Source organism: Castor canadensis, chromosome 15 (assembly GCF_047511655.1).
Source record: "Castor canadensis chromosome 15, mCasCan1.hap1v2, whole genome shotgun sequence".
Taxonomy (NCBI): Eukaryota; Metazoa; Chordata; class Mammalia; order Rodentia; family Castoridae; genus Castor; species Castor canadensis.
Window position 1 is genome coordinate 81,026,948 of NC_133400.1, and position 144,179 is coordinate 81,171,126.

Sequence of the window (144,179 nt, forward strand, 5' to 3'; positions counted from 1 at the left end):
TCATTGGCTAATAGAATAAATTTTGTATCTTCAGGAAAGTGTTATGATTGGAAAAGTAATAAATAGGCAGGTATACTCCCAGAGAAGTGCATTGAAGGAATGATTTGCGCTGTTCACCCAAAATGTTTGCACACTGAAGGTGAAAGTCAAGAGGGAAGGGAAGGAGGAAATGCTGTTACTCTGAGGAGCCAAACCCTCTTTCATTCACTTTGTATCCTGGGATTTGCAGGTGTATGCATGTGTACATGCAAAGGTGCATATGTGCATGAGGAGAGAAGAGTGTCACATAAAGATAGATAAAGCAACTAAGAACTCAGTAGCAATACTAGCTGATGAATGAATTTGCCAAGAAAATAAAAATGAAGTTACTGAACCATGTAGTGACTTTTGACCTTTCCCGTAGAAATCAAGGTATTTGTCAGGTGAGAAAGTATTTGCTAAATTTTCTTAATAATCCTTTTCTTTGTATTCTTAAATATAGAATTTAAATGCTGTTTCTTGTCATGTGTTTACAGAGAAATTTTCTATGCCTCTTTCTGACTAATAATTCCCATAAATGCTACCCAATAAGCAGAGTGAACCCCAATGGCCATGTCTTTACTATGTCACCCTTGCCATAGTGACTGGTCCAGGTAGGGACCAGAGTTCTTCTATGCCATTTTTTGAAAAAACTAAAACTGAGAAAGGTAGAGCAAGTGGCAGAAGTACAAGGTAAGAAAGTCTGAAATTGTTAGTAGTTGCATTCCATTCATTATCAGACCTGCCCCATAACTTTCCAATGAAGTCTGAATTTTGTCTAAGGTGGCCAAGCCACAAGGTAGTATGAGTTTGCACACTCCAAGAGAGCCAAGAGCAGAGCTCTGGCAGCATTCAAGATCCTAAAGCAACTCTATTACTGCTGTTCCCATAATTACATTATTCCTCCCATCCTTCCATTATGTGAAATACCCCAGTAGTTTTCCTATAAATTCCCAATAAGCAGTTCATTCAAGTTCACCACCAGCATTTAACAGAGTCCAGAAATAAAATATTCTATTAGCCAGACGTAGCCCAAGAAACTGAGGAATACTAAATGTGTTTAAAAATCTATGTGCAGCCTGATGTGATGCCTCACATCTGTAATACTAGCTACTGAGGAGGCAGAGATCAGGAGGATTGAAGTTCAGAGCTTGAGCAAAAAAATGGAGAGACCTCACCTCAGCCAAAGGCTGGGTTTGGGGCATGCACCTGTCATCCCAGCTATGGGAAGGGTAAAAAGGAGGATCTGCATCCAGGCTGGCCCTAGGAATAAATTTGAGACCCTATTCAAAAAATGCCTAAAAAGCTAATGGTATAGCTCAAGTGGTAGAGCTCCTGCCTAGCAAGCATGAGGCCTTGAGTTCAAACCCCAGTACCATCAAAAAGAAAAAGAAGAAGAAGAAATATCCAAAAAAACCCAAAAAATTTCAAGCAAAAAGGGACTCTAAAGGCATGGTTCAAGTGGTACAGCGCCTGCCTGACAAGCACAAGGCCTGAGTTCAAATCCCAGTACTACCAAAAAAACAAACAACAACAACAACAAAAAAACCTGTATGTGATTTTTCAGGCCCTGCCATCAGCAGTTACAAAGGCTTTCCGTTTCATGCCATGATGGGGACAACTGCCTTCCCCACACAGGAGTCAGTGCACAGCCAGGACTCTTCAGAGAGGAGTTGCAATCAAGGTCTCAGGTCCCCACCCCTGAGCCTCTAAAATGGCAGTGGCCCATTGTTCAGGACCTCCTGGGCACTAAGATGGCCCCCACACCCTGGACTAACCCACCTGATACTCTGATCTGGGGAAAGTGGAACACTGGAAGAACCAGGGCTTGCTCCTGTTTAGTCTCACAGTGAATGATTACATACTTGACCATGACTCAGTTTGCTTGTTGTCTTCATTGACCACATGTCAGCTCCACTCCAGCCCTAGAAATAAACCAGTCAGTGAAAATGAGCTATCTTCTCACACGAAGTTTGGCAAAGCACACTACAGCTTCGACATTTGAGGACATGCTTGCGCTTGCAAGAGTAAATAAGCTGAAATACATACTTCTAGAAGTTTTTAACCTGACTTCCATGGAAGGAGATGAAAATTCTCATCATAAATCCTATATAATTCATACTGACCAATTTTTGCTTTCATCAATCACCACGACAAAGCAACAGAGTCTCATCTTGCCACATTGTGGATGTCCTCCACTCTTCAAATGAGAACTAAAGAGCATTCTTGACCTCTCTGCCTTTGAATTACAGTATTTTCCCATGAAAAATGCCCAGAAGGTACATAAGAATCCTGAATTTTGTGAGTGGTAATCATAGTCATTCTCAAACTCAGTTCACAAAAGACACAGTCTCAGCCCTAAATATTAAGAAGAGTGAGAGCAAAGACTTCCATCAAAGCTGAAATGCAGAAATTGTCTGATGAACTCGTTAAATAATATTTGGGGGAGGCCATGAATCAGGACTGAGCACCTGCCCTGGGTCCAATAGACCAAACCAATGTAGAATTTAACCAGTTCTGGACTTTGGCTGGTGGAAAGCCCTGTAGCCAATTAAGTCAGTAAGCTATAAACAACTAACTAGTTAAGCTGTAACCAGTTGACTAGTTGATTGACTAGGCTGAAGTCAGTGAGCTATTTTTCTATGCCTCATGTCTGTTTTTCCTTAAATGCAGTGTGATAGTGTTGTTGGTTGGCATTTTCAGAACCTGCTATGGCTACAGAAGCTGCCTTATTCATGCATCATTTTTATTTTGTTTTGTTTAAATAAATTCTAATAAATGGATCTACAGTGAGCTTTTAAAATAATTTGTCTTGTAAATCCCATGTTTGTGATCATTTAATTGTTTTTAAGTTAATTTTTTGAATCCTCCCTTCCTCCTTTCTTTTCTTAACTAACTCAACTTCTTTGTTTCTTTTAAGCCCTAAGCCAAGCCTTTTATGCATTGTGCAGTACATCTATAAATTTGTGTAGGAATCAATCCATTGGTAGCTGATTTTCTGATTGCATGTTGCCTGACCCCACACCAATGATATGAGCCCAAAGAATAGAACATAAACATGCTATCACCTCATCCAGGCCTCAGTAGATGTCAACCACAACTCTCCACTTAGAAATGGGTGCCTTTTCTGTGTCCTAACTGAAGCCCAAGTGTAAGCAGATAAGGGCTGCTGTGGTAAGGGGTGGGCTAAGCTAGATGTAAAGAAGAAGCAAGACTTGGACTTAGTTTAGAAAGTCAAGTCAGAGAGTTTCCTGAGAAAAGTGGAGAGAGATGTCAGCAGGAACCGAGGGTCAGATAAGGCTGTCTTTCACTCTTCCTTGCTAGGACACAGCCATCAAACTTCCAAGTTGGATTCTTTGAGCCTAAGACCCTAGATAGATATATCTAGAAGATATAAAGCTAAACTGATCCCCACATAACATCGCAAATTTTCCAATTGAATTTCAGTTATTTCAACTAAATTAATTTTTATAAACAGTTTACCCATGGGGACATTAGCTGTCTAATGATGGCCTCTATTTCGTGAATCCAAATTTCTTGGCTTTCAGGAATACCATAGTATAAATGATGTTTTCTTTTTACTCACTAGAGAATAACCTTTGGACTAATTTTAAAAAATGTTTTGGTATGACTCAATACTTCCTTCCCCCCTGACGCCTTGCTCAGGAAGATTGGTGACCTACCCAAGGAACTCACTACTGAGAATGAATTCTCAGTAAGTGTTTACAAGTCTGGTTATCCCTTATCTGCTTCCTTTGACAGTCACCCCTAAGTGTTTTGATATGTGCCTCTATAGCTAAAACCATATCACTACACTTCTGTTATTATTCCTACCAATAACATGCTGGTAAGTGAGATGATCACAGGGTAATGACTCGGTTGTGGGTCCAAGTGTAATAAACCCTCATATAAACTTTTTAAGTTGTTTAATATGGATGTGACTAAAAAATTCTAACACCAAGATTTCCATATTCCCCTTCTTGCTTCTGGTTACAGAGCTCCAGACTGGTCCTTGTAACCTGAAAGTCTTGGAGCTGTAGCATTTGCTTGTGAGGAAGGTGTTCCCACCACTTCCCCATTAAAGCTGCTGAAACCTCAGGAGAGCTGTCCCCTTCCTTGCGTCTCCTCATAGGCTTACCATTTTGCCCAAGAAACAAATGTAAATAAGAGAAAGTGATGGAAATTGATAGGATGTGCGACTGTGAAGTCTGCCTGGGCTTTCATTTAATTCACTGGAAAGTGAAAAAGGGAAAGAGAAATTCAGGAATCCTAGAAGACTGTAGGACTTGTTAACAGCTTCAATCAACGTGCTGCTGCCTTGAAACTGTCTGAGAACTTTCAGCTGAGATTGAGCAAGCATGTTTGAAAGACAAATCCTAAGCAATAGAAAAAACCATGGAACTTTCCAAAGTAGAATGTCGCCACCTCTTTGTGGAACACATCAGGCACAGGGATGCTTCTTGCTAAGGCATCATGCAGGCACACATGGCAAGGAGTCCTGAGACCTGATGGAGGTCAACTGCAAACTTCAGCCTTCCCTCTCTTAGAATGACTTAGTCTTAAGAATTCTTTGAATGTATCAGAAAGGGGAAGGATTTCCTCCTCAGAATTTGATCCTGGGGTAGCAGGGTGCTGGTGTGCAGAGTTTACCAAAAAATCTGGATCTGGTCCCACACTCAGCTCACTTATGAAGAGGGGGAAGAGAGAGAGAGAGAGAGAGAGAGAGAGAGAGAAGGAAGGAAGGAAGGTTGGTTTATACCCAACCACCTTAACAGCAAGGAACCATTTGGCCTAAGACGTGATGGACAATCAAAGCAGGAAGTGTGATTTCCAAGTTTCAATAGTGTGTTATTTATGCTAAAAAATGTATGTCCTAGCTGAGCGCACGGTGGCTCACACCTGTAACCCTAGCTACTTTGGAGGCAGAGATCCAAAGGATTGCAGTTCTAGACCAGCACAGGTAAATAGTTCACAAGACCCTATTTTGAAAATGCCCAACTCATAAAAAGGCTGGCAGAGTGGCTCAAGTGGTAAAACTCCTGCCGAGCAGACGTGAGCCCCTAATTCAAACCCTAAGTTCTAAATTCAAAAAAAAGTCTTTCTTCACTTGAAGTATGTATCCACAGTAATAATAAACACCTGCACAAGTTGACAGAGCTGCCTTAAGATGTCCTTTAGTAGCAGCAGGGAAGTGTGTGTTTCTTTTAGCATAGTGGACATCCTTGGGTTGTCTGCCCAGCACCCCACCCTCCCAAAAAAAACCCTGCTGTCCCACCTCATACCATCCATACACCACTGGAGAGGGCTACTCACAACCATGTTTGGAGAAGAACACTGTCCCCTGCTGTTGAGTAGTCCATATATTCTCCAAGAGACATGGTTCCAGCTTCCATGTCTCCCCACTATTTAACAAAACAGCAGGATGAACTCCAGAAGTAGGCCCCATGGTGGCCTAAGACAATGAACATGGATGCATCCTCCTTGTCCAGTGATTGGTTGAGGAGTGACTACATGAATTAAGTTAGTCTAATTAGACTAGAATAATGATTCTTTAGTTTAACAATGAAGGAGAAAAGGTACTCTGTCTGTACTATGGGAGTGGTGGCTGAAACTGCCTGAGTCATTTTGCTACCAGGAAGGAAGTCAGAGGATGCAACTGACAAAAGGCAGAAGGCCAAGTTAAAAGAAGCACAGAGAAACTGGAGTCCTAATCAAACCATACCCAAAGCCTTATTATGCCATTGAACTTTTGGAATGCAGTCCTTTTGTTGATTAAATCTGTTTGAGTTATACTTTCTGCTATATCATCAATGTGAGTATAATTCATGAAGAGGGGAATTACAAGTAATAGACCCTAATATGTAAAATTGACTGAGAAGAAAGTAGAGGGGAAAACAGTGAAAGCAGCTGTATACTGGACCAGGAAGTTGGCAATCCTTTCATTGTAATGGCAATGCACTCAAAATGTGCCTTCCAAGATCCAACACAAGATTTGTTAGGAAAAGCTTGAGATGTTGGAGAGTATCAATTGCTTATTGTCACTTTCCATAAGATTCAACTGAAAAGAGGCATGCTTAAGGTTTCTAGAGAAAGAAAATATTATTTGGCTAAAATATAACTTAGCAAACATCCAATAGAGCTTGCAGTTCAAGATATGTGAAGATATGAAAATCTGGAGCCGGATGTGGTTAAAGAAGCCCAACTGCTTACTTGAAATCAATTCAATTCAAGAGAAGCACCGTCCTCCCCATCACACACTGAGACGGTGACCTTGGTACACATGGTAGGTTACAGCTCAAGCAGGGAGCAAGGCACCTGTGCCTCTCCAGCCTAAGGCATTGTTTTGAATTTCTCTAGGACAGAAGTCTACATGCAAGAATGGGCATCACAAGAAGGGCTCAACAGGATAAACACTGCCAGCAAAAAGAGGTCCAGATTCAAAGACTGGACAGACTGCTAGACAGGCTGTCTGGCTTTGGTTACAAGCCTGATGAAAATAACTGTATTCTTGGTCTAGTCAAGTAGAGTTTGAACTTCAGCCTCATACTATGATGCTGGACATTTCCTGTTCATCCTTCTTTTACTTGGATCTAGTTCTGGTAATGACATAACTCCATATGACTCCCGGTCTTTGGCTTTCTATTCGGTTTTCTTTTTTCCATTTTTGTTTTTTTTTTTGGTTGACTCAGGTCATAATGTTTTCATAAATATGAATGTGAAGATGAAAAATCCCAAAAGATAACTGTCATAAAAAGCAGATCTAAGTTGGGCTTATTTCCTTTTACCTCTTATTTGTAATATCTAAGGGAGAAGAAGGAAGACAGTTTTCTCTAACTCGTAATTTCTGTTTTCTCAGTTCCAAGAATAATCGGTTTTAAAAATTATGCTGAAGTTCACCAGGCTTCTGTAAAGTGGGAAACCAAAGAGGTCAGATGATATTCTCCCATCTTCATTTTTATTTTAATTTTTTTAAGTTTATTTTTGAGACAGGGTCTCACTGTGTAGCCAAGACTGGCCTCGAACTCATGATTCTCCTGCCTCCCAAGTGATGCCACTCTTAATTTAATATGATTACTGTTTCAAAAATGATTCCATTATATTTGGAAACCTAGACAGTGGCAACAGGGGTTTGTTCTTAGTTGTACAATCTTAATTCTTTTTTTAAAAAAGAGAAAATCATCAACAGAGAGCCTGGGGCAGAAGGAGGGAGTGGGTGATGACAAGCCACACTCCTAAAGCAGAGCAAGCTTTCACAGCAGGCGAGTGTGGCTCACATCCAGAAGGAAACAAGAGGTAAAGAGCCTCAGTCTACTCAGTGTCCTCTGCAATAGCAGCAAGACTGTATGTGGCCTCTCAAAGTAAAGATTAAGGAGAGCAGGTGCCCCTGAAATTGAGCCATTTAAGGGATTTAAAAAATAAATCTCAGCAGCTGCCCTCACAGCTATAACTCAGAGGAACTGGAGCAAATCATGCAGAAAGGGCATCACTGCTTCTAGATCTAGATCCAATAGTTTGATGTTATCACAGAACACAGTCAAAAGCTCCTCCAAAGTCTCCTGGTGCAATCTTCTCATTTGTAGTTTTAAAGAAAAGTCAAACCAAGGCTGGGTTCTCTGCTCCTATATAGGCGACCTACATTGGTGAAAGGTAATAGTGCCCAGCGGAGCCCAAGTTGAATTCTTTCAAAATGGATATTCTATCCTAAAGAGGACTATTTTGAGGACCTGCAAAGATAATACAGCAGGAACATGAACTAGCTGGTGATTTTTTTCCCATGATTTTTGTCCTACATATGGATTCCCTGGCATCACCTATCCAAAACATTCAACACTGAAGATATCAGAGAGTGAAGGCTGAAAAATATCCACGCATAAATTACACATTGCTATTTTTAATTTAAATTTGCATTAACTATTCCCTGCTTGTCTCTTCATTGGAGAAGGTAGGTAACTTTTGCTTAGCACTAATTTCCTGTTAGAACCAGTTCACCTTTGTTTTTCCAGTTGTTCTATTGACTCCTCTTGCTCATAGCCAGATTTTTAAAGGCTGATGTATGAGAGGACAAAGTTTCTAATAATACTACATGCTGCTTTAGTTTGTTCAATAGCATTTGCCTTTAACAGTCATTTCTCATGTAGCAACTATGCAATAAACACTAAATGAAGTCCTGGGGAGACAGAGCTAAATAAGGGAAGGGTTCTATTCCTCACGGCTCACTCATGCCATCAGTCATAGTGATGATTGTAATGGATAATTTTTAAGTTCTATTAATGGGTCGTCATGAAGGGTGGAAGTTTTCCTGCATGTTGGGGCTTTTCATTTTGTAAATCCCTACGGCCATGCTGATACTGAGGGTTCACATAGAAAAATTTTAAGACAGTCTGGTTGGGCATGGTGATACACACCTGTACTCCCAGATACTCAGGAGGCAAGATGATCTCTTGAGGCTACGTCAGTTTGGAGCCAGCCTGGGCAACACAGTGAGACCCTGTTTCTTTAAAAAGATAAGTAAATAGCCAGGCACCAATGGCTCACGCCTATAATTCTAGCTACACAGGAGGCAGAGATCAGGAGGACTACAGTTTGAAGCCAGCCTGGGCAAATAGTTCACAAGACCCTATCTTGAAAAAACCCATCACAAAAAAAAATTTTAAATAGGTTTAAGGTGTAGGCCTTGAGTTCAAACCCCAGTATAGAAAAAAAAGATAAATAATTACAAAGACATTATATGGACTGTACTGGTCAACACAAGATGACAGAGAAGTGTACTGGAGCATAATATGAATATTATGTGTTGCTTTATTTATGCAACACATAAACAAATTAACGGGACAATACAACACAAGCCATTTCTTCTTTATCTTCTATAATAGTCTTCGGGAAGAAGGACCACAGTAGGCGCTACAGCACCTAACATCTTGCTTGCTCAAATGTTATCTTGAGATCAAACTTGGCCCCTCTGGACCTCTCATAGGAACAAATGAGCAGCCAAGAGTGAAGACAAACCCAGCCAAGTCCTGACTTAAGAAAGTCATGAGCATTTTTGTGTCCTTCCTTCCATCAAATCTTTCCTGAGGAGAAATGGCCAGGGTAATGAAACTGGAGCTGGCCAACGTTTTCATTTGCAATTTTTATCATTTCCTTTTATTCTCATTCTCAATAGATAGTTTTTAATTTTCTAAAGTCTGGTATTAAGAATGCTTATTTGGATTCAGCCACTTTGGTGAATGAGAGAGAATTGAAATGAAATGTCTATAAATGATTACTGTGAGGCCCCAGAAGCCACCCAATGCCATGCAACTGCAAAGAATGCCACAATAGAGGTGTGTAGAAGGTATAGACTGAGAGCTCACACTGTCAAGTTATTCAAGAAAAAAGTAAGGTGTGATATCAGCTATTAGTACAACAGGCAACTTAGAAATTTTTGATGAAAGTAAACAACCTTTCTTCATCTCTAATTCCAAATAGCACAAAGGAGTTATTCTACTCATTCAGACTCTCTACTTTGTGAAAGAAAAATGTGAAAAGATTACAGAACTCACAGAGTACGGTGTCACATGGGCTCTCTCATCCCTGGTCATCAGTAGAGGGAAAGGCATTATACAGATGTGTAGAGTTCCTGATGGGACAGAACTGTTTATAAAGGTGGAAGTTGCTATTTAAATGTCCTGCTTACCTGTGATAACTATAGGTAGAGACCTGGCTAAGACTTCTTTAATTTTTGGAAGAATCATAGATGTTGCATAAATGTAAGGCAAGTAGCAGCCACTGATCTGGAAGAAGGGTCCAGTAGGACTTTGATCTTTGGCTTGGTAAAATTGCCTTTCTGGGGAGTGATTTTATCTACTTAAAGTGCACAGGGCCTTTTGGAGAGTGGCAACCCATACCTCAATTCCTTCTCTTTTAAATTAGAGAAACCTATGGAGGGACTTGTTAACTATGCATAAACAAAAATAAACAACTACTTAGCCAGAGGGGGTTTAAAGATCCTTAAACTAAATTGACCATGAGCATTGAAAAAAAAATAAGCCCAGGGAGTAGCCTTGGCATTGAGTCAAGAGGCAAAGTTACACAGGAGTAAATTTTTTAGGGTTCTGCCCATAAAGTGCAGACCCTCTTTGGGGGCAAGCCAGCACCCCAAAAAGAGATTGTCTAGGAGCATTCTATACACAGCCTCTTCTAGTCTGGAATAGTAAGGGAGAACAGAATTCCACATGGAGGCTGAGACACTTGGTCCCTGCCCTGGCTACAGAGAGGCCTGTTCTGAAGAACTCACCTTCCAGGAGGTGTTGAAACCTTCTCCAGTGTCCATTCCCAAACTGCCCTGCAGCATCACGGCCTGAGGACAGACAAGTCCAGAGCCTGAGATTCCTGGCTTTAGTGGTTCATCAAAGGGCTCAGAGAGGGACAGGCTAGATTTGCCCCTGCTTACCATGCCCTGTTGGGGTGGGGAATGATGAGGAGGATACCATGGGAGTATCCCCATGGGAGGACATTATTGTGTAAAAACTGAATAAAAATAAGACTAGAGAGACTTGGGGGGTATGAATATTATACTGTCTCTAAGGGAATCTACCAATGGAAATCTAGGATGCCAGCAGTTGGCTGCTGGCTCCAGCTCTTTCCCTATTGGCACAAACATAGGCTGGGAGCACCACAAGCAAGGAGGGCTTTGCTCTTTACACCAATATGGAAACAGAATGCCTTCACAAGCTGATGCCACTGGACAAGCAATGGGTATTCTGCCACCTCCAGGATTCTCTCTGCCCAAGCTTCTGCTGCTGATGCTAGATCTTTAAGGATTCATCCCTGTGCTCATTTGTAACTTTGTGTAGCCTGTGACCAAGTTCATTTGCGTGTGACTTCCCTGAGAGAAATGAGGAAACTCAAGCCTATGGGACCAGTTGCATCTGTCTGGTAGCTGATGGTATGAAGCTGAGAATCCACACACTCACTAAGGACCCACATATGCTCCTCAGCCTTGGCCTGTCACAAACCAAGATGGAGAATCCAGAGCAACAAGGCGGGGAATATCTAGGCTAGAGGATGGCCTGGTCATAGTGGATAATGTCTGTAAACCTAGCCTCTCAGGAGGCAGAGATTAGGAGGATCAAGGTTCATAGCCAGCATAAGCAAAACATTCACAAGACCCCATCTCAAAAAATATTAAAAGCTGGTTGTGGTGGTACTCACCTGTCACCCTGCTATGCAAGATGTATAAAGAGAAGGATCGAGGTCCAGGCATAAACTTGAGACCCTATTCAAAAAATACATAAAACAGGCTGGAGGTATGGCTCAAGTAGTAGAGTGCTTGCCTACTCTGAGCAAGCACAAGGCCCTGAGTTCAATCTCCAATATCACCAAAAAAAAAAAAAAATCTAGACTAGAGGATGGGAAGAAAGAAATAAATATCAGGTTCTAAAATTTAGGATTAAAGCTAGATGCAAACTGCCAGACAAGAGTAAACTAAGAAGCAAGCAGTTCAGAGCCAGAAACTAAGCGACACCAACTTAATAGTCCAGATTCAAGATGTCAAGTCCTGGTTAGGAAGTGCAGAGGTCCACACAGGATGCAAGACTGCTGGATTTGTGGCCCTGCAGGGTTCATCAAAGGTAGTGTTTTTATGTTGACGTTCAACTGTTCAGTATCTCGTCCAATATTTATCCAAGAATTAAGGATGGCTCAAGCAACAGTTGTAGAGGGAACTAAACCCAAATGTGCTCGAATGCTACCAGAATAGTAGCACGCTTACTTCTCCTAAAAGCTGAAGCAATCAAAGGCCTGGACCAAACAGATAGACCCAAGGGTGAGCCAAGCCAAAGTCTGAGCTTCACTGTGCTCAACTTGGCCTTCTCTATATCTGAGACTGCTTTTGCCCTCCAGGGAGGTTAAGCTCCTACCACACCTCCAAAAAGCAGAATAACTCCTGTTGTTATTTCTTTTTATGTTACCTAAAGGGAGAGGAAAAAAGGAGGAAGGTTAAGGGCAGACGACTGCAGGGCAACTAGATGCTGATATGAATGAGAAAGAAGAATAAAAGCAAGACAAGGCTTGATATCAAATCATGGGGGTATACAGCTCTCAATCCAAGATTGACTGTTAACTTTAAATCTGAGGTGGGATTTTGAAAGAGGTTGTTTTAGGCTGGGCATGGTGGTACATACCTATGGTTCCAGCTACTCAGGAGAATTGCAGTCCAAGGCTGGACCCTGGCAAAGATGCAACCCTATCAACCCTGTTTTAAACAAACTAAAGAAAAAAGGACTGTGGACATGGCTCAAGTGGCAGAGTGCTTCCCTAAAATTGTGAGGTCCTGAGTTCAAAGCCTGGTACCACCAAAACAAAAAAAAGAAGTTTTTCAGTTTGTTGTTGTTTTGTTGTGCTTGGGATCAAACCTGGGGCCTTGTGCATGGTTGGCAAGCACTCTAGCACTGAATTACACTCCCAGCCCTTGAGGGGGATTTTAGCTTGACTCTTACAGTTCCAATAACTATCCCCACAAAGTTAGAGTGATGGTATGCACTTGAATTCTTTCAAGAAAGATAAAAGAACAAATATATCAGTCAATCAACTAAATATGGAGAGTTGCATGACATCATCAAAAGGGATAACATTTAAGAAAGGTAAAAATAAAAGAGCTGCCTCCTTCTGTTAAGTGATTAAAGGAGTCACAGACAGAACATACACACACACACACACACACACAAAGGAAAGAGCAGATGGAGAATAGCTTCCTCAAATGCTCACACTCTTTGAGCTTCTGCTTTCCTGAAATTTCTATTAAAATTCAAAATGTCTCAGCAGTAATTTTCAAACATCACCATTTCCATGGGCAGAGCCACAATGGGGGGGATGGAGATATGTTTGGGATAGCAAATATGACGGCTTGTTGAAGATAGTGAAGGATGATAGGGTAGTGGCCTTTAAGATTTGAATTTCTTAACATTTAGAAAGCAGTTCATTTTATCACACTATCTGAATATTTTCCCAAGAGTGGGGGTGGTTTTCAATAGCTTTGCTAAGAAGTTGGAGTAATGGAACATTCAGTCTTTCATGTTAATCTTTCTTGAAAATATGGGATTCTTAAAATTTTCTCCTAAAATATAGATATAAGAAAATCTGGAGTCATGTTTGATTTCAAAAAGATTCTTCATTGCTTTTTCCAAACAATAAATAACTCCAGGAAAACTAAGTACAAGTTAAAACATAAAGTACAATTGTAGGTATTATTCAATTCAATATACTGGTTGAAAAACTATGAAAAGATACACTTAGTTATATAAAGAATTCACTCAAGCCAGTGGCTCACCACTGCAATCCTAGCTACTTAGGAGGCAGCAATCAGGAAGAACACAGTTTGAAGCCCGCCTGGGCAACTAGTTTGCCAGACCCTATCTCCAAAAAATCCATCACAGAAAAGGGTTGGTGGAATGGCTCAAAGTGTAGGCCCTGAGTTCAAACCCTAGTACTGCAAAAAGTCAAAATGTCATCATGCATATTGAATGCAATTTTAACTTTCTGCACAACCACATCCATAATCCATAGGGTTAAAAAATATTTTCTAAATGATCATTAATTATCATAGCCATGAAATAATTCCTTTTACCAAGGAAAAGAATACATTTTCTATTAACTTTTTTTTTGGGGGGGAGAAGAGGTGTGAACTCAGGAAGTCAGGCTTACTAAGCAATACAAGGCAAGTGCTCTGCTACTTGAGCCACATCTCCAGTCCTCTATTAGCGTTCAAATGGTTGGTTAAAAGGTCAGAACTATTGTTCTGATTGTAGTGGTTACTTTCCATGTCATCCTCTGGTTTGGACTTCCAGAATTTTCCAGATCTTCATCTTTCTGTGTGGTCCTCCCACCCAATAATTTCTTAACTCTCCTTCCATCTTCCCCATTGTAGCCTCTCTGGTCTCCTCACTACAACAGAGGCCACCATGCTAAATCTCAGACCTCAAATTCACATCTCAGATCCTGAGGTTTTTCTGACTGGGGTGCCCTTTCTGTCCCATCTTTCTACTCCCCAAAGTTCCAAAACAAACCAACCACATAGGGCCAACTCATGTCTCATCCCTTCTCAGACCCCCTCTTTATTTCTTGCTGGCATGATACTTCAAGACACAATTTATTTCAGTTCTGTATCCTGCACTATGACAATAATTATGCTTTTATAGGACAAACCACATCTTATTCTCCTTTAGTTCCCCATAAGTGACTAATTATGACATTCAGCATTTGATTTGGAGATTAGACCTGGGTTAAAATCCCAACTCAGCTATTGCATTAAAAATTTCCACGAACTAATATATATGGTAAGCCCACTTTATGCATGGATTTCTTACACATAGTTTTCACCAAGTGCCATCAAAAACTAAATTAAAAATTGAGAGAAACTTCAAAAACAAAAAGTTTAAATTCCCACACATGCATTCTGCCATTCAGTGGATGGAGAAGCTCTCCATCAGTCCCTTGTTATCCTCAGTTGTGTTTAAATCGTTGTGTGATCTCCTGAGCATTTCCCTGCCCTTAATTCTGTGAAAAATCTGCCTCCCAAAAACCAAATGGTGCCCAAAATGGAAGGTAAATGTTATGATAATCCTCCCAAGCCAAAAGGACATGTAATATGCTTAATTGAAGTAATAAAATTAAAAATTTTAGATCTGTGGAAAGGCAGCATGTCTTTAGCTGACGTGGGAGAGCATTATGGGAAAAATAAAGTAAGTATGGACAGAACAGCATTGAACTCTGAATCCTGAACATACAGTTTTTCCTCAATGGCAGTCTCCTTGGAAACATGGACCCACAGATAACAAGGGTCTTGTATTGGACACTGAAGTATGTCAGACTGTACTCTGATGAGGAATTAAAAATTGAATCAGGTGTCATTACTGCTGTCAAGGTACTGTAGATGGAATTGTGTTCCCCACCCCCAATTCATACATGGAAGCCCTAACTTCCAGTGTGGCTGTATTTGGAGATGGGGCCTCTAAGGAGGTGGTTAAGGTTAAATGAGATCAAAGGAGTAGGGTCCTCATCCAACAGGACTGTTGTCCTCATAAGAAGAGACACTATAAAAAAAAAAAAAGTAAGGGTGGGAGACTGGGAACATGGCTCAAAGTGGTACAGTGCCTGCCTAAAAAGCACAAACCTCAGAGAGAGAGAGAGAGAGAGAGAGAGAGAGAGAGAGAGAGAGAACACAACTCTCTCTCTACGACATACAGGAAAGGCTATGAGGTATCATGGGGAGAAGATGACTGTCTACAAGCCACAGAGCACTCACCAGAAACCAATCCTGCTGGCACCTTGAGCTTGGACTTCTAGCTTGAGATTGTGAAAAAATAAATGTCTATTTTTGTTTAAGTCACCCACACGTGGTATTTTGTCATGGCCCTGAGCTGACCAAGACCCAAGAAGATTGAAGTTTGACATAGAAGCAGGCAAACTGCATTTGGCTGGTTGCTTTGTTTCAGATGTGTCACGGCTCACTTTTGGTTGGCAGGGCCTTCCTCTATAGCTACTTTTAACAATAGAGCAAGCCAGGGACTCTTGGAAACCCAGACCAGCCATTCTGCCAGGCCTTATGGAGACAGCTGAGGTACTGGAGAGCTGCTCTGGATCCAGCACACTGGGAGGAACTGATGTGCAGGTTTATGGGGACAGTGAGGTGACAAATGACATGAAGCTCTGAAGCAGTCCAAGAAGGTACTGATCTGTTTACAGGATTTGACAGGGAAGCGGTATGGCCACAACCATGGGAAGGAATTCTCACAGCTCTGAATTTCCCAAGTCCATGGCCTCAGTCTCAATCAACTAGGAGTTGTCCTAGAGACCTTGGCCTGCGTTCCTAACCTCTTCAACGCTTACAGAGAAAACAGCAGAACAAGCAAAAACTCAGCAAAACTCTGGGCATGCACTCACAGAGTGCCTCCATCCTCAGTTAGTCTCCCCAGAAACTGCTAAGATTGAACAGAGGATCATTGAATAGCATATATGGCCAAACGCATCAGATCTGTGGACAACAGGCTTCCAAGCACTTAATGAACAAGAACAACTGAGTTGCATTGCGATCGCCAACCTCTGGCTACCCCAACTTCCCCTGGATGTTGGGAGTTATGGATGGCTATCCATCCAAGTTTCCTTTGTCTGGCTCTGCTTTTCTCTAAGACTGTGTCTTTGCTTGTTTCTATTTCCCCTTCCTCTGCTAAATGAACAACCATCTCCTTATATATCAAGTTCAAATTCCCAATACAGAGAATGTAATTTGGTCTTCAAATCCTCTTTGGGGCACTGCTTTCTTTCAAATTCACTTGATGGTGCCAGCCTACAGACAGTCTGTCTCAGCCTTCCTGGCAGGGTCCTGTGGCAGGGACCTTTTCCTCCAAGGAAGTGGTGAGAATACAGGCAGATGGAGGCAAGCCTGCCCTTCCTGTATTGGGCAGAATGTTCTCAGCTACAAGCAATAGAACATGACATAGAAAGGACCTAAACACCAGGTGGTTAATTTTCTCACATAGCGAGAAGCCAGCAGGTGGTTGATCTTAGAGCTCCATGGCTCTGTGACACCATCAGAGGCATCTTTCCCTTCTGCCAGCTTTCTGGACCAGTTGGCACAGCAGCTGGATGCATGCCCTCCCATATGAAGATTTCTCCAGTGCCTCCTAGGGAACATCTTCATATCTCAAAGACAAAACAAGTCACTGTCCCACCTTCAGCTACAGCTGGGAAGTGAGTAGCTAGTATTAGCAACGTCATCAGGAGAAAATGGGTTGCAATGATATCTGGGAGAAAATGGGTTCTAATGACAAGGTAGATACCTGAGTGTGGCATGTCAGTCAGGATACAATTGAGACACTTGAACAATGATGTTTATTGGCACACTGTTCACAATAGCCAAGCTCTGGAAACAATCCCTACAACTAATGAATGAATTAAGAAATTGTGGTATACATATACAATGGAGTTTTATTCAGCCATAAGGAAGAATGAAACCATGTGGTTTGAGGTAAATGGATGCAATTGGAGGACATGATGTGAAGTGAAGCAAGCCAGGCTCAGAAAGACAAAGGCCACATATTTTCTCTCATATGTAGAATATAGACCTAATACAAATATAAGCAATATTATGAAAAACAGGTCATGCTATGAGGAAGCCACTTACGGGAGAGGGAGGTTAAAAGAAGGAAGTTAAGAAGATAAATATGATTGATGTATTTCCTATACAAGAATGAATATAGAATTTTTAAACCTGTTGAAATCACCATAAGAAGGGGACTAAGGTAGAAAGAAGAAAAATAGAGGTGATGAACCAATTCAGGCTATGATACTATATACATGGAATGTCACAAGGAAATTTTCTATATGGCTATCTTAAACAAACAAAAATTATCTTTTTTCCAAAACAGAGAACGGGAAAGTAAAACAGGTCCTGTCTGGGGGTTGGTACCAGTGGGAAGGGGAAGGATAAAAGGGTGTAGGAGGGTGAATATGGTGGAAATGTATGAAAATGGAAAAATGAGACTTGTTGAAACTATTCCAGGAATGGAGAGAAGAGATGAGGAGAATGATGGAGGGGGTGAATTCAACTACGATATATTTTAAGAACTTTTGTAAATGTCACAATGTGCCCCCAATACAACAATATTATGATAATTAAAAAAAGATTAAAAAATAATGACAAGGTAAAGGTGGCACATTGTGTAGGCAAGTCCTGCTCTAATAAGTAAACAGACAACTGCAACACGACACTGTCAGTGCTAAGATGCTATTTTGGATAAGTTACATAACAGCTTTGAGGCTATGTAATGTAGATTCCTAAAATGGAAAATGGGAGACTATTGATAATACCTATATCACAGAGCCATTGTACAAATGAATATAATATATAAGGAACTCTGTTTTGGTACTTGATATATAGGGAGTACACCATGATTTCTTTCTCCTCATTACCACTGGCCCCTTAATGTACAATAAATACTTGGTAACCATAAACAGTACTTATCTGGAACATTATTCTCTTGAATTTGTTGGATATTTGTAAAAAGAAAAAAAAAGAGATCAATTTGGCATGCAAAGTAGAAGTAAACATGAAAAATTCAAAGGCTGACATGCTAGGAATTAATTTAAAATGCAATCATGCTCCATTGTATTTAGTATAAAGCTCAGGAACTCCATTTAAACATCCAACACATTTTACCCTAGATCATCTCTGATTATCCATTGTTACCCTCTCCCTGGTGGGAACTTTGGAAGAATCTTCCTGTCTTCTCTGCTCCTGTAGCAACTAAAACTCTTAGGGTTTATTTCTTTTCTTTTCCTTTTTCTTCTCTTCTCATCTTCTCTCTTTTCTAGTTTTACTTTACTTTTCTTTTTGCCCTCCACTGTAGAGTCCCTGAAATAGTTTGGGTCATTTCTCACATGAAATAAACCATACTAAGTGCAATTTTGCCTCCAACCTCCCTTTCTTCCAAATGCTTTGAAACCCTAGTTAAAATCCAGTTCTCACACCTGCATCTTTGACAAGATAATCGACGAGTGTGTCTGTAGTGGATTCAACTTAGTCACACTTGATTTCCAGGCTCTTTATCAAATTATCCTTGATTATATCACCTCCCAGTTCCATTTATGGATCCTTTTCCTGCCAATTATGCAAAAGACCTTTGGTTTCCTTTTTTTCTCCTGAAACTTGTCATCAGAAGCGCCTGCTGTCTACTCAAGATTCAAGAATGCTTCCTGTAATCCCAAATTCATTTCAGAGCCGACCTCCCCCAGGAAATTCACACCAGCAACGGTGCGAAGTCATATCTATCCCACAAAACAAGACCATCTGAATGCTGGGTCCCCAAGGAGACTAAAACCAACACACAGCAATAGAGTTTTTTCACCGGAAGATAAGCTCTCCCAGGCTTGTTATAATGCTTACACTGTAGTGCTTGTGTACATCTGAACTGTGCTTGGAAACATCTTGCACAGCTTCTTGTGTGAGCTGGACAGACTTACAACAACCACGTTATGCAAGCAGAGTAGAAATTTCTACGTCCCATGGGATGAATAACTTGCACAGGTCACGTAGCTATTACTAGCTGAGATTTCAATGTGTCCTTGACCTTCTATCATTCCAGTGTTCTATCAACCCCAGCTTCTGGGTATGGTGTATGTACAACCCATGGAAATGTGTGCAAGTCACTGCATCCCACTGGGTTTATTACTGACTTTTCTCACAATGACTAACAACCATGGGGAAGGTGAGGATCAGCACTAGCATACTTTAAATTTTTCCTTTTTCAGAGCCCACTGTAATAATTGTTAGCACTCCCAAATACTTGTGGAATAGCTCTATGTGAAGTGTGATGTTTATTTGTTTCCTAGGACCATAATGCATCACCACAAACTTGGTAGCTTAAAACAATTCAAATTTATTCTTTTACAGTTCTGGGTGACAGAAATCCCAAATCAAGGTGTTGGCAGGGCTGTGCTCCCTCGGAAAGCCCTCAAGGAGAATCTTTTCTTGCCATTTCTGTTCTCTTGGCTTGGCATTCCTTGACTTGGGGTCGTGTAACTCCAATCTCTGCTTCTCCAGACCCACATCTTCACATCACCTTCTCTCCTGTGTGTCTGTGAGTCCTCTTTTGTCTGTCTAACCTCTGGCCTCACTCTTACAAGAACCTGTCACTGGATTTAGGGCAATCCCAGGTAATTCACTATGACCTCATCTCAAGATCCTTAACTTAATCACATCTGCAAAGACCCTTTCCAAATAATGTTACATTCGCAGGTCCCAGGAGTCAGGATATGGATACATCTATTTGGACATCACTCTTCAACTCACTACAAATGTGGATTGTGGAAAAAGTATGACATGGCTATTGATCTCAAGACAATTACAGTGGCGTTAAGGAAGCAAGGTATACTGGTGGAAGACAATTCTCATGGGTCCCTCGTGTTTCTAAATGTCCTGCAAGTGAGTCATATGTCCCTTGTTGTACACTGTCTTTTTATGGATGTTTATATAGCAAAATAGCCTTGCAAGACAATAGAGTCTCCCATCAGAGCAATGGGCAGGCATGTTTACTCCCCTTTATAAAATTTTGGTTCTTTCCCCTATCCCCTGACTGTGCACTGCTGATGAGAACATAAAATGGTGCAGTCACTATGGAAAACAATTTAGTGGTTCCTCAAAAACTTAAGCACAGAACTACTGTGTGGTCCAGCAATTCAACTTCTAGGTATATACACAAGAACTGAAAGTAGCATGTCAGGAAAACATTTTTTACACCCTGTTCATAGAAGCATTATTCACAATAGTCAAGAGATGGAAGCCACCCAAGTGTCGGTTGATGGATGAATGAATAAACAGAATGTGCTATATACATAGAGTACTATATTATTCATCCTTAAAAAGAAATGAACTCCTTAAATATGTCACAATATGGATGAATCTTAAACATGTTATGTTAAGAGAAATAAGCCAGACACAAAAAGCACAAATACCGTACCATCCACTTATATGATGTATCCAGTAGTCAGTGGAGAAAATAGAGAGTTATTGTTTAACTAGTACAAGGTTTTAGTTTTGCAAGAAGAAAAACATTCTGAAGATGAATGGTGGTAATGGCTGCAAGATATTGAGCTCTACATGTAAAAGTTATTAAGATAGTAAATTTTATGTTATATATACTTACCACAATTACTGTGGCACTTTATGTCTGACATCAGGTGAGACATCCAAACATAATCAAACAGCCTTTAATCATCCTCCTTGTGTGATCTCCATTGTAGTTGAACCATCACTGTTCACTTGAGTTTCCTTCCAGTCTCTGTATCCTGTTGGTGCTCTTGCTATTGAAAGATAGATCTGATCACTACAGATGAACTCTGTCAGGTACAATGGGTATCAAGACATGCCCTGACTGTCTAATCTTGTGTTTGTAGTCAGTAGTACCTTATAAAACAGAGAACCATGCTCTCTCCTGTGCATTGCTGAGCACTCAAAGAACAGACCACTAATATGGAGTTTATGATACTGTGCCTGGACTCTGCGCTAAAGTCATCTTTTGTCCATTCAATAAAAGATACTGCTGGGCCAATATGGTGGTACAGTTCTGTAATCCCAGCTACTCAGAAGGTAGAAGTAAGAAGATAGCAATTGGAGGCCAGCCCAGGAAAAATTTTTGAGACCTCCATCACAGCCAATAAAAAGCTGGGTTTGTGGTAAGTGCCTGTCATCCAAGTTACTCCAGAAGTGTTAAACAGTAGGATCATGGGTCCAGGCTGGTCCAGGTGTAAAGCAAGACCCCATTCAAAAAATACCTAAAGAAAAATGGGCCAGGGTTGTGGCTCAAGTGATATAGTTATCTACCTAGCAAGTGGAAAGCCCTGAATTCAAATCCCACTACTGAAAGAACAAAAACCACATGAGATCCTAACTAAAAAAATAAGATAAAATCAATTTTAAAAAGCAAAAAAGCCTGGGGCTGTGTGGCTCAAGTGGTAGCAAGCCTTGCCTAGCAAGTAAACTCAAGGCCCTGAGTTCAATCTCCAGTACTGAAAAAAATTAAAAAGGCTGTCAACCAAAACCACTATCACCACCACCACAACAACAAAAACCCAAAAGATTATAGATCAGGAGTAATAAAAAAACATGAAAGTATAAACAACTACTTTTGGGAGCTCAGATCAGTTTACTCTGTTAACCACAAACTAAGTCTCCAATAGTTGAGCCTCCAGTTACAAGATGGAAGGGAAAGTTGGGGCAAATGAGACTGAGAGAAGGAGATAGATCAACACCAACCCATTCCCTCTGTAGAACAAAGACTGTAGTGTCTGTCTTGTTCAGGGAAAGAGGGACAGCATGAAGCAATGAATGAGTGGATGTGTTTAATGAAAAAGTATCATATTTGCTGGAAGACAGTATTTAGAAATAAATAAAATAATAATATAGGTTTTCTCTGCTTTGTTTTTTGGTTTGATAAAACAAAATGGCTAAGCTGAGTATGGTACTGTAATCCCAACATTTGGGAGGTTGAGACAGAAGAATTTTGAGTTTGAGGGCAGCCTGGACTACACAACAAGACCCTGTCTCTAAATAAATAAATAGATAGATATCCCCAAAGGATTGGTTCCAGGACAACCCTCTGACCCCCAACAGATTATCTGCATATAACCTAAACAATCCTCTTGTATACTATAAGTCACTATTTCTAGATCACTCCTAACACAATGTAAATGCCATGTGAGTAGTTTTTACACTGCATTGTTTTGGTAATGGTAACAAGAAATTCCTGTACATGTTCAGTACAGACTCAATTGTTTCAAATACTTTGCACCTTCAGTTGGTTGAATCCATAGATGCAGAGGGCCTTCTGTACATCCAAAGGGTGAACTCCCCATAGATGCTGCCAATTGCCTCACAGAAGCTGCACCAACTGGGACCCCTCCAACAGTGCAGGAGTCTGTCACCAGTGCTGGTCAGCCTTACCAGTGGACGAGAGCTCAGAGTGGAAAGACCAGCTTCCTTGGTCAAAAGGCCAGATGAATGCACCATCCTAGACATCTAACACTGCAAAGACTTGGCCATTCTGGGGTGTGAGAGGGGTTAAGAGGAGAAGGAGAGGAGAAGAGAAGGAAAGGAAAGGAGAAGAATAAGTGTTCTCATTATTTAGTGGACTATTGTACTTGACCTCTTGCTGCCTCATGGCCAGGATAATACTTAAAGCAAGGAGTTGGTTTGTGAACTTGGGCTCCTGTGAGTGAGCTTGGGACACACCACTGACTGTGATCACACTCAGACCGCCTAATCTTACCTCCACAGTGACTCTTAGCTTCTGAGATGGTGTTAACATGCAAGTAAGAATGACATTCTCACCCATCCTGAGAAAGGAACTTTTATTTTGAAACAGGGTCTCACTATGTAGTCCAGACTGGCCTTGAACTTACTATGTAGCCCAGGCATCAAACTCATGATCCTCCTGCCCTAGCCTCCCGAATGCTGGTATTACAGGTATACACTGCCACACTCAAGTAACAAAGGTAGATTTTCAAAATTATGTATCCAGAATTAGTCAACACATAGGATCTGTAACATACACCAAACACCCAGGTACCTCCCTGACTCTATGACTGCTCATTCATGGAATCTTGTCATGTGTCTATCAACTGATAGCGGTCTAATTACCCAGGGTCCCTTCATCTCCAAACCAGCATCAGCAGTATCTGCAGAGGGCATGTGGGTGTCGTTATTCCAAGTGCCTTTCTTTTTTTCTACTTTTTCTTTGCTTTTTTAAACTCAAGTTCTTCAAAGGGTCTGTGAAAATGTATGTGAACTGCTATTAGTCAGACTAAGCACTGTGAAATTCACTGTGCATTCAAGATTAAGAGCCATTGCCAGGCATGGCTCTTGAGGAACACACAAATGGTTTTGAATCCTGTTTCAGGCATTTGCCTAGTGAGTTTGGGTAAATTACTTAGTTTCACTTGTTCTCCATTTTCTCTTTGAAAGTTGGGAGAGCAAAGTATATGTTTCAGGGTGTTGTGAGGATTCAAAGTCAACAAGTTTAGAGTATCAGTAGACAAAATGTTCTAGAGAGCTGTTGTACAAGATTGTGCCTGTAGTAAATGGTACTTTACACTTCAAAGTCTATTAAGAAGGTCAATCTTATGTTAAGTATTCTTAGCACAGTTAAAAATTTTAAATGGTAGGCTGGGTGCCAGTGGCTCACACCTGTAATCCTAACTACTCAGGAGGCAGAGATCAGGAGGATTGCAGTTCAAAGCCAGCCCAGGAAAATAGTTCACAAGACCCTATCTCAAAAAAAACATATCACAAAAAAAGGGCTGGTGGAGTGGCTCAAAGTATAGGCCCTGAGTTCAAACCCCAGTACCACACACACACACACACACACACAAAACAAATAAATAATAACATGTATTAAACACTTTTCTGACACACTGGGGGACTTTAATAAGCAGTAGTTGTTATTATTAGAAATAATGTCTGGGGTCTCGGGACTCCCAAATGGAAATCGAAAGAAACACTAAAGAGTCCCTAAGCAAGGCAAAAAGTTTTACTTCTGCAGAAGGGTACTCAACAGACAAGAAGTCTGGTAAGCAAGCACACTAAGTAGGAAGTCCACTTGGGTTTTATCTGTATTACAACCCTGCCCCTCACACAGATTAGTCCACACTTGGGTTCACAACTCTTCACTATTGGCTATTGTTTGGGGGGTGGCAGTGGGGTTGACATTTACAGCCCAGAAAGGAAACAAAACTTAGAGCTCCAGGAATATGAAACTTAAAGAAATGAAACTTCAAGTCTGTGAAACTAAAATGACTACTGATTCAAGATGGCAGTGGTTTGGTTAAGCTGCTTTGAGAGAAAAGACAGGTCTAAAGCCTATATTATTGTTAAAAATGAATGTAAAATCACCTTCCTTGTTTTCTTTTATCTATGTTTCAATTAAAGCACTGTCAAGTTTAGCAAATAACTCTGGTTCTGCAAGGATGTAAAAAAAAAATCAACAAATCAAATCCTAAACTCACTAAAGAGTAAATAAAACACTCTATTTGAATTTTATTTATTTATTTATTTGTGGTACTGGGGGTTGAATTCAAGGCCTATATCTTGAGTCTCTCTACACCAGCCCTTTTTTTGTGATGGGCTGTTACAAACTGAGAGACTAGGGAACTATTGCTTGTTCCAGATTTTCAAGTGGCTGGTTTTATTGCAGATGGTATGAAACTACCCTTCTTGAATTACACGTTACCTGAAACTCAGCCCAAAGTTCCACTGTGGAGAGCTTCTTCCTGGGGTATTGCCTTTTAAGAAGCCAGGCCTGGTACAAAGTACTGGATTCCATCCCCAGCACCACATAAGTAAATAAATAAATAAAATTTGCTGGGTGCTGGTGGCTCATGTCTATAATCCTAGCTACTCAGGAGGCAGAGATCAAAAGAATCACCGAAGTTCAAAGCCAGCCTGGGGAAAAAAGTTCAAAAAAAACACTTTCTCGAAAAACCCATCGCCAAAAAGGGCTGGTGGAGAGACTAAAGTTTGTAAGCCCTAAGTTCAACCCCCAGTACCATAAATAAATAAATAAATAAATAAAATTCAGATAGAGTATTTTATTTACTTTATAATAAGTTCAGGGTTTGATTCATTGATTTTTTTTTTAATTTTTAGGATTTCTCCCCTAACATTTTATTAGGAAATTTTTCTAATAGAGAGAAATTAAACAAATTGCATGGTGAACCTCCATATACCCACCCATTAGATTCCAAAAGAAATATTTTTGCTGCATTTGTTTTATCACGTAACTACCCTATCCATCCCTCTCTTTATCCATGATCAGTTGGTTTTACAACACACAGTAGCAGTGTGCTACTAAGCAGTGTGCTGTTAAATATTAACGACTGCCTCCCATGGGGTGGTGGGGAAAGCCCTGATTTGTAGCAACTGTTGATTTCAGTTATGGAAGTACTCTCACTCTGACCAAGATCAAGCTACCAGTGTCACATCTCTAACTGAACTCAAAGTTGGGAAGAGATGCCCATGACTGGCTTTCGTGAACTTATATGAGCTGGCTTTGGTGTATCACTATCAAATGTTTTTATTTTTTATTATTTTACTTTTTTTTGTAGGGCCCCATGCATGCTAGGTAAATTCTCTACCACTGAACTACATTCCCAGACCACTGTACCATTCTTGGACTGAAGGTCGTACCTCAGATGAAGACAGCTGAATGTCTTACAGTCTTTCTCTCCATCATGGTGTTCTTCATATTTAAGATAATCTTCTGGGAACAGCTGAAAGTCCCAGGTATCCTGAGCAACTCAAGTGGATGGCATGCTAGCCTCAGGGAACAAAAATTCCACCTCCAGATTGCCTGGGAGAGCTAGAAAGATGGCATTGTCTATCTTATAGAATGAGTAAAGTTCTAACAAGAAGAAGCACTATTTCTTCTGTAGCTTATTAGACAGGGTTTCCCCTCTCGAACCCTCACATAGTTTGCTTCTGAAGGGATGGGAAGGAGAACCAAGTGCTCACAAACTTCCTAGAAGAAATCTCTATTCCTTAAAGAAGAAGTTAAACTGGCTCTCTCCTTCCTATCATTGTACCTTGAATGTTTATGAAAATCCATGATAAGGGAAATTTGTCTGAATATCTCTGCCACTAGACTATAAAAAGGTATTGGGCTTGCAAACAGGGAAGAATAAGGTAGAGGAGAGGTTCATTCATTGATCCGCTTCCTATGAAGGCTCCCCTACATTCCAGGTTCTGTTTGAGTGATGCAGATACAGAGATGAGCAAATGAATTATTCAGTTTATGGTCTATGAAGGATGATGGCAAGCATATAAATGACTGTGTCATGAATGATGGAGGAAGGGGAGGAGGGCAATCTAGGCTGGGGGCTAAATGAAAAGCCTGATGCTGAGGAAGTCTCTGATGCATCAGAGACTGGAGAAGAGATCCCAGTGGAGTATGGAGGGTATGGGAAGGCTTGGGCAGAAGTAAGAGCAGAGGTAGGGTAGGGCTAGTTTGTGCATACCATTGAATGCCAACCTAGGCCACTGAGCCACAAGGCCTTAAGTCAGGGAGGTGGCAAGTTCAGATTTCTATAGAAGGATTTTTCAAAGACATGGAAAAGGGTGGTAGAGATTAGAGCCAGGAGGCTGTTGCCCTCCTAGGGTTGTATGTGTCTAATTCCCTCCACCTTTGCTAGCTTCTCTCATGCTTCTATTCTCCTTGGTTTCCTCCTCCCTTTCTGGGTTTTCCTGTCTCCTTCCTCTTCCATACCTGCTCTCTTCACTTTAACTATTTCCTTTCTTCTTCATCCTTTCTTCTTGTGAGGGCTCAGTGTTAGGGTGAACAAAAGGAAGCCATGTTAGAACTCAACACCCTACCCCTTGAAGGTGACTTACTGGAAACTCTCCACCCAGCCCTAAAGAAAAATAAACATCCACCTTTAGCCATTTACCAGAAATTCGCCACCTGGTCTGGAAGAAATGACCTGTTCTTAAGCCATTGGTCATGGTCAGAGGGCCATTGAGCATTATCCCACCCAGTGACCTTCCTAAGACTTCTCCACCCACCTCATAAATACCCCCAGTCTGTAGACCTCTGGGGGCTCCTAGCTCTCTTGCCAGGGACCCCCTCCACTGGACTACTCTCCACAATAAACCCTGTGCTGGTGTTTGAGCCATCTCCCTGCCCATCCATTCTGTGCCTCCTTCATTCTAACACTCTTGGACAGGGAAGAATAAATCCTTTTGCCTCCTCTAGGACTTCTGGCAAAAATTTCTAGTGAAAGTGTCATTGTTTATTAATCAGAAAACAAATGAAGTTTAGTTCATTCACAGATTCCAGTGATGGATAAACAGCAGACAAGCCTATATGTTTAAGTTTAGCAAGCAGTGTGGTTTCAAGGTGACTTTGTTTATAGCATGAAGGCAGTTTCCAGCTCCTAAATGAATGCATGCTTCCACCTGCATGGCCTCATGTCTGAATCCTCTAGAACTTTTGATACTATCACCCTCAAGCCTCAACTTGTTTTCCAGGGGCAAGACAGACCCTCTGACAATGAAGTTTTATCAGCAACTCTTATAATAAAACTAAGGTACCACATTGCTTGGCTGAGCAGTAAGAATGATATACAGATAATAAGCAGCAGGTGGTGAAAATTATATTTAGCGTGAACACAAGAAGTGCTTTTCAAGTTCACAGTTTCAAAAGGTGTAGTGTAGTTGTAGAAAGCCTCAAAAGTTAGAAGTCACTAAAAAACAAAACAAAAAAAACCCCCAAAAAACAGAGAAAGCAGATCATAAGTCTGAAGTAGGCCAGCTGTTGGAATAACCAGTGTAAGCTACTGGGTTGACAGTAGTCTTTTTTTCAAACACACCCAGATGCATTGGGAGCAGGCACAACTGATAATGAGTCAGTCTCTTAAGGTTTTCTCTTGGTATTGGCTTTTCTTGAGAACCTCAGTCAGTTGTCCTGAGGCAGGCTAGAATAAGGAAAAGTTGGGACTGAGACCCCAAACTGACACACCTTAAGAGCTGCATTGTAATTACAGTAAGTTAGAAAGAATGGGCACTTCCTCCCTCATGGGTCGGGCACCTGAGAATTAACATAGATGTGTGAGGGGAGGGGGAAAGTCTGTCCGGCTCCTCCCCCTGGCTCAAAGGTCAAGGGAGCCCCATGCCCTCACCTGGTTCAGGAACTGCCAATGCTCCTCCCCACTCACTGATTATTGGATGGGAATCTTCTTGATCTCCCTTCCCATAGGTTATGGTAGGTTTTAAAAGCACCTGAAGAACAGACACACACTCTCTCGGCTTCCAGCTTCCACCTGGGCCTCACTATGCTTCCCTTTGTATTTCTCTTTCCTAACTTTTAAAAAACTCCCCTGTCCTGCCATGGATTCTTCCTGGTAGAATACAAAGAATTTGGAAGTCTTCTGATCACAGACTGCACCAGCAGCGTTAACAATCCCACATTATAAAACACTACATAATTTAATAGCTAAATGCAACAACCCCTTATTATTTTTCACAAGTCTATGGGTCAGAGGAAAGTTACCTTGACCTCAGCTAGGCTCCCACACATACTGCAGGCAGTTGGTGGACTGACTGAGAATTGGAGAGTACAGGAAAACCTGGGCTGGCTTAGCTCTGCTCTGCTCTGCCCCACATCCATCCAGCAGGCTAACCCAAGTACTATCTCTGAATTTCTTCACATTTTCTTTTTATTTCTCTAAGCTGCATTCTGGCCCATTTTTATTCAAATTCCATTTTCTAGTTCCTTAAATCTTTCTGCAGTTATATCTAATACTTGCTATTCTGTGAAGACATAGACAAGGGTAGATTGGTAAACATGTACAGGTTCAAAATGAATCCTTGTATTTCTAGTATTAAGAGCATGAGTTTTTTTGGCTTTTTTTTTTTGACATCTGCAGAGACCTATTGTGAAAACCCCTTAATTGCTTCTCTCCATAAGACTAGTTTCCCCAACACCACTTCCCATTCTCATTATAGTATTTGGAGAAGAAAATCAGGATTTTTAAATATGTTTTGAGGTCAATTACTATGTAGAATTATTTTACAGTTAATGTATAATATTCTTCCAAAGATTGAATGACCTATATATTTTTCTTCATTGTAATGAAGACATCTGAGCTGGGTACCAATGGCTCACATCTGTAATCTTAGCTACTCAGGAGGCTGAAATAAGGAGGATCAAGGTTTGAAGCCAGCCCAGGGTAAATGATTCAGAGATCCTATCTCAAAAAAAAATCCATCACAAAAATAGGGCTGGTGGAGTAGCTCAAGGTATAGGCCCTGAGTTCAAACCACAGTATCAAAACAAAAAAAAAAAGACATCTGTATATTTGTCACTGCATATCTCATTCTGATGTGTATACACACAGACATATATATATATATATATATATATATATATATATTACTATCCCTATTATATTTCTGTGTGTGAGTGTGGCTTTTAAAACTTTGTTATCATTTTGGCCTTAAAAATGTATTTTATAAGCAGAAATAGGATTATGCAAAAGTCCTTGTTTTGTTTTTTTTTTAAGAAGCTATATCCCCCATACCTATTAGGATTACTACTGCCAGAAGAAAGAAAGTGAGAAGAGGAGGGAAATGGCAAACATTGGAAAAGATATGGCAAGATAGAATACTATAGTAAGAATGTAAATGATGCAACTGCTATGGAAATATGGCCACTCCTCAGAAAACTAAACAGAATTACCATATGATCCACCAACTTCATTTCTGCACATATATCCAAAAGAATGGAAAGCAAGATCTTGAATAGATATTTGTACATCCAGGCAGGTTCGTAGCAGTAGTGTTCACCTCTGTGAAACAGTGAAAGAAGCCCAATGTCCATGAATGGGTGAATGTATAAACAAAATGCAATATACATACAATGAAATATCATATAGTCTTAAACAAGACATTATGTTACATGAAATGAGCCAGTTACAAAAAGACAAGCAGTTTATGTGGGGTATCTAGAGTAGTCAAACTCACAGAAACAGAAAGTGGAATGGTATTGCCAGAACCTGGAAAGAGCTGGGAAATGGGGAGATGTTTAATGGGTTCAGAGATGCAGTTTTGCAAAATGAAAATGTGAAGTGTACTCACATTGTTGTCTAACCAAAGTATATACTTAATAATGGTTCGGATAGTAAACTTTTTTTTAAAGTTATAACTTAAGTAAAACAAGACCAATTATACAACTGTGATCTTAGATCTATCATAGAAGATGAACCAGACAGAATAGGAAATAACCTACAGAACTTTTGTCCCCTAAATAAATTTTGGATTTGATATTCCAGAAGATCCCATTTGGCTTCAATTCTCTAAATTCTGGGATTAAGCCAGAAGTAAAAAATTTTTAGGAGCACAGTGAGTTTCTTTATATGACAAAAGGATTCAGGAATCCCCAAACCTTTTCTTCATTGGCAAACCTTTTCCTCCTGCAAAATATTAATGCTGAGAAACATCTGAATTATATAATACTCAATCCAGTACTGTACAAATGTCTGAGCAACCTCTTTTCATTTGGGGGAACAGATGTTCCCTGTTTGTCATTGTTTTCTGATGTTAACTGATTTTTTGACACTCTCATTTTTTTAACAGCGCTGATGCAGCCTATGATCAGAAGACATCCAAATTCTTTGTTTCCAGCAGGGAAGAATCTGTCTCAGGACACATGGGTGTAAATGGAGTTTATTAAAAGTTAGGAAAGGAAAACACAAAGCGAAGTATGGTGGGGGCCCAGGTGGAACCTGTCTCCCTAGACAGAGTGTTTCTGCTCTTCGCGTACTTTTAAAACCTAGGATAACCTTTGGGGGGGGTGGGGGAGGAGAACAAGGTGATTCTCATCCAATAATCAATGAGTGGGGAGGGGCATGGTTGGTTCCCAGCCAGGTGAAGGTGGTTCCTGAGCCAAAGCATGGTAATCTAAGAGGTAATATTTTTTCGATGAGTCCTGAATTTTCCCTAATTTAGCCTGCCTCAATTTTACTTCTCTAGGATTGTTTTCTTAGTACTTTTTTTTTAAAAAAGAGGTTCTCAGCCAATACTTCATGAAAATTCAAATAAATATATGTCTACTCAGCTTCCTTTGCCTTGTATTTTTAAACATCTGAGAGAATCCTTCCGACAGTTATGGTGGCTGATCTGATGGGCTAACTCCTGGTCATGTTCCTAGTGGTTACCCAAGCAGGTTACAGTTATCCAACTACTAATATTCATAGAGATGAATAGCAGGAACCCCCACTGGTCAGTATCTATCTTTGTGAGGATGAAAAAAAGGGCAGCCATGTTAGAACTAGATCCCCTCACCCTTGAAGGTGGCTTACTGGAAATTCCCCACCTAGCCCTAAAGAAAAATAAACATCCACTTTTAGCGGTTTACTAGAAACCTGAGCTAGAAGAAATGATCTGCCCTTAAGCCATTACCTTGGGAGGGCCAGAGGGCCATTGAGGCCCAGTGACCTATCCAGTGACCTTCCTGGGACTTCTCCACCAACTCCTATACCTACCCCCTAGTCTGTAAGCAGGGTGGGCTCCAGCCTTCTTGCTGGGGACCCCCTCCACAGGGCTCTTCCCAAATAATAAACCCTGTGCTGGCGTTAAGCTGTCTTCCTGTCTATCCAGTGTATGCCTCTTTCATCCAGTCTTTATCCTAAAGTTTGAAACTAGAGGCCACACATGACTGTCTCAGAAGCAGTTGCCACTGTTAAAGGTAATATTGTATTTCCTTGGTTTTGGCCCATTCGCAGTTCTTACAGAAGTTGGATCAATATCAAACAGATAATGGACTTTGAAATCACTGCAATTTTTGTCTTTAGATACTTCAATCTCATTGCATTTTAAGAACATAGTCTCCCTCGTGGTAATAAAAAAGAAACACAAAATGCTCCCAATACCTTCTGCAAATAAAAGACCCACACCCAAAACTCCAGGTGATTTTTCAGTCTCCTTTTCCTCATTGTACAGTTTCTGATAACTCAGCATTGCCTGGGTAAAACTACCTCACAGACTTCCGGTGGTCTGACAGGACCTTTGAACACTTCAGGAAAGTACAGGGCTGTTGTATAAAGAACAAAACAACAAATAGACTCTAAACCTCACCTTTCTGTTATCTGGCAAGCCTGTAGAGGGCCTCCTTTCCTCCTCTTTGGTGTGCAGAGAAAGACTCACCATGATTTCAATCAAGTCCACATGTTACTGGGAAATAACTTCAGTTCTTGCTACTGGCAAGATCCAAAAATATAGTAAAAGTAATGGTTACGTTTATTAGGAAAGGAATTTAGAATAACACGATAAGAGTGGGGAGAAATGGAGAAAAAAGAGAAACATTTCCTGTATCCCATGCAGGAAATGGGAGTTGAGACTCAAAATGGTGGTCCCATCTCTTAATCTTATACTTTCTTGTAGAAAGTACATTCTAAGAAATGTACGTGGTCAAAGATAATGGATCAGGGTGGCTGAGGTGGCTGCTAAAACAGGGAGGGGTCATCCATGCTCACCCAAATCACAGTGACAATAGGTGTGCTTTAGAACTTTCACCCATCCCAGGAGCTCAGGAGTTTTTCTGGTACTGGGGTTTGAACTCAGTGCCTACACCTTGAGCCACTCCACCAGTCTTTTCTTGTGATGGTTTTTTTTTTTCAAGATAGGATCTCTGAATTATGTGCCCTGGGCTGTCTTCAAACCTTGATCCTCATGATCTCCTGAGCCTCCTGAGCAGCTAGGATTACAGGCGAGAGCCACCGGCCCGGTTCTTGTTATCTTAAACATCTAAAAGTAGATGGGAGGCAGTTTTAGTTTAGTTTAGTTTTGTTTTTTTTCTTTTTAGTTTCAATGTCTGAGTCTGGTCCTTTTACTATTTATTAAAATAATGTAATTTCCCCATCCCCTCATCAATCTATCCTGCCTTATTCATCACTCATGGCTAATTGCTACCTACCACACGTTTGCTTGGAGGTCTAGGTCACGACCTTCACTTTGGAGAAGACCTGACATTGTCCAGTCTCTCAGTTTGGATAACGGCCCCATTACCCTATAGATGTTTATTCTGGCCTCAGCTGATCACGTCCAGTATAGAGACAGCTCCAGAGTTTTTCTGTGGAGAGTTTAGGGCTGTGAGGATGTTTGGAACTGGGAAGGCTGGAGGCACTCTGCTGTGACTTTGACGTTGACTTTGGCTTGATAATGTAGTAGACAGATATAGATACATGAAGTGTGAGGAGCTGGGGAGAGCTTCCGGAAATCACTGGACTTGGCATAAAATAAAAATCCCTGCAGAAGTCCTTGAACCCGTGGAAATGTAAAACCGCGCAGCCTGTGCTTCCAAAATGCCGACGCATGGCGTTGCTATTCTGCACCTGAAGGTCTTGAGTCCCCGGGGCAGAGGACCGTGTAGGCTTCAGGATGCAGAACCCGCGGCACCACCTACTCCACCACCTGGCAGCACCCGCAGAAAAGCACAGGCCCCGCCCCGCTCCCTGGCGCGGGACTGGGATGGGCGTGGCCGATCGTGATGGGCGTGGCCGCGCAGACCGAAGTGAGCGTTGCCGAGGTGGGCGTGGTTGGGCGCGAGGGTGTGGGCGTGGCCAGATAGGGGCGGGGCGCGGGGTGGGCGGGGCGCGCGCGGAGGCGGCATTCTTCCAACTCGGAGCGGCACCGCACGCGGCACTAGAGGGAGCTGCCACCGCGCCCGCCCCGCCTCGCCGCGCCGCGCCGCGCCGCGCCGCGCCTACTGCTCCGAGCGCCGCCTCCCCAGCCGGCGCCGCCGCGATGGCGGAGGACAGCGAGTCTGCGGCCAGCCAGCAGAGCCTGGAGCTGGATGACCAGGACACGTGCGGGATAGACGGGGACAATGAAGAGGAGACAGAACATACCAAAGGGTAGGGAGCGGCGCTCTGGCGCGACAGGGTGGGGACCGCGCACCCCTCCGGGCTCCCGCTCGGGCGCCGGCTCCTGGGGCGCGGGGACTTCTCGGCCGCTCGGCTCCGCGGTGGCTTCGCCCCGGGCTGGAGACCATTGTGAGCTCCAGGTCACACCGCCTGCAGGACAGCACGCGGTGTAGACGAGGCCGAGGGTGGGCGGGGAGGCTGGGACTCTGTCCCGGGGACCGGCGACGCGGCTGTCACCTGCCGCGCGCCCCCGCCGGCCGGCCTCGCCCATCCCCGGCCTGCCCGTGGGAACCCAGGAGAGGCGCGACGCCCTTCCCTTTGTGGCCGCCACGCGTGGGATGCCAATCGACCGCCTCACCCCCTCTCCACCCTTTTTTAAGTCCTTTCACGTCCTCCCCTCCCCCAACCTGCCCCCCCCACCAAGAAATAATCTTCCAAATCCCAAAATGGGGAGTTGGACGTGAGTCTCCGGCGGTTTCCAGGCTGCTGCCGGTGAACTGCAAAGTTCTGCCTTCCCGGCCGGGCAGGGGCCGCCTAGGGGCCAGGTCCCTGGCCCGCGCCTGGGGACACTAAGCTTTGCCACCTCCGAGCTGTCCCTAGAGCTTTCTGGAGCAGGACTGCTTACCTTGAAGGAAGCTCCCACGGACTCTCCCGTATGCCGCCTGCAAACCTGGTGTTTGATCTACAAAGCCACTTGCACCCAGTGTGTTTATACTTGATGATTTCTTAATCCTTTGAGCTTGCCCTCGGGTCTCCCCTGCAGACCTGATTTGCTCTTCTCTTGGGGAAAAGATTGCTTCTGGTTAAGGCTGGTAATTGAAGTTCTTTTTAGAGGAAGCATCATTTTAAATGAAGACCCGTGTCCTTTTACCCTGTTGGATTCAAACTCAGCGCAGGCACAGACCAGTTATTGCTGCCCCTTAGAAGTGAGATTTTGTGAACCACGCTGCCTGTGAAGAAGTGGGTCAGCCTAAAAACACGATAGAGGGAGGCCTGAGTCACAGATGGCTTATTTATTCAGTACATGGAGATTCTTTCATGATCCCCTTTGAAAGTGTAAAGTATTTGCATTCTATTTAACGTCTACTGTAGGATTTGTTTAAGAAAGGAAACTTTACTGACCTTTAATGAGTGATTGAATATTGAATGACAGATCAAGAAAAAGAAAAGCTGACTACATATATCTCCCCTTGGCGTGTTGCTCTTTTTTTTTTTTAGAGAACACTTCAACAGCTGCAAGTACTGAATGTTATCATTCAAGTCTAGAATTTTGTTTTTAAAGAGCAAAAAAAAAAAAAGTACAGAAATTTGAGCCTGATTCTGTTTAAGCAGTAATAAAAATTTGCCTGTGATTTAATAGATAGCTAAATATAAAATGTTTTTGAGACAATAGCTCTGTTGCTAGAAATGGGTTCAGATGCAAACTGGCGATTGTTCAAATAACTTCAGCACCTGTCTGTTATCTTTCTGGGGAGACCCTGGATTTCTTTCCTCCCCCAATTCAGCTTATTGTTCTTTATTTGATTGACTTTCTAGGTTAGGCGTTTGATTAGGGCTTCTTTACTTACACACTGGAAATGTCCATAGTACAAAGAATTACTCATCTGTGTGCCCATTGATCTGGGACAAGGTGTCCCCTGACACCATTGTGATAGGCTGTGTGAAGTTCCCAGAATAGCACCCAAAGGTATCTCAGGGTTCTCTTCAGAGAATTCCAGTTTTGCACATCAACACATTAATTATGTGTTAGCACGGTTAATCGAAATTCAGAGGTGCCCAGTGGACTGAAGTATTTTAATCAAGAGAAGGTAATATGATAACAGCTTCTAGTGGGAAAAGATGAATATAATGGATTTATTGTAGTCTATTAAAACGTAAGATTAGTAAAACTCCTCTAAGTTGCTGCTCTTGTTGAACTGCTTTTTTGGATGTGAATTTAGGCTGTCTGCCAGGTTTGGGAGAGGCATTGTGTTTTATTTGGCTCAAGTTTTCTTTAAGTAGCTCAAGTTTGTAAATGGCAAAATTTGGAAGACTCCTCTTTTCTACACTTGGCCTCTTCACTCTCCACTAATTGAAATAAGCAACACATAATAGTCTTTGGAGGAATGAAAAAGTAAAAGCATCTTTAAAAGGCAAACTATCACTTTAAGGTTGATAGGCCTGGTCAGCACCCAGAGCACTAATTGACTCAATGGGACCCTTGTGGCCTGAAAGAATTAATTTACCACCCCCGACTCAGGATACTCCATTTACAAGTTTATTTTAAAATACTGACTTGAAATTATGTCTCAAATAAAAGAAAAATACCCAAAAAGAGAGACTTATTTTGCATCAAAACATAATTATTACTGGGTATGCTTTTCATAGAATTTTCTTTCTGGATGAAAAAGAATTTTTTTTTTTATGGATAACGCTGAAAGTGCATGAATGAAATGAGATATTTTTGTTTAATGGAAAACAATAGTATAGGGCTGAAGGTAGAACGTCTGCCTAGCAAGCATGAAGTCCTGAGTTCAAATGCCAGTACCACAAAAACATTAGTATTATAAAATGCTTGAATCTTATTATCTTTATATTTTATTTTCATGAAAAATGTGCTCTTTAACTTTTTGGTCTACCGAAGTATGGAAGTGGCATACCATGATAAAATTTTCATGAATTCCCAAAAAATGGGTGAGGGGAGAAATTGTCAGTTTCAATTGCTGAGATTATATTGAGTGAAGTATACTTTTATTAATTTTCTTTTAATATTTATTTAGTGGTATTGGGGTTTGAACTGAGGACCTCATGTTTGCTAGGCAAACACTCTGCCACTTGAGCCACACTCCCAGTCCTGGTATGCTTTCAACAAAGATATAAATGCTGTTCCACCACCTCCAGTTCAGGGAGGAAATGGAGGTTATTCTGTGCAGTATATCTAACTTTATTGTTGAACTTGGCTATCAGAACTTCTACTTAACTGTATGGAATCACCAGGAAAATTCAGGAACTTACTATAACTCTCAGTAGATTTTCTTTTGACAGCACTGGGGTTTGAACTCAGGGCTTCATGCTTGCTAAGCAAGTACTTGAGCCACTCCACCAGTCCATCACCAGATTTTTCTTGTGTTGGGAAATTGAAGGGCGTGAAGTTACCCTTTCTGAAATTTGATCTGTTATCAACTGTATAAATTTAAATGGAAAGACATGTTAACAGCCCCTGCCCAGGGAATCGCCTTAGTTCAAGAAACAGTTTGAAATGATCAAATGTCAGCAAAGATTTCCATCTCAGCTGGTGATATCATGCTTTTCCCAGAAAGTTTTCTAAGTTTTGAACACATACTTTGCCATCTTTGTTCACTGCCACCAGTGTGCACTGTAAATCTGCACTAGTTAAAAATCACTTCAGCTAGGTCTGGTGGCTCACGCCTACAAGCCTAGCTACTCAGGAGGCAGAGATCAGGATTGCGATTCAAAGCCAGCCTGGACAAATAGGTTGCTAGACCCTATCTTGAAAAAAACCCTTCACAAAAAAAAAAAAAAAGGCTGGTGTAGTGGCTTGAGTTGTAGGCCCTGTGAGTTCAAGTCCCAATACCGAAAGGGAGGTGAGGTAGGGAAGGAAGCGAAGGAAAGAAAGATATTGACTGGTTTTGTTTGAAAAGTATGTTATTCACTTTTACTGGTTATAAGAGTAAAATATGCTTGTTCAAGCAGTGAAGTAACACAGAGTGAGAGCCCCTAGCCAGTTTAATTAATTCATAATTTAATATATGTGATTAATATAAGTAAGTTCTTATATTACATGGGTTCATTTGTTAACTTACATTTTACTCTATTAGTGTTGTCTTCTAGAACTTTCTGAAATAAAATAAATGTCCAATCTGGTCATAATTAGCCATGTGGGGAGCTATTGAATACTTGAATGTAGCCAGTGTGACTGAGCAACTGAATTTGTATTTAATTAATTTATTTTTGCATTGAACCCAGGGTCTTTCACATCTTTAGCAAGAGTTCTACCATTTGAGCCTTGCCCCAGGTCCTTTTTGTTGTTTTTTAATTTTGTTTTGGGGACAGTCTTGCCACTGCCTTTCACCGGGCTGATCCTCCTATGTATGCCTCCCAAGTTGCTAGGATTGTATGTGTCTACTGCCACGCTGAGCTTATTTTAATTAAGTTAAATTCAAATAGCCCTTTGTGGCTGGTCGCTACCACATTAGATAGCTCAGATCATATATTGCGTTTGAGTTTTATGTTTTCATAGTATTCAAAATATTTCTTCATTTTCCTCTCTGTTGAAGAATATGTCAAGTTTTCTGTTTTGGCTTCCGGGACCGCTCTCTAATTTTGAAAAAGCATGTTTTTAACCCATATTTCTCTGTCAATGTCAAAAATTAACTACTATGCAAAATATCCTATTTCATAAGAATGTGGAGATTTTGACTTCTTACTTTTATTTTCTATATTTTGTTGAAATAACTTGGAATTTTAGTTCCATGTGCCCTTTTTTATTTTTTGCCCTTGTATTCCTACAAATTTGTTTGATTTAATATGCATATTACTAATAACTTTTTAAACTTTCCCTACAGTTTTATCATGTGTATTACTTACCACTATTCCTAGGAAACCATATCCTCTCCTTTTCTTCAAGTACTTTTTCATTTGGTGTCTTGTATTCAAGTCTGTGGGTGATAAGTTTTCCAAGTTCTTGCATGTCTGAAGATTCTTTTGTCCTCACACATAAATCATCACTTGGACATGCCTGTAATTCTGTAAATTGATTATTTAGTGGAAGGGATATTGTTTTCTCTGCCAATCTGCTTCCTTCTTTTACAGGTAGCCTTATTTCTTTTCTTTCTTTATCTTGACATGGTTTCAGTCTAAAAGCTTATAGAATTTTATCCCTATCCTATAACCAAAGGATTTCCATGTCCTTTTACCTTCTAGGACTACCTTTCCTTTAATAACTAAGCAAAGTGGCCCAAGCAAATACAAATTTATGGAGGTCTCTTGAGGACTTAAGTTTTCATTGCCCTCAAGTTTGTCCAGGCCACTCCCATCTGCCCCCATCACTGAGCTCCTGATGTTTTTGCTTCCTTTAGCTACTCTTGTCCTTCTGCATTTGACACTGAGTGGAATGAAGTTACTCTCTTTCACTTGTTCCCAAGGACTCGCTAATATCCGCCATTGTGCTCACTGTTGACTGTGGATAACAGGGTTGGTGATTAGCATAGGGCAGAAAACAACTTGAAATTCAGTGTCATGCATCCTTGCTTACCTCTCTGCAGGTCATCATGCTTGCTTCCCCCCAATGTCCTCTCCCTCTGAGAATGTTCTCCTAATCTTTCTCTACTTCTCCAAATCCAAGGTCAGCTCAAGTATTTGTTCTTGCATGAAACCTTCCATAGTCATGAGAACCAATAGTAATGGCCCCGTCAGAGGTTCTGGAGCCCTTACTGCATGTGTCCTTCTGCTGGTGCCTTTCCACCAGTCTCTCCCACCCTATCTCCCCAGTCACCTATTCAGGCAGATGCTTGTTCTACTATCAAGTTAGCCATGGCTCTTAGAGATAAAGTGACTTGTCTAGGGTCATGTGGTGGGTGAGTAGGGAACATAGTCTTTGCATCTCTTGTTTCAGGCACGTGCAACATCTACAAATAAAAGTAAAAGATTTTGTTTAAATGCACAGTAGATGATCTCAAAATAAAGTATGGCTGGTCTTTTAGAATTAGGGACCCAGTGTCTATTTATAATCTCGCCAGCATTCCCTCCCTTTTGTCTTCCTCTCTAAGTCATGTACTTACTCACTGCCCAAAGAGCCTGCTTATTCTCCAGCAAGCATCTCACTGGTTTCTGGCCAAAACAAGGCTGTTATCTAGGTTTGATCTGTCAGCTGCAGAGGAGGATGGGGAGGAAGGAGGAAGGGATTATTGTGTGATGCAACACAGTCATGCAGGGGCACACCTTTGGTAAGATCTGTGGTGCGATAATTCTGATCTTGAATATTCCCCAAAGGCCTATGTGTTAAAGGCTTGGTCCCCAGGGTTTCGCTATTGGGAAATTCATGACATGAAGAGGTAGGGCCTCATGGGAGGTCTTTAGGTCATATGGGACATGCTCTAGAAAGGATTTGGGGACTTCCTGGTCCCCTTCTCACTCCCCTTTTCTTCTTGGCTTGTGATCTAAGCAGTTTTGTCCTGCCATGTACTCTTGCCACAATGTGCTGTCTTGGCCACAGACCCAAAGGAATTGGGCCAGTTGATCATAGGCTAGAACCTCAAAAAAATGTGAACCAAAATATATCTTTTCTCTTCATAGGTTAAATCTTTTCTCTTTATAGGTTAATTATCTCAGGTGTTTTGTTATAGCGACAGAATGCTTACTAACGTGGTGAAAGTTGTTTTCAGAGCAGGAGATAGTGAACAAGGCTAGTTAGTGTCTGGCTGTGGACTGAATTGTGTGTGTCATTCCAGACTCACATGTTCATGCCTCAATCTCTGGTGGGATAGTATTATGAGGCAGGGCCATTGGGAGGTCATTAGGTCACGAAGGTAGAGCCCTCACCATGGGGTAAGTGATGAATAAAGTTCGCAAGAACCCAACCATGCTAGCACCTGATTTTGTACTTCTAGTCTCTGGAATTGTGATAGACAAATGTCTGTTGTTTGAACTCCTTTAAACACACACCCTGCCTTTGCGGTTTGGTAAAAGAAGCCTGAGCTGACTGGCACACCTGAACACATGCCTAGAGCACGAATGTGTGCCATCCTGTTTACTCCCAGGTAGATCACAAGCAGGAGATAACACTTTCCATCTCCGACTCTCTGTATCTGGTGTGTTGTACGTACGCTTTGCTTAGTCCAGATTTGTTCAGCGGATTCCAGGGGTCTTAATCCCCCATGACAAAATTAATTTTGAAGTTGTAGAACCTTCCCCTATGTGCACTAGGGATATGTGGACAATTTTTCCTTTCCCATTGGGAAGACTGAAAGGACTTGGACCATATAAGTTTTAGCTGTGTTCTGTGCTGTGTAGGACTCAATATGGTAAAATAGTTTGTGTCTGGTGCTTTTCCTTGCTAGGTCATTACAGCAACAGATGAGATAGCTATCGCAGTTTCAGTAACTTGACCTGCTCCCTTCTGGATTTGGGAAGAACACATCCTTTTGCATTTGAGGGCTCCAAGTTCACCATGATGACTGATTGGTTCCTGGTGAGAAAAAAAAATGGCATTTTGTACAGCCTCAGCTACTTGGCCATGACCCTTGCCTTTGTCCATAGGCGTTGTTGACCTGGCCTTTGCTCTGGGGCGCATCACTCCACTCATTTCTCAATTTTTCTGCTTGGACGGAGCTATCCCGATTTCTCTGTTTTTGGCTTGTTTTTTCTTTTTGAAATATCAACAACTCTACTCTTCTCTTTGATTCTCTTGTGTCAAAGGATCCCTTTCTCCTCACCAGCCAGGATCTGTCCCTGTTTTAGAATCATGGCACGGTTGCTACCTCATTCTTTCTTACAGGCTGAACTGCAGAACTGGGCAGTTTTCTTTCTATGCTGGGCAGTTCTTGCCCTTTACTTCTTCACAAGACTTTTCTGGGGAAAGTAGCATGGTATTTTCCCATCCCTTGTAACCCCAAGTAGTTTATGCAAATATGGGACATTCCTTTAACGGAAGAATTAGCCAGCTCTGTGATTGACATTGGGATATACAAACGAGGAAGTAAAAAATGAAATTTGATATGCACGGGAATTTGCAAGTAGAATTTGGAAAACAGGTCAAAGGATTAGCTTTGCTGGTGCCCATTCATGTTGCTGAGTAGAACAATGGTAATGCAGTGTCACAGTGAATGTCAGCCTGGAACAATTATTTTTTTTTTTGACTATCTTAACTCAGAAAGGCCCAGAAATGAGAAAATTCATGCTAGTATGTATCAGTTATTCTACCAGGGGAAAAAAATTTGTGAGAAGGGGGCGAGAAAAGGCTATAAAAATATAATAATTTGTTTATGAATTTGGAACTTCCCCGAGCCTTTTTTAAAATTTGATTTTCTTTTTCCTATTTTATCATTTCTTTTTTTTTTTTTTTAATCCCTGTACTGGGGTTTGAACCCAGGGCCTCCTGCCTGCTAGGAGGCCTTTTTGCTCTAGCTAATTTTGAGATAGGATCATCCTGTTTTTGCCTGGAGGTGACCTTGGACCTCAATCTTCCTACTTCCCCTGTAGCTGGAAATACATATGTATACCACTACACCTAGCTTGTTTGTTGAGATGGAGTTCACTAACTGTTTGCTCAGACTGTTCTTGAACCATGATCCTTCTGATCTCTACTTCCTGAGTATCTGGGATACAGGGGTGTACCACCATTCTCAGCCCATCATTTCATCTTTAGATAGTTTTATCTCCAGTGTGCAAAAGTAAGCCTTTAAAGATTTTTATTTGTTGAGTGATTAAACAATTTGTATTTAGTCTTTCAACTTTATATAGTGATCTTAACAGATGCATAAAATGGGGGGGGCATGGTGGCTCACATCTGTAATCCCAGCTGCTCTAAAGGCAGAAGTAGAGGGATCAAGGTCTGAAGCCAACCTGGGAAAAAGCATGAAATCTTATCTGAAAAGCAAACTAAAAGGAAAAGGACTAAGGCATGGCTTAAGTGGTAGGGTGCTTGCCTAGCAAGTGCAAGACTCAGTTTAATCCCCAGAATCACAAAAATAAATAAATACCATAAAAAATTTGTAACTATTCTAAATAATTCCTTCTCTGTGCTGATCCTGGATGGTCTGCAAAGATAAATCTCACTTCACAAACTTAACTTCCCAGTAGACTAGTGCTTAGCCAATGAGTGTTGGATAAAATTCTTTTACATTTTAACAGTAGCTCTTATCAGAAGTAGGTTTTTATGTGTAGTAGGTTTCAAAATTGATTGATAGTAATGAAATAATTGTGAAAGGAGAAGCCTGATGAGATAGGATATACTTTCCCACATTGAGAATCTAGTAAGCATTTGAAAATCATTGGAAACAGCCCAATATCCATGAAAAGCGATTGGTAGCAAAACGTAGATCAGGGTTTATTTTTACTGTCCAGGCTCTGCGGAGAGCTGGCCACCCTCTACTGCTAACACCCTTGTAAATATTTAAATTGTTGGCTGGCCCCACGGTCACCTTCCCCAAAAGTATTGGCTTCAGTAGTTGCAGCCACCTGCCTGTTTGGCTGACCTCTGTAATGATCTCTGCCCCTCCCTGGCCAAACCCTCTGGGTCAAGTGGATCCTGAGCCTTCCTAGGACTTGTCTGTGACTTCCCTGATCAGCTGTGACCAGGGCCGATGTGGCGTCAACATTTCCCACATCTATCTCAAGAGTCGGGAATGGGATGAGTAGATGAAGCAACCAAACCCGTGAAGTGGTGGTCTTACTTCAGATGAGGCTGTCACACTGCCAGATGACAGCTGGAAGGCTGGCTGCCCGCTTTGGATTCTAGCTTACTCTCGTGAAAAAGGGTGAAGAAATTTATACTGGAACCACACAGTGAGCCATGGACAAAAACAAACTCCCATGACTTCTTTTTTTTTTTTTTTTTTTTTTTTTGGGTGGTACTTGGGTTTGAATTCAGGGCCTCACGCTTGCTAGGCAGGTGCTTTAGCACTTGAGCCATTTCGCCAGCCCCTGTGACTTCTTCAAGAACCTGTGATGTGTAAAATGATGAGCTAAAGCTCTCTTTTATCCCCTCTTCTATGTGTGGTGTTCCCTAAATATCATTAGTGCAGGCTTAGCTGTTACACTTTTTTTTAGTTTTTGCTCACTGGGGAGGGTCTTTATTCTCATGGATTCTGAAGGACAACTGATGAATATAGTAATTCAGGTTTGCAGTTGTTTTTTTTCAGGGCATGAAATATACCATTGTGTGCCCTCCTGTCATTAAGAGTTTCTGTTGAAATATCTGCACTAATTCTGATGGGTTTGCCTTTGTAAGTAATTTGCTTCTCTCTTGCAGGTTTCAATGTTATATCTTAGTGCTATACTCTTGGTGTTTTCACTACAATATGACATGGTGAATTTCATTTGGTCACATCTATGTAAGGTTCTAAACACCTCCTGTACCTGGATGTCCATATCCTTCTCAAGATTTGGGGAAATATTTTCTACTATTTCACTGAATAGGTTTTCTATGCCTTTAACCTGTACCTCTATACCTTCACCTACATCTATTAATCTTAAGTTTGTCTTTCAATCCCCATCTCAATGGTCTTATAATTTCTGTTCCTAATTTCTTTTTCTAAATTTATTGCTGGATGAGTGTGATAACTCAATAACCTCATCTTAAAGATGAGAAAAGAAGTCCTCCTTTTCTTTCTTCCACTTCATCTACTAGTGAGAATTTCAACTGAATTTTTATTTCATTTATACTGCACTGCATTTCCAAAATCCTGCTTGGTTTTTGTTTTAAAATTTATATCTCTTCATTTAATACTTCTTTAATATCTTATATTTTCTTCCTTAATTCATTTAGCTGTTCATTTGTATCTTTGAATTCATTGATCATCTGAAAAGTTAGTCTTGAGCTGTGGTGTAGCTCACAGGGTAGAGCGCTTGCCTCCTAAGCACAAGGCCCTGACTTCAACCCCAGTTCCACACACAAAAAATTATGCTGCTAAAAGTTAGTCTTCTGAACATTTTGTGCAGAATTTTAGATAAAGTTACTGAAGGATTATAAGTATTTGAAGCAGTGGTGTTGCCTTGTTTCTTCTTATTTCTTGTGTTTGTATGTGGGATTTTTGTATCTATTGGAAAAAAGAGAAAATGTGACAAAAAGTGAAACAGCAGAATATGCAGAAAACCCAGGTTGGAAAAAAAAAAAACCTAAATAAAATGAGGTAAAATTATGGGGGAGGGGCAATAAAAGTAAAACATTCTCTTTATTACTTTATTTTATTTTATCTTATTTCATTTCAATTTATATCATTTTAATTTTATTAATTTTAATTTTGTTTTCTTTAGTTCATTTCATTTGATTTTTTATCATTTTATTTCATATCTCTTAAATTTTTATTTTGTTTTATTAATTGTATTTCATTTTACCACATTTTATATTTTGTTTTAATTCTGTTTTAATTATACTTTATATTATCTCATTTCATGTTTGTCTTATATTTGTTATATTATATTTGATTTTATTTCATTTTACCTTATTTGATTTTCATGTCATTTATTTTTTCTTTATTTGCTTTTATTTCATTTCATTTTATATCTTGTTTTATTTCATTTTATTATTTATTGTCTAGAACTCATCTTAATAAGTTAAGAATGGTGGTATAGGACCATAATTCCAGTTAGGAGGGAGGCATAGGTAGGAAGAGAATGGCTCTCTGAAGTCTGAACAAAAATGGGAGATCCTATCTGATAAATAACCTAAAGCAAAAAGGATCAGAGGCGTGCCTAGCAAGAGCCTAGGGTAGACTGTGACTACAGTATAGCACTTGCCTACCAAGCCAATGAACCTGAGTTCAAAACCACAGTACTACCAAAAACAAAGAAACAAACAAAATCCCCAAAATCTCTAATCCACATCCTATTAGGGAATATCGGTAAAGATGGAGAATTGACAGTCTATGTGAATCCAAGGAATATTTCATTTAAATCTTCCAAGAGATTACTTTAAAATCACTTCTGCAAAAGCTGAAATAAAGAAGTAATTGAATCCTGGAATGTCACTTATTTCCATTAATTACTGTTTTCATTTCTTATATTTGGCATTTAAGAAATAAAGGACAAAGCAGAAAACTGAAGTACCTTAATAAAGGCATATTGGTATTGGTGACACATTAAAAAAAAAAAAAAAAAGAACCTGTGATGAAGGTAGCATACATTATTGACTCGGGTGGTCCTTGATAACTTCTGTAAGATGGGTGCCCTGGCTCCAGATGAGGACGTGTTGGTGGGCAGTACAGCTGATGATTTGCCTCATCCTCAGCCAGCATCCCCAGCTGTGGGTTTGAATTCTTTTTCATCAGCAGGGCATTGGAGTATAATGAAGCAACACCACGTATTTTCTGCATCTAGTACCTTTCCTTTGAGTGAAGGGATTGGCATCCTAACCAGAGTACCAGACCATGTATGCACTCACATAGCACTACAGATTTATAACTCGATCACAAACAGCTTAATAAACAGTGTTCAAAGCTCATGAGTAGGAAGTTCACAGAAGATCTAAAATCACCAATAAATAGCTAAAAGGATGGCCATTCAGTAGAAATGTAGAAATAAGAGGCAATAGCTTGTAGTAATTACATGGATTCTGGATATAGACTGAATTTGGGACCTGGCCTTGCCATTGTTAGCCATGTGACTTGCAGTGGGTTACTTAACCTCTCTACATTTCAGTTCCTTTTTGATAAAATGGGGATAAATAATCGTGGGACTTCCCTCAAAGTAGTTGTGACAGTTTTTAAGGTCAGTATCTAAGGAACTTAACATAGCACCTGTCTGTCACACAGTAAGTGCTGTAAGTTGTTAGCTGCTATGACAATGATGGTGGTAGTGGTGGTAGTCATAAAGGTGACATTGATGGTGGTAGTGGTAGTGATGATGGTGGTTGTTGGTGACACTGATAATGATAGTGATGACAATGTCGGGAGTGGTGGTAGTGGGGATTGATGGTGATGTGGATGATTGTAGTGATAGTGATGATGGCACGGTGAAGACAGTGGCAGCACCAGATTGTTCTTTCCAGTGGTCGCTTCAGTTTCTATTTCCTAGAGGTATATCAATGTTCTCTTTCCTCACATCCTTCCTATATTATTAGACTTTAAAATGCTTGCCACGTCAGTGGATCAAATGCAGCATCTTTTTCTAAGTTGATTGGCTACTGGGCCTTCCTCTTTTGTAAGGTGCTTATTCATATTCTCAGCCCATTCTTCTGTCAGCCTTTTGTCTTTTTCTTATTGATTTTTAAAATTGATTTCTCATTCATCCAGAAAATAGTTATTGAGGATGTTTTATATGTCCGATACTATTTTAGGTGCTAGGAATGCAGTGGAAAACTCTGTTCTTATGGAACTTATGTTCTAGTTGGAAGAAGACATGATAAAATTCTAGCTAGCAATACATTATATAACGATAATAGGCTGGACTATCATAATAATAGATATTCAGAGTGATTTTTGTGTGTCAGCTACATCCTTATAATGTTTCCAATACTATCTATTAAAAACATCTTCCTTTTATAGTTATAGAAACTGAAGCACAAAGAGATTAAACAATACACTCCAAATAACACAGCTTGCAAAGTCAAGGAACCAGGATTCAACCCAGTCCTAGTAATGGCTGCAGTCCTGGATGGGATGTTATTTTTCCTTTCTATATTAAACTGCAAATAAGATTTGATGAGAAAGTAGCTTCTTATATATTCTGACTATTACTACTTTGTCATGTGTTATAAACATTTTGCCTCATTGTGTAGTTTAAAATTTTTGTTCATTGCCATGAAATGTTTAAGTTTTTTTTTTTTAATTGACAGTGGGATTTGAACGCAGAGTGTCGCACTTGCAAAGCAGGCGTTCTGCTGCTTGAGCCAAACCTTCAGTCCATTTTGCTCTGGTTATTTTGGAGGTGGGGGTCTCCCAAACTGTTTACCTGGGCTGGCCTTGAGCCGTGATCCTTCCAATCTCAGCCTCCCAAGTACCTAGGATTATAGGTATGAGCCACTGTGTCCGGCTGAAATGTTTTAACTTTGATGTAACTAAATCATTACCTTTTATACTATAGTTTGTGCTTTGGGACCGTTCTTTAAGAAATTCTTTCCTTTACTGACATTACCAAGGTACTGTCTTATCTTCCTAGTTCTTCATTCTACACATACTTGCTTGAGTATCTCCTGTTCTGCCAGGTACTGTTCCTAGGCACTGACAGATGTGAACTAAGTGACAAAAAGTCACTGCCTTCAGTTTTAAGGTTTCGTTTTTCAAGTTTGAGTGCTTTATTTATTTGGAATCTGTTTTTATATATTATAGGAAGTAGCTATTTAATTTTAGTTTTCTCCATACAAGAAGTCCATTTTGTGATGTTGATTGATGGTTCATTTTTGCATCACTGATTTTTGATGTAATAATCAGTATCATATATGTAGTTCCTGTACATCACGAGTTGTTACTGGCATATCTGTTGTATTTCAGATATTGTATTTCATCTGTTCTTGAGCTCTATTGTGTTTTAATAATATTTTAGTTTCAGAAACATTGTGACTATTATAGACAGCTCAAAAATGTGTGAAAATAGAAAGATTACAAAACACCTATAATCCCATCATTTTCTATGTAGGAAATTGGAAGTCAAGAGTGAAATTGTTTGTGAAGTAATTACTATTTAAAAACTAATATCAAAACCAGGTGCTGGTGGCTCACATCTGTAATCCTAGCTACTCAGGAGGATCCCTGCTAAAAGCCAGTCTGGGAAAATAGTTCAGGAGACCCTATCTCTAAAACCCCAAAAAGGTCTGGTGGAGTGGTTCAAGTGGTAGAGCATCTGCCTAGCAAGTATGACTGAGTTCAAGCCCCACCAAAAAAAAAAAAAAAAAAACTGATATAAAACTACTGATGTTTCTTGTGTTTCATGGGAGGAACTGAGTGAACTTTCTGGTGTATCCTGTAAAATCTAACACCATTTCTTATCTTTGGAATTCATATACCATAAATTGAGCTGCTTTGATGCTAGTCTTAAATTGATGCATTGGTTATGATTAGGCAGCTGCTACGAGAGACTCTGACATGACTGCTCAACACAATGAAGTTCCCTTTCCCATTCCACCATCCTGGACAGTGTTTCAGTGCATGCCCAAGGGCTCTCACTCGCTCTCTCATGCAGGCACAGGTATAGGCATCCCCTGTCATGTGGCCCTGCCATCCTCTAGTGTCTCATCCATGGGGGAAGAGGGAAAACCCTAAGAGGGGTTTTGGGCCCATAGGAAGTAGCAGGCATCTCTTCTGCTCACATCCTAGTGGCTAGAACTCAGTGGCCCCCCTGACTGCCAGGAAGCTGGGAACGGTGAACCCAGAGAGGAGAATGGGTCTTTGTGGCCATTCCCCTGGTCCACAGAATGTTTGCATGGCTCTCTTTCAGTGGCTCTTCATCAAGTCCTGCTGTAGAGTGTATGGACACTTCTTTGAAGTTTGCTGGTGTGTCAAATGAAGTAGTTGTCATTTGCACAGTTGACAAGGAAGATATTGGGACCCTCTTGAGGTTGGACTGTGCTCAGAGATTCTCCCCAGACTGAAGTATCTGTTCTTTCTGAGATAACAAAGTCAAGAACCTATTCTTGGTGGACCTTTCATATGAAATCTTAAGGAAGAGGGAATTAGAATGTCTCTTCTTAAAGCTGAAGGAATTTTTATGAGCGGGTGACATGATTTCTGTGACTCAGTGGTCAGCCTCAAACACCGAGAGTCTGGTCAGACTTTATTCACTGGCTCTTCAGGGGGGCTCTTCTCCTGAGGAAAGATTTTTCTTTATTGTCCCAAGGTCTCCTCAGGATCTCTCCCACCCAGGTGCCATGAGGTCTCTTTTTCTCACACGTCTCCTCCCTTCGGGGGCCCTGGATTCTGTGGGGAGCAGATGCAGTGACACAGCCATATTACCCTCATCCTGCTACCCAGGGACAGGGGCTTGTTTTGTTTTTGCAATACTGGGGATTGAACTCTAGGCCTCCTACTTGTTCAGCGAAGCTCTCTGCCACTTGAGCCACACCCCAGCCCTTTTGCTTTCAGTTATTTTTCTGCAGTTTCACAATTTTGCCCTGGCTCGGCTCAGACCATGATCGTTCTACCTCCACCTCCGAAGTAGCTGCACCACAGGTGTGCACCAGCATACCCGGTGTTCACTTGTTAATTTTTAGACATTTTTATTGAACTATTATTCATTGTCTATGGCCATACCACCCCAAATGCACCCTGTCTCATCTGAAATATAATCCACATCCCATATAATTCAAATATTTAAGGAGTACAGGTCAGTGGCTTTTTGGACATTTCACAAAAGCATGCAGCCATTACCACAGTCAATTTCAGAGAACATTTTTATCACCATAACATGAAACCCGTATCCCTTAGCCCTCATCCCTTAAAGCTTCCACTCGGCCCTTTACAACCCTTTCACAATGGATTTGCCTCTTTGGATATTTTATGTAAATAGAGTCATATAATATGTGGTCCTTTGCCTAACTGGCTTCTTTCATTTAGCGTATGTTCACGATTCATCCTCTTTGAATAAATGCGTCATCTTTTTTTTGCTGAATAATAGTCCATTGTATGGACATCCCACAATCATTTCCCTTATCCATTCATCAGTTATTGGGCAGTAGGCTGTTTGTGTTTGGCGTTGCTGTGCATGTTCACATACAGGTTTCTGTACTGACATATGTCCTTATTTTTCTTTGATTGTAAATCTGGGAGTATAATTGCTGCATTATACAGGAACCAACACTTAATGTTTCCAAAATGGCTTCACCATTTTACATTCCCACCAACAATGTATGAAGGTCTCAGTTTCTCTATGGAGAAACTCACCAACACTTTTTTTTTTCTTTTTTTATTATGCTGAGGTTTGAATTTAGAGGCTCACGCTTGCTAGACAGGCGCTGTACCACTTGAGCCGCTGCACCAGCCCTTTTTGCTTTAGCTGTTTTTCAGGTAGGGTCTTATATTTTTGCCTGGGGCTGGCCTGTGACCTCCGTCCTTTCACCTGTGCTTCCTGTGTAGCTAGGATTGCAGATGTGTTCCACTATGCCTACTTACTTGTTGAGGTGGGATCTCATTAATTTTTGCCCAGATTGGCCTTAAACTGTGATCCTCCCAATCTCTGCCTCCTGGGTGGTTGGGATTACAGGTGGGAACCACCATGCCTGGTCCTTGCCAGCACTTTCATTATCTTTTTTTGGAGATTGGGTTTTGCTATGTAGTCCAGATTGGCTTTGAACTTGTGATCTTCTTGCCTCAGCCTCAGGTGCTAGTATTTCAGGTTGCAGGCCACCATTCCTAGCCCTTCATAATCTTTTTGATGATAGTTATCCTAGTGATGCGAAGAGGTATACTTGTCACCTCTTACTCACAATTCTCGTTTTCTTAAGGGTTCTAAGAATGGACAAGTAGCTTTTGCTCACTTGAGGGTTGGAAATTTGGGGATTTGGAGTGTGTGTGTGGGAGTTGGGAGGAAAGATGACTCATTTAGTGCCAATTTTTGTAGCTCCCTGACAATTTATTTTTAATGTTAGGATGAGAAAGAGAGGAGGAAAAAAAAATCTCATTTGTAAGTTAGAGTTAATAAAAGTGAGTGCACTTTCTCCATTATACCAAAATAAGAAGATATAATTTTAGCAATACAATTTGGAGGGGTAGTTTAGGTGAGTAGCATTAAATAGCTCCCAAAATGCACCTGATGGAAAACCTCATTGTATACAAGTTCTAAAATGATAGACTAGGTGATACAAATTTATTTAGAGAATTTTGGGTGAAAATCCAGTGTTTTTACTTTTTAATGTCTCTGCAGCTTCAGAGAAAATTTATCCAACCAAGACAAAGATGTCTGGATTGGAGGAGACATTTTCATCCAGTTGGGTAGGTCACTATTTGACAGCATCCATACCAGTTACAACCACTCATTCTGCACCCTCTGTGAGAAAGCTTCATGGGAATTTGGAGCTATTGTAAGCTGGGTGTGTTATACAGAATAGCTGCCAAGTCCTGGTGCCCTAGTGGTTTCTAGAAAAGCCTTAATCAGCAGCAGTTAAATAGGGCATGTGGGCAGAAGAGGGCACCTTCCTGGGTTGTGAAGACAAGGGCATATGCACCCTACACAGTGCTGAGCACCAAGAAGATGTTCAGTGAAGACTTGTTAGGTTGAAATAGTGTTTACCATCAGGTGGGAGAAGTTGAGCTTTCAGAGATATTTTACCACCTGGCAATGTGATTGGAACCACTTCAATAAGTTATTAATGCATTCATTCAGCCAACAGGTGTTTGTTGTTAGTGTCTACCTGTGTGAGGCCTTCGGGGTCTTAGAGATGCCGGTCTGAGCAGTCTTCTGTCCCCCACACGTATAAATGCAGCTACAGATCACGCAATAGCATTCAGGCAAAGTCATCACTTTATAAGGTCCAGCTTTGGGCACATGGAGGGAGAAAAGCCTAAAGCACCATTGCTGAACCAAAGGCTCAGGGTATTTCTGCCTCCAGTACCTGACTGTGATGAGTTTGTTTAAGCCCAGGTGCCAGCCAGATATTTCTGGACAGCCTTAATCACCAGATGATTTTAAACATAAACATCATGATAGTACAAATTTGCTTCTTCTGATGAAAATAAAATGCTTCTTTTGGGGAGTATTACTATTTTTAGACCACTAGGGTACCATACCACTGACAACCTCTTAATGTATCTCCAGCAATGAGGGCTGTTTTCTGTTTTAGGATTGCAAACAGGGAAATAGGAATCTGTAACACAATTTCTTATTTTGTAAATCGTTCCTCTTACTACAGTATGTGCATTTCATATTTTGACCTGACAGAGGAATGAATCATCCATTTTAAAATTGGAAGTTGATTAGTTTGACACATGAATAACTCATGGAAAAAGGAGTCCCTTTAGAGCCACAGTGCTGGGCCCTGAGGTTAGCATTTTATGTCATTTGGGATGCCCAAGGTTATGAAGCAATGAAAACCATATGACATTTCGATTGCTTAGGTTGGTAAAGGTTTATTTCCTTTCCACACACACACAGGGGAGGCAGGGTGACATTATTCGAGTCACCTGGTACCTCTGCTGAAGGAGGCTCCATTGTCTCCCAATGTCTCGTCTGCACCCAAGGCTGCAGGACTTGGCATGGAAGGGGAGACAGCAAAGAGCAAGGGCAGTGGCTCTGAAAAGCTCTCACCTAGGAGGAGAGCATCTGAAAAGCTCTCACCTAGGAGGAGAGCATCTTCACATCCCATTGGCTAAAGTGATCTGCCTACCCAGGCCCAACGTGAAGGGCTGGGTAGTTTCTTCATGATGCCCTCCAGAGCCCAGCCCTAGAGATAATAATGTCCACCACACATCTGAAGGAGCAGAAGCTTCAGGAAGAAAGCAGGCAGCACCAGGAACACAGTGTGCTGGAGGAAAGGATGCTCAGTGTGCAGCAGGAGTGTTGAGTTGGGGCACCCAATTCAAACTAGGCAGCAACGAAGTTTCTCAGAGGTGATGCTTGGGTGGAACCTTGAATGACCAGAAGGGAAGGAGAGAAGGGTGTCCTAGCACAGGGAATAGCATGATTACATGTATAATAACAGTACAGATGATTTACTCAGGGTCTTCTACCTCTGTAGCAGCCAGAAGGCCACACATCCAGGCACCATCTTGGTCAATTTCCCACGGCCTTGTGTTTTTATGTTGTCTGTTGCCTTATGAGTGGAAGCTCTGTAGGGCAGGCTTTGCTCCACTTATCACTGTATATCTGTGCTTCAGTTGCTTCTGCTGTGTGACAGACCAGTAACGTGATTGTGCTCACAGATCCAGTGGGCTAGGGATTTGAGGAAGGCATGGCTGGGGAAGGTTCTCACTTGGTGCCTCGCAGTGTGGTGGCCACAGTCAGCTAGAGGCTCCCTGGATTAGACATCTCACAAGACAGGCCATCAAGGCTGGTTTTCAGGCAAGAGCTCAGTTTCTGTCTCAACCAAGGGGTCCACGTGTGGCCTTACCAGCATGACAGGTTTCAAGGGAATCAGGTCTTCAGAGTATTGTAAGAGAAGCAGATAAAGCTGCATGGCCTTTTGTGACCCAGAAGTAAGACAGTGTCAGTTCCATTATGGTCACAGTAAGTCACCAGCCTACTTAGATCAAACAGGAGGGGAATAGGTCCCACTTCTTTCTCCATCAAAGACATATCAAAGAATTTGTGGACATGTTTTAAATCTGCTTGTATCTGTAGCAGTGTCTGCAAAAAATGGACCTCACTATAGAATTGTGGAATGAATGAATAAAAATCCAACAAGTAGCCCTGTCTGCCCCTCTTATTCTGTCTGCTGTTAGGCTTTGGACAGCACCATTTGACCCCTATATTAACTAACAAGTTATATTAAAGCAGGACTCTCTTGTATTTATAATAAGTGTATTTTTGGAAAGTGAGGACATGGTATGTCACATGTACAAATTTCATTCCAAATGGACTTTTTTTTTTCCATCACAAACCATTAAGATAATAGAGAAAAAAAAAGCACAGAAAGGTATTTGTGTAATTCTGGCATAGGAAATGCCTTTGTAAGCAAGATTTAAAAGCCAAGAAGTCACAAGAAAAAAAAATTAAGTATTAGGCTACATAAAACATTTTTTAAAAGATGCCATAAATAAAGTCAAAAGTTAAGAACAAAACCGGCTAAAGTATTTGTGATCTAAATGACAGACACAAGCTAGGTCATGTATGTAAAAAGTCATTTCTCTTTCCTACGGCTCTTATGAGGCTTAAATGAGATAAAGTAGCCAAAGTAAATAATAAACAGTAGGTGTATATACTTCATAAAGAGTACCTATAAGTCATTTTTAAGGTTGGCTGATAGAAAAGGGATATAATCAGTAGTTCAATATAAAGGGCCAATAAACATATGCAAAGATGGATAGCCTCCCTGCTGATGCTACCCAGCTGCAGAACTGAAGTGAGGTAGCTTCTAAGTCCCAGCATGGAAAGATCTCCAAGATCTTTTGCTAAGAGGAAGGAGGGGAAAAGGCAAAGATCACAAATGCAAAATGCAAAGATTCAATTTTGTTTAAAAATTACTTATAGTGAGAATGAGGACATGCTTACAAAAGAAAGGCAGTTTTGGAAGCATATATACCAGAAAAACTATTGATTGCTTTAGATTATAATACACATATGAGAGCTAGGGGCAGTGGCACCTGTGGGAGACTGAGGCAGGAAAATCATGAGTTCAAGGCCAGCCTGGGCTACAAAGTGAGACTATTAAAAAAAAAAAACCAAAATGATACCTGAATCTTACATGATGCATATCTATCTACCTGTCTTATCTATACATATATATGTTAATTCGGTAAAAATCAAGACAAAAATAAGTAGGGACAGGTAGAGCTGATTTATTTGTGGCAACAGATCAGGCCTGACTGACTGTTTTCATCACTTTCCCTAAGTGGCAGTAATGTACTAGTAATCCCTGATGCTAAAGTTTAATTTGCCTTCTGGGAGTTGTGTGGTAGAAGCCCACATAGTGGAAAACTTGTCTCTTCTCTCTTTTACCTTTTGCTCTTTGAGACGATGATAACAAGTGACAAGGATTCCAAATGGAAATGTGTCGCCAGTTAATCATTTTGTCACTTCCAGCTTTTTGAGTGTCAGTCTTCCTGGTAATAATTTTATTAGGAGAAAATTCCTCGCCTTCAGAAAAGCACTTTCTTTCATTTCTGTTGCTTCAAGATTAGAAGTTTCACTGGGGGTGTAGCTGAATGTGCAAAGCCATGGATTCCACCCCCAGCACCACAAAAAGAAAATTAGTGGTTTATTGTCCCTGAGAGATGTTTATGATGGAATTTTTTTACATGAATCTCTCCCTTAAAAGGCTGGGTAAAAAGTAGATTAGTAGAGCAGTAGTATCTGTGGAAGCTGTCTGACTTACAAAATGTGGTTTCTGTCTACGGTTTTCCTGCTTACGTGATCCTCGGAGCACCTGCGATGTGACAGAGCGACTAATATTTCCCTGCATTGACCTCTTAATCTGACTCCCAGTCAATTCCCACTTACATCCTGACATAATTATTTGCTACTATGTATATTACCTGTGTTTTTCTCAGTGACTAGTTTTATGCAAGTCACTTTTAGGTGATAACTCAACTCCTTGCATTTTTTACAGAAGTCCTGGAGGGGATGTGGGAGCCAAAAAGAAAAAGAAGAAACAGAAGAGAAAAAAGGAGAAGCCAAATTCTGGAGGCACCAAGTCAGACTCTGCATCTGATTCCCAGGAGATTAAAATTCACCAGCCTTCGAAAGTAAGCGCCTGTTGTCTTGTCACCTCTGTGGTTCCTGAGGCAGATGGGATGGGTCTGGGCAGCTTAGTGCCCTGTTGAGCCAGGCATGTATTTAGTGTTTGTCGTGACTGCATGTTGAATGACACTAGTCACTGGATGGTATTTACAGCCTTCCCAAAACTGACTTTGGCACCCACATAACTAAGAGGTACACACCGAGCTTCTGTGCGTGTGCAGACACCTCCTGTGCTCCCCCCTTTTGCAGTGAACTTGGTTTTAGATCATACTTGAAATGTCACTGTAAGCTTGTTAGGTTTTGTGAAGTTACACGTAATATTTGGTGACTTTTAGTTTAGAAGATAATTCACGTTTTAATTTTTCTGGGTGTCTGTCTAATTACCTGCCTAGCACAACACCATCTGGCAGCAGATTTCAGCGGGAACAGCCATGGGTAAGTCTTAATATTGACTTTGAACCAGATTAGTCTGCCAAGGGTGGGAAACATCTAGAGTCATCCCACAAGAAACACCCATTTTAGAGCAAACCAGTAATTGTGTAGCTGGGCCTCGTATTAACAGAGGGCCAGCTGAGCAGTGGGTTGGTGGTGCCACCTAAGTGTCTGGTGGATACAAGGCAACCTCCTGTGTCTGAACCAGCTGAGAACACAGCCCTTGTGTTCCCCAAACTGGGCTTTGGGAAGCACAAAACTCCCATGGGGCAGGAAACCCACAGCAAGAAGGGGCAGACTCAGAAGCGTAATGAAGTAGAGATGAGTTTGGTGATTGTAGTGCGAAATAACTTTTCCTGGATAGTGCGTGACAGCATGGAAGTGGCCCCAAGATCTGAACTTGGCCCTGGCTCCGTACCTCACAAGCTGGGTACTGCACCTCCTTCAGCCTTTTTCCTTATTTGTAAATCCTATTTCCTTCCCCAGCTCACAGGGCTGTCATGAGGTTAAAATGGGATTATTTTTATTAAAGAGTGTTCTATCATAAAACACTGTATAAATGGTAGCTATTACCATTTTGCAAATGTTGTGGCTCTTTTCTTTTTTTCCAAATAGTGAGATTTGAACTCAGGGTCTCATGCTTGCTAGGCAGATGTTCTACCACTTGAAGCATGGCCTCAACCCTTTTTACTTTAGTTATTTTTCAGATAGGGTCTCATGTTTTTGCAAGGACCTAGCCTTCAACTGTGAGCTCTGACCTGTGGTCTCCCACATAGCTGGGATTACAGGTGTAAACCACCACACTTAGGGGTCATACTAACTTTTTGTCTGGGCTGGCCTCAATCTGCGTCCTCCCAATCTCCACCTCCCAAGTGGCAATTTTTTTTTTTCACTTGTACAGAGTTTACGTTATTGAACATAAAATGAGTTTTGTGGGTAGTTTGTTGCAGTTACATTTCATGAAAGGAAAGGACCAGGAATCACTGAGAAGGAAAATTACTTGGCCCAATTTTGTCCTGCCTCATTTTGTGGGAGAGAAGGTAGCAGAGTCTCCCTCCCTAGCTTTTCCATTTGGTCCTTGTCTACTAGACACAGCTTCCAAGGTAGCACATAGGATACCCACCTTGACTTCTGAATATTTTCCCTGGTTCCAAATGTCACTTCGTCGGGTAAACATGGCGCCACCTACCTGCAGTTGTGGAATCTCATTGCTTCTGCCATTGTCATCAGCCTCTGCCTATCCCTCTATGCCTAGTGATGCTGAGCTCTCCCTCACAGAGGGGTACCCATAGGAAACTGGAGCATGCCAACACAGGGGGAACTTTAACACGCCACGGTGGACACTTTCTCTTCTTGAGCTAGGAGCCAGCCAACAGTCTTTTAGTGCAGGCTTTTCTCCATTGTAACTTCTTAAAAAGTGGGATTTTTTTCCCCCCTAAAATTTGTGCCAGCCATAGATAACAGCATAATTTACAGTGGATTGCATTTAGAAACTGTTCTGCTCTACACTCGAGGACTGAAATAAAAATATTCATCTGGATCCTCTTTTGGAAGGATTGGAGCTTGAACTTAGGGCCCCATGCTTGTTAGGCAGGCGCTCTACCATTTGGGCCATGCTTCCAGCCCAGTCTGGGTTCCTTATAGACTTTGTTTTGTTTTTTGTAGTGTTGGCGATTGAACTTGGGGTTTTATACTGGGCACGTGATCTAACACTGAGCTACATACTCTTAACCCTTCTAGACTTTTTAGTTGTAGAGAACTTGGACATTTCCCACAAAGATTAAATTAAGAAAATAATGGATAAAGAGCAGAGTTGATGGTTAGTATTCCACAAAGACAAATGTGGAAGAAAGAGGAAGCTCACCTCTTTCCACTTGAGAATGTAATATGTCTTACATACGCATATATTAGTGAGTGCTGAACTGGGGGCTAAGGTAGACTTACCTTTCTCTCCCGCTAGAGTTACTGTGAGAGGTGAATGGATGGGTTTGTGAATTTATCATAGGGCTGGGGTGTAGCTTAGTGGCAGAGCACTTGCCTAGCATGTGTGAGGCCCTGGGTTTGGTCCCTAACACTGCAAAAATAAAAACAAAACTCTTCGCTGAGTTTTGCTTACTATGGGCAAGCATAGTCATTGTGGGTTTGAAAACTATTACTCAAATTTCCTTTCAGGAAGTATTTAAATGTGGAGCATTGAGATATAAATGTTTCACATGTGGTCATTTCGTGGGGAGTGGGCTCTACTTTGCCTTTTCTTGGTGTGTGTATTTGTGTGTGTGTGTGTGTGTGTGTGTGTGTTGCTAGGGTTTGAACGCAGGGCCTTGCATTTGCTAGACAGGTACTCTACCACTTGAGTCATGTCCCCAGCCCTTTCCTGCTTTACCCATTTTTGGATAGGCTCTCGATTTTTTGCGTGAGCTGGCCTTGCATTACTATCCTATTGCACCTGGCACATAGCTGGGATGGCAGGTGAGTCACGCCATGTCTAGCCATTGGTTAGGGGTCTTTTTGTGCAGGCTGGCCTCAAACCACAATCCACTATGTATGCCTGCTAAGTAGCTAGAATTGCAGGCATGGGCCACCACGCCTGGCTCTACTTGACCTTTCTATGCTAAATTTAAATGTGTGTTCAAGCATCATTAGTTGAACTATGCTGTGGCCTCAATTTCTTTAATTGTTGGATGTCTCTCTTTACTTTCTGGCAGTACTAGGGTTTGAACTCAGGGCCTTGCACTTGCTAGGCAAGCACTCTACCATTTGAGCCACACCTCCAGTCCTTTTTTGCTTCAGTTATTTTTCCGATAGTGTCTCAACTTTTTGCCTGGGGCTGGCCTCACACTGAGATCCTCCTACCTATCCACCCCCCCCATGTAGCTGGGATTACAGATGTGAAACACCATGTCCAGCTTGTGTGTCAAGATGAAGTCTCAGTTATTTTTGCCTGGGCTGGTCTTGAACCTCTAGCCTTTCGGTCTCCACCTCTCAAGTAGCTGAGATTATGGGCATGCACCACCACACCTGTCCTGAAGTGGTGGGTCTTTTAATAAATTGTATTGTTTGAGATTCAAATGGATGTAAATTTTATTTTCTTAAAAATCAGTTACCTGGGGGTTAACGAGATGGCTCAATTAGTAGAGCATCTGCCTGGCAACCTTAAGGCCCTGAGTTCAAACCCCAGTACCACCAAAAAAAAAAAAGAAAAGAAAAATCAGTTACCTGTAGTGTTGGAGGCTGAAAAGAAATAAACCAGGGCCACGCATGGTGTTACATGCATGTAGTCCCAACTACACAGGGGACTGAGGCAGGAGGATCAAAAGTTCAAGACCACTATGGGCAACCTACTGAGACCCTGTCTTAAAATAAAATTTAAAAAGATGGGATGTAGAGGTAGAGTGTATGCCTAGCTGTGTTCAATCTTCAGTACCACACAAAAAAAAGAAAGAAAGAAAGGATCCCAAAATACAAATAAATTAGCGCAGGAAAAATACTTTGATAAATTCGTATGCCATTAAGATATGGTCCTTGTGATTATAATCTCGATCAGTATGTAAGCTTACAAAGAGTATGACAACCAGCTTGAGGCAGTCCGGGTTGTGTCATGTGGCCTGAGTGGAGGCACTGAGCCTTTAACCTATCCCAGTTAGACTTTAGGACTCTGTTTCCTGAGTCATCTCAGGATGGAGAACCCTCAAAGCTAGAGTGCTTGCCTAATATGGACAACAGCCTGAGTTCAATCCTCAGCATCACAGGAAAAAGAGCAAAAGAGGGAGGGAGAGGAGGAAAGAAAGGAAAAGCCTAAGGCTACCCCATGCAGTGCAGGAGAGTCCATGCTGAATGACCCTGTTTTGTAGTATGTCAGACAGATTAGCTCCTTAGGTTAGAAAGATTTGCTCACAGCACGGATTTCAGACTGAGAGTCCAGCAGAAGTCCAAAGTTGCTTGCTGTTTAGAAACCACTGGGGGTCAGTTGTAACTGGCCTTCCTGACTGCAGTGTGTTGACATAATAGAGCAGAAGGGCCTGAAATCTCTCCTCACCAATTCTAAGTTACGATGGAGAATAGTCCTTAAATGGCATCAAAATCCTAAATTCTGCATATTGAAAAGTTACTGATTTCTCTGTTCAGTCCCAGGCATTGCCCTCTCCTTTTAAATTTAAGTATGGTCTCATGTTCTATGTAGTGTTTACATTATTTGAGGAATTCAGAAGAGGGAGAGCTGGGGGCTCTTCAGGAGATGATAGGGACGCTGGTTTGAGAAGGGAGTGTTGGAACCTGAAGCTGTTGTCAGCTCTATAGACTGAGCATGTGTTTTACCTGGAAAGAAGGCTGCTTTCTCACCTGGGTTGGGGGAGCAGGTAAAGGATGGGTGCCGAGCACCCCAATGAGCAGAGCTGCTGCTGGTCCTCCATGGGAGGAGGGCTGGTCCCAGATAGGCATCAGCATCAGAAGAAGGGCTATGTGTGGCCAGGAGGAAGGGGCATGGCTAGACGTTTCCTGTCTTAATCATTTCCTTCCAGCTTAGCACAAAGCTCAGATTTCTTTTTCTTCTTTTTCTCTCTCTTTCTTTCTCTCTTTTTAATTTTTTTGATGAACTAAAGTTTCCCTTGTCTGCCTAATTTCCATTCTAGAAGTTTTTTCCTTCGTGCCTCCATTGCTGCTGCACAGCCTTAACCCTCACAGCACATCCGGGGCTCATGGCTGCCTGACTGCTGTTGGCAGTAATGCATGCATGGCACCTGACTCTTCCTGGTCTCTCCTTGCAGAGGAGCAGTGTTGGGAGTGTCACACGTGGGCAGGGTCCTGAAGCCACTTTAGATTTCCCAAACCACTGGAACCCAGTCACCGTACAGAACTGTGGTTCTCTGCATTTGTTCCTACCCTCAAAGGTGAACACAGTGGACCTGCCTCCTTGAGCAGACTTCGAGGAGGATGGGCAGTGTTCAGGAATTGGGGGCTCCTCAGCAGACACACACGCATCTACCCGTGTTCAAGAGTGGCGGTGGCCGTCTCATATCTGTGTCTCTGTGTCTCTGTACTGTAGAACCCTGCCATCCCCATGCAGAAGCTGCAGGACATCCAGAGAGCGATGGAGCTTCTGTCTGCATGCCAGGGCCCAGCCAGGAACATTGATGAGGCTGCCAAGCGCAGATACCAGTTCTGGGACACACAACCAGTACCCAAACTGAGTGAGTAAGCTCTTCTACTACTCTTCCTAAAACAAAGAGGCGCAGATCGCGGTCAAAACAGTCAAGTGGTACCTTATAAGCCTGAACCCTGAGTTCACCCCCAGTACTGCAACCAAATCAAAGACACACAAGAGGGCTGGGCATGACAGCTCAACCTGTAATGCTAGCAGTTTAGGAGGGGGCGATTGGAAGGATCGAGGTTTGAGGCCAGTCCAAGCAAAAAGTTAGCAAGACCCCATCTCAACCAATAAACTGGGCATGATGGCTAACATCTGTAATCCCAGCTACACAGGTAGGTCCAGGCCAGCCCCAGCAAAAATATACAATACCCTATCTTAATGCTTAAGCCACATCTCCAGCAAAGGAAGAATATTCTTTAGAATGAATTTATACCAGGCTGTCTTCAACTTGCACATGAGCTTATGCAGTGAAGATAAGAGTGTCCACTTTAGGCAGAGGGACTGCAGCTGGCCTAAACCCTGGACCTGCAGAGAGGTTCTGTGACAGGAAGAACCAGACTCTGAGGCCCTTCACTCAGCAGGTGTTTGCTGAAACTGTTATTCAACGCTAGGCAAGCGTGGGACATGTGCTCTGGAGATGGTGATAGGAAAGTAGGACAGATGGTGGCCAGGCAAGGCAAGGAGGGAGGACGGGCTTCAGGTACTCAGGGAAGGCTGCTGAGCAAAACCAGTGTATAAGCCTCTGAGAAATTTCCAGCAGCCAGCTGGGACCCCAGAGGACAGGGCCTCTGCAGAGAAAGGCCCCACGAACACCCTGAGCCGGGGCAAGCCTTATGAGGTCATTGTGGCCTGAGCCCTGGGAGCAGGCCAGGGACAGGAAAGGTGGGAGGAGGCGAGGCGCAAAGCAGGCAGCAGCCATGAGGACGAGCCTGCGTTTTATTCCAGCTGCAAGGGACATTCCACAGAGGGTGAACTGGAGAAAGGAACTTGGAAATCTCTAGAGACCTGGATGACACAGACTAGCAGTGCAGATGGAAAAAAGTAACCAGTTTGGAAATTCATTTTTAAGTTTTGCTGCTGGGAGAGGCCAGAGGTCACTGAATCACACTATCCCCACTCTCACTTGTGAAAGATGCAGTGTGAAAAGGCTGTCATATTGAACCTACATCACTTACAATGGTGCTGTGTGATATATCCATAACCTAGGATTGAGGCTGAGAAATCAGTATCATTTCATGTCACCTTTGTCATTGAGTGGTACAGTAGTCCTCCTTTGATTTTTTTTTTTTTTATTCTATTGTTGTACTAGAGGTACATTGTGACATTTACAAACATCCTTACATAGATCATAGTTGAATTCACCCCTTGCATTCTCCTTTAACCTCCTTCTCCCCGTTCCTGGAATAGTTTAACAGGTTTCAGTTTTCCATTTTCATACATGAGTTCGTAAAGTTTCTCCCGCCCCCATCCTCCCGCACCCTCCTTTGGTTTAACTGGTGAGATAGCAGGTATCCCACACCACTGCTAGCGTTCCTCTTGTGGTCCAGAGGAAGCCAAAATAATAGCATATTTTTAAAGATTCTATTAAACCCAGCACCCTAAATCTGCTCTTATTTATATTGCTGACCATTTGGGATTGTCAGAAGACTTTTTAATACCTCCTTTGTTCTGTTTTTTTGTTTTTTTTTTTTCATTTCTCTCCTTCTCCAGATGAAGTCATAACGTCGCATGGTGCCATCGAGCCAGACAAAGACCATGTCCGTCAGGAGCCGTATTCTTTGCCCCAGGGGTTTATGTGGGACACCTTAGACTTGAGTAATGCCGAGGTGGTGAGTACAACTCTTTCCTTCACACCTGCACTCACAGAATGGCTTCCGAGGTGGCCCTGGGCTCCGAAGTGAGGACGCACGCTTTATCTTGCAGCTCAAGGAGTTATACACGCTGCTGAATGAGAACTACGTGGAGGATGACGACAACATGTTCCGCTTTGACTATTCGCCAGAGTTCCTGCTGTGGTGTGTCCCCCAGGGACCGTGGGTGGGGGCGTTGACTGGGAGGTCTTTGGTCTCTCCTGTGTTCTTGGACCCTAAATGGTGCCTGGTTTTCTTGTCCACCCCAATTTCAGGGCTCTGCGTCCCCCAGGCTGGCTCCTGCAGTGGCACTGTGGGGTCCGAGTGTCTTCAAATAAAAAACTAGTAGGGTTCATCAGTGCCATCCCAGCAAACATTCGGATTTATGACAGGTATGTGCTGAAGGCTTGTCTGTGTCAGCTCTTGTGTTTCTTTCCCAAGAATTAGCATGGGCTTTTAAAAATTAACTCAGTGTGGGCTGTGATAGCAGGGGAGACTGTGTGCAGGGGGGATTACATAGGGGCTTTTGCTCGATTTTGCTACAAACCTAAAAACTCTAGAAGTTGGGTGCATGAATTTGTTTTAAAAAAAAGAAAAAAAAAATAGCCAGACACAGGTGTCTCTCGCCTGTAATTCTAGCTACTCAGCAGGCAGAGATCAGGAGGATTATGGTTTGAAGTCAGCCCAGGGGAATAGTTCATGGGACCCTATCTTGAAAATGCTAACACAGGAAAGGAGTGATGGAGTGGCTCAATTGATAGAGCACCTGCCTAGCAAGCGTGAGACCCTGAGTTCTCACCCCAGTGCTGCCAGGAAAAAAAAAAAAGGAAAACTTAGATTGTGAGCCAAAAGAAAAATGAGAACAGCGGTGTCTGTCTGTCCCTCCATCTGTCTCTCTTCCCTCCCTCCCTTTCTCTTTTTCTTTTCCTTGAAGTCTCATACACATGTATGTTTTTTGTACATAGACACATACTTGTATGTATATGTCAGAATAAACAAAAATTATAAACAGATACTTCAAATCTATTTCTGGAAAAAAGAATACTGAAAAAATTTGGGAGGGCTAAAAATTTTTTCTCTGTCAGATAAGACTGTTACATTTTGGCTCTGGTCTCCATCCCAGAAAGTCAAACATCAGCTATGAAAATCAAAGGTCTAATGTGTGCTAGGGCCATGTGTCTTGCAGTATTTAGGTTCGCTTATTTACTGATGAAGCATGTGACCTCAGGGAATATTGTGGGCGAAACAAAATGCCTGCCTACCTGAAGCAGAGCCATTGCTGAGCTTTGAAGTGCTTGGAGGTTTATAGAAAAGAGGCAGCTCTGGTCCAGTCAAGACCCCTCTCAGGAATCCTGGGGATTTGTTTCATGTTCCAGGATGACATCTTTTCAGATTCTGGGTCAGGGTACCCTAGTGATTGCCGTAATTATACCCAGGAAAAACAAACACAGAAATTTTGAGGTACATCTGATCCAGTTTCTAAAATGAAAACTTTTGTGTGGCTTTTTGGGTTGTTTTTGACAGTACTGAAATTTGAACTCAGAGCCTTTCCCTTGCTATCACTTAAGCCATACCCCCAGCCCTAGAAAGAAAACTTAAAAAGAAAACCCAATTCTTAAAGTTAGAACAAAGAGGTTGATTCTTCCTGACCTAAAGTTAACATCATGTTGGCAGAGGAAAAACTGTTTCAGTCTGAATTTGTGAAATGTCTACATGATGGAATGTTAACATTGTGTTAAAGGATGTCTTCCACTTTCTTATTGTTCAAAACTTTATAAAAGTAACATCTTTTTTTTTTAAATGTGTTCATCTTGTGTTCAATCTAATTTTCAACATTTTTATTCCTTAGTGTGAAGAGGATGGTAGAAATCAACTTTCTTTGTGTTCATAAGAAATTGAGGTCAAAACGGGTAGCCCCAGTGTTAATTCGAGAAATAACCAGGAGAGTGAACCTGGAAGGGATCTTTCAGGCTGTGTACACCGCTGGCGTGGTTCTGCCTAAGCCAGTGGCCACATGCAGGTAACAACACCACATCCCTACCTCACCTCTTCCAAGCCTACTGCCATGTTGCTAGAAGCATTGTTCTCAGGCGTAACTCAGAGAGGTCTTACCTTACTAAGTATGTGTTATTTGTTAGTAGCAGAGATGGGAACCAGAAACTAGGACCATTGAGACCAGTTCATCACATAGTCACTTGGTGATTAAAAAATGTTTTTCACATTTTTGTGGGAATGATGCTGGATCTGTTTCTTTCTTGCTGTTTGTGTGTGGGGAACATCACACACAGATCCTGAAATGTCCAGTGTCAGGCTACTTTCTTTCCACATCTACACTCAGTTTTCTACCATGCTCTGTAGCACTGCCGAACTGTTCCAAAGTCTGGTAAGTGTCAGTAGAAAAGCTCCAGGTTTGCGTGTTTGTTGAGTGAGAAGAAGGCTTAAGCTTTATTTGTAGGACTCCATTAGTTCTAATCAAGTTCTCAAAGGTTATCCCAGTGGGAAAATAGACCGCCACAGACTAAGCTGTTTCCAAGACACCCAGAGTTTGTTTCTCTTTCTGTTGACTCAATAGGAAGCTTCAAATAAACATAGTATAAGATGTCAAACTGTAAAAATGCTATAACCATTTATTAGTAACCAGGAAAAAAGATGTCATCGGTATATTTTCCTACAAATCATTTATTCTATTATCTAAAGTGGAATCACTTAAATTCAAGCTAGTTTCTTAAAAAAAAAAAAAAGAAGAATGCTTTCTTTGGTAGATATCCTACCACAGCATAGTTTACTTATTTAGAGGAAATATTCTCGTTTTTTTAAACTTTTTTGGTTTGCCTTTTATAGACTTACAGTGTCATTAAACGCTTGCATACTAGGACATGAATGATGTTTGAAGTTTTCAGATTCCTTTTTAGTGTAAAACATGAAAGGCTGTACACCCCACAGGAACATAACTAGGAATGCAAGACATTTTACAGATTAAAAAAAATTGATAAAATTATTGTGTGGGAAGATGAGCATTGAGTAGACATTTCTGAACTCCCGAGAAGAGATAGAGTGAATGAAAATGTGTGGAGTTAGAAATCAATTAGAATTTAAAATCTTTGTTGTATTCCAGATACTGGCATCGATCCCTCAATCCCAGAAAGTTGGTAGAAGTGAAATTTTCTCACCTGAGTAGAAATATGACGTTACAGAGAACAATGAAGCTTTACAGACTCCCGGATGTAAGTAAGCATGGCTGGCAGTTCTTTGAAGCTGTCACAACTCAAGCTTTTAATGCAGAAAAGGATTCTCTGCAGTAGTCTACAAATGGTCCTGTGTGTCTGAGGAAGGGGATCTTAACTAAAAAGACCACAGAGAACTCAGGAGCTAGAAAAGTATGAGAGCTTATTTGGAAATACCAGGGTTTTTGTTTTGTTTTGTATTTTAATTTCTTGAGTTTGTAACTGATGAAACTGAATGCAAATCAAGTAAGTTTTGAAATTTTGAGTGTTTATAATCTATTAAGTAATAGAGAAGAAGAGTTCAGGCTGCTACTGATTTCTTAATGCCATACAACTAGGGGATCAAGCTTACAAGAGAGCTCCAGGGAGTGCAAAAATATGCTTCATTAGTTACCATCCTTTTTTTTTGGCAGTACTGTGGTTCGAACTCAGGGCCTCATGCTTGCTAGGCATGGGCTCTACTGCTTAAGCCACTCCTCCAGAGCTGTTTTTTTTTTGTATCTGTGTGTTGGGTTTTTTGGAGATAGGGTTTCATGAACTATTTGCCTGGGGTTGCGTTCGAACCACAGTTCTCCTTCTGAGTATCTAGGATTATAGGCTTGAGTCCCCTGCACCCAGCTAGTTACCATCTTTTTAAACTAGCACATTTCTCTTCTTTCTCTCTCTAGTGATACTGGGGCTTGAACTCAGCCTCATGCTTACTAGGAGCACTTTACCACTTGAATCACACTTCCAGTACTTTTGCTTCTAGTTTTTCCAGATAGGCTCATGCAGTAACATTGCCAGGCTGGCCTTGAACCACAACCCTCCCTCTGCCTCCTGAGTAACTGGGACCACACACACACACCATCACACTGAGCTGGTTTTTGAGATAGGGTCTCAGTAACTTTACCCTAGCTGGCCTTGAACCATGATCCTTCTGTCTGCATCTCCCAAGTAGCTGGATTACAGCTGTGCACCAGGATGTCTGGCCAAAATTGCCTCTCTCAAATGTACTTTCCAGTCTTGCTTTATTTGGGGCTTGTATGATATGTTATTTATCTTTTGCTCTATACCAAGATTATCACAAATTGAGATGCTTAAAACAGCAAGTGTACTTTTTTTTTTTTAAAACTTTGTAGTGCTGAGGATTGAATTCAGGACCTTGCACATGCTAGGCAAGCTCTCTACCACTCAGCTACATCCCCAGCCCACCATACTTTTTTTTTTTCTTTCTTTCAGTACTAGAGCTTGAACTCAGACATGCTTGTTAGTCAGGCATTCTACTACTGGAGCCATTCCACCAGTCCCCCAGACCTTATTCTTGCAAAGGTTCTGTGGGTCAGGAGTGTAGGGACTACTTAACTGGGTTCTGTGCTTCTGGGTCTGTTAAAAGTGTTACCCAGCTGTCAGCCAGGGCTGCGGTGTCATCTGAAACTTGACTGGGAAGGGTTCACTTCCAAGCTCACATGGTTGTGAGCAGGACTGACTTCCTGAGTAACTGGTAGACTGAAGGCTGCCACAGCTGCCCTCAGTTCTTTGTCATATGGGCTTCCCATAGAGCCTAGCTCACACATGGCAGCTGGTTCACTCAAGCCAGTGAGAGGCAGCTTGTTTTGCAAGTCAGAACCCAGTCCTAAAAGTGACAGTCACTGCTGCCATTTCTATTGGTTAGCAGCAAATCACAGGTTCCACCTACACCCAACAGAAACAGATCACACAAAGCATGAACTTCAGGAGGACAGATCGCTGGGGGCCATCTTCGAATCTGTCCAACTTGAATGAAATTTTTTGCCTGAACTTTTACTAATTCAGTGCAAACCGAAATAAAAACTGCAAGCATGCCTATTATTTTCACTAGGAGCTAATGTTCTACCTTGATCTTCCCAAGTTTCAGCTTATTAACGCCAAAGCAATCTAGTTTATGTATAGGGAAAACATCCACTTACATGTAGACTGCCTAGAATAGGAGTTTTGTTATCTTATCACTGGTTTACTGGTTTATACAGGATGATTGGAATTTAAGGTGTTAGAAGTGCTTTTGACCTGACTAAGCCTTTGTAATTTTGTATAAAAATCAGTACTCTCATGGATAACAAAGATGGGGAAAAGCTGGTTATAAATCACTGTCAGCACTGGCTGTAAAAGCAGACTTTGACATCTTCTTTATAGTTGGCCTGGGTTCCTTGTATAGCAACCATGCTGTCATAGTGACTGCCCTTCCCCTGCCCTAGTAAACTGAAGTTTATAATATGCTTTCCCATATATTATTCAGTTTATTCTTGTAACCTTTTGAAGTTAGTACTTCTTATCCCTGTTATACAGATGGAGAAGCTGAGGCTTGTGGAGGCTGACACTTAGGCAAGGACACATCTCCACGTGGAGGACTGGGGTTGCAAGCCCCAGACACTGTTGTTCCCCATTAGGCCTCTTTGCTTCTGACACGCCCCCAGTAGGGGCCCCAAGCCCAGGCCCACCACATGTCCCACTGTGTGGTCATTGCAGTGCAGGTGAGGACAGAAAAGGACAGTTGTTAAGGTCCACATGTTCCATTCTCCACTCCCCATGTGCAGGCATAGGAAAGGAAAATGAGGAATAATTAGTAGAAAAACAGAGAGGGCAAAAGAAATGGAAGTACCAATACTAAAAAATTAGAAGGTGCCAATAGGAATCACCTGGGTGCCTCTTGAGTTAAAGGTGACTGGATGGTACCACTGCTAGCGATCCAGGTGTTTAAGAATATTTTTGTAGTGCTGGGTAAAAAGAACCTTATTGACTACAAGTTTCTGTATGGTTCAGTCTCAGCTTCTGATTTGTCACTACTATTTCTGCTACAGTCCTTTCTCTAGGCCTTATTCACAGACTTCTGAACCTAGGAGTTCACATTTATCAGGGCCAACCATGTGCTGGACATTGAACATCCCTCACCATCACAGGAAGGCAGGCCATTATCCCCACGTCACAGAAGAGGACGTGGGAACATGAGGCTGACGTACCCAGAGCCTGCTGTGCAGGTGCAATGCAGCAACACACACCATGAGCTACCGTTTCCTAAACTTCTGGATTCCCAAGAAACACATCTTCACACAACTCCCGATCGTGTGGGTGTGCGTCCTTAAAGGAAAGGAATTTGGAGCAGATAAAAAGTGCAAGAAGCCAAATTAATTAATCTGACGAGGTGCTGGCTTTGCTGTAGGGTGTGCTTGCTAAGACGTGTCCCAGGGTGCAATCAGATGCTGTTTTTAGAGAGCAGCGTCTGATGTCCTTCTGAAATCATATTATCAACATAATCACTGCTTACATCTCTTCTCTGGAATCTTGGCTCTAAAGCACTTCATGCCACATAGTTTGACAGGTAACACTACTTTTGTGTATTTTAATAGAGCACTGAGATGTAATTCCTTAAGTACTTACAGATTTCTACGCACAGAGTTCAACAAGTAATGGATGTTAGTTGGGCCCTGGGAAAGTATATCTGACTGAGATACAGAATTTACTTATGAAATACAACATTTTCTTATTAGCTAGAAATCTTTCTTTGCTTTTTATTGACCCCTCAGAAAACATGACTACTTTATTCTATTCAATTATACAAAAGGTTATCATGTTTATCTAAGTTTAAATTTTCCTTCTTAACATCTATAGTTTATTTCACATTTAAAAGTTTCATTCTTCTGTACATTTTGTAGCCAGTGCTGGTCAGCAGGAGTAAATATTTTTTCCGTTTTCTAGGCCATTGTTTTTATTTGTTTGTTTGTTTAGCAGATTTACTCTTAATACTCTTCTGCTTCAATGCTTCTGTTATACCTTGTTTGAAGTTTCTGATCATTTCTATCTTTATCCAAACATTTGATTTCATTGAGTCCTTGTGTAAACTTTACTACCTGTTTTCTAACTCTCTATGACTTAAGATAGCATTTCTCCCAAGTGTGGCTTAGGGACCCCTGACAGTCCTTAGATCTTTGAATCTATGATGTCAACACTGTTTTCATAGTGACACTTAAGTATGATATTCATTTTTGCTTTCATCTTCTTATGAGTGTACTTTCATCTTTCAGGGGCTATATAGAATGTACTTATGTTTTTCTTTTGGGTTTTCTTTTTTTTTTTTTTTGGCAGTACTGGGGTTTAAACAGAGGGCCTCACATTTGCTAAGCAGGCAGGGTCTTGCACATGCTAGGAAAATGCTCAACCACTGAGCTACATCCCAGGCCCAAGAGAAAATAATTTTTACATGACTGTGGTATACAAGACATTTTTTATGGTTTTGATCTTTTCACAACCATTTAGAAATGCATAGTTATTTTATTTCCAATTGGGACTGGATATTTCTAACTTGTTGGCTTTGAGAGCCACAAAAAGACCAAGTATAAATTGTCTATTAAATGCCAAGGACTTATATACCCTAGATTTGAATTATTAAATGGTACTTAGGCTGCAGTACTATGACCTTATTGCACAGGTCATCATCAAACAGCCTGTAGTAGAAACCAAGCTGAGAACTGTTGGGTCTGTGTAGGGCATGCATCCTCCCAGCTCTCACTTTCCCCTCCCCCACACTAATCAATAACCAATCAGCGCTATATGTCACAGACTCGTTGATCCATCAGCACAGCTACCAAGAGTTGTTCAGAGCTGGCACTCAAGATAAAAACTTATTCTCCCCCATGGACTTCTACCTAGAGGCCTACAGGAATTATGATCTTACTCTATAGGAAATTTTTTATTTGAAAATATTTACGAATCATGGAGGACAGAAAAGATATATTAATAATATTTGTATGTTGTTATTTGTTTCCTAAAATTTATCCAGTATTACTGGAAGGGAAAAATATATCAAGTTTATTGGGGGAAAAGTAAAACTACATTTCTCAGTTTTAAATGTTTGACTTGTTGGGTTTTCTCATGTCTCGTGTCAACTTCCCTGGCATCCGACTGGTCCTAGAGAGCCAAAGTGATGTCAGGAGCTATTTTTGAGGATACTCAGTCGAACAAATTCAAGTGGGGACCTGTCCTGACCTGTAGGCATCTTAGTCCTATGGCCTGGTTTTAAAATGTTAAAGCCCTGGGGAAGTGACTTAAATGCCTTCTCTGATCACCTTTTAATTAAAAGATACACCATGCTGGATTGGTGGTACACACCTAAAATCCCACCATGGAGCGGAGGCTTAGGCAGGAGGATTGTTTTAGGCCAGCCTGGGCTACATAGCAAGACTCTGCCTCAAAAAAATAAAAACCATAAAAACCTGTATATCATGAAAGCCAAGCCCAGTACTTAGTTGCTATGCTCCTTTAGAAAATACCTGACTATGAAAATGTTTGCCGTCCCATCTTGACCAGTATTACTATTTTTGTTCAAGAGAAAAAATCATGACATCATTTCATGGGCTGTTGAATAAAATATGTTCCCCAACTGTATTCCCAAAATGTCAGATTAGTAGTTTTAAAACAGATACCCAAGAACTCATGCAATTGTTATGCCTCGTCATGCCGAGTGTTAAAGTTCACAGCGCTGTGCATAAATCAACTTAGTGTTCCCTTCGACTTTGTTGGATTATGAGTGGTGCTGACCAAAGACTGACACATGGAGACATGAAGATAGGCCACGTTGTCTAGAATATTTTAACCCGGCATCTCCCAAACGTTAACGTAAACCAAGATTCTGCAGTTCCAATAAACTCCCATGGGATATTGATACTCTGAGTCTTTGGACCACACTTTGGGTATGAAATAATTTTATCCCTCTTACATTTAAACTCATGGATTGAATTGTTTTCCTTCTAACAAGGTTACAAAGACTTCTGGTTTGAGACCAATGGAACCAAAAGATATCAAAGCAGTTCAAGAATTAATCAACAGTTACCTGAAACAGTTTCATCTAGCTCCTGTGATGGATGAAGAGGAAGTAGCCCACTGGTTCCTGCCGCAGGAGCACATAATCGACACGTTTGTAGTGGAGGTAAAGATAAGTTCATAAGATGATAAAGGAATATGCAAACACTGTGCCCTAAAGCTTATTTTCCAGAAGGACCATGGCCTGCCCATCTCCTTCCTCTTCTTCCATGACTAGTACTTGTAGACTGAGTTTCTGCTCATCCTGAAAGAGCCACATCTTACAGTTTCCATCTTGAATGAGCTCAGTTTTACCACTTATTAATAGGAAATTAGGATGCTCTTTTGTTCCTTCTATGATTGTCTCTCCCTCCGGCCCCCCCCTCCTTTGGCAGTATTGGGGTTTGAACTCAGGGCCTTATGCTTGCTGTGCAAGTGCTCTACCACTTGAGACCCACCACCAGGCCTTTAGTTTTATTTTCATTTATGGTCTCTTGCTTGGGCTAACCTCAGACAGTGATCCTCCTACTTCTACCTCCCAAGTAGCTGGGATGTGTGTGCCAACCCACTCACTCAGCACTTTTCCCGTTTTTGAAAAGCCAGCTTAGATGACCTCATCCTGGGTGGCAGTCCCTCAAAGTTTAATATTCTTTTTGTTTTTGTAAAACTGTTGGAAATGAACTGCCTTTGGATGGGATGCTGTGCATTTAACCACTTAGGGAAGGAGAAGTAAAAGTCTAGACTGTATGATTATTGGTCATATGAATTTAACATCATGCTTTTTCAACCTTGTTTTGCAAAGCCTGGAATTTGTTGTTCAGGTGTTATCTCACTTGGAAGCTCTTTGGGTTCAGGTGCGGTTGAACTGAGAAGTTGGGAAGTTGGAAGTCTGGTCCCATCAGTTGTAAACAGAAGTGTTTACTCAGGACTATTAGGCATTGTCTGGATGTAGGATCACAGGCCCAGTAGGTAATAAATAGATCCACACTGGGGTGACTGAAGGATACTTCTGAAGGATTTCTTCATTTTTCTGTTTCTAAACTCTTACTTTTAAAACAATACAAGAGTGGCCATCTCTTTGTTGAGACAGGATCTTACTATGTAGCCTAGGCTGGCCTCAAATTCATGATCCTTCTGCCTCAGTCTCCTGAGTGCTGGATCATAGGTGTGTATCGTCACATCTGTGTTTTTCTAGGGGCAGCACATCTGAAGCTTTCTAATCTCAGACTCCTTTGCTCTCTAAAATATTGTATCTCCAGAGAGCTTGCGTTTTTATGGACTATAGATTTTTCCCATATTCAGAATTTAAATTTTTGATTTTTATTATTTCATGTAATGATGTAACAAAAAAAAATCACTTGTGTGTTACCTAAAGCACATTTTATATAAAAAAATAACTTTCCAAACCACAAAATAGTGAAAGAATAATTTTACATTTTTGCAAATCTCACTGCTGTGGGACTTAATACAAAATAACCCCAAGCATTCATCTGTATGCTTTCAGTCTATCATGGTATACTGTTTTGATTGAAGTTTGTGAAGAATATATTTCACATGAATTCGCATGAAGTATTGAAGATTTGGAAAGGAATGAGCATTTTTAACTGCCTTTTCAGATAACTGTAGATATTCCCTTACCTGAACTCATACTCATGTCAGTGAACTTTTTATACTCTATTACATTAAAATTTGTCTGTCCTGTTGATTTTTTTTTTCCCCTTTCTTGGTATTGGGGATTAAATCCAGGAGCTCACACATGCTAAGTAGATGCTCTACCACTGAGCTATGTCTTGTGACTCTTTTACCCATTCCTGAGTTTGTAACATCATGCACTGGTCATTTGGAAAATAGTGCTTCACTAAGTTACATCGGTCTTTTAAGCACTGACATTTCCTTAATAGACATCACACTATCACATTCATGGACATCTGTCTCTTCCACCTTTATCATTAGAAAAAGTGTATGTCACTCACGATGGAGGATACAGGTTTTTCAAAACAATAACTTGCATATGGAAGCTCACATTTTATCTTTGGAGTTTTTTTCTGGAAGTGATATGCTCACATCATCATTCATTTTCAAGAAAATGTACCAAATACCAAGTCTGAATGCGCTTAGTTTGTCAGTTCAACTTTGAATAGTGTTCCGGGAAAACAGGGCTAGTTCAGCTCTCACTCAGTTGCCTTCTCCTGGAAGACAGCCTCAGTCCTTGGAGCTCAGATTCCTGAAAGCACATCACTGTTCCCTAAAGGTAGAGAACTGACATGTTAGCCTGGGACTTTTTGTTTTTAGGACCTTCTGCTTTCTAAGAACTTTATGCAAATTACTGGCTAGCACTTGGGCTAAAGTTCCATCCAGTTCTGTGCTCTTCCTGGCTTCCACCCAGCACAACATAAGGGGTTCAAATTGGGCTGCAGAGAAAGAAGTCTGACTTGTGGCTTTCTGTTTGGAAAGAAACTTATGGTGCCAGTCAGAGAGCACTGAGTTAGCTAAAAGCAGTTTGTTCAAGGAGACACCTGACGTCACCTTTGTCCCTTAGAGCTCCAGTGGGAAACTGACTGACTTCCTGAGCTTCTACACGTTGCCCTCTACGGTCATGCACCACCCTGCTCATAAGAGCCTCAAAGCTGCCTACTCCTTCTACAACATTCACACCGAGACACCCCTGCTGGACCTCATGAATGACGCACTCATCATAGCTAAGTTGGTGAGTGCTTGCTTGTCCCTTTTTGTGCTGTTTGGTTGGCCAAATATGTATGTGAAAATATGTAAAATATCTCATGGCATTTTCTTCCACATGGGTAAGATTCAATGTGAGATTTTCTTTTTACACTATTAACAGTGGAAGAATGTTGCTAAAAGTTTCTTTAAAACTTTAGTGGCTGTTTTTGTCATTTATTTTATTGCAACTTAACAAATAAGATATTTTGTACAAATCAGAAACATAGTGACCCTTTTTATACAGAAAACCCTTGTGCCAGTGACTCACTCCTGTAATCCTAGTTACTCAGGAGGCAGGGATCCAGGAGGATTGTGGTTCCAAGCCAGCGTGGGCAAATAGTTTTTGATGCCATATCTCAAAAATAGCCAACACAAAACAGGACTGGTAGAATGGCTCAAGTAGTAGAGCACCTGCCTAGCAAGCATGAGGCCCTGAGTTCAGACTCATGTACCATCCGCCCTCCCCGCCATAAAAATATACAGAAAACCCATAACAGTATAAAAAAACAGTATCCCATAATATAAAGACAAGAGTAAATATTTGTGTTGCATTTTTGATTCAATTGAATGGTCTCTGAACTTTAAAGGAATTAAAGTAAACGTGCCATACTGTATCTGTTATTTTTCCCTTCCCTCAATCAAGAAGTTAGGTTCTTGCTACAAATAAAAGTTTTTCCTTTACAAAACATTTCAATCAGCAGGCAAAAATTTTGATGATACATACTGAATTTGGGAGAATAATTGTTCATGAAAAATTGGATGGAAACAGGATGTCAAAAATGTCTTCCTTGCTTGCATTTCTCTAGTATTGGATTATTGAAAACATTTGTTTTTACAAATCTGTTCCTTCTGGATCCCCACGTCAATGTTATCGTCAGATTGCCTACTTGTTTGCAACTCCTCCAAAATGGTCAATAATAAAACCCCAAGGAAAAAAATTTAGGAGCTTCTTTTTTTGTCTCATTTTGCATAGGATTATCTACCATTTTAAAAACATTTAATTTTCCCCATGAAAATTTTATTTCTCAGAATCAGCCCAAGATAAATATACTATGTAAAAGTCTACAACTTTGGTTCCCTCGCAGTAGCTTCAGCTAAATCAGGACTGAGAAGTGTCCATAATTAATAATCCTGGAGGTGGAACCATCTAGTCAACTGTTTCCTTCTGAAACAGAAGCAAAGTATTTTCTGAAAGCTTAAAAGGTTATTTTTATATCAATGCCAGCAATCAGAATACATTTTTTGATTCACATTTCTGAAATATCTTGCTGACATCCTTCAGATTCACCACTAGTTTTATTTATTTTTTTAATTGAATTTTTATTAGTGTATATTAGTTGTACAAAATAATGGGTTTCATTGTGACATTTTCATAATGCATATGCTTTGCATATACATGTATACTTTAATCATATTTACCCCTTGTTTTATTTTATTTTTTTTATTTTTATTTTATTTTATTTTCCTTTTTCTTTTATTCATATGTTCATACAAGGCTTGGTTCATTTCTCCCCCCTGCCCCCACCCCCTCCCTTACCACCCACTCCGTCCCCTCCCTCTTCCCTCCCCAATACCCAGCAGAAACTATTTTGCCCTTATTTCTAATTTTGTTGTAGAGAGAGTATAAGCAATAATAGGAAGAAACAAGGGTTTTTGCTGGTTGAGATAAGGATAGCTATACAGGGATTTGACTCACACTGATTTCCTGTGCGTGGGTGTTACCTTCTAGGTTAATTCTTCTTGAACTAACCTTTTCTCTAGTACCTGTTCCCCTTTTCCTATTGGCCTCAGTTGCTTTTAAGGTATCTGCTTTAGTTTCTCTGCGTTGAGGGCAACAAATGCTAGCTAATTTTTTAGGTGTCTTACCTATCCTCACCCCTCCCTTGTGTGCTCTCGCTTTTATCATGTGCTCATAGTCCAATCCCCTTGTTGTGTTTACCCTTGATCTAATGTCCACATATGAGAGAGAACATACGATTTTTTGTCTTTTGGGCCAGGCTAACCTCACTCAGAATTATGTTCTCCAAGTCCATCCATTTACCAGAGAATGATAACATTTCGTTCATCTTCATGGCTGCATAGAATTCCTTTGTGTATAGATACCACATTTTCTTAATCCATTCGTCAGTGGTGGGGCATCTTGGCTGTTTCCATAACTTGGCTATTGTGAATAGTGCTGCAATAAACATGGGTGTGCAGGTGCCTCTGGAGTAACAGTCTTTTGGGTATATCCCCAAGAGTGGTATTACTGGATCAAATGGTAGATCGATGTCTAGCTTTTTAAGTAGCCTCCAAATTTTTTTCCAGAGTGGTTGTACTAGTCTACATTCCCACCAGCAGTGTAAGAGGGTTCCTTTTTCCCCGCATCCTCGCCAACACCTGTTGTTGGTGGTGTTGCTGATGATGGCTATTCTAACAGGGGTGAGGTGGAATCTTAGCGTGGTTTTAATTTGCATTTCCTTTATTGCTAGAGATGGTGAGCATTTTTTCATGTGTTTTCTGGCCATTTGAATTTCTTCTTTTGAGAAAGTTCTGTTTAGTTCACGTGCCCATTTCTTTATTGGTTCATTAGTTTTGGGAGAATTGAGTTTTTTAAGTTCCCTATATATTCTGGTTATCAGTCCTTTGTCTGATGTATAGTTGGCAAATATTTTCTCCCACTCTGTGGGTGTTCTCTTCAGTTTAGAGACCATTTCTTTTGATGAACAGAAGCTTTTTAGCTTTATGAGGTCTCATTTATCTATGCTATCTCTTAGTTGCTGTGCTGCTGGGGTTCCATTGAGAAAGTTCTTACCTATACCTACTAACTCCAGAGTATTTCCTACTCTTTCCTGTATCAACTTTAGAGTTTGTGGTCTGATATTAAGAACCTTGATCCATTTTGAGTTAATCTTGGTATAGAGTGATATACATGGATCTAGTTTCAGTTTTTTGCAGACTGCTAACCAGTTTTCCCAACAGTTTTTGTTGAAGAGGCTGCTATTTCTCCATCGTATATTTTTAGCTCCTTTGTCAAAGATAAGTTGGTTATAGTTGTGTGGCTTCATAGCTGGGTCCTCTATTCTGTTCCACTGGTCTTCATGTCTGTTTTTGTGCCAGTACCATGCTGTTTTTATTGTTATTGCTTTGTAATATAGTTTGAAGTCAGGTATTGTGATACCTCCTGCATTGTTCTTTTGACTGAGTATTGCCTTGGCTATTCGTGGCCTCTTGTGTTTCCATATAAATTTAACAGTAGATTTTTCAATCTCTTTAATGAATGTCATTGGAATTTTGATGGGAATTGCATTAAACATGTAGATTACTTTTGGGAGTATCGACATTTTTACTATGTTGATTCTACCAATCCATGAGCATGGGAGATCTCTCCACTTTCTATAGTCTTCGTCAATCTCTTTCTTCAGAAGTGTATAGTTTTCCTTGTAGAGGTCTTTCACATCTTTTGTTAGGTTTACACCTAGGTATTTGATTTTTTTTGAGGCTATTGTAAATGGAATTGTTTTCATACATTCTTTTTCCGTTTGCTCATTGTTAGTGTATAGAAATGCTAATGATTTTTCTATGTTGATTTTATATCCTGCTACCTTGCTGTAGCTATTGATGGTGTCTACGAGCTTCTGAGTTGAGTTTTTTGGGTCTTTAAGGTATAGGATCATGTCATCTGCAAATAGGGATATTTTGACAGTTTCTTTACCTATTTGTATTCCTTTTATTCCTTCTTCTTGCCTAATTGCTCTGGCTAGGAATTCCAGTACTATGTCCACTAGTTTTATAAGACAATTTTGAACTTAATTCTTAACCTATACTTCATATTGCAGGCATTAAGCTATTATAAATGCAGATATGAGCTATTAGTAATTAAATGTTCTACTGGAATATGCAGTATAAAAAAATGCTCTAGTCTTTTGATGTTTTAAGTTTTAAATCATTTTTACATTGGCAGAAAGGATTTGATGTCTTCAATGCACTAGATTTGATGGAAAATAAGACCTTCTTGGAAAAACTCAAGTTTGGTATAGGAGATGGAAATTTACAGTATTATTTGTACAACTGGAGGTGTCCAGGAACAGAATCTGAAAAGGTAAGTGTAGTTGACAAAGCTTTGTAAACACAGTGAATTTACCCAGACAATTCCATACTCACTTCCATTTCAATTAAGAGGGCTTTTAAAATACAGAGCTATTGTACTGCATTATAATTTAATTTTCCTCTCATGCTTGGTCTTACCATTCCAATTCTTCCTTCCCCTTAGGTTGGACTTGTACTACAGTAGATGGATATGTTGATTTATAGGACCGTGACATCCTCATTTGTTAATATTCTATTTAATGATTCCTGGAACTGCCATTCCAAAGAAGAATAAAAGCACAATGTAAGTGAAATTGAAGTAGTCAATAATAATTAGAAAAATGAGGAAACATCCATGGGATCAGTAGTACATTTATCTATGTAGAATATTAAAATTCATCCTTTTTTTGCTGTATACCCACTCGTGATAGAAAGGGTACAACAAACACATTCCTCCAGTTTTCAAACTTTTAGCCCTCTTGGTGAAGAGAGGATATTTCCTACTCTTGAGGAATGGGACTGTTTTCCTGTGGATTAAACAGAAGTCATAGCATCGTGTCAGAAAACCTTTGTTGTTGTGTGGAGATATTCTACTGCGTTTTTGTTTGTTTATGGTGGTACATTTGTCTGTACAACAGAATGAAGGCTCCATTTGGAAAATTCTTATATGATGCCACTGGGAACACTTATGGACTGACAGATGGTGAATATTTAAGTATGGAGCAATATGAAAATGTACCAGTGACTAGTACGTTTATTACTCCATAAGCAAAATTGCCAAATCAATAAAGAGCAGATGTGTACCTTGATCTTCAGCTGGCTGGTGGATTGTTTCAAAAGCAAAGTTTTGAGCAAACATGAAGTGTGACACCTGTGACTGATCAAACTTTTCCACTGCTGTACAATCTCCAGTTTCTTCTAGCAACATCAAGATAGGAGGAAAAGGAAACAAAAGCTCTAACATTAAAATAAATGCCTAGTGGAATTTATTATTGCTATCGGGACATTGATAGTTTGAATGTTTGTAACTTATGCAAAATTGCACATATTCCTTTATGCTGACTTTATCATGAAAACTGTCATGGTAATGGAAAATATCTTACTTGTAAATAAGTATTCATAATTTTGTTACTAATGTTGTTTTTACTAGAACTTGAAAAACAAACTTTCACAAATATACATGTATATATATTGCCAGTAATTCAAGGGAAACATAAGATGCAAAGCAAGGCCATATAGGCTGGCCTTGAGTCAAAACCACAAAGTAGATCCTTGTTCCTGCCTTTATTGTACGTACCAGTGCCTCCACTCTTCAGTTGAGAAAAAGCTACTTCTTTTACAATAGGTATTTCCTTCATGTTGTAAGTAGTACAATAAAACCAACCATACTTACACCAGGAAGGGCCCACCAAGTACAACCCTTGGGTGAAATTGACCTATTACCTGTTTTTGTACAGCCCACGAGCTAAGATTGATTTCTTTGAATAATTGGGAGAAGATATTTTAAAAAAACATTTTGTGACATGAAAATTCTAATTCAGATTTCAGCATCCGTATATAAGCTCTGTATGGAACACAGCTACATTTTCATTTATGTATTCTGTATGGCTGCTTCACATTACAAAGACAGAATGAGAAGTTGGGACAGACTGTATAGCCTACAATGCCTAAGATATTCACTGTCTGGACTTTCTCAGAAAGTTTATAGTCCCTGATTTAAGTAAGTTATAACCACAGCTGTGGCATCCTTGTTCCTACCATTAGAGGGGGCACTTGGGCCCTACCTTAGCGTATAATGGGGCAGGCACTGCTCCTAAGACAGTGGAAGACTTCTTCTCATTTCAGATGGTTCAAACCCAATTGCATTGCCATTCTTGAGAAAGGCTTCAGAAAAACAAAACTACCAAATCATTGGAACTTTTTTTATGAGACATAGCCATTAAATATCAAGATTTTTACTTACTCTGAAATCACAGCTCTAGTTAGGATTACATCCCACTCATATTTATGGCACAAAATCTTATACCAAGGAAACTGTCATATCATTCCTTTAAAGATTCATTTACTGCCTACTCCAGTTATTATAGAATCCATGTTTTACTGCATCATTTCAAATACAGTAATACATTGGGTTCTTTGTAATTGAAGCACTACTACCAATGAACATTTTAGAATCAGTAAAAACTGCTTGTTTATTAAGTAGCTATTAAAACTAAATTTAAATGCAATATATAGTGTCTCCGATTTTTAAAATCTACATTTTCCTGTGCTCTTATGAAAATGCTGTATTCACTAAGGTATCCTTTTATTTGTGCCAACACAGTACTAAGTAAAACTTAAAGGAACAGAGGGGACATCGAATCAACTGGAAATGCTTTGCCAATGATTCATCCACTGTACTTATTAAAACCATATCTACTGTGGCCTATTTTCCAAGCTTAGTGGAGAAATGCTAAGTGCTGTCACACACATGTTTTTGCTAACAGGCATTGCACCAGCCTTCAGGACAGTAAATTTATACAAGCATGGACACTGCCTTCAATAAACTTTTGTTAAAACATTCCTGTTTTTGAGTATTTTCTGCACTCAAGTGTTTTTAAGCTTCAGTGCCACACAGATTTGAACACAGATGGAAGAAAAATTACTACACAGGATCTTAAGAATACATGGGAATGTATTTTATTTGCTTCAAGGCTTCTTTGTAAGGTATCCTTTTACAAATTTATGAAATGACAGTATATACAAGATTACTTTAAAGTTCTTTTACTTTTGGGTGGCTTCCTTATTTTATTAGGGTTGGGAATCAGTTTCTTTATTTTAAGGGGTTGTAATGCTACAGTTGAAGTCTGCCTCCCTTCACCAAGCGTTCGCTTAGGTTTGGCAAGGTCATTGAATGAAGTTTCCAAGATCTCTCTGTCTAGGCTTTCTAAGTCAGTCTCTAAATTGTCTTCAGAACCTTCAGTTCCATCTTGAAGCCATGGCACCTTTAAGCTGGGCACTCTGGGAATGATAGCTCTCACTTCCTCCACAAAGTCAGTGGTGTTCCTCCTGAAACCCAAGGCTAGCATACATTTTAAGCCAATGACTGGGGCAATTCTCTCGCTAAGCCGAGGAACTTGACAGGCAGGAACACTTCTACTTAAACTCAGATGAATGAAGTGTGAGGTAATGAAGGCAGGCTTGACTGACTTACACACCAGAACCAGGAGCAGTTCGTTCCTTTCCAGGGCTCTGGTGACCTCATTAACGCCAATGGCCAGTTGCTTCCTGACATGCACAGGCGTCCACCCTGACACTTGCTGGCTAGCATCAGGCTTTTTCTCCTTCACATCCTCACTACCATCAACGTCTAGGCTGCATCTTTCTCTGCTTTGCTTTTTTACAAAAGATGGTTTTCTCCCTTTTTTCTTATCCTCGATTTTCTGAAGTCCAATAGTTTTAAACCTGTCTTCAAGTATCTGTAATATGAAGTGCATGTCCTCTCTCTCCAGGGTGCTCCAGCAGATAGCATATGGGTTGTCCAATGACGTCTTTACAACAAGAGGTCTTGTCTTCCGCACAGATCCTCTCGCTGGCGCTTGAGGGGCTGCAGCCATCTTGAAAACCCTTCACAGAGACACAAAACAATGGAATATTTGTGTTGGCTAGAAATGCATGTCTTGAGAACATCTCGGTTGTATTCTGATTCTTACTAAGCTACAGTGAGCCTGATTATATAGGCCCAAATAGGTAACCATTCATTTCACTTCTCTTCATTAAACTGTAATTTTCCCCATTTTTATGATTTTATCTTTCTTCATATACAGGCAGTGTGGAATGGTTTATATTGTTGCAGTCATAGTGAGGTCCCATGTGTTTATTCATTTCATTTATAAAAAGGGTTTTATTTCAGGCTGGGGGAATGGCTCAGGTGGTAGGCTACTTGTCAGGTAAGTGTGAAGCCCTGAGTTCAAACCTCAAATCACAAAAAATAAGGCAAAATGTTCCATTTCTGCTTGTTCATAATTATTTTTGCAGTGCTGAGGATTAAAACCCAGTTCCTTGTCATGCTAGGCAAGTATCTACCGCTGAGCTACACCACCCAGTCCCATTATCCTTTTGGTGACTGCATGATATTAAGCTTCTAGGTTTGCTCGTATTTTCTACATTGCTCTCTAGCGGGGCCTCCATTCACTCATTCAGCAAATATTCCTTGAGCATCTCCACTGTGCAGACCATTCGAGCACTGAGGCTTGTGAATGAGTCCCTGTATCTGCCTGCAGAGCTCACCATCTTTAATGCATAAGCAATTCATAAGTAACCAGGTCATGATGTTAACTAAAATGTGATCAAAACTGTAAGTAGTACTTTCATTCTCTCCCTTTCTCTTTGGTAATTTTCCCTCCTTCCCTCCTGGGCTCTTAAGTTTCTTACATGTCCTCCCTAAGACATTTGAATATATACAGGTATATATTCCCTCCTCATGGCTGCTACATGCTGACTTATCTGGCTGGCAAGTTCATGAAAATAAAGAGAAATGTAATGAAATTCAAAAGTATTAAGTCCATAAAGTAGAAATAAAAGGGACCCTTATAGGGGAACTGTTAGAAACCACTGGTCTAAGGAACATATCCTGTTTATCCTCCCCAAACAATTACATCTTTTTTCCTCCATTTTCTTCCTCACCTCTTTATAGAGCTCAGCTGAGAACCACAGGGGCCCACTGGGAAAACTAAACACAGTTCCATGCACTAGGCTGACAGTGCAGTATCTCCAAATGTACACTTTCTCCGGGTACTGCTTTTCTTTCCTTTCCATGTATAATAATACTCAATCCTCCCAACATCCCTGTAGAATTGCCTAGGGAAACAGACTCACTGCCCAAAGTCACAACTAGTGGGTTTTTTTGTTTTATTTTTTTGCTCTTTCAATTCTGGCATCACCTCAAAAATAACCTATGGCTTTTAAAAACATATAGATGGTTGATTCTCACCCTACAGCTACTGAATTGGAATGTCTGGGAGTATGGCCAAGGCATTTGGGCTTGTAAAAGCTGAATCTCATACAAAACCAAAATTAGGAAGTATTGGTGTGTGACAGGTGGCCTTTCCACAATGGAAACGGTCCCCTCAGATCTCCTGGTCTCCTGATAATCCTCTTGGTCACCTTCCCACAGAAACCCGAAAAACCTTGTGAGCAATGCAACCTTGGTCACTTAGTGCTGCCCACTGCTGGAGCCATCTGTGACTTCAGCTGCTTCCTTCACAGCAGTGCACTGTGCATGTCCCCATCCCCATCATCCCATGCTGCCCTCCAGCTCTAAGAATCAGAACAAAAGCTCATCCAAATCCAACAAAGTCACTATTAGCAGTTGGCATCAGGTTGAAGGTGGTCAAGCAGAAAAAAAAAATGACCAAGGAACAAGACAAATATCTCACTGGGCTCTTGCCAAACTGCAAGTCATTTACTGTGTCTCAGCATCCACACAGTACAGGATAATACTTAAGATGATGTGCTCTGGAACCAAGGGATAGCAAGATAGGTATTAACTTCTCCAATCTGTAGAATCTGGTAAGGGGGATGAAAAGAGTCAAGTAGTTTGGATAAGCAGAATCTAATACAATATAATAATAAAAAAAAATACTGATGATAACAGCTTCAGAGAAAGGGAGAAAAATAGGAAGAGCATACCAAGGTGCTTTTTGAGCTATAACTGGGAGCCTCCACTGGTTAAGGATCAAGTGCGAACTTTTAAGGTGACACACAAGGCCCTCCATAAGCTGGCCCCACTTCCCACAAGCCTTCCTCTTTTTACATCCACCATGCACATTACACCCAACTCCAAACCCATACTATTTATTGAGGTCTCTAGTATATCACCTCCATGTCTTTATACACATTATTCCCCTCTGCCTGAATACCACTCCCACCCTCAGTTCCATGACCACCTTTTTCATCAATAAACATGGGTAATCCATGATGCAACAGACCACAGAGTACTGAACCAGGCAAAAACAGCCACTGGCCTTAACGAGCTTGTAGTTTATGAAGAACACCTATCAGCAGGTAATAAAACAATCAAATATGGCACACACTGAAGTCAAGACTCTACAGAATGCTAAGAGGACATACAGCAGTGACCTAACTTAGCTGACAGGATCAAGAAAAGAGGACTTCCTGGAGGAATTGACTTAAGAATTAATGATATCCCGGAGAACAGCATTAAAGGAAGTTCAAAGTTGCTGGAGTAGAAATGCTAGAGAAAGAGAGGTGAGATCGAAAAGAAAGGTAGGTAAGGGCGCTGCATGGGGAGCGGTGGTAACATTCAAGGCAAAGGAGTGGCATAATTAGAAAGGCGTTATAGAAAGATCCTGAGGATTCCGGGCAAAGTCAAGGTCCTTTGCAAGACTTAGCAGCAGAGGCTCCCGGAGTAGCGCAAGTGAGAAAGGATAATGAGAGATACAGAGAAACACGTTAGCTAAAACAAGAGGTAAATCTCCCTGAGTGAGTGAGTGATCGAGGGAGCAAAGCCAGCAGGGCTTCAGGGAAGACTGGTCTCTGGGTGATGGCGCGGGTTCTCGGCGACATTACAGACCCGGGGTTAATCCCTCCCTCCCGGCCCTGCGCTAAATCGACCCGCCGCCGCGAGAGGCACCGGAAGCAGTGGAGACCTCGAGCTTCGCCCTCCCGCTACGGCCGGAGCCCCAGTCCCGGAGCTCCCAGCTCCCCCCACACAAGGCCACTTTACCAGGTATGCTTGCCGTACCCCCAAAGACGCACGATCTCTACTCGGAGGCCACCGATGGCAACAGCGCTAGCTCCACATGCGCGTGCGCCTGTGCCGCGCATGCGCAGAGCCCGCGCCTTTCCGGCCCGCCTTCCAAATGAGGTGGGCGGGGAGGCCAGGAACGATGCGCTAAAGCGGCAGTGCGCAGGCGCAGTATCTGCGTCGCGAGACTCGGCGGTTGTCACGGTAACCTGCCGCTTGCGCTCTAGATTGCTAGGTTGATTGAGGACCAGTCCACTGTCTATAGTCTCCTGGAGCATGGCTCTCTCAGTGCCTCTTTCTCCCCTCCGCACCTCACCTTTTAACCCGGTTTTGACCTTTCAGCTCGGTGGAGTCCTCGCCCTCTATCTCGTCTCAGGATGAACGCAAAGTGTCAGCCATTGATCCAATCACCTCGTGTCCAGAGAATCCCTGCAGATCCCAACAACGTGAAAAATCAAAGAAATGGGAGACTGGAAATTTGGGTGAAACATGGATTCACAGTAGTGTAGGGAGTCTTAAGCCCCCTAAAAGAGAATGGGGGGGCTAGTTTAAGTTCAGCAACAGCACTTCAGAATATCCAATCAAGAGTCTGCTGCGGCTGCTCCAACCAGTGGAGACCGAAGGTTATGGAGTCTCTAAGTAGTCGTAGACAATTGTACAACAGCGAGATAATGACTAAAGGTTAGGAATTTGAATCTGGTGAGCAAGAATCTGTTGACAAGAATTTAGAAAACAGTAGATTGCTTCTGTCCTCTACGGCCTCCTAATCCCCTTTTTCTTTTCCATTCTAACTTGGGTCCTCTTCCTCTTCCTCTTCTGCCTTCAGTCCTCCTTTTCTCAGTCTCTTCACTGCTGGTTTTCTTCCACATTTTTTTACCTGTATTTTCAATTTTAATGGCCTACGTAGTACCTAACTGGCCATTTAAAAATGTTGATTTTGGCCGAAGATTATTGCAAGTCACACAGGAAAAGTACAATGTGATTTTTATCACAACTGGAAAGATTAACAAGAAGGAGGTTACAGTGAGTTTAAGTGGATCATCAGGCTTTTATTTCATTAAATGAATCATACTAGTTCACTATGAGAAACTGCAAATATCATGCAACTCTAAAGACATATAGTTTTAAAAAAAAAAGAGAGGGGCTGCGTACATGTGAAAATCCCAGCACTCACTCAGGAGACAGAGGCATAAGGATCCTGAATGTCAGGCCAGCCTAGACTACATAAGGAGTTCAAGCCACCAGTCTGGACTGCAGAAAGTCTGTGTCCAAAATAAACAAATACTGTAATAATGGGAAGGAAATTTGTATAAGTGTTTGTCCCCCTAGAGTTCCAGATTTACAACTTTGAAGACTTATCAGCTTTTCCCTGGCTCTGAAGCCAGGCTGCCCAGGTTGAAATCCTCACTTCATCACTGACTAGCATATGGCCTTAGGCAAGTTAATTAACCTTCAGTAGGAAAGGATAAAGATAGCTCCTACTGTGAGGATTAGAGGAGGTGATCAATGTAAGATGCTTAGTACAGTGCCAGGCACACAGTAAGTGCGTGGTAAATTCAGCTGTGATGAATTCAGTGAAAACCTTGGCAGAATTAAGTTAAAAAATTAGATATAGTCTCCATGACTGTAGTGCTGTGTCCTATTTTAAGACTAGAAATATAATTGCCATAAGAATTTTGATAAACAATTCTCTCCCATTTGTGTCGCATTACACCAAAAATGTTTCTAAACACCCTTTCATGATTAAATCACCTTCAAATGTGTCCTTTGAGAATTCCCTCTAATTTGTTTCACATAGATGTATGCTAAAAATAGTAATATAAATTAAAATTTGCTGGTCATCGGTGACTCACACCTATAATCCTAGCTACTTGGGAAGCCAAGATCGGAAGGATTGCAGTTCAAGGCCAGCCCAGGCAAAGAGTTCGAGAGACCCCCATCTCCAAAACAACCACGGCAAAAATGACAGAAGGTGTGGCTCAAGCAGTAAAGTGCATGCTTTGCAAGCACAAAGCCTGGAGTTCAAACCCAGTCCCACCAAAAAATAAATAAATAAATAAAAATATGTTCTGATTTTCTACATAAGAGTGTCCCAAGTATCTTAAACATGGAGTTCCAATGAAGTTTATGCACTTGTTATTTTATACTGAATGATCAGTTTTACTTCTTAATGATAGCTTTGATTTTATCCTGTAAAATATCAGGTAAGTCTTTCAGTAATTTACAAAAGTTTTGAATACCTCTAAAAAGACGTATTGAAAGAACATTCTAGACTTACAGAATAAAACAAAGCACATTGTGCCCCCACTCCCACCCTGCCCCTTCTGGTTTCTTGCAATCTCTATAAAGCCAAAATGTCTCTGCTGAGGATACAGACTGGCTCTCCCCAGCAGCCACCTCTGGGCAAACAGGAAGTTCTGTTCCAAAGCTGCCATTTGCCCTTGAACCCTGCTGTTCATTTCCCTACCCCCCACGCACACCCTGCCCAGGTTTCTCTATATTTGCTTTTTTTGTCCTTTAGTTGGAAACTAATTTCACCACAAAAATACTTTTTCAAAGAGAAGGAAAAAGGAGATTCACGCGCAAAAGTAGCAAATATTTTTAAAGTGTAGTTTTGTGCAAAACTAAGCTAAAAAGTTTGGGGGCCTGTCTTCTCCCTTGCTGTTTGCATTATTCTACATGAGAACTCAGTATCTCTCTTGACATGGGGTTTCGAGTTTCTCCCAGGCAACCTTCTCCAAGAATGCTATTTAAGCGAAGAGTTGGAAATTAACTCCTCCTATGACATGGGAATCTGTTTCCAGTTTGGAAATGTAGCAAAATGTGATTCAAAAACTTCATTTGGAGTGTGTGCAGCCTTGCAGCGACAGTGCCACATGTGTTCCCCTGGAACTGGGTCACATTGAACAGGTGCAGGAAGAAGTACTTAATGAAAAGAAAGGCGGGGTGGGGGACGGGGGTCAATTCAGAATGTAGTTGTTTTTGCTTTATAAACAGGTAGAGAAACTCTGGCCCTTTTGCATTCATGATGAACAGCGACTCAAGAGATCAAGGATGGCTGGCGGAGACCGGGGTCCGAATGAAAGCCATCTACAGCCCAGGCTTCTAAAAATCACGGAAGAGAGAGGTTCCTGTCAAGAAGGAATCCCAAGTGAGGTCGGTGCAAACCAGTCTAGAGAAAAAAATGGAAGAGCGAGCAGGGAGCGGAGAGGAACTCTATTGGATGTCTTTTTCTCCCTCTCCAGGTGCAGTTATGCTAAATTAAAGGGCTGAGTCCCTTGGACCACGCCCAGTCCCGCCCTCCTCCCATGCCTGCAGCCAATGGGAGCCGGCCAGGCTCGGAGTTCGGCCAATGGGAGCGGCCAGCCAAGGAGCGCTGCCTTTTAATGAGCGGCCCCACGCAGGCGCGGTACCCAGACCAGGACAGCAGTAGCCGCCCGGGCGTGTCACCATGTCTCTGCAGGTAACCCGGGTGCTGGGGCGGCCGCGAGGGAGGGATGCTCTGAGAGAAGAGGTGACACCCCATGGACAACTGCTGCCGCTCGCCTTCCTTTCCCCCAGGGGCGCTCAGCTGCGACCCTGAAGTCACTCCCACACCTGCCAGAGCGCCCAAGTATTGCACCGCAGTGTACACAGTGCCATCTGTTGACGACGAGCCAGGCTCTCCATGGCAACCCTTCTGGGCCCCAGGGACTGGTTTAAAGTACCCAGAGCAGAAAAGTAGGCACAACTCCCCGCGGAGCACCAGCACATTCACCCCAGTCCTCTTTGCATCTCCAGGAGGGAGGCGACATCCACAGGTGTCTCTTTCCAAGCCCCCTTGCTCCTTGCCACCTCAGAGGCTCCCAGGCAAGTGTTTTTCTCAACAGCAGAGCTCTATGAAGGTCTGATTTTTAAAAATACTGTTTTACTGACATGTTAAAAATGGAAAACTTTGGGAACAGAACATGTGAATAAATAAAAATTGCCAGGAATCCTTTCACCCAGGCGATAACCACTGCTAACATACTAGGTTACTTCCTTGTATGTGTTTCTCTCTCTCTCTCTCTCTCTCTCTCTCTCTCTGTGTGTGTGTGTGTGTGTGTGTGTGTGTGATTATAGGTGCACCTACGATGCTGTTGTGTATGTAGTTTTGTTTCTGTACCTGTAACTATGGGCATTTCTCATCATCATTAAATAGTCTTGTAAAATAAACTTTTAATGCATAAGATTCCACATGCTGGGCACAGTTAACCTCTTCAGGCAAGATGTTGTCATCTTGTTAAAGATGTGTAAAGTGCATACTCCAGGAGTCATGGAAGTTCAATTCCATGCCCCACCCCTTCTTAGCTGGTGACATGGATATTTAAAACTCTGTGCCTCTTCATCTAAAAATGGAGGAGAGATACTTTTAGATGAGCTGCATATATAGCGTTTAAAACAGTGTACACATGGGGCCTCTGTCCAGTAAGGATTTGTTTACTGAGCAGTTAGATACATTTTTTTCCTGTGTATGACTTGTGTAGCTCATTTTGAACTCCCAAAATAATCAAAACTTTCTTCAAATCCAAAGATCTAAATGGTTCCTTTTCAGCTGAGTACTTTGCTTCTTCTTATTGTTGTTGCTGTTGTGGTTTTCATTGTTCTTTGTTTGTTTGTTTTTCTTTAAAAGTATTTCCAACTGGAACTTAAAGATTGAGGAATATTACAGGAAAGAAAAGTTGTAATAGAAAAGACCACAGAGAAGAAAGGGAGAAAGAGGGAGAAAACTTATTTAAAGACATATACCCTCCATGTTATCTACTAACCATCCACTTAAATACTGAGAGTATTAGAGAAAAAACATTTAAAACCTTTTATTTTATTTTCAAATTAGCATACATTAATAATATGAGGGGATTTCACTCTGGTAATTCCATACATGCAAAGAGTGTGTTTTGAACGCCATAATCCAGCACTCCAAAGGCAGAGACCAGCCCTGGCTACATAGAGAGATCCTGTCAAATTAACACCCAGGGCAAACTGGGTATTGGGCCCACTGAAAATACACTATTTTTATAAATTGTATCTAAATCCAAAATCATTTCAAAACAATAGCTTAAAAATACTAGTAAAAATTTAAAATAAATTTTAAAAACACTGACCAGTACCTGGCTGATATGTTTAAACCTTCTGCTCTTTGTACCTCAGCTGGCATTAGCCCAGGCATGCTATTGCTACTTGTGGTCCCCAAAAGTGCTATGGATGGCTCCATTAGTGGAAGTGACAGGAAGGGCAATAAGACATGTCCCCAGTCTTCTATTTCTTTATTCTAGCGTAAGCAGTATTGGAAGACTCTCCTGGAAGCCGCAAAACAAATAGAACTTCTAATTCAGCTATAATCTTCCTATTTAATTTTAAAATTGCGATATGTTTATTCCCTCAGTAAAGCTTTTAGAAGAGCTGACATCTTAACATCATCTTCCTAGATGATGAAGCTAAAAAGGAAACTGCTCCATCAAGAAGATTTTTTTTAGCAGGATGTGGTGTTTCACAGTACCAGAACTCAGGAGGCTGAGACAGGATAGGGAGTTCAAGGCCAGCCTGAGCTACATAAGAAAACCCTGTCTCAAAAAATAATAATAATAAAATAAAACAAAAAATGCCTTTTGTGTTTTTGAGTTTAGAGGATTCATAATTTTACAATTGGAAAATAACTAACCCCTTCCTTGCAATGTGCTATCAAGATCCAGGCAGTACCTTGTCAGGAGACTTTATCTTCGTAATTCACATCCTCAGTGAGAAAGAAAGGCTCATGAAGGCTTGTCATACGTGGCATGACCATGTTTTTTATCTGCGAAAGTGAAGTTAAAGTGTGAGTCACCTTCAGAGGCTGTCTTCAGCTGGGGTGAAATGGGAAAGGAAATGTCCTCAGGGTGGGACACAGATGTACACAAGGTGAATGTCATCACTGCTAGACTAAGTATGGGGCTGAGAGAACTTGAGGCAAGTCGGGAACTGGAGAGGGTCTTTGGACCCTTAAGGCTGTAGTAGCCTTAAGGCATTTGTTTTGCAGCATCTGAGCAGCAGAGCTTGGGCATATTCAAGCAGGATGCTGGAAAATCACTCAGCAGAGACCAAAACTCCTCATCAGAGCATGGAGCTCAGCTCCCCAGGGACACAGCAACATTTTAAAACTAAGATTCCTTTTGCCTAGAATGCTTTGGAATTCAATGTGAACAGCTGATATGTCACCTGATATGTTTCTGATCCTCCTCCTATCCACGCGTGCACTAATCCATTCAACAAGGATGCACCTACTGGGCTCAGACTGGCTCGTGTCACCTGCCAGCATTGGGCACCAGTGGCTCATCCCTGTAATCCTAGCTATTTGGGAGGCTGACATCTGCAGGATCACAGTTTGAGGCCAGCCTTGGCAAGCAGTTCATGAGACCCCATCCTCAAAATAACCAGAGAGAAATTGACAGGAGGCATGGCTCATGCAGCAGAGTGCTTGCTTTGCGAGCATGAAGCTCTGAGTTCAGACCCCAGTCCCACTAAAAAAAAGAGTATTTATACCTGCCCTTTACTATGGATATTTGGGGGAACAAACAAATGCAATTCCATCCAACCTTTATGTTCAACCCTACTAAATTCCCGTTCAGACTGCCTAGAGCAGCTTTTCCTGCCCTTGTCTACTAAAGAACACCATCACTCACCCCAGGCTCAGCATGGGCACTGAACACTATGTCATCCTTCCTAGGAGGCTTCTTAGCAGCCCTTCCCCTCTGGGTTGCTAGTTCCTCTCTGTTCTCAGAGCAATGGCTGCTCCTCCTTATGGGAAGTCTCACTGTTGACCTGCCCATCCCCGCTGGGCTCAACTCCTCAAATGGACTGCCCTGGTCATCTCTGTCTGCCCAATACAGGCCTGGTCCATCACAGTTGTTCACGGCATTGTTACTTAATCTGGTACTGGTGATGAGCTCTGTGAAAGCACAGCCCACAGAACCAAATCAAGACTATTTCATTCTTAATTGGGTTTAATCCTATTATCTTCCCCTAAACTGATACAGGTTGATCATCCTTTGTCCAAAATGTTTGGAACCAAGTGTGTTTCAGATTTCTGATTTTTTTTTAATTTTGGAATACTTGCATATATACAATGAGATACCTTGGGGATGGAATCCCAAGCTAAACATGAAATCCGTGTATGTTTCATATATACCTTATGCACACAGCCTGAAGGTCCTCTTATAGAATATTTTTACTACACCTGTGCTTTCACTGCACGGATGGCAGGTGTGGAATTTTCCACTTGAGGCATCATGTCAGCACTCAAAAAGTTTCAAATTGGGAGCATTTCAGGTTTTGAGTTTTTAGGTTAGGGATGCTCAACCCATAGTGGTTTTTTTTGTTTGTTTGTTTCTTTTGTTTTGTTTTTGCTTTGCTCAGGGGAACTTGGTCTGCAGAGTCCCACAGCAGGTACACCTCAAAGCTAGATTTCAGACCTGAGAATGCACACGCAAGGCCAGTATTCTTTTCACTGCAGCTCATCGTGCCTGGGGAGGGAGAGGCCTCATAGTGGAGGGGACATCGGAACAGCACCCTAAAGCAGGAACCTATCGAATCCAGGTGCTAGGGAAGACAGGCTGGACACAGAGAGGGATGCTGGGCACTACTTTGAAATAGGGTTCTCCACTTGGGAAGAGAGGTGGGATGGAGGCAGCTGAAGTAGCAGGGGACACTGCATCAGGGGCTTAGTTCTGTGAAGGGCCCCATGACTTTCACTGGGTCTTTCTAGAGGTCAAGAGCCCCCAAAATATGAGCAACCATTTTCTAGAACCTCCTCCCTAGAAGGGAGGGAGCTCACATAGTTTTTGAGAACCTTAGAATACTGATCTAGGCTTAGTTCATGCATGGAAAGAAATTGAACTGGTGTCACTTGACACTGACATGAGACTTTACAGCAAACAGATTCCCTGAGATGCTGCTGAAGCCTGAACAGGACCATCCCCACTCCTCCTGAGTCCTCTTGTCCTGCTTGCCCTGGGGAAGCCCTAGCCACTGTGTAGCACCTTAGATTTGTTCTTACATAAATATAGTACATGCACATGATAGATAATTTGAAGAGTATAAAAGTATTTTAAAAACCAGAAAAGTTAGAGCCAATTACTGTTTGCCTATTTTAGTACACTTATTTCTAATTTATATTTTCTCTATACAACATTCAAAGCTGAGAGTCTAGAAATAATTTTGTGTTCTTTGTTAAAACATAAACTAAAAGTTTTTCATGTGCAGTAGTTTTTTCTAAACTAGTTTTCCCCCAAATAGCCTTATAGTAAAACCTAACAATAAATAATGAAGAACCTTATAATAAATAACAGTAGCTAACCTTTATTGAGTCTATATATATGCTCAAGGAAGGTGCACTTTAAGTACTTTCTGTGCATCAACTTATTTAAACCTTTTCTGCCCCGCCAAAGGTAGAGAACCATGTTTCAGATCAGTGCCCAACATTCTTCTAACAATAAGTATTGCTATTATTACATATTCCAAAAGAAGAAACAGAGAGATTAAATAACTTGCCCAAGTTCACACAGCTCTTAAGTGAAGAAACTGAGTCAAATCACAGCCTGTGTTTTTTTTGTTTTTTTTTTTTGTGATTTGAACTCAGGGCCTTCACCTTGACCCACTCTACCTGCCCTTTTTCTTTTTATTGTTTTATTATTCATATGTGCATACAAGGCTTGGGTCATTTCTCCCCCCTGCCCCCACCCCCTCCCTTACCACCCACTCCACCCGCTGCTTCTCCCCCCCACCCCCTCAATACCCACCAGAAACTATTTTGCCCTTATCTCTAATTTTGTTGAAGAGAGAATATAAGCAATAATAGGAAGGAACAAGTGTTTTTGCTGGTTGAGATAAAGATAGCCAAACAGAGAGTTGACTCACATTAATTTCCTGTGCATGTGTGTTACCTTCTAGGTTAATTCTTTTTGATCTAACCTTTTCTCTAGTTCCTGGTCCCCTTCTCCTATTGGCCTCAGTTGCTTTTAAGGTATCTGCTTTAGTTTCTCTGCGTTAAGGGCAACAAATGCTAGCTAGTTTTTTAGGTGTCTTACCTATCCTCACCCCTCCCTTGTGTGCTCTCGCTGTTATCTTGTGCTCAAAGTCCAATCCCATTGTTGTGTTTGCCCTTGATCTAATGTCCACATATAAGGGAGAACATATGATTTTTGGTCTTTTGGGCCAGGCTAACCTCACTCAGAATGATTTTCTCCAATTCCATCCATTTACCAGTGAATGATAACATTTCGTTCTTCTTCATGGCTGCATAAAATTCCATTGTGTATAGATACCACATTTTCTTAATCCACTCGTCAGTGGTGGGGCATCCTGGCTATTTCCATAACTTGGCTATTGTGAATAGTGCCGCAATAAACATGGGTGTGCATCTACCTGCCCTTTTTTATGAAGGGTTTTTTTGAGATAAGGTCTCACAAACTGTTTGCCCAGGCTGGCTTTGAACTTTGATCCTCCTGATCTCTCGCCTCCTAAGTAGCTAGGATTACAAGCGTGACCGACACCCGGCCCACAGTCTGTGTTCTTAAGCATAACATTATGTGTAAAGCCCCTGACCGTTTCCTAGAAAGATGAAGCACCTTTCTCAGGAACATCTATCCTTCTCAGTCTCCTGATTAGGAGACAGGGCCGTTTTCAAGGTTACCTAGGGTGAAGACCCTAGTCTCCAATTTACAGGTGACTTTTGTTCTTAAAACAATTCTGTGCTACTGTCCTGTCTTTAGACTGGCTGGAAACTTTCCCCAGCAACTCTGCTGAGATCATGGGGTTCCAAGTCTCTATCTATTCACATTTTCTCTTAGGCCTTTGGGTCAGAAAGGAGCTCTAGAGAAAAATACAGGGTAAGAACAGAGGTGGGGCTAGAATGCCTGGTCCAGCGTTCCTTGTTTGATTTCCAGACTACTGACAATTCCTGCTTATCCCCAATTTAAAACAAATACTGCAAAGAAAAGTATAGTTTATTAAAATAAAAAGGAATCAGAAGTTCTGCTAAGGAAAATCATCACCAAAGTCCTTTGCGCACTATCAGTTAAGGGGGTAAAAGTGAAAAAGGATAAGGTATCGAGCAGTGCTCAGGCTCCATTGGAGGCAAAATGGACTTCTTCCCTGTATAGAACACACCACAGGAGCAGCCACTGACCAAATCCTGGGATAAGAGCCCAGGCCAGACTAAGGGCCTTGGGGGAGTTGAGGAGTACTGTAATTTAGATCTGAAATGTCCCCCAGTGGTCCATGTGTCAAATGATTGGTCCCTAGAGTGCTACTATTGGGAGATGCTGGAAACTTGAGTTGGTGGAGCCTAGTGGGAGGTCAAAGAGATAGTGGGACCCCAGCCCTTCTTCCTTCCTCTCTTTTGCTTACTGCCATGAGCCAAGCCATTCTACCATGCCGTGCAACCTTGCCACAGACCCAAAGCAATGGGGCCGATCCTCTTCTCCCCTCCCCTCCTCTCCTTCTCTCTCCTTCTTCTCTCTTCTTCCTGTCCCTTCCTTTCCCTTCCCTTTCCTTTTTCCTCTCCCTTTTAGTTTTTGTTTGTTTAGTTAGCTGGTTTGGGGGGTGTTTTTGTTTGCTCTTGATATACGGTCTTAATATATAGCCCAGGATGGCTTTGAACTCAAAATCCTCTTGCCTCGTCCTCATAAGTGCTGCATTACAGGTATACAACCATGCCTGACTTTAAACCTTTCTCCTTTATAAGCTGATTTATCCATTATTTGTTATAGTGATGAAAAGCTAACTAACAGAGAGGTCACAGTTTACTTAAGATGGAGGCAAACAAAATTTCCTACTCAGGCATGTTTGTGTACAAGGTCTTGCTAATCACCTCAAAGTGGGCTAAACAACTTTTCTGGAAATCAGTTGAAACAAATCTTATAATTCTGGGGTTCTGTGTTGAAAGGAGTGTGTAAAAGCAGTCCAACAAAATCAGGAATACTGATTTGGAACAGGTGCTACTGATGCTGAAGGACACAGGCACTGGGCAGGTTGTCCTGGACCATGGTGTGCACTGGAGTGAAGTGTGCATTTCAGAAGAAGAGGAAGGTAGTACCTGCAAGTGGGTCCTGAGCACTGCCTGGAGTATAGTGCCCTTAAAAAATAGGTCAATTGAACATTTTCAGTATTAAGAATTTTAGTTAGTTCTCCATATTTTGTCAAGTAAGTACCAGGAAAGGTGTCTGTGAGTTCCAATAAGTTAGGATGCTTCTGCTGGAACCAGCACAGCAAGAGTTCACTTCTTTTTTTGTTTCTTATTGTATTCATATGTGCAACAGTTCATTTCTATTTGAAAGCATTCTCATCTTTGTGTTCCCATCCCTATGTGGTTAACACCCGCAAGTTAATACAGGCCTGTTTAATGTTAGCAAATGCATGGTGTGCTTTTTTGTGTGTGTGGTTTTTTTTTTTTTTTTTTTTTTTTTGCATTAGGCTGATTTTGACAGGGCCACAGAAGACGTGAGGAAGCTGAAAACCAGACCAGAGGATGAGGAACTGAAAGAACTCTATGGGCTTTACAAACAGGCTATCATTGGAGACATTAACATCGGTATGACATTATCATTTGCAGAAGTACTAATAGACTTGGTTGGAGCAACACTTACAGAAGTTCACGGTGAAAAGTAAACTTGACCATCTCTCTTCTTCTCTTGACAGCATGTCCAGTGATGTTGGATTTAAAGGGCAAGGCCAAGTGGGAAGCATGGAGCCTCAAAAAAGGTTTTTAACTCTTTTGTGTGTGGTATTGGAGTTTGAACTCAGGGCCTTGCACTTGCCAGACAGGCACTCTACTGCTTGAGCCATGCTCCAAGCCTTGTTTTATCTCTTAAACAACATTAAAACAAAACTTCTTCACCTCTCTCACAGCAGCAGCGAGTAGATAATGTTTTTATCTTCCAGGGCTGTCAAAGGAAGATGCCATGAGTGCCTACATTTCTAAAGCAAAAGAGCTGATTGAAAAATATGGAATTTAGAATTCAGCAGAGGAGACAGTTTTTCTTCTGAACCCTTCATAATGGAATCATGACCTGATGGATAGGGGGAAATGCACTGTTAACGCTATAGAGAATATGTAGATAATGTAAATTTTTACTATTAGTATGAACTGTAATACTTAGCTGAAACCATATAGTTAACTGAAACTTATTTGCTTAAACCAACTGACATTAAAAGTTCTTTTTTAAAAAGTTGTTCTGGTAGTATGTATACAAAAAAACTTGTTCTTTTGGCTTATCTGTTATACAATGAGTTACTGCTACTGGAGTAATAAAAAGTTTTATTGAAACTCAATAGCATCTGGGTATGGTGGTACATGCCTGTAATCTCAGCACTCAGGAGACTGACATAGGAGGATCATGAGTTTGAAGCCAGGCTAGGCTGCATAGTGAGATCCTGCCTCAAAAAAAAAAAAAAAAAAAACACTCTAAAAACAAATGACAAGAAAAGAAATCAATGACCCAAACAATGTATGCACATGTGAATAAATCAATTTAAAAAGATATTTATTACAATAAAAGTGTTTTAAAGTAAAAAAAAAATCAATGGCAAGATGATTCCTTTGTCATGTCATTAGCTTTGGGTTAACACTGATGCGGTTACTGTAAAGTGACAGGTACACCGGGCTCCACTCCCCACTCCGACTTAGTGGGTACCATAGGCAAGTTACCTTAATCTTGTTAAGCCTTAGCTGTACAGGAGGGACTATAAGACCACTCCCACAGAGTTGTTGTTAGGACTGAACGAAGGAACTTTAATCATCTCATCCTCATATTAAAGAAAATTCTATATAAGACATAACAGATAAGCTGAAAATGGTTAAAAGAAATGGAGGTGGAGGTGTAACTCAATGGTAGTGTGCTTGCCCAGCATGTGCAAGGTCCTGGGTTCCATTCCCAGCACAAAGAAAGAAAGAAAAGAAGGAAGGAAGGAAGGAGGGAGGGAGGGAGGAGGAAAGGAAGAAATAAATAAGAAATAAGGAAAGAAACTTATGGGTCTAATCTATATCCCTTCAAAGGAAGAAAAACAGAAAATATCTGTTTTTCTGAAAATTTTAACATTTAAGACAAATAGAGTCCAACTAAAATATATCTAGCGATAAACTATATCATTGCTGTGTTCACCTGTATAAAAAGTGAAAATATAGTCTGGAATGTAATATTCGCTCACTGTTCAGTCTTTCTAATCAGTTCACAGGCTACAAGATAATAGTCTCATTTTTAGTAGTTTGAAAACCTGTTTGAGATCCCATGGGATAAATGTACCTGTGTTCTCTGCATGTGGGATTGCCACAGGGATAGATTGACTTCGTTTTGCATAAACAGTCTCAAAACGTTATGTGATGATTTTGTTTCAGCTTTCCATTGCCGGGACAAAACACCTGAAATGAACAACTGAAAGGAGGAAAGGCTTCTTTTGGCTCATGGTTTCACAAGGTTCCATCCATGGTCACTTGACTTTGTTGCCTTTGAGCCCGTGTCAAGGCAGAGGTCCTGGAGGAAGTGCATTGTGGAAGAGGTTGCTCACCTCATGCTAGTCAGGAAAAGAAAGAGAGAGGAAGGCGCCAGGTCCCAGTGACCCCTGCAGAGCACGCCTGCAGTGACTTCACTTCCTTCTATAGGCTCTACTTGTAGATTCCACCACCTTCTTGCACCACAGGCTGGCGACCAAGCTTTCAATACATAGGCCTTTAGAGGACATTTAAGATCCAAACCATAACAGTACTGTGCGATTCTGCTTATGTAACATTCTAGAAATGACAGAATTACAGGCACAAAGGACAGAGTAGTAGTTTCCAGAGAGGATGGAGGTGGGCGTGGCTATGGAGGGGCAGCAGAAAGGTTCTGTGGTGCTAGTGTGTTCTGTATCATCCCTGTAGCAAAGTTAGTATTCTGGTTGTGATATTACACTAGGGATTTATACAATGTTGCCAGTAGGGCAATTGGAGAAAAGGATATGGGGTCTCTATACTATTTCTTACAACTACGTAGGAATCTATACTTATGTCAAAAAGTTCAATTAAAAGAAAATCAAGGTTGATTTCTCATTTGGACATTTTCAGAAAGTAAAGCTGATTCTCTTATTTACTAAGCTTTATCTAAAGATAGTAGTAAATTTTCCACAATGAAATCAAGGTCCAAGTCCTTCAAAGAGAGGAGACCAACAGTGACAGGCCTTATCTTTTGCAATCAAGGGCTTGGAAATGCTTAAATCTACTTGCTTGGGGACATCTCCACCAGATGGAGGGGCAGGAGAAAAAGCCCTCCCCCAAAGTATTGGCTACATCATAAGACTTCCATTTGCACACTATGTTGACTAAAATTTTTTAGATTAATAATCACAAATAAAAATTGGTACTTTTATACCAATCCTTCAGGAAGGGGGCTGTGGAAATGGCACCAAACAAAAGTATAAAATAACACAAAGTGAACATTTAATATAATTTGCTTGAGGCTGTTTCTAACTCCAGTTTATTGTGTAAATTCTAACTCAAAGATCCTCCCCATGAAGGAAAGATTAATTTTATATTACCTGTATTTTGTTAGAAAGAAATGATAAATCCTGGAAAATGTCTTCTGTATATATTTTTATCAGTATTAGTTATTAAGGCTTCATGTACATTATTTTAAAATAGTAACAAAACCGTGAACCCATGTTATGTGATCATAAACATATTGATGCTTTAAGAGAACATTTAATATATAATGTATTAAGCAGTGTAAGCTGTTAAGAGACATCAGTCACATTAAGTAATAGTGTTTATTGTGGAGATCTGAGGGACATAAGAAAATTAGAGATATCTAATTGTCTTTTTTTTGTTGTTTTTGGCGGTACTGGGTTTGAACTTAGGACCTCATGCTTGCTAAGCAGACGCTCTACCACTTGAGCCACTCTGCCAACACCAGAGCAATCTGATTGTAATAGAAGAGACAAACACAGCTTGGGAACTGACAGAGTTCAGGCACAAGGCAGCTCCAGGGATGCAGGGAATCTTCATTCTTTTCTGCAGGCATCTGGGGATCTCATATTTAGTGTTCTGCCATTGTACTGACGCAGCTTATTTTCCCTGTTTTCTGCTTGTTTTTTTCTCTTGGTTCCTATTTGTTTCCAATAGTTCTGCTTTCTCTCTATATCAAGTACAAAGTTTTGTAGTGTGAGGCTGAGGCAGCCTAGTCAGCTTGGCATTGATACTTGACTGTCCCATGTTCCACAGGCCAGACTATTGATTGTCCTTGAGGAGGCTCAGCCCGAGTCCCAGCCCACCATTCCAGAGTGGGAGGGCCGGAGAGCCAGCCAGCAAGTGATGAAGAAGGAACTCTTTAGAAAAAGGACTTGCTAATGCAGATGACAATAATTGTTTAGGGGTATCTTCTTTTAATAAAGCAACAATTACATTTTCTTGTTAAATAGGACTACTGTATATGACAAAAGATTAGCTCAAGCTTTGTGCTACAGTGTGTTGGTGAAACAATAATTGAATGTCAAGCATTTCCCCTGTCAATCATTTTCATCATTAAAATAATTAAAGGAGGAGCTGGACATGAAGCTCAGTGGCACAGCACTTGCCTGTTGTGCAGAGGCCCTGGGTTCGATCCCCAGTTCTCAAAACAAAAAAATTGGAGGAAAAAATAGATGATTTGCCAAGCATGAATTTTGTTGGCAAACTTCCCACAAATGAGAATCAAGGTGGATTTTAATATGAAGATAAAGGACCCACCCAGAAGTATGCTTTACCTCTTTGTCTTTTCCCCCAGATACGTACATGCTACATAGAGAAATACACCAATATGTAACAGCTCACCCTAACAGTACAGAATGCATAATTCCCAGTCTCTGAATAAAACAAATGAGCTACCTCTGGATCACTTTGACTATTGTCCATTGTTCCAAAAGGAACAGTGGCTAAAAGTTGGCAAGAAACACAGTTCTAGACACGCAGATGTGGATGAAGTTCTTGTTGGCAGATTCCATAAGATAAAAATGACCCTGGCAGCCCCTGGGGGTCAAGATTTCCACTGGTTACATCTTTCCAGGCTAAAATTGAACAAAATGATATTTAGCAACTGCAACTAAAGGTTTACTTACAAGTATCATTTCACTACAAGCTGATATGCAGTGGTAGAATTACTTCCAAGGTTTAAGGTTCTATGTGTCCTGTATTTTTTATTGCTCTAAAACCTATCAGTATACAGCGATATTACCCATGTTTTCTCATTTTACATGAGACCAACATCTCTTCATTTATACCAAATAAACCGTAGACCCATTTTCTGCTCATTTGCAGTGACTGCTAGTTGACATTTGTTGAGAGCCGTCAAGCAAAAATTTCAATAAAATATTCAAAGGTATAAAAATAATTTCACCTTTATTTCCTTTGTGATGTCTTCAGATCCAACAAAGCATGTTAAGTCATAAGAAAAAACAGCTTCAGCGGGTGTGTACCCGTAAAGCTGTAAACATAAAGAGCTGATTAGTAGTTTTTCAACATCCCAGAATCTTCTGTCGGTAATAACTTTACTGAGATGGAGTACAGGATGGCCTCACCTCCCACATTTGCAAATGTCTTTTTACCAGAGCCACTTCTCTCTATCAGAGCCTGCCTCACTACGACTGAGGCCATTTTTCAACATCACCTGTCACCGAAATTCTAGAACATACAAGTGGCAACAAGATAGTACTAGAGTTGAGTTGGGCGAGGCTTGTTACGATTAGTAAGTAGTAGTCACAGTACTAGGTATAATTTTCCATTAGAGAAATGACATCTTTGGTATCTTCAGCACTCTCTCTGAGTCCAGTGGAGGTTGCCATGCCCAAAACAAGAATGGGTTCCACCTCTTCTCAGTTTCATCCCAGCAGCACAAACATATGTATTGACTTAGACAACATTACAACATGTGAATAAGCAAACACTCCCTGCTCTAGTGCAATGGGAAAAAGTGACTGAGAAGACAGACGTGAATGAGTAATTAGACAACTGAAGAGAGACCAAAGTACCACTGAGAGCACTGGACAGGAGGATGGGGTGTGACAAGGTCAAGGTGGGTCTTTGTGGGGAAGTGTAGATCTGAGATCGGAATGAATTGGAAAGAACTGGACAAAGAAGATGGAGGCAGTGGGGAAAGAGGAACGAGAAGGCGCTCAAGGCCTGCTGCTCAGAGAATGAAGGGGGTATTGGGACAAATTTAGAGAGAAGAGGTAAGCAAGGGTCAAGTGTAGGCCACAAAAAGGATTCTAATCCAAAGAGTGCTAAAAGTTATCAAAAGGATTTCTGGCAAGGTGCCCATGATCAGCTTTGACTCCCATCCTTCTGTCCAGCGGAGGAGCTCTTTCAATAGTCCAGGCAAGGATTTCCCTTCTGTAAGGATGCAGAAGACCAGAGTGCCACTCCTTGCCGATGACCAGAGTGCCACTCCTTGCCGATGAACAGAAGTGTGTGAGTTTATTTCTGGCTCTCTTATTCTGTCCATTGGTGGATAGGTCTGTTTTTATGTTAGTACCATTGCTCTTTTGATTACTATAACAAGTTTCTTTTTATTCTTAGCACATATTAATTATACAGAATCTTGAGTTTTACTGGGTCATTTTCATAATGCATATAACATTTTGGTCACACTCACCACACATTATCCTCCTTTAACTTTCTTCACTCTGACCCCCTTCCTCTTCTCTAATACTCCTTCTTCTACTTCATGTCATTCCTTCACCCATCCCCCGCCCCAGATCCCACAGATGAATGAAAACACACAACACTTGTCCTTTTGAGTTTGGCTTACCTTGTTTGTCATGATCTCCAGTTCAATCCATTTCTCTGCAAATGACATGGGTTTGTTCTTTATGGCTGCATAATATTCCATTGTGTATATGTACCAACTTTTCTTTATCTATTCATATATTGATGGGCACCTAGGCTGATTCCATAACTTGGCTATTGTGATTAGTGCATGATAAACATAGGTGTGCAGGTTTTTCTACTGTTCATTGACTTTGATTCCCTTGGACATATACCCAGGAATGATATAGCTGGACATACAGATGTTCTATCTTTTAGTCTTTTGAAGAACCTCCATATTGATTTCCATAGTGGTTGCACTAATATACATTCCCACCAACCGTGTATGAGTGTTTCTTTTTCCCCACATGCTCACCAGCATTTATAGTTGTTTTCTTTTTTTCTCCCCCCTGCCCCTACCCCCTCCCTTACCACCCACCCCACCTCCTCCCTCTCCCCCAACCCCCTCGATACCCAGCAGAAACTATTTTGCCCTTATTTCTAATTTTGTTGTAGAGAGAGTATAAGCAATAATAGGAAGGAACAAGGGTTTTTGCTAGTTGAGATAAGGATAGCTATACAGGGAGTTGACTCACATTAATTTCCTGTGCGTGTATGTTACTTTCTAGGTTAATTCTTTTTGATCTAACCTTTTCTCTAGTTCCTGGTTGCTTTAAGGTATCTGCTTTAGTTTCTCTGCGTTAAGGGCAACAATGCTAACTAATTTTTTAGGTGTCTTACCTATCCCTATACCTTCCTTGTGTGCTCTCGCTTTTATCTTGTGATCAAAGTTCAATCCCCTTGTTGTGTTTGCCCTTGATCTAATGTCTGCATATGAGGGAGAACATACAATTTTTGGTCTTTTGGGCCAGGCTAACCTCACTCAGAATGATGTTCTCCAATTCCATCCATTTACCAGCGAATGATAACATTTCGTTCTTCTTCATGGCTGCATAAAATTCCATTGTGTATAGATACCACATTTTCTTAATCCATTCGTCAGTGGTGGGGCATCTTGGCTGTTTCCATAACTTGGCTATTGTGAATAGTGCCACAATAAACATGGGTGTGCAGGTGCCTCTGGAGTAACCTGTGTCACAGTCTTTTGGGTATATCTCCAAGAGTGGTATTGCTGGATCAAATGGTAGATCACTGTTTAGGTTTTTAAGTAGCCTCCAATTTTTTTTCCAGAGTGGTTGTACTAGTTTACATTCCCACCAACAGTGTAAGAGGGCACCTTTTTCCCTGCATCCTCGCCAACACTTGTTTATAGTTGTTTTCTTAATGACAACCATTCTGATGAGAGTGAGAAGGAATCTTCTAGTTTTGACTTGCCTTTCCCTGATGGATAGAAATACTGAACATTTTTCATATAATTATTGGTCATGTGTACTTCTTTTGAGAACAGTCTGCTCAGTTCATTTGCTCATGTACTGACTGGATTACTAGTTCTCTTCATGTTAAAATTTTTTTCAGTTCTTTACATATTCTGTATCTTAATCCCCTATTGGATGAATAGCTGGGAAAGAGTTTCTTCCATTCTGTAGGCTATCTCTTGATTCTGGTAATTGTTTCTTTTGCTATGTAGAAGCTTTTTATTTGATGCCATCCAATTTGTCAATTCCTGCTATTATTTCCTGAGCTACTGCAGTACTATTCAGAAAATCATTGCCTATGCTTATATGTTGAAGTGTTTCCCCTATGTTTTCCTCTAGTAGTTTCAAACTTTAATTTTTCCAGTAAGGTCTTCCATTCATTGTGAGTTGATTATTGTGCAGGGTGAGAGATGGGGATCTAGTTTCAGTCTTCTGTGGATATTCAGTTTCCCAGCACCATTTGCTAAAGAGCCTGTCTTTTCTCCAACATATGTTTTTGACTCCTGTGTTGAAAATCATTTGTCTATTGCTGCATGGGCTTATTTCTGGGTCTTTAATTCCATTGGTTTACACATTTTTTATGCCAGTACCACGCTGGTTTTGTTTACGTGGATCTATAGTATAATTTGAAATCGAGTATTGTGACACCTCCAGCATTGCTGTTTCACACCATACGTGCCAAAAACGTGGAACACATGACCCATAACTGGAATGGGGGACAGTCAACCATGAGAAATAGACAAGAAATAACACATGACTGAGTTATAACTTTAAAATAGCCATTAAAAATATGCTCAAGAACATCAATGAAAACACGACATGAAAAGAGAAACTGAAAAATCCAAACAGAAATTCTAGAGATGTGTAATACAATATCTGAGATGAAAAAATATATATATTTATATACCACACAGGATTAACTATGTGTCAAAGAAGAAGTCAAATGAAACATGACATTGTGATCTGAAATAAAGTCAAACACATCAAAAATTGTAAGGCTCACTAAAGCAATAACACAGGGTCCCCCTCTGGGTGCATCACACACGTATGGTTGGAAGACTGAGGCAGGAGGATTGCTTGAGCCTAGGAGTTTGAGAACACCCTGTGTAACACAGTGAATGCCATCTCAAAAAATGTTTTAAAAAAATATTTCAGTTCTCCACAACTTGATCTCCAAATTAATTTCAATCCCAATCAGAATCCCCTAGCAAGTTATGTAGAGACCAACAAACTGATGTTACAGTTTATATGGAAAAGCAAAAGAATCAGAAAAGTCAACACACTATTGAAGAAGAACTAAGTTGGGATAGTGAAACTACCCAATTTTAAGATTTACTATAAAACTAGTAATCAAATGATCACAATATCAGTGAAAGAATAGACAAAATGATTAATGAGACAGAATAGAGAGCTCAAAAATATACCTATAAGCTAGGCGCCAGTGGCTCACACCTGTAATCCTAGCTACTCGGGAGGCAGAGATCCACAGGACCATGGTTCGAGGCCAGTGTGGGTAAACAGTTCGTGAGACCCAATCTCAAAAATAACCAACACACATGAAAAAGAAGGGATGGTGGAGTGGCTCAAGTGGTAGAGTGCCTGCTTAGCAAGCACCAGACCCTGACTTCAAACTCCAGTACTCCCAAAAGATAAAAATACAGCTATACAAATACAGAATACAGTCAACTGATCCTTGACTAAGGAGCAAAGGCAATCCAATGGAGGAAGAATGTGCTTTTCAAATAGCATTGGAACGATTGGGTATCTATCTATATCTATCTATCTGTCTATCTATCTATCTATCATCTATCTATCTGTCTATCTATCATCTATCTATCTAATCTATGCATCTACCATTTATCTATCTAGAGAGAGAGGGAGAGAAAGAAAAAAAAATAATCTAGTACAGTCATTTCACCAAAAAAGTCAGAGGCTAGGCATGGTGGCAGATATTGTAATCCCAGCACTCAGTGAGTTCAAGGCCAGACTGGGCTACATAATGAGTTCTGATCTGGCCTGAACTACACAGCAAGACCCTGTCTCAAAAATATAAAATAAATTGAAATTGTTCACAGACCTAAATGTAAATGCAGAACTACAAAACTGCTAGAAAATGATGGGGATCAAGTCTAGATGGTCTTTGTTTTGGCAATTAGTTTTTAGATCCAATGCCCAAAACATGATCTTGAATGAAAGAAACAATTGGTAAGTTTGACTTTATTAAAATTAAAAAAGGAAAATTCAAGTTTCCTTTTGCAGTAGGAAAGACACTTTAAAGAGAATGAAAGGACTCACGAAGTTGAGCCAGGAAGATCTCGAGTTGAAGGCCAGCCTGGATACACTTCAAGACCCTGTCCCATAAAACCAAAATAACAAAAAACCAAACCAAGACAACAAAGTCTCAAAAAGTTCTCAAACTCCCACCCAGATATTCTACTCTTTGATGCAGGTGCTCTTGTCAGGTATGCAGAAGACATGCACAAGGAATACATGGGGCATTGTTTACAATAGAAAAAAGAGAGAGAGAGAGAAATGAGGATAGATTGTGTGACAGTCGCACGATAAAATACTACATAATGCTAAAAAGTGGATGAAATAGAAATCCACTTATACACATGGTGACCCTCAAAAAAACTGAAAAGGAATAAATTAAATTCAGAAGAATACTCACACAGTGATGCATTTCTGAAAATTTCAAAGTGTGGGAAATGCTACTATATAATTTGCTTAGGTCAGGTTTGAGGGGATGAAGGTGGAGAGAGAGGGTGCAGCTGGGGAGGGATCCCTGGCAACTGTAGTTATATTGCTACTGTTCTGTCCTTTAAGGGGAGCAGCTGACCTGGTCAGGTTAGTGATTTTATTCACACATTTTTCTAGGTCAACTATTTAAACATTGATTAATTGTATAGATTGGGCCATCAGCTGTTGATTAAAAGCTTCAGATGGGTACTCCCAATAATATCCAAACATACATTTACTCGTGAATTACATGCTTTCTTCTCCCAATGAACAGGATCTTGCTTGAGACCTGGCATCACAGTACTGGTGACCACGTAGTTCAAAGAATAAGACTTGGAAAGCTTGAGGGAACAGGGCACCATGTTGGGAAGATAATTCCAGGGCAGAGGCGGACACCTTGTAAAGGGGAAGATATCTCTTGGAGGCCTGGTGGCAAAAATGAAAAAGGAAGAGCCTGGAGATAAGAGTCTATAGAAGTGTGAAAATATCAAACAAGCAGAACACAGATCTGCACAAACAAGGTGCCATGGATTTCCCTAAAGCTGCACTTTCCCATATCAACAGAAGAGGGCACTCGTGAGCAAGAAAGTGAGTAAGCCACCAACCACGTCTGCCCCAACAGAAAGATCTATTTATCATTACTGCTAGTCAGGAAAATCCGACATACTTCATCATGAGCAGGGAAAAAAAAAACCAACATAAGAAAACAAAGTGTAAATCAAACTGTTTTTGCGGATGCAAATCCCATTTAAAAACTTAGAAAGCAAACTCAAAGCAACATTCTAACATGAATTAAGTCAAACAAGAAATGAAAACCACTACATAACTTGGGAATTTACAATTCTAAATAGAAACAGACAACTGCACAGCGATCTGAGAGGATACTGGAAAGAAACTGAATAAAAAGATGAAAGTTATTTCAAAAGAAATTTTTAAAAAATTCCTGTGACATAACAGATGCAAAGTAATTATGGGTACAGAGGGCAAGGATAAAAGAGCTAAGGAAAGGAACATAAAGTGAAGACAGAAGGGAAAGATTGCAAAACACCACAATAGCCACAGAAGGCGGAAAAGGTTCTAGCATAGGAATAAATGAAGATTCTCAAGGAGGCAAACAAAACAGAAAAGAACGAATACTTGAAAGTCAAAGCCACACAAACTTCCACATATTCAACAGTCCTGTATTTCAGGGAGGTCAAGCTGACAGCAAAAACCAGTCACTGCTATTGCAGCTCTTGTGGCTCTGTGTTGACCTTTGCCCTCTGAAGTAGACACTGTACTTTTCTTTTTAGCAGTCATGGGATATGCTTGGAAATTTATCATCAATAAATGTCATAAGAAAAACCACTGTATTCCACAGGGTAGAAACAAAATAAACACCTGTCTCTGAGAACAAAGAATTATGGCTAAAAATCATAAATGTGGAAACAAATTTTAAAGAGGCCCTTCTGCCTAATTTTTCAAAAATTCTTGTTAATTCTTGGGTTAAAAGGAAAACACAAAATGAATTATGGATTTTTTTTTTGTGAGCGCTGGAGATTGAACTCAGGTCTTTGGGCGTGCAAGGCAAGTGCTCTGCCACTGAGTCACATCCCTACTCGGAATTATAAAATCTAAACATGATTTTTAAAACTTAACTGAGTCAGAAGTCATGAGATAAAATTAAAGCAGTAATCACAGGAAAATTCGTAGCCTCAAATTGTTATGCCAAAACAGAAAAAAGGGATATAAGGAAACTGAATGTTCCAACTTGTATAAATATAGAAAAAGAAAAAAAATACATGGAAAAATGTATAACGAGGAAATTGTAAATATTAAAATAAGCATACATTAGAAAGCAAGAATAGAAATAGTATTTGTGGTGATTACAGGAATAGTTAAGTCAGAGGAGACTATTCTGTATCACTCCAGGCAATACATTTGGAAATCTACATGAAATTGGCCTATCTTTAAAATGGACAACTTGAACCAGATATGGTGGCACATGCTTGTAATCCCAGCACTCCAGAGGCTGAGGCAGGAAGTTCTAAAGTTTGAGGGCAGTTTGGGTTACCTGGCAAGACCCTGTCTCAGAAGCAAAATTTTAAAAAGAGGCAGGGGAGCAGGCAGGAGATGCAACTCGAGAGATAGAGTGCTTGCGCAGCACACCTGAGTCTTTGGATTCAATCCCCAGCAGGAAAACAAACAGACAACAAACCAAAAACACTGAGAAAAGAAAGCCCTCAGTGGATGCTTAAGTCTGTAGGTGAGACCAGCCAGCAAGCTCTCATGAGGCCTCTCTTTGTCTCCTAGACAGCAATATGACTCACTTTCAAAGTACTGAGACCCAGAGAAATTAGCTGGGCACGGTGGTATGTGCCTGTTATTTCAGCTACAGGGGAGGCAGAGTTAGGAAGTTCACAGTCCAAAGCCAGCCCCAGGTAAAAACTTGAGACCTGATGCAAAAAATACCTAAGCAAAAAGTGCTGGGGCATGGCTCAAGTGGAGGAGAACCTGCCTAGCAAGCATGAGGGCCTGAGTTCAAACCCCAGTACTATTTACGAAAAAGTAACAGAAAAAAAAACCCAAATACTGATTTATCAACACTTTCATTGAAAACACAGGGAAAAAATGAAGTACATACATATGTACACAGATCCGTGTGGCGGCATCAGTGAGCAAGTGGATTGATGAGGACTTATCTATAGAGGAGAGAGCTCTATAAAGAAATGATCTGAGATTCTTTGGCTACTTTCCTCCTTTGAAGAGATGTCAGTTATTTGGTAGTCAAAAATTCTAAGCCAGGTGTGGTGGTTCATGCCTGTAATCCTAGCTACTTGGGAGGCAGAGATCATGAGGATCATGTTTCAAGGTCCGCATGGACAAAAAAGTTCATGAGACCTCATCTCAGTCTGGCTGGACACAGTGGTGCACATCTGCCACTCCAAGCTATGCAGGGAAGCACAATAGGAGGCTATGGGAGATGCAGAAAGGACACAGGATAGACAGACAGACATGCAGAAAGTTAGGGCCAGGTGTGTTGGGCGTTGTGGTCTCAGAGATGCACAACAGCCTCGTTGCTTCTTATCTTTATTAATCTCTTCTCTTTACTCTGCTTCTTTTCTCTGCCTTTTCTTTAAGGCCTTACTCCTTTACAATTCTTTAAAACCTTGCTTCTAAAAGTCTTCTTTTCTGTTCTTTAAAGTCTGTTTCCTTAGCCTCGCTCTGTCCCATGTTCTCTCTTAGCTTTTCTTTAGCATGATCTCTCTCAAAGTCTTTGCCCTCAGACCTGCACTGTCCCATCAGATTTGCACTGTCCCGTATTCTCTTAAGCTTTTCTTTAGCTTAGCTTTTCTAAAGCCTATGTATAAAGTTCTCGGTGCACACTTGCACTGTCCCATGTTCTCTCTTTAGCTTTCTTAAAGTCTCGGCCCTCAGACTTGCAGACGATCAACAGCAGCCATTTCCTCGCAAGCTGCCAACCAATTCTATCAACCCCTCTTTAGCAACTCCCCTTTGGCAATTCTCCTTCAGTAATTCATTTTCCCTCTTCAGCAATCTTCCTCCAGCAATTTCTCTTCAGCCAAAAAACCCCCATCAAAGAGCTTTCCTTCATCCAAAAGCCTCTCATCCTCCTTCAGTGAGTCTTTTATACCCAGGGGTAAACAAGGAGGTGGAGCAATGGTTCTCAGGGAGGGGCGTGACATTGCAACAGGAGAAACCTGCGTTAAACAACTTAGGAAAAGCAACTGAGCTGGAGCTCACCTTCTAGCTCTCTTCTGCAGCTAGGGCTGTGCCAAATCTCAGCCTACAGATTATTTGACATAAACATCTTCAGAAAAGCAGCTGCTCTGCATCTTCCTCATAGGCTTCTCCTACTCCACGCTGCACAGGAATCCTACACAGAAATGTGAAAGAAAGACAATCACTCTCATCAAAGTTTGGGAAAAAATAAATCTCTGAGATGAATAGATGAATAAATGAGGATTAAGAAAGAATCAAACATGTTGAACTCACTAAACCAACAAGCCTCTAAGATGAATAATGGAGAGAAAAAAAAGAACAAAGTACTTGACTCAATCAGGGGGAAAACCCAACAAAAGTACAGGAATTAGTAAGTACCTCTCAATAATAACCCTAAACGTAAGTGGTTTTAACTCTAATTTTAAAAACACAGACTGGCTGATTAGATTTTAAAAAACAGATTCACCTTTTGTTGTCTGCAAGAATCACACCTCACTGGCAAAGACTCACCAAGACTGAAAGCAAAAGGATGATATCCTTTTGCAAATGGAATATATGCAAATGATATCCTAAGCAAATGGAATCGGAAAACACACTAGGGTAGCTAGACCCATATCTGAAAAACTAGAATTCAAGCCAAAATTAAAGGAAATAAAGAAGTCTACTACATACTAATAAAGGGAACAGCCAATCAAGAAGATATAATGGTTGTAAATGTATGTGTACTGGATGTTGGTGCACCCAATTTCACAAACACTACTGGACATAAAGATTGTAAAAGGACAAATAGGCCCAGATACATTAACAGTAGGTACAGAAAATCTATAAGCACATGAAAACTGGACACTATGTGTTTGCATAATTAGTGGGTTATTGAAGAAATGAAAAAACTTCTTAGAATAAAATGATAAATAAATAAATAAAAAGATCACACACCATGATCGAGTTGGTTTTATACCAGGAATCAATCAGGAATTCAAGTCAGATTCAACATATGTAAATGAATAAATGTAATACATATAAATAGACACAAGGACAAAAAAACACATGCTAATTCCAATAGATGTCAAAAAGGCCTTTGCAAAATTCAACATTCTTCATGACAAAAGCCTGAAAGGCACTTCGAGTAGAACGGACATCCCTCAACACAATGAAGACTAGGTACAACAAACTGATAGCCAGCATTACATGCAATGGGAAAAAATGTTAAACATTTCCTCTCAAATCAGCCAGGAGACAAGAGTATCTATACACACCACTCTTATTCAGGACAATGCTTAAATTCTTAGCCAGAGCAGTAAGGCAGGAAAAGAAATAAAAGGGATATACATAGGAAAGAAAGAAGTCAAATTTTGGCTGTTTGCGTACAGTATGATCTTATACTTAGAAGACCTGACTCTACCGTAAGACTTTATATATGAAAAACACTTTCAGCAAAGTAACAGGATACAAAATCAACATACAGAAACCAGAAGCTTTTCAATACACTAAAAATGAACTGATTGCAAAATAAGTCAGGAAAACAACTCCATTCACAATGGCTTATAAAAAAAAAAAGCCTAGGCATACATTTAACCAAAGATGTTAAGATCGCTGTAATGAAAACTATAAAGTACCAAAGAAAGAAGTTGTAGAAGACTCTAGAAAATGGAAAGACCTCCCATGATCAAGGATTGGCAGAATAAATGTTGTTTAAATGGCCATCCTACTAAAAGCAATATAGTCAATGCAATCTCTATAAAATTCCAATGACATTCCTCACAGAATTTGAAAAACAGTACTAAAATTCATATGGAAACACAAAAGGCCCTGAATAACCAAAGAAACCCAGAGTAAAAAAGGGGATGCTAGAGGGATCATAATATCCAATTTCAAACTATTCTATGGAGTCATAGTAACAAAAATAGCATTGTACTGGAATAAAAACAGATACATAAATCAATAGAATAAAATTGGACAGCCAGAAATAAACCTACACAGCGCAGTCATCTGCTTCTTGACAAAGATGAAAAAATCCTACATTGGGCCAGACTCTGGTGGCTCTCATCTGTAATCCTGTGACTAAGGAAGCAGAGATCAGGAGGATCATAGTTCAAAGCCAGCCCCGGCAAATAGTTCACAAGACCCTATCTCAAAAAAGCCTTCACAAAAAAGGGCTGGTGGAGTGGCTCGAGGTGTAGGCCCTGAGTTCAAACCTCAGCATAGTCTCTTTAACAAGTCATGCTGAGAAAATGGAGCATCTACATGTCTAAAACTGAAACTAGTCACTATCTCTCACCCTATATAAAATCTATTTTAAAAATGGGTCAAAGACCTTAATCTAAGACTTGAAACTTTGAAACTACTAGAGAAAGCATAGGGGAAACACTTCAACATCTAATCAGAGGCAGTGACTTTCTGAATATGATTCCAGTAGCTCAGGAACGAATAGCAGGAATTGACAAACAGGATTGTGTCAAATTGAAAAGCTGCGACACAGCAAAGAAAACAATTACTAGAGTGAAGAAACAGCCTACAGAGTGACATAAAAATCTTTGCCAACTATTCATCCAACAAGGATTAATATCCAGAATATATAAAGAACTAAAATATATATATATATATATATATACCAAAAAAACTCAGTCATTAAATAGGCAAATAAGCTCAACGGATACTTTTCAAATGAAGTACAAATGGCCAAGAAATACATGGAAAAACATTCAACACCTTTAGCTACAAGGACATGCAAATCAAAACTGCATTAAGATTCCATCTCACCTCAGTCAGAATGGCTGTCATCAAAGAAACAACCAAGCAACAACAAATTCTGGCGAGGATATATGGGACCTTGGGGAGAGGAGGTCAGAACCATTCTACACTGTGGTAGGAATGCAGAATTAGTGTAGTCACTATGGAAATCAGTATGAACCACCCTGTAATCCAGCTATACTGCATAAAAGTTGGCTGACTGTAGAGACACCTGCACACCCACGTTTATGGTTGCACTATTCAGAGTAGCCAAGTTATGGAATCAACTTACATGTCTATCAGTAGAAAAATGGATAAAGAAAATGTGGTGTTTATACAAATGGAGTATTATTTAGTCATAAAGAAAAACGAAGTTTTGTCATTTACAGGAAACTTCATGGAACTTGATGTCATCATGTTAGGTGAAATAAGTCAGCTTCACAGAGCATCATTTTTTCTCTCACGTGTGGAATTTAGGAGGGGGAGAACATAAAAGTGGGACTATTAGAGGTGTGGAAGGTAAAAGGAGGAGGAGGAATAAGAAAGTCAAGAGAGGGGCTGAGTCAAATTCCATTCTATACTTGTATGGAAATGTCAGAATGAAACCCATTACTTTGTATTATTAAAATATGCCAATAAAAAATAAAGTCAGTATTTTTCTTAAAAATAAAAAATGAAAAGAAAATGCAAACAAAATTATTTAGAAGAGGCTTTTTCTTTAGTTTTGCAATGCCACAAGATAATAATTCAGTTGTACATCCCACCAAGAAAGGAGAGTCCCCAAAGACAGGAATAGATTCAAACAGAAGCAGAGAGGAAAGGGGCTATAAAAATTGAACAGCATCCCAGTGACCTCTGGTTACAATGTCAAGTGCTATCACAAATAAGAATAGAGGTGGGACAGAGGCAAAAAAGAAAAATTTGAAGATATAATGACAGAATAATCTCTGAATTTAATAAGAATTGTAAGTTCACAAATCTAAGAAACTGAACTCAAATTCCTATACCTGCCTGTCATCTGACTTTATAACTTGCTTAGGTGGTGATGAAAACTGACATACCTTCCAGTAAATCAGAAATCTTTTGGTCCTACTTGGCAAAATACATGGAGCCTCCTCCTAGCCAGGGAAAACAGTTTAAAAATTGCATCAGGCTTTTGACATAAGCAGTCAAAGCTTTTCATTCCCAGAAAGAAAAATCAAATATATTTAGCATTGCATATATCAATTAAGTGCTCAAAACTGAGTTAGGTGTTTTTTTTTAAACATTTTTATTAGCATGTATTAGTTGTATGGAGGGGTTTCATTATGACATTCCATATACGCTTACTTTGTACCTTGGTTACATTCACCCCCACCAGCATTCTCCTTCATCCCCCTGTCCCCTTCTTAACACAATTTCAACAGGTTTCATTGTTCTATTTGTTGATATATAAAGTATATCAAGCATTTGCACCCTCCTTCACCCTCTCCACTCATCCCCCCCCCACTACCTGTTTTAATGGCAATATTTTTAACTGCATATGTTTTAATATAACATGATTTCTTTTTTGAGAAGAAAGGTCAAAATGTTTTTGTGGTCCTTTTTGACAAACTGAATATGTAAACTTTTAGCATGTAGGTGAAATAGTCAAATATCCATATTAACATTTAGCAAGTGCATCTCATAGGTCCAGTTTAAGTGATACAAATGTTAATTTATAAATTGCCCTTTCCACAATTCAGGGATACAGTCTTGTCCAAACAACACATGGGTAGCCACCAGCTCAGTCTTCATTAGCACAAACAGTCACTTCTCGAATTATCTAAAGCTTTTCCAGAGCATGAAATTTTAACTCCTTTCTGAATGTTTGATTAAACAGTGCTTTTGAGTCTGCATAGAACATCACTGGAAATTTTATCCCATGATCCAAGTACCCAATAAACTGATATCAGGATAACTTCTATTTTCTGGTATTTCTATTTCTGGTGACCTATTGAGTCAATGCTGCATTGAATTCTTCTTTAGTTATAAAAGCTTCAATTAACTTTGTGCACGCAGAAGAGTGACCAGATTTCTTTGAAATTGGATGACTTGTTGACTGGTCTGACACCTGTTAAAAAATAAGGAAAGAAGAGGAGAAAAAGGAAGAAGAGGAAGAGGAAGAGGGGAAAAAGAAGAAGAGGAAGGGGAAAGGAGAAGGAAAAGAAGCAAGAAGAATATAAAGAAGAGAAAGAAGAAAAAGAAGAGGAGAAGGAAAGGACAAAGAGAAAGAAGAGCAGATTAGAAGCAATGTAGTGGTGTAGTCCAAGGCAAAGAGTTGGCTGTCTCACATTACAGGCCTCGTATTAGTTCATATTTGATGACCAACCAGTGCATCTATTAACAGGACTTTTAGGTAAGATACAGAAAGACAAAAATGCAACCTTTCTAAACACTTGCAACTCAACAATCCTGCAAGTCAATAAGCAGGAAACACTTAATAGCTTCTAGAAAATTGGATATTTGTTTTGAAAATACAGGTGTCTTAGTTTTCTAGGTATTTATAAAATTCTGCTCTTTCAAATCTTAAGACAGAGTCACATATTCTAAGAAAGGCTTTACTATCAAACTTCTAATTTTTGCAAGCTTTAAATAATCAGAAAAGGGAAGAAAAATCACTATTGAAATATCCAAAATATAGAGATTTTTGTCCAATTAATTCCTAAGAGCTCCTTGAATCCCAGGAATTATTTTAAGGCTTCTACTTACTTCACAGCCTCAGTTGTGATTCTCAGAATTGTTTCTTGGAGCCCAGGCTGTCCTTCAGTCTACAATTTTTTCAGTACAGAAGAAGATTTGGGGAAGAACAGAAAGACTTGCTTAAATAGAAGAAGAAAGTTCACAAAGGGTGGGGAGCATTTCCATTTGTTCCTTGGAATAAAAACAATGGCCCAGAGCCAGCATAATTCTTCAAGAGATTCACCTCAATGACTAACAAGGCTTTCATTGCTGCTATGAAGTACTTTCTTCTAGGTAATAATGTAAAATTCAGAAATTGGCTGACAGATGTATATTGGTGAGAGCAGACACAGAAGGCAAACCCAGGAAGGCTGGCTGAGGAGGCTGTGCTGTTGACCTCTAATATCCCCCACCACCTTGCTGTGTTAATGACTTCTTGGTTGCTGTGATGAACAGCTGAGAAAAAAACAACTTAAAGGCAGAAAGATTTATTCTGGCTCAGAGTTTCAGAGTTTGCAGTATATGGTAGGCTGCATCCATGGTTGGACCTGTGGCAAGGCAGAGCATCATGGCGGATGGGCATGGTGGGGCAGAACTATTCCCCTCATGGCATCCAGGAAAGCAGCACAGAGAAGGAGCAGGAAATACATCTTTCCAGATGACGCCCTCAGTGACCTACTTCCTCCAACTAGGTCCCACCTCTCACTTTTCACCACCTCCTGATAATGCCCCCATATTATGAATCATCGAGTAATTCATTGATAGATTAGGTCAGGATCCAGTCACTTCCCCCAAACCCATCAGATGGCAAACAAGTCCATGTACACAAGTCTGTGGGGGACATTTCATAATCAAACCATAAGGTGGAGGCTCTGAGAATGAAAAGGAGGGCTCATTTCTACAGCTAGTTTCAACCCTGAAGTCAATAGGATTTGATGGTAAGGGGAGGATGGAGAAGAGTGGAGAATCATAACTCCAAGTTTTCTGGGTTGGGCACATACTTGTGTCATTGACTGAAATAAGAAGCACAAAAGGAGGAACAGATTTAAAGAAAGGTGATAGAACAATAATGCCGCCATTTTATAAATCAGCAGCCATTTTATCCTCAGGCCTCACCTCTTGGAAAATGGAGCCATTCCCAATAACAGCCCTGCCCTTTAGCAAAATTTCCCATGCTCCAAGACAAGCTCCACCTAAGCTCTACCCCCATCAGGGACACTGCGCATGCACCAACCTCTTACCTTCCCTCTTCTATAAAAGTCATGCTTGGCCCAGACTCACTCTCTTCCTGAGCCATCTTTCCTGGATCAGCCAGGCTGCTGGTGCCTGTCATTAAACCCTGCTCTTGGATGTGAGATTTTCTCATGAACTTTCTTTGTGAGCAGCATTTTTCCTAACATTTGGTGCTGTGACTTGGATTGGGTGTGCTCCCAGCACTGACCTTGCTCTCCTGGCCTCCCCCACCCCATCCCACTCTCTCTCTCTCTCTCTCTCTCTACTCCCATTCCCTTCCTCCGGGACCAGAGCTGCTTTGCCAGAACCCCTGATCCTAGACAGCATCACTCCCTCACTAGCTCACAGGAAAATTCCTCCGCCCCAGCGTGCTTCCAACCGCCATCCACCACTGGCCAAATCTTCCCTCAAGGTCCTCTCTCGGTAAGTCCTGTTCGCACACAGAGCCATGATCTCTCTCTCATTTCCTCAAAATCCTAGCACTAGGTCTTGGTTCACTCCCATCCCTGGGAACTGGGTTCCCCACTAGAGACTGTGGACCCCCATGGTGAAGACATTCCCTCTGGGTACTCCACATCTTTCTCTCTCTCTCCTGAGGAACTAGTATTTCGGGGACTCCCGCCATATCTCTCCTCAGGTCAGGCCTCACCATGAGAGTTGGACCATCCAAAATTCCTTCAGACTCCCCATTGGGATGTCTCCTGGCCAGTCTTAAGCCCCGAAAGCTCATTTTTCTCTGTAATTAGGCCTGGCCCCAATATCCATTAGACAATGCCTCCAAATGGCCACTTAATGGCACATTTGATCCCAATATTTTAAGGGATTTATACAATTTCTATGAGCATGCTGGTAAATGGAAGGAACTTCCCTATGTCCAATCCTTTTCTTATCTCTGCACCAAACCCTCCCTCTGTACTTCCTGTTACTCTGCACAGGTTCTATTAGCCTCTAAACTAGTCTCAAAACCAACCAAATCCTCTTCTGAACCCCTCCTGACTCTGAAACTTTCCCTTCTTTCAACTCTGCTAACAGCCTCCACCTTATCAGAGATGGGCTTCCATTGTTCAACCGTGGGCCCCTGCCCCTCCTTCCATCCTTCCCCCTACCCCTCCTTCCACCCCTCCTTCTGCCCTCCCTTCCACCCGTCCTTCTGCCCACCCAGAATCACAGGATCCCATGAGTACCCCACACACTCACTCTCACGGATCCCCCAATCAGCCAGTTTCCATCTACCCTCTCCAGGAAGCGGCCAGAGCGGAAGTCCTTGTGAGGGTCCATGTCCTCTTTTCCCTTGCTGACCACTCTCAGATAGAAAAGCACCTTGGCTCTTTCACCACCAACCCAGAGTCTTATGTTAAAGAGTTCCAATACTTGGCTCAATCCTATGACCTTACTTGGCATGACATCTATCTCATTCTTCCCTCCACCCTCCTTCCAGAGGAGAGATGCAGGGTCTGGGACATGGCTAGGGCACATGCAGATGAGGTCCATCGCACCATCCCTGCCCATCCTGTAGGGGCCACAGCAATCCCCACTGAGGAGCCTAATTGGAATTACCAAACCAATAGTAGAATGCTTGTTTAGTGGCAGGACTAAAAAAGGTTGTTAATTTTGATAAGCTCAGATTAAAAAAAGAGGAAAATGCAGCTAATTTCTTGTCCCAGCTCACAGAGGCACTATGACACCATACAAAAGTTGACCCTGAAACTCAGGATGGGACAATTATTCTTATGACCCACCTTATCGCCCAGCCAGCCCCAGATATAAGAAACAAACTTAAAAGGCTGGAAAATGGCCTCAGACTCCACAGGCTGAAATTTTAAATATGGCCTTCAATGTCTATAATTACCAAGAAGAACAGCAAAGGGCTGATAAAGAGAAGAGACATAAGGCTAAATTCCAGATGTTGGCACAAGCCCTCTGACAAAGGCCTCTGACCTCTAACTCCCGAGGCCAGGAAAAATCCCGAACACCTCCCAGCCCATGTTTTTAGTGTGGCCTAGAAGGACATTGGGCGCATGCATGTCCTAAACCATGCCGCCCGCCGAGGTCATGTCCTAAGTGCAAACAGGAGGGCCACTGGGCTATCGACTGCCCCTCAACCCCTCAAGGCAGAGGGTCTAAGCCCCCCACTGTCCCTCCTCCCTAACTGATCTTTTAGGACTGGCGACTGCAGCTGATGACTGACAGAGCCCAGGACTTCCAGGCTCAATGACCATAACTTCACGGGAGCCCAGGGTAATGGCCATTATTGACGGTAGGCCTATCTCTCTCCTCCTAGACACTGGCACCACTTTTTCTGCCTTGCCAGAGTTCTGGGGACCTGCCAAACCTTCTTTAACCTCCACAGTCGGGATGGAGGGAACTCCTACCCAGCCCTTAATGACTTTTCCTTTAACCTGTATACTGGGAGATACACTTTTTACTCACTCCTTCCTAGTCCTCCCTAATTGCCCCACCCCACTCTTGGGAAGGGACATTTTGTCAAAATTCCAGGCCACTCTCACCTTACACCTACTCCCTCTTAAGCTGCAACTCATTAATCCCTTGTCTCCATCCCCACAGCCCCTCCTTGCCGTTATGGGTGCCCTGCTTCCACAAGCCCCTCCCGACCCCTTGCCCTTACCTGCTGTACTATTGGATCCCATTGTGTGGGACTTCTAGAACCCTGCAGTTGCCACACATCATGAGCCAGTTGTTATTACTCTCAAGGATCCTTCTGTTTTCCCAAACCAACTTCAATATCACATTTCTCTAATCTACTTACAGGGATTAAAGCCTATCATCTTAGAGCTTCTCCCTAAGGGCCTGCTTCACCCAACCCACTCTGCCTATAACACTCCTATTCTGCCTGTGCAAAAGCCCAATGGGTCTTACGGGTTGGTACAGGACCTCTGCTTAGTCAACGTGGCAGTGACTCCTATACACGTGGTGGTGACCAACCCCTACACTGTCGCCTGTCTCTCATCCCCAGTACCACCACCCATTTCACAGTCCTGGACCTAAAAGATGCTTTCTTCACTATCCCTGTCCACCCACAGTCCCAAAATCTCTTTGCCTTCACCCGGACTGATCCAGATTCTCATACTTCCCAACAATTGACCTGGACTGTTCTGCATCAGAGGTTCCAGGACATTCCCCACCTCTTTGGCCAAGCTCTGGCTAGGGACCTCCTTACCCTCCATCTCTCCCCTAGTAAACTCCTCCAGTATGTAGATGATCTGGTCTGCAGCCCGTCGCTTGAGGATAGCCCACAACACAATGCCCTCCTGCTTAATTTTCTGGGAAAAAAGGAATACTGTGTGTCCCCTAACAAGGCTCAACTGTCTCTCACCCAGATGACTTACCTGGGCCTATCTATCTCCCCTACTTATAAGGCTATCACCCTAGATCATAAGGCCTTGTTAGCCTCTCTCCCTGCCCCCACCACCAAGGCTGAAATTCTCTCCTTCCTCGGCCTGGCTGGCTATCTCAGAGCCTGGGTGCTCAACTTCAGTCTAATGGCCAAGCCTCTATATGAGGCATCCAGGGGTCCCATCCAAGAGCCCCTGGATCCCTCTTGGCTTGTGTCAGGTCATTTAAAAACCTCTTACAAGCCCTGGCACTTTGCCTGCCGGACCTCAATCACCCTTTCTTCCTTTATGTTTCTGAGAGGCAAGGGTTTGCCCTAGGAGTTCTGGGACACAACATAGGGCCCTCCTTCGCTCCAGTAGCATACCTCTCCAAACTGTTAGACCCCACAACAAGGGGATGGGCCCAATGCCTTAGGGCCCTGGCAGTCACCTCTCTCTTGATCCAGGAAAGCAAAAAGCTTACCTTTGGGTCCCCTCCTTACTGTTTACTCCCCCCATAACCTCTCAGAACTCTTCACATATAAGGGACTTTACTCTGTGTCTCCCTCCCATATCCTATCCCTCCAGGTGGCTTTGGTCAAGCATCCCACCCTAACTTTTGTCTCGTGTCCCCCACTTAACCCAGCCACTCTTCTTCCTCTCGCTTCAATACCCCTTGTTCACTCCTGCCCCAAGATCCTTGAGGAGCTCCTCCCCTGCCCAGACCACATTCAGGAGGGCACCTTTCTCAGGCTGACTACACTTGGTTCATTGATGGCAGCTCCTTCGTTCACAATGGACAGCGAAGAGCTGGATACACCATCGTGTCTGATTCTGCCATCATTGAGGCATGCCCTCTCCCTTTGGGTACTACTTCCCAAAAGGCAGAATTGACTGCTCTGGCCAGAGCTCTAACCCTGGCAAAAGACAAAACTGTCAACATTTACACTGACTCTAAACATGCATTTCACACTTTATTGTCCCACTCCACTATCTGGAAAGAAAGGGATTCCTAACTACAAGGGGAACTCCCATTATCAATGCTGCCTTAATAGCCCAGGTCTTAGAGGCTTCACACCTCCCTTCCCAGGTGGGCATCACTCATTGCAAAGCCCACCAGACTGACTCCTCCATAATTAACAAAGGAAACAACCAAGCGGATACAGAGGCCAAGCGGGCAGCCCTCCAAATTGCACCCCAATTGGCCATGTACCACCTTACCCCAACTTTCTCCCCCCCCCCGCTAAACTCTCTCTCCCCCTTCTGAAGTTAAAACTCTTCTCTCCTATTTACATATGCTTTTTCATCCAAATCTTCATGCTCTTTACACCTTTCTCTACCAATCCCTTTCCCTATCTCCAGGAGACATACAATACCTTAAACAGATTACCTAATCCTGCTCAATTTGCCAGTGCACAAACCACAATTCCAATATTAGACCCCCTCCCTTTCCTACACACCAAGCCAGGGGATGTCTCCCTGCTGTGAATTGGCAGCTGGACTTCACACATACGCCTCCAGTGAAGAGGATTAAGTACCTCCTGGTATTGGTAGACACCTTCACAGGATGGGTGGAGGCCTTCCCTATGACCAATAAGAAGGCCTCCACAGTGACATCGATTTTGGTCACAGAAATCATCCCACGGTTTGGTCTCCTGGCCTCTGTCCAGTCAGACAATGGGCCTGAATTTTTTTCCTCTATTTCCCAAAAATTGGCAAAAGCCTTAAATATTCACTGGAGATTTCACATTCCCTATCACCCCCAATATTCAGGTAAAGTTGAGCATGCCAATCACACACTAAAAATACTGTCACCAAAGTCTCCCTTGAGCTCCACCTAGACTGGACAAAGCTCCTACCCCTAGTCCTTCTCTGCCTCTGAGCCCTTCCAAAAAGACCACTCATGCTCAGCCCCTTTGGGCTCATCTATGGCCATCTGCTCCTCCCTATCATGGTTCAGTCAGAACCCTCTAGCCTTTCCCCCACTCTCCTCAAGCCTCTCCTCATTGTTCTTCTCCTCATTGGTCTCATGCTCATGATCAATTGCCACAGCCCTCTGACACCACCAAAATAACTCCCTCCCTCCAAATGGGAGATCTGGTTTATCTAAAAAGTACAACCATACCCGGCCACCTGCAGGAAAAGTGGAGAGGTCCATTTAAGGTCATCCTCACCACCTTTATGGCTGCTAAGCTAGCAGGACTTCCCTCCTGGGTACGTGTTCAAAATCTAAAACTGGCAGCCCCACAAAAGACCTACCAATCTCTTCTTACAGGACCAAGAAAAATAAAGATCTCCTGCTCCCCAAGATCCTAGAAGATGGAGACACACCCACAGAGACTCCTGGGGCATAGGCAGAAGCCCTATGCTTAGGGACCTGACATCTCACCTACTCACTCTTTATACTTCCCCCCTCCCATTCTTTCCTGTCAGTGCCTGCCCATGCTTTTGCTCTTTCCTGTATACACTCTCCTCTGAGGTTTTACTCTTCCTACCTCCCAACACAATCAGCCTCTCTCCTTTCTCATACCTTCTTTACCTCGGCTTCATAGATTGGACAGCTGACCTTCACCTCCAAGGCACTCTCTCAGACTTTACTCCTGAAGAAATCTATTCATTTTCCAACCTTCTCTTTGCCTTATTGTAAACCGCACCACCATGCTTTCACTCCATCACTTTCTGTGGGTAATTCTTGTCCTAGTCCCCTCTCTTCTAAGTATCGGCCTGTGGGCAACTTCTCCCCCGAGTGGAGATGGCCCCATCGTGCAGCTCTCTGTTTTGGATACCTCACCCTGTGTGCCTTACTCCTTGTGCTCTCTTCCCTCTTATGACTTGGACCATTGCAAGCTGGGGCCTCCCCCCCCCCCCGCCCATGCCGACCATTTACAGTGCACACCATCATGCAAAAGGTGTGCTATAGCACTGCCACTTTATGCCAACATCTTAATCAAAAATATTGGACGGGTATCAGCAAAGGCAACCACACTGGCTACTGCTGCCACGGGAGGAGGGGGCAACAGGTATGCTGGACCTTACCTCTCACAGCTTGGTATATCTGATGGAGGCAGAGTCCAGGATGAGGGCCTCTGGAAGGTCCTCCACACCCAGGTACCTCAAAGACCAAACGACTTATTCTTTCCCACCAGAAAGACTCTCAAAATTCCTTTACACATGCTGTCCCTTTCTGAAACCCTTCTCCTCCAGGTCATAAATACCACTCATCAACTACTCAACCACACCAATCCTACTCTAGCACGTGGTTGTTGGATGTGTCAGCGGACTGGCCCTTCTCAAGTCATCGCCAGCCCCATAAATGTTTCCACCCCCTTTACCTTAAACTGTTCCTTCACCAAAAGGCCCACCACCTCCACTCTTTCCCCTGTTCCCCTCTCCCAGCCAGCCCCTCTTTGCCTGCAGAGTTCCTCAGGGGTAGTTGAGGTAGGCTCCCTGGTGGCCAAAAAATGTCATACCACTAGGGCGGCCAACAAAACCAGAAACAATATCTGCTGTCCCCCCATTCCTGGGACTCTCTTTCTATGCAGTCAGAGTGTATACCCCTGTTTACCCCAAGCCTGGAAGAGTATTTGCACTCTGGTATTTTTGGTTCCTGACATGGATATTATTACAGAAGATCAGGACCTCCCCATTCCCCTCACTGCACGCCTTCCATTTAAAAGGGCAATCCAGGCTATTCCCTTGTTAGTTACCCTGGGAATAACAGCTGCCATGGGAATGGGGGCTGTGGGAATAGGAATCTCTGTCCACTCTACACAAAAGTCTCTAATCAATTGATAAGTGATCTTCAAGCAGTGGCCAAGTCTATCCCAACCTTACAGAAACAACTTGACTCCCTAGCCTCAGTTGTACTCCAAAACCGATGAGGCCTTGACCTGCTCACTGCAGAGAAGGGTGGTCTATTTTTACAAGAAGAGTGCTGCCTCTGACCAACAGCAGCACTGGGGGTAGTAAAAAATAAAGTCAGACAACTCCAGGAACAATTAGAAAAACAGAGAAGGGAGTTGGGGGACTCTTGGAGTCCTCTAGGGAACATTTCACAGTGGTTCTCCTGGCTGATGCCCATCCTCATGCCTATGTTTCTTGCTCTCCTATTCTTAAGCTTCCTCCCTGTATCATAAGAACGGTGCAAAGATTTCTTTTAGACCACATGTCTGCTATTGCTAATCAAAAATTTAACCAGTTGTACCTCCAGGGATATCAACCTCTCCAAAACCACCCAGAAAAACTACTGTGAAGGCCCCATCCAGGACACCATAGGAGCCTGAGGATCCCGCCCCACACAACGCCCCCTGCCAGCAGGAAGTAGCTAAGAGGCCAACGCTTGCTTCACCCCAATTCCCGATCCTCAGCCCCTACCCTCATCATTATTAAACAAAAAATGGGGGAATGATAGAACAATAATGCTGCCATTTTATAAATCAGCAGACATTTTATCCTTAGGCCTCACCTCTTGGAAAATGGAGCCATTCCCAATAACAGCCCCGCCCTTTAGCAAAATTTCCCATGCTCCAAGACAAGCTCCACCCAAGCTCCACCCCCATCAGGGACCCTGTGCATGTGCCAACTTCTTATCCTCCCTCTTCTATAAAAGTCATGCCTGGCCCGGACTCACTCTCTTCCTGCACCATCTTTACCTGGTCAGCCAGGCTGCTGGTACCTGTTATTAAACCCTGCTATTGGACATGAGATTTTCTCATGAGCTTTCTTTGTGAGAGGCATTTTTCCTAACAAAAGGTAATGTGTTGCATTTTGAATGTGTTCCATTTGTGTACCCATGATGCCTCCGTGGAGATTGCCAGCAAGTTTGGGGCCATAAGGCTCTGAACCTCAAGGGAGTGTTTGGAAATAGATGTGAGAGTTGTCTGCATATAGGAGAGGTTGAAACCAAGGGATGGAATGCAATTGCTTCAGTTGAATACTGTGAGCTGTGTTCATTCTAGAAGAAATTCTGTAGGTCATCGTCGTATTTGTGCTCTGCACCATTTCAGAGTTTGGGTGTTTGGACACTTTTGGACTTACCCAAAGTCAATGAATTTCAGGTTATGAGTGAAAACAAAATGGGTGGCACAGATCCCTGTGCATCACTAGTGTCAAAGGAAAAATTATGATGATTTAGCTTAAAATCTTAATTGGTTTTATTTTCAATTTTAGAATTGGGCAACACTTCATTCCAAAAAACAGAATAAGTGTTCTGATGGTCTGAACAGAAGAGGTTGGTTTTATAGGTAGAGAAGGACTGAAAAACACAGGAACGTAGAACAAAAAGCTAATTGTTGTTGGCAGTTACTTTATTTGTATGGTGGAGACAGAAGAATAGAAAAGTGATTGGCCAAATCAGATTGTTGATAGTCACTTGTTTTGAATAAGGATTAAAACATTGGGAGCTTCCTTATGCCAACTGAAATTGACCTGTTTAACCAAGTGTGATGGCACATGCTTGTAATTCTAGAACTCAGGAGGTGGAGGCAGACAGATCACAAATTCAAGGTTGGCCTAGGCTACAAAGCCAGATCCTGTCTGAAAAAAAAATTAAAAAGTAAAGAAATGGACATGTGAAGAATTTGTTATCTCTGTGTTCTGATATCTTAGAAGGTCAAATAAATTAATTTCCATTTGGCAATCTGGAATTTTATTATGAGTGACTCTGTCCTGACTTTTATGTGGTCTGCTGGGGTCTAAGTGCAGGAGCCTAGTCTAAAACAATGGCCTCTTGGAATGTTTATTTAATACTACTAAGAGATCAAGTGAGATACGAACTGAAGGGCTTGCAGAGTGGCTCAAGTGGTAGAGCGCCTGCTTACTAAGCATGAGGCCCAGAGTTCAAATCCCAGTGCTGCCAAAAAAAAAAATAGTAAGAACTGAGCCAGTGGTACCAGTGGCTCACACCTATAATCCTAGCTACTTGGGAGGCCGAGATGGGAAGGATTGAGGTTCAAGTTTGATTAGCCCAGGAAAATAGTATGAGAGACCCCCATCTCCAAAGCAAATAAACTGTAGGTGTGGCACAAATGGCAGAACTCCTGCTTTGTAACTTGAAGCCCTGAGTTCAAACTCCAGCCCCATCCAAAAAAACCAAAGAAAAATAAGAGCTGAAAGTGTTCATCTTTGGTGCTAATGATAAGGAGATCATTTTTGTCTGGGAAAGACAGTAACATGGGGGGCTGGCTATTTAAAGAACATTGCAGTCCCTATATCACAGTGACCACCCCAGCTCACATATAAACAGCTGAAAGGAAGAAGGGAACACTGGATAGAGTGCTAACATTGTTCTCTATCTTTGAAAGGGATGTTCCAGGAGGCTAATGGAGAGAACAGACACTATATGACCAGGTAAACCATTCTCTAATAGTTTGATGGACAAGGGAAGGAGACAGTGTCTAGGAGGGAGGCAGAACTGAAGAAAGTCAAAAAGAGAGAACCCAGTGTTTTTGAGACCAAAAGGAATTCATTGCTGGAGCAAATTTCCAGCCTGGAAAGAAAGGATTTTATAGTCTTCATCACTGATTTTCTTCCGTGGCAGACAGTGGGCTCTTTGAGGGTCTTGTCCACTGTCACCTCCCCACTGCGTTCTAGGATGCAGGTGTGCAATCAACTGAATGAACAATGGTGAATGGGTGGCCTTAGGAGATAGACTTGGTGGTTATCAGTAGAAAAGCCCGGTGAGACTTAGTCACCCAGGGCAGGAAGGAAGGGAAAAATGGAGAGGGTGATAATATTGATGCATTTTGAGTCTGAAGCAGAGGAAGGTAGAGTTTAGATTTAGGGCCTCTTTTCTTGGTGAAGTAGAAGAGAACATGGGGCAGAATGGGGCTGGTGATTAGGATGAAGTTGGAAGGGTCAAAACTGGAAGGACCTAAAAGGGGGCAGTCCACTGTTATCCAAAGCTGAGACCTAAAGCTTGCCTCCTTCACCACTAGGGTCAGCTCGTCTTCCAGATCTTCTGTGGCAATGACGTTCAGCTACGGAACAGAAGACACCCACAGATGGGTGAGCCCAAGCCTGAGGACTGGCAGGTTGGGAGGCCAGAAAGTCAGAGGAATAATTGGAGAATGTCCCAGGATGAAAGAGGGGACCATGGAGTGTGACTGGAGAGTACAGAGTACACAGCAAGAGAGGTCCGATCACCAGGGAAGAAGGAGGCCTCAGGACTGGAGGCTGTGACAGGAGTAACTGTCATGAGGCAACAGCAGACAAAAGGTGACAGTTTAGGTTTTGAGAGTTGGAGATGAGACTCCAAGGGTGATGAGGGTGAAGGGTGAAGCAAAGCAAGTCAAAGACAACAGGAAGTGCATCATGGCACTGTGGACCCTTTTGCTTCCTCGAGTGCTGAGATCGATTTTGCTAAGCAAATCACTGCAAGTGATGCTCTTCTTTTTATTTTTTATCTACTTATTTATTTGGCACTACTAGGATTTGAACTCAGGGCCTTGCATTTGCTACACAGGCACTTTAGCACTTGAACCATGCACCCAGTCTTTTTTACTTTATTTCTCACGGATCTTTTCCTCCCTGGGCAGCCTCTGACTGTGATCTTCCTACCTATGATTCCCACCTAGCTGGGATTACAGATGCATACCACCGTGACCAGCTCGTTGGTTGAGATAGGGATTTCACTAACAATTTGTCTGGAGAAATGTAGCTCAAGTAGTAGAGTGCCTGTTTTGCAAATGCCTGCTTTGCAAATGGGAAGTCCTGAGTTCAAACCCCAGTCTCACCAAGAAATCCAAAAAACTCCACAAAAACCCACAACAACTTTTTGCCTGTGCTAACCTTGAACTGAGATCCTTCCAGTTCCATCCTCCTGAGTAGCTGGGATTATAGATGTGAAGCACTGTGCCCAGCCTCTGGTGTTCTTCTTTTTAAAACCCAATACAACCTGAGCTTTGAGGCCATGGTGACCCACTATTGCAGGAGATACTGTGACCTCTCACTTTGAGATTTTTATCTTCCAGATTGACTATTCTATAGCATTGCTGTTGGCCAGCACCTGAAGCATTGCCCTTCTTCTTGGCCAAAACTCATGCAGACGTCATCTTAGTCCACTTTCTGTTGCTGTGACAAAATACCAGAGAATGGATAATTTATAAAGAATAGCTGTGCATACAATTCATGCTTCTAGAGACTGACGTCCAGGAGCATGGTGCCAGCATCTGGTGAGGGCTGTTTTTGATACATCCTGACATGGTGGAACACCATGTGTCAGATCAGGTCTGTGCCTGTTTAATAAAGCCACTGGTCCCATCATGGAGGCCCCACCCTGATGAATTTGCCTAATTCCTCCATTTGGAGGTCTCACCTCCAAATCCATCCCATATGAATTTGGGGATTAAGTTTCATTGAAACCATATGCAGGGCCCTCATAAGTTCTTCAGTAAGTAAAGATGGAACTCGCAGGAGGAGAGCTGGTATGTTACCTCTGAAGTCACCCACAGAAGCAACCTTCTAGAGAAATTTTTAAAACTCCAGATTTTCTGTGGGTTGTAATTTCCCAATCAAGATGCTGAAAGTGTTTGCAGGAGTTCCAGCCAGTGGTGGTACTGATGCCCCATCTGACAAGCTAATGGTCTCAGAGTCTACACTTCATCAACCCCGGACGTACTTTCCCCTGAAACCTCTCCCACACCACCCAGGTTGCCTAAGCCTGTTGGCAACGCCTCCCTGATTCATCTGGCAGAGTTCCGCCTAACCTTTCTTTGGCTCTTTGCCTTCCCAGTACAGAGGCCAACACTCAGTTATGCTTGTTTCTGGGCCAAAGTTGCTGCCAAGTACACCAAGTAAAGAACAGTGTCTCCAATGACAAGACCATGTAAGTTTAATGCCCCTGCCACTCCCAGTGTAGGGAATTTGGGCCAGGGTGCCACCAGTATTGCAAGAGTTCCCATGCCACCCTTGGCCTCCCTCAGGCATTCCACTGCCTGTGGATAGCACATGTAAAACAGGCCATGTAGTATCTGGGAACCCAGACATTTCAGTTCAGTCTACTATGTGCCTTGGGCCCCAGGAGTTGCATTTACAGTTAGTAACTGATACTTCTTACTATTAAAAAGTCAGAGAGGGGACTGGCAGACCGGTTCAAGTGGTAGAGTGCCTGCCTAGCACTCTGAACCCTGAGTTGAACCCTGAGTTCAAGCCCTAGTACCGCAAAAATAAATAAATAAATAATCAGAGAGGATTTGCCATCCCGGGGAATAATTGTGATCAAAATTACATGTGCAAGCAGCAATGGGCAGGGAGTCAGCCCCTGGACCAACAGGTTCCCCGCTCCCCTTCTTCACTGCAGGGTCAGCTCTACCTCTGTATCAGCTCATGGCAATGCAGCCAAACAAAAAGAAAGTCTGAAACATTCTTGATTGAAAAGAAAAATGAACGGAGGACATGAGGCTCTATGAGCCATTTCTAGGATTTGGAATGTCACAGCTCTAAGTATGCCATATGCTCTTTCACTGCTTCTCCAAGTTCCTAGATCACCTCTCCCCCTCCCCCACTGCCTTCTCTCCTAGCAAACTCCTACTTCCAGGAAGTTTAATAAACAACCCTCTCCCTCCCACCCCCACCCACATCAGCTTTTTAACTCTCAGTGCTTGACTTTGGAACACTGACCCTACAGTTTGATACTTCTTTGTTGGATGTTCAAGATAATCTCTAATTTTGGCCAAGGCCATAGTGGTAACCAGTGGGAGTTTCCAAGGTCTAACTCACTAGGTCACCAGGAACACACTGCAGGATCAACGTAGGTAACTGGGCCTCAAGCCACTTCCAGTCTCATTATACTCTGCAGTGGGCTAAACTTCCCTCACCATCATCTGGGCCCCACTATTAAAGCCACTTCCCCAGTAGCACTTCACCCTTCCCTCTTCATTGCATTTCCTTTCTGGAGATCCTTAGTGGCCTTTCTGCCCATTAAAAAAGTTTCAATGATATTTAACTTTAAAAAGAGGAGTCTGTCTTTTTCTCTTAGGAGAGGTTCCCTGTCTTCTATAAAATTTTCTTTACTTCTGCTAGCTCCCATCTCTACCTCGTAGAGAATGGCTTGTTGCTAAACTTTCACCTAATGAGTCTCTCATGTCTCTCTCTCCCTCTCTCTCTCTCTCTCTCTCTCTCTCCCTTTAGTCTCTTCTTTCCAGCCTCTCCTTCCTGATTTGCTATGGTTTAAATGGTTGTACCTTCCAGAACTCATATTTAAATTTAATTGCCATCATAACAGTGTTAACACATGGGACATTTAAGACGTAATTAAGCCAATTAGGTGATCTGCCTTTGTGGGTGGAATAATGCTGTTAAAAAAGGGTGAGTTGGATCTCTCTTGTCCTCTCTCTTTTTGACATCTTATCTTCTACCATGTGAAGATGCAGCATTCCTCTCCTCAAAGGATGCCACATTAAAGGAGCTATCTTGGAATCAGAATGGGCAAACCCGATGGCACTTTGATCTTGGACTTCCCAGCCTCCAGAGCTATAACCCTATAAATTGTCCAGTCTCAAGTATTCTGTTACAGTAGCACACAAAGACACTGGAGAACAGGATAAAGATACCTGAAAGTTTGGAAGTAGCTTTGGAATTGGGTAATGGGTAGAATGGTTAAAAGTTAATGCTGGAAAAGCCTGTATTGGTGTGAATGGGGCATTAGGGTGATTCTGATGAGGGTTCAGTAGAAGAGGGGTAGGGAACATCTGAAAATTCTTAGTGATTACATAAGTGGTTGTGATGAGAATGTTGGTAGAGGCAATGTTGGGGTACTCTGTGCTCCCTGAATCCTGGAGCAAAGTGTTATGGTTTGAATCTGAAGTACCCTCCCCTAAAGGTTCATGTATTGAAGGTTTGGGCTCCAATGAAAGCAATATTCAGAGTTGGGGCTTTGGGAAGTGACTAGATCATGAGGGCTCTGACCTCATCGATGGATTAATCCATTCATAATTTGATGCCATTTTCAGGAGGTGGTAGAAACTAGAATGTGGGGTCTAGTTGGAGGAAGTAGGTCATTGGGAATATGTTCTCGGGGCTTTGTTCCTCTCTTTACTTCCTGTCTGCCATTGAGGTGAGCAACTTTTTTTTGCCACGCCCTTTCTTCTTGACGTTTCTTCCTTGCCACAGGCCAAACAGCAATGGAGCTAGCCAACCATGGACTGAGGACTTGGAAACTGTGAGCCAAAATAATCTTTCCTCTACTAAATGATCTCTTTCTGATATTTATCAAGGAGATAAAAAGTAACTAACACAGTAAAGGTATTCTGAAGAAGGTCAGCTGGAAATGAGGAAAGGCTATCTTTGAAATAAGGTAGCAAAGAACTTAGATGAATTTTGTGCCTTGTCCCACCCCAACTCTGTGCTCCCTGCATCCTGGAGCAAATACCCCATGGCTGACTCAACTGTAGCTAAAGTGAACCCAGGTGTGGCTTGGGCCAGCTGCTCAGTAAACGTTGGCAGCACCCATGTGGTACCAATTCTGCAGGCGCACAGAGGCTGTGTGCCTGCCGTGAAGCTATGGCTGCCTGCACCTGAATTTCAAGAGATACAGCAGAGACCTGCACAGGAGTTGCAGCCACCACAGAAAGTCCTCATAAGACAATGCCCAATGAGGCCACGGGATGGGACCACCTGAAGATTCTGCAATTTCAGAGCTACCAGTGCAATCTCTGTCTGCTTGGGCTGCAGACTAACAGCTGTTTTCTTTAGACTCCAACTTGGAGAATTGATTGTGTGGGGTGATCCCAGTTACACCAAAAGGGCAGGCTGCCAGAGGCTTGGGGGGCCTAATGCTGCCCCAGTGTGTCCAAGAGGTGGGACATAGAGACAAGAAAGATTGTTCTCAAGCTTTAGATTTTTACTGCATTCCCTGTTGAGTTGCAGACTTCCTTAGGACCTGTCACTCCTTTTCCATTTTCCCCTTTGGGATGAGAATGTGTACCTGATACCTATTCTGTGATTATATTTTGGAAACAGATAACTGTTTTTTCCTCCTTGCTTTGATTTCATAGACTCACAGCTGGAAGGGAATTTGCCTCCATATATGGGACTGGCTTTTGAGCTTTTGAGTTGCTACTGGAATGAGTTAAGACTTTGGGGGATATAGAGCAAAATGGGTGGATTTGAATGTGGAAAGAACATAAGTTTGGGAGTCTAGAGTTTGAATGTCTCCTTCAGAACTCATTTTGGAATTTAATTGTTGTTATAAAAGTATTAAAAGATAGAAGCTTTAAGGTACGATTAGGCCAAAAGGAGTCTGTTCTCATGGGTGAGATTAATGCTGTTATAAATGCATGAGTTTGCTCCCTTCTTGTCCTCTCTCTTTTTACCATTCTGTCTTTCACCATGTAAAGACAAAGCAATCTTTTCCCTCCACCTCAGCCCAGGAGAATGCATTCTTCAAGGTGCCATCTTGGAATCAGGATGGCCAAACCTGCTGGTGCTTTAGAACTATAAGCCAATAAATTTTTGTTCATTATAAGTTACTTAGTCTCAGGTATTTTGCTACAGTATCACAAGTGGATGAAGATAGTACCTCCTCAGTCCTCTTTCTTCTCTTCCTTTTCCTCTTTTTATCTTCCTTCTCCTCTCTTCTTCTTCTTTCCTGTTTCTCCTTCTCCTATTCTTTCTCTCTTTCCTCCCTCCCTCTTTTATGTGTCTGCTAATAATGATAAAGAAAAAATTGATCATGCTGATATGTGCAGATTTTAAATTACTAAAGGTTTTGTTCTTTCCAGTCACCCATAATCTTGATTAAATATGTCCAGAAATAGAAATGCATAAGCCTTAAAAATTAAAAGTGAAGGAAGCACTGCTGTCTAGAATTTTTTTTCTTGTAATTAGAAAATCCACAATCAGTAAAATTACCAAATGAGTTCAGTACTTTCCTTCACTGATCGATACCAGAATTAAGGAAGTTTATTTCATTCAAGGTAGAAATGTAGGGTGAGATTCAGTTCCACTTCTCCAAGCTTCAGAATGTGCCAAATGTGAAGAACTACTTCAGCTATCACCTCTGAGGGCAGCAATAGCAATACAGAAAACTCCCTCACTTAGGGAGATTTCTAAGACACTTACTGGATGCCTAAAACCAAAGTTAGTACCAAACTCTCTTTATGTTATGGTTTATCCTCTGAAGACATATCTATGATAAACTTTAATTACAAACAGCTTAACCACAGATAATGGTAAAGTAGAATAATTACAGCAATATACTGTAATAAAAGTTATGAGCGTAGCCCTTGTCTTTCTCTCAAAATATTGTACTTTCACCCTTTTCCTTCAAAGAAGCACTTTATAGCTCTTCTTTGGCATAGCCAGATCTTGTGTGTTGGGGCCATTATTAAGGGTTACTCAAACATAAGCACCGTGTACTAGTGTGATGGTAAATTAGGTAACTGAGTCAGCTACTAAGTGAATAATGAGTGGATAGACAGACTATGGATGTGTTGAACAGAGGCATGCTTCACATCCTGGGCAGAACAAAGCAAGATGGCAAGGGATTTAATTACACTACTCAAAATGATGTACAATTTAGAATTTATGAATTGTTTATTTCTGGAATTTTCCCTTCAATACTTTTGGAACTTAGTTGACCATAGGTGACAGAAACCACAGATAAAGGCGGACTACTATCGTAAGAAATCTAATGCACCTAAGCACTCTGAAGAAGTCACAAAAGTCTTTCGTCATAGTTTATTTGTGCTCTGTCAAGAAGTTCTCGTTCTAGGATATTGAAAAGCTGCATGGTTGAATTCAGGGCAGTAAGGCCAAAGCCATCAGGAATAACATTAGTTGGTTTGATGGTAGGTGGCGGGATGTCCCTGTTTCACAAATTATGTGAAAGCATGAAAAGAACTTAGGTAAATCACTAAAAATCATTCTGTGGAAGACAGAATGTCTGTGCAAAATAAATTAAGCATAATTAAAACACATTTTCCTTGAAGCAAAAATCTAGACAGCCATAATTTAGAGTCAGTAGAAACATGTACTTGTGTTGAAGCCAAGGTCTGGGTCCTTATTCCAGTTGAACAACTTACCCGACTCTGTGACCTTGAGTGAGTTACTGAACTCTCAGCCCCATGTGAGGCTATTATGAGAATTTTTGAATCTTAAATGTTAGCAGTAATTCTACTGATTAGAAATAAACTCACCAAAATTGTAATATATTTTGTGTTTCACATGGAACCATAGAAACTTCTATTTGTCATACTTAGGATAATTTCCTATTTTTTTGATGGTACTGGGTTTGAACTCAGGGCTTTGCACTTGCTAGGCAGTTGCTGTATCACTTGAACCATACTGCCAAACTTTTTTGCTCTGGTTATTTTGGAAATGGAGTCTTTTTGTCCAAGTAAAGCCTGGACTGCAATCTTCCTATTTTATGCTTCCTACATGAGCTGGGATGGCAGGCACATACCACCATGTCCAATTTTTTGCTGTTGAGATGGGGATCTCATGAACTTTTCTCACCCAGACTGGCCTGGAACTGTGATCCTTCCAATCTCAGCCTCCTAGTTAACTAGGATTATAGGCATGAGCCACTGGTGCCCAGCTCTAAATAATGAACATTCTTACCTCCACATGGTAATAAATTAATCTTCTGGCAATAAATTAATCTTCCCCTGATATAATAAAGCTCTACTAAAGTTTTAATAACAGAATTCTCAGTTAGAATCTAGTAGACTATATGGTTCACTCATTCATCTACCACCCCTCCATGCTAGAACTATAATGCTGAAGGATATAAAGACAAATAAACATTGTAGGTTTCTGTCTCCACGAGCCTTTTTTTTTTTTTTTGGAGCTCGAGTCTCCCTTTTTCTTATCATTCTCTTGCCTCTACCTCCCAAGTGCTAAGGTAACAGGTGTGCACCACGACATCCAGCTAAGAATGCAGGCCATTATAGAGTATAATAAGTGCTGAAGTAAAAGTGCTGTGAGAACCTTTTAGGAGAAAGACACCTAACATAATTTAGATGAGTGGACAATAAGATGAGAAAAGGTTTTGTTGGAAGTGAAGCCAAGGCAAACAGAGAACGAAGGGTGGGACTTAGCACCAAGGTGACCAGCGAGGAGAGTGGCAGCCAGTCAGTGAGAAAGCTGGCTGGTGAGAGAAAGATGCTGTAGGAATTTGACAAAAGGTCTATGAGGGTGGGAGAAGATTCCCAGAGAAGAGGCCTAGGGAATCAACAACAGCAAGGTCACACAGAACTGTGAAGGACTTCTGATGGTTTTAAGCTTATTCTAAGAATGAGAGTTGGGCATGGTGGTCCACACATGTAATCCCAGCTACTCAGGAGACAGAAGCAAGAGAATCTTGAATTCAAGACCCTGCTTCAAAAACAAAACAAAAGCAAAAGGGTTGGAGGTGTAGCTAAAGTGGTAAAGCTCTTACCTGACATGAGCAATCCCCATTACTGAAAAAAAATGATAGGTGCTATGGTTTGAATATATACTTCAAATTTCATGTGTTGGAAACCTAACACTCAAAGTCATATGTTAATAGTACTTGAGAGTAGGACCATGAGTTCAGTAGTGAACTTGTGCAGAACTAGAGTTGAGTACACATCCACAGACTCCAGGATGGAAGATGGACACCTTGTTCATATAAGAAGGTACCAACACTTACGCAAACTAGGGATCATGCGGAATGCTCCAGAAGAGTTAGGATGGAGATAGGAGGCAATAACATTTCTAGAATCCTAGTGGTGACCCTCACCTATTAAAACTGTTATCTTCCACAGGTGAAGTCCAACTGGAGCAGTCTTTGGCCCAGATGTCTGTGTCTGTCAGTCTCAGAAAGTGTTAGTGCTAGCTCTCCTGTGCAACCTGATTGCTGTTGATAACTAAGCCCTGTGCAATTTACTGGGAAGTTGACATAGCAGAATGAGACATATGGAGGTGTGGAAGTAAAGTTAAAAGCCATGAGGTGTAAGCATGCTTGGTTGCTCAGAAGAACAGGAGATGCTGGCATATCTGGAGCTGAGTGAGTCACAGAATGTGACTCAGGACAGCCAGTGGCTTTCCACTTGGGTCTTATTTCCTCTCTGTGGTCCAGCATATGTTCTCAGCCAATCTTGACTTGCTTAGGTGGGGAGTGAGGACTGGGGAAGGGCATGAGTAACAGTGGACATGGACATTGCTGTGTTTAAGCGCTCATTGGCCTGTGGTGGGATATGTGGGAACTGGGGTACTGAAGTGGTGACATCCTCCATAGAGAACACCGATTAAATCAGAGCAAGGTAGGATGTGGCCAAGCAGTCAAGTAAAAATGTCTTTAACCTTCACAAAGAAATACATTTTATACCATAATTCATCCCATACATGCATTCTTTTCTGCTTAATTTTTTTGAAGGATGAATGTGAGTCTGTATACAGTAGGCCCTTGCTAACTGCAGGTCTAGGGTTCCAAGGAGACCACCATCGAGGAAAAACTGCACATGCCCAGGATACACACAGTCCAGCGAGGTACTGCAAATGCTGGATTCAGGGTTCCCATAAGCCGCTCAACTTGTGCTACAGATGTGCGCCATCCAACAGATGTAAAATTTTCACTTTCTTTCTTAAGCAGACGACATGACCTTTTTGGCTATAAGATTACCTTGCTTTTTGGGAAGCAGATTTTAGAAAATTAAGGGCAAGGAAACACTCAGCAGATCACATGACTTACAGGACTGATGATTATGCAGGAGTGATTGAGAGCTTCCTCACGTCAAATGGGCTGTGTAATTTGTGCACAAGAATTTAAAATTCTTAGTTTTGACATTTTATTATTTATAATTATTTATCTGTGCTTGGTGAAAGCCACATATAATAAATCTGTGGAGAGGGATTATGAGATGGCAGCTAGAGGGAGGAAGCAGAAAGCATGCCTCCTACAGTGAAATCTTGGAGAGACACTGGAGACAAACCTTGCAGGCAAAACCACCAAGAAGAGGCAAAACTTTGACCCCTCCACACCTGCAGCCGGTGCAGAGAATCTCCACTTCACATTGAGAAATCAAGAGGGCCCTGGGGCTGCCAGATGCCCATGCCCAGATGGCTTGGGAAGACATGGACAAGGTGAGCTAAGTGGTACCGCGGTACTCCCACAGACAACCTGGGCCAGATCAGCATAGCCCCCTGGACAGACTGAACTCCACCTGGGGAAAAAAAGAGAAACTGAGTAATAAGCAATAAGAACAATTAAGACACGCTGGAAAGAGGGTGGGGCGCCCTGAGCTCTGAAGAGGGGGGGAGGGAAGTCCTTCCCAGAACTGTAAATAAACAAGCCAGGCCTGGCTGGAGAGGAAGGGAGAGGCGGTGCATGCCCAGCAACCAGGAGCGGGAAAGCTTGTGAGAGTGGCGGAGGGAGTAAAACTCCACAGGAGAGGGGGAAGACCCACTTCCCATGTGAACTGTAAACAAACACTCAGGCCAGAGAAAGCGGGTGCAGTGTCACCTCCCCAGTGTGCTTGGAAAGGGGAAAGCTTGTAGCAGAGTCTCCTGCACAGGAGAACTCTGAGTAAACAAAGCCTGCGGGGCCAGGTGAGTGCTAAGCTCACCCCTGAGATCTGCATAAATAAAGCCTCCAGCAACAGCAGGCTGACAGCAGCAGGCAGGTAAGCCACAGCCTCAGATAGCCATTCACAGACCTGTCTCCAGACTCTTTTTTCTCTCTCCCTACCTTTGATGAGAAAACAACTGAACTACACCTGCATACTGAAAAACTTACTGAAACTGTATTGCATTTGAACCTGGGACACTTTGTTGGGTTTTTTTCTTTTTTTTTGCTTTGTGCATTTTTGTTCTATTTTATTTTTCCCCTTTGATGAGACAACTACAGAGCAACAACTGAGGCACAATCTCCACGATTGGAGGCTGAGGGACAAACATCAAAATTGAGACTGAAACTTCATTGCATTTGAACTTGGATATTTTTTATTTATTTATTCTTTTTATTTTATTTATATTTTTTTCATTTACTTATTTTTTATTTTATTTTTATTCTTTTTTTTTTTTCAATCCTCTCTCTGTCGCTCTAATGCCTTTTCAGCTTACGGTTGATTAGTACACTGTCTCTCCCTGCTTTTATCTTTGAAACATTTTTTGTTTGTTTCTTTGTTCTGTTTTTTTTTCTACTTCTTTATTTGTTTTTCTCTTTTCCTTTAATGTCTTTGCTGTCCATCTCCTCCCACTCTTCCATTCTAAATACCACTAGTGCTATTATTACAAGCCAGAAAATACCTAACCACACACAGTACAGGGACAATAACAACACCAAGGGCAATGACGGGAAGACAGCAAAAACAGGGAAACCAGTTTCCCCACAGCAAAAAATTAGTACAGGAACCAGAGGGAAATGAAGAAAACAGATACTCAATCCAGACTCCAACAAAATGAAGATAAACTATGCCAAAGAACCAATGAAGCCCACAAGAATAATTTAAAAGAAGACATACTACAGGTATTCAATGAGAATTTTATAGAGATGATACTGGATAGGGTCAACCAAAATGTACAGGAGACACTCAAGAAATTCCAAGATGACAAACAGAGAATTTGAAAAAGCGAAAGAAGAAATAAAGGAAGCCATAGAAGCACTGTATAAACACCAAAGTGGAACAGAGAACACAATTAATAAAGAGATAAATGAACTCAGGACAAAATTAGACAACATTAAAGAGGAAATGACCCAGGATATGGAAAACCTCAGAAAAAAGAACGAAACAGAACTGCAAAACAAAACGGAAGGCCAATCCAGCAGAAGAGAACAAACAGAAGACAGAATCTTAGAACTTGAAGATGAAATGGTAATTACAGGAAAAACCAAAGAACTATTAATTAAACAACTCAAGACCTGTGAAAAGAAAATGCAAGAACTCACTGACTCCATCAAAAGACCAAACTTGAGAATCATGGGCATTGAAGAAGGAGAAGAGGTGCAAGCGAAGGGTATGCGTAATATATTCAACAAAATAATAACAGAAAATTTCCCAAATCTAGAGAAAGATATTCCCATACAGATGCAAGAGGCCTCCAGAACACAACAACAGTCCAGATCAGAATAGAACTACCCCACCACATATCATCATTAAAACAAGTTCAGAAACTAGGGAAAGAATATTGAAGGCTGTAAGAGAGAAAAAACAAATAACATACAAAGGTAAACCCATCAAAATCACAGCAGACTTCTCAACAGAAACATTAAAAGCAAGAAGAGCATGGGGTGAGATATTCCGGGCACTGAATGAAAATAACTTCACCCCCAGGATACTCTACCCAGCAAAACTATCATTCAAAATAGATGGAGCAATAAAAGTCCTCCATGATAAGCAGAAACTAAAACAATATGTGACCACAAAGCCACCAATACAAAAGATTCTTCAAGGGACTCACAGAAAGTGAAGCCCAACATAACCATGAAAGGAGAGGCAGCACCAAACTACAGGAAAAGAAAAAGCAAGAAAGTAGAGACTAACATCAACATAGGTACACACAATGAAACCTTCAAACAACTAAGACAACTAAATGACAGGAATCACCACATCCCTATCAGTACTAACACTTAATGTTAATGGGCTTAATTCACCCATCAAAAGGCACCATTTGATGCAATGGATTAAAAATGAAGATCCAACAATTTGTTGCTTACAAGAGACCCATCTTACTGATAGAAATAAACATAGGTTTAGGATGAAAGACTGGAAGAAGATTTACCAAGCCAATGGCCCCCGAAAACAAGCAGGAGTAGCAATACTTATCTCTGACAAAGTAGACTTCAAACCTACATTGATCAAATGAGATAAAGAAGGACACTCCACACTAATAAAAGGGGAAATAGACCAAAAGGAAGTAATAATTATCAACATATATGCACCCAATGTCAATGCACCCAATTTCATCAAACATACCCTGAAAGACCTAAAAGCATATATTAACTCCAACACAGTGATTGTGGGAGACTGTAACACCCCATTATCATCAATAAATAGGTAATCCAAACAAAAAATCAGTAAAGAAATTCAAGATCTAAAATATACAATAGATCAAATGGACCTACTTGATGTCTACAGAACATTTCATCCAACTTCTACACAATATACATTCTTCTCAGCAGCCCATGGAACCTTCTCCAAAATAGATCATATCCTAGGGCACAAAGCAAGCCTTAGCAAATATAAGAAAATAGAAATTATACCATTCATACTATCTGATCACAATGCAATGAAACTAGAACTCAAGAACAAAGTAAGGACAAAAACCATGCAAACAGCAGGAAACTGAATAACTCATTACTTAATGAACAATGGGTCATTTATGAAATAAAAGAGAAAATTAAAAATTTCCTGGAAGTCAATGAAAATGAAAAGACAACCTACCAGAACCTATGGGACACAGCAAAGGCAGTCCTGAGAGGGAAGTTTATAGCCATGAGTGCATATATTAAAAAGACTGAAAGATCCCCAATCAATGACCTAATGATACATCTCAAACTCCTAGAAAAACAAGAACAAGCAAATCCCAAAACAAATGGAAGAGAGAAATAATAAAAATAAGAGCTAAAATCAACAAAATAGAAACCAAAAAACCGTACAAAGAATTAATGAAACAAAAAGTTGGTTTTTTGAAAAAATAAACAAGATCGACACACCCATGGCAAACTTGACTAAAATGAGGACAGAAAAAACCCAAATTAGTAGAATCAGGAATGCAAAAGTGGAGATAAAACAAACACCATGGAAGTCCAGGAAATCATCAGAGACTACTTTGAGAAACTATATTCAAAAAAATTTGAAATTCTTAAAGAAATGGACAGATTTCTAGATACATATGATCATCCAAAACTGAACCAAGAGGAAATTAATCACCTGAATAGACCTATAACACAAAATGAAATCGAAGCAGCAATCAAGGGTCTCCCCAGAAAGAAAAGTCCAGGACCTGATGGATTCTCTGCTGAATTCTATCAGACCTTTAAAGAAGAACTGATACCAACCCTCCTTAAACTGTTCCACGAAACAGAAAGGGAAGGAAAACTGCCTAACACATTTTATGAAGCCAATATTACACTTATTCCAAAACCAGGCAAAGACACCTCCAAAAAGGAGAACTATAGGCCAATCTCCTTAATGAACATTGATGCAAAAATCCTTAACAAAATAATGGCAAACCGAATTCAATAACACATCAAAAAGATTATTCACCACGACCAACTTGGCTTCATCCCAGGAATCCAGGGGTGGTTCAACATACGAAAATCAATAAATGTAATAAACCACATTAACAGAAGCAAAGACAAAAACCACTTGATCATCTCAATAGATGCAGAAAAAGCCTTTGATAAGATCCAACCTCATTTCATGATAAAAGCTCTAAGAAAACTAGGAATAGAAGGAAAGTACTTCAACATTATAAAAGCTGTATATGACAAACCTACAGCCAGCATTATACTTAATGGAGAAAAAGTGAAACCATTCCCTCTAAAATCAGGAATGAGACAAGGATGCCCACTATCTCCACTCCTATTCAACATAGTACTGGAATTCCTAGCCAGAGAAATTAGGCAAGAAGAAGAAATAAAAGGAATACAAATAGGTAAAGAACTGTCAAAATATCCCTATTTGCAGACGACATGATCCTATACCTTAAAGACCCAAAAAACTCAACTCAGAAGCTCATAGACACCATCAATAGCTACAGCAAGGTAGCAGGATATAAAATCAACAGAAAAATCATTAGCATTTCTATACACTAATAATGAACAAACTGAAAAAGAATATATGAAAACAATTCCATTTACAATAGCCTCAAAAAAATCAAATACCTATGTGTAAACCTAACAAAGGATGTGAAAGACCTCTACAAGGAAAACCATAAACTTCTGAAGAAAGAGATTGAGGAAGACTATAGAAAGTGGAGAGATCTCCCATGCTCATGGATTGGTAGAATCAACATAGTAAAAATGTCGATACTCCCTAAAGTAATCTACATGTTTAATGCAATTCCCATCAAAATTCCAATGACATTCATTAAAGAGATTGAAAAATCTACTGTGAAATTTATATGGAAACACAAGAGGCCATGAATAGCCAAGGCAATACTCAGTCAAAAGAACAATGCAGGAGGTATCACAATACCTGACTTCAAACCATATTACAAAGCAATAACAATAAAAACAGCATGGTATTGGCACAAAAACAGACATGAAGACCAGTAGAACAGAATAGAGGACCCAGATATGAAGCCACACAACTCTAACCAACTTGTCTTTGACAAAGGAGCTAAAAATATACGATGGAGAAATAGCAGCCTCTTCAACAAAAACTGCTGGGAAAACTGGTTAGCAGTCTGCAAAAAACTGAAACTAGATCCATGTATATCACCCTATACCAAGATTAACTCAAAATGGATCAAGGATCTTAATATCAGACTACAAACTCTAAAGTTGATACAGGAAAGAGTAGGAAATACTCTGGAGTTAGTAAGTATAGGTAAGAACTTTCTCAATGGAACCCCAGCAGCACAGCATCTAAGAGATAGCATAGATAAAAGGGACTTCATAAAACTAAAAAGCTTCTGCTCATCAAAAGAAATGGTCTCTAAACTGAAGAGAACACCCACAGAGTGGGAGAAAAT

General features: G+C 41.4%; 3 protein-coding genes across 7 annotated transcripts; 2 read left to right on the top strand and 1 right to left on the bottom strand.

Moving 5' to 3' along the window:
• Positions 1-33,794: 33,794 nt before the first annotated feature.
• Nmt2 (N-myristoyltransferase 2) lies at positions 33,795-81,756 on the top strand. Of its 3 annotated transcripts, none has more exons than XM_074056604.1 (13): positions 33,795-33,954; positions 55,814-55,949; positions 56,337-56,379; positions 61,418-61,562; positions 63,233-63,351; positions 63,446-63,537; positions 63,648-63,764; positions 65,222-65,392; positions 66,488-66,596; positions 72,364-72,534; positions 74,947-75,114; positions 79,072-79,209; positions 79,381-81,756. In XM_074056604.1, exons 1-13 carry the CDS (start codon positions 33,927-33,929, stop codon positions 79,399-79,401), a joined length of 1,458 nt encoding a protein of 485 aa, XP_073912705.1. In that variant the 5' UTR covers positions 33,795-33,926; the 3' UTR covers positions 79,402-81,756. The 3 variants fall into 3 exon arrangements, 2 of the variants coding, with proteins under 2 accessions (XP_073912705.1, XP_073912704.1); XR_012442156.1 differs by lacking the exon at positions 56,337-56,379 and having other exon boundaries at positions 33,797-33,954; positions 79,381-79,500; positions 79,835-81,756; XM_074056603.1 differs by lacking the exon at positions 56,337-56,379 and having other exon boundaries at positions 33,797-33,954.
• A 96-nt stretch (positions 81,757-81,852) lies between these two features.
• On the bottom strand, positions 81,853-86,042 carry Rpp38 (ribonuclease P/MRP subunit p38). 2 transcript variants are annotated; one of them, XM_074056606.1, is made up of 2 exons: positions 85,942-86,042; positions 81,853-82,802 (listed from the first exon to the last, which is right to left on the bottom strand). In XM_074056606.1, exons 1-2 carry the CDS (start codon positions 86,022-86,024, stop codon positions 81,944-81,946), a joined length of 942 nt encoding a protein of 313 aa, XP_073912707.1. In that variant the 5' UTR covers positions 86,025-86,042; the 3' UTR covers positions 81,853-81,943. The 2 variants fall into 2 exon arrangements, with proteins under 2 accessions (XP_073912707.1, XP_073912706.1); XM_074056605.1 differs by having other exon boundaries at positions 85,924-86,033.
• Positions 86,043-89,226: 3,184 nt separating this feature from the next.
• On the top strand, positions 89,227-99,585 carry Acbd7 (acyl-CoA binding domain containing 7). Of its 2 annotated transcripts, none has more exons than XM_074056608.1 (4): positions 89,227-89,407; positions 97,411-97,528; positions 97,636-97,698; positions 99,332-99,585. In XM_074056608.1, exons 1-4 carry the CDS (start codon positions 89,396-89,398, stop codon positions 99,370-99,372), a joined length of 234 nt encoding a protein of 77 aa, XP_073912709.1. In that variant the 5' UTR covers positions 89,227-89,395; the 3' UTR covers positions 99,373-99,585. The 2 variants fall into 2 exon arrangements, with proteins under 2 accessions (XP_073912709.1, XP_073912708.1); XM_074056607.1 differs by lacking the exon at positions 99,332-99,585 and adding an exon at positions 97,879-98,268 and having other exon boundaries at positions 89,253-89,407.
• The last annotated feature ends 44,594 nt before the right edge of the window (positions 99,586-144,179 follow it).

Excerpts from the sequence above, each read along its gene's own strand:
- Acbd7 (XM_074056607.1), top strand. Across the intron at positions 97,529-97,635 it reads CATTGGAGACATTAACATCG|CATGTCCAGTGATGTTGGAT; the intron begins GTATGACATTAT and ends TTCTCTTGACAG. Across the intron at positions 97,699-97,878 it reads AGCATGGAGCCTCAAAAAAG|GGCTGTCAAAGGAAGATGCC; the intron begins GTTTTTAACTCT and ends TTTATCTTCCAG.
- Nmt2 (XM_074056603.1), top strand. The coding sequence starts at position 33,845 with ATGGCGGAGGACAGCGAGTCTGCGGCCAGCCAGCAGAGCCTGGAGCTG. Across the intron at positions 55,950-61,417 it reads AAATTCACCAGCCTTCGAAA|AACCCTGCCATCCCCATGCA; the intron begins GTAAGCGCCTGT and ends TCTGTACTGTAG. Across the intron at positions 72,535-74,946 it reads TCGACACGTTTGTAGTGGAG|AGCTCCAGTGGGAAACTGAC; the intron begins GTAAAGATAAGT and ends TTTGTCCCTTAG.
- Rpp38 (XM_074056605.1), bottom strand. The coding sequence starts at position 86,024 with ATGCGCGGCACAGGCGCACGCGCATGTGGAGCTAGCGCTGTTGCCATC. Across the intron at positions 82,803-85,923 it reads GGGTACGGCAAGCATACCTG|GGTTTTCAAGATGGCTGCAG; the intron begins GTAAAGTGGCCT and ends GTCTCTGTGAAG.